Here is a 144,179-nt window from a genome sequence, read left to right as displayed (position 1 = left end):
CCTACTACAGACCCACCGCACTACTGGCCCTGTCCCCCCCCCCCCCACACTACAGTGAGCTTATCTGTAAGTGAGCTTGTGTGTGTCTGTGAGCTTTTCTGTAGTGAGCATGTGTGTGTGTGTGTGTGTGTCAGTGAGTTTGTCTGTAGTGAACATGTGTGTCAGTGAGCGTTTCTGGAGTGAGCATGTGTGTGTGTCAGTGAACGTTTCTGTAGTGAGCTTGTATGTGTGTGTTAGTGAGCTTTTCTGTAGTGAGCATGTGTGTCAGTGAGGTTGTCTATAATAAGCATGAGCATGTGTGTCAGTGACCTTGTCTATAATAAGCATGTGTATGTGTGTCAGTGAGCTTGTCTGTAGTGAGCATGTGTGACAGCGAGCTTTTCTATAGTGAGCATGTGTGTCAGTGAGCTTGTCTGTAGTGAGCGTTTGTGTGTGTGTGACAGTAGGCTTGTCTGTAGGAAGTTTGTGTTTGTATACCAATGATTTTGTCTGTAGTAACGGTGTGAGTGTCAGAGTTTGTACTAAGTGTGTGTGTGTGTGTGTGTGTACCAGCAACTTTGTCTGTGTGTGTCAGTGAGATTGCCTGTCAGTGAGCCTATAAATGTGTATCAGTGAGCTTGTGTTCTTATTTCAATGAGCTTATATGTATCAATGAGATTGTCGGTCTGTGAAGCTGTGTATCAATGAGTCTGTGTGCTTGTGTCAGTGAGATTGTCTGCATGCGAGTATGCTTACTGTATAATTATATTTTTCTACACTGACAGAACCAATGTTTTGAATTAGAAAAAGAAACATACCAATAATATATGTCTATCTATCTATCTATCTATCTATATATATATACACACAATAATGACTTATGGGGCTGGCATACATTTTTTTCCAAGGCTGCTTTGTAACCCCAGTCCAGCCCTGCAAAAAGGGTCCGAGCATTGATGTCATTACAATTATGCCCCCCCCCCCCCCCCCCGGAAAAATTCTACTGGATTGTATTACATGCCATGGACTTGACGAGACAAACTGGGTATTGCTGGCAAAGCCAATTCACCTCAATTTAATCACTGCCAGTCCTAATTATACACCTGACATTGAGGAACAGTACAGCAGATTTACTTACATTAAGCGTTTTTTTTGGAGGGTTTTTTTCATCACACACAGACATCTTTGGCAGAATTCAATTAAAGCAGGTGTGCTCAGCCCAAGCCCAGAGGGCCATTTGTGGCCCGCAAAGCTTTAATCGACAGATCAACTGGTGCATGTCCTGTTTAATCACATCAAAGCTTCTTAGTCTGAAATAGAATTCTTTAAAATGCCAGCTTCAAGGCCAGTATTTAAATATTTTCCAAAGCTTCTTGAAATTTCCGCCTGCAGGATACATTGCTCAGTATATGGCTGCAAAGTCCAAGATCCAGAGTTCTGGAATTTTCACATGCCTCTGATATGCTACCACAGAAATCGTTCCACTCAATGAATTATTAAATAAGTAGAGTAAGTGTTCTTATTAACTGAATTTTTAATTCTTATTGTGTGGCACAGTCCAAATTTTTAAACAAGCCCTCAACTTCCTGAAGTTTGAGTATCCCTGACATAGAGGTCAAACCTTGTTTTTATACACAATATAACCCATGTTAGTTCCGCTGTTCCTGAATGTTCAAGTTTCTACTCATTACATTCCTGCAGCTCAATGTCTCCATTCATGATTTTTTTTTTTTATTCTTTATTTTTGTGTCGACACGGAGTGCGGCATAGCGATATACATTGGCTCACGCAGGGGCAGATTACCAATAATTTGACATTGTATGTTACAATAGATAATTGTTTTTTCAGATTATATGACATTTGTGGTTTGCCGCTCTGTCGCTTTTTTTATTTTAACTTTGGAGGGCATGTCTTGCCCACTCATAAAATAAAAAGAACATAACACAATTAAATACATTAAACCATAGGACTACAAAATGCAGATCAAGACACCATCCATTAGATTCCCATTTGTCACATCGGTCAGGGTTCCTGCGTAAAACAGTTCGACCTTTTGTGCTGTCGGCTGCCTTCTGTGTCCGATGCTGTGGGTGGAGTTGGAGTCATGCTATAGTGGTCTTTAAAGACGTGTAGGTGTGTTCCTGGCTGTTATGTCTAATGTCTACCCGTCCTATGTGCCACCCTATTCAGGGAGTCGTTTTGGGCGCGGGATGTGGTGTCCATTCATGATTTTTGACCCACTCATATAAAGTTACTTCTTTCTAGACTTGAGAGAAGAAAATACCTGTATAAAATCCATCTCTCCAGATCCAATTCAGCGTACCTATTCCTACCAATCGTTTTACCGGTGCTCTTATCTCATCATATACATTTCTAAATTGGTTACATTACTTATATTTGTCCCATCTCTTCTCAGGATACTAGTCCAGTTCCTCCTTACGCCAATAATCCATATCAGCTTTCTTCCCCATTGGTATTGGAAACCCCTTAAGATGAGGGAGGCATTAACCCCTTAAGGACCAAACTTCTGGAATAAAAGCGAATCATGACGTCACACATGTCATGTGTCCTTAAGGGGTTAAAAGGTTTAATGTAGTATCAGCATTAGGTACTAAAGGTTAATGCATGACTAGGTCTAAAGAGGTTCTCACAATGTGAGGACATCAAGCATTTTTACCTCTATGCAATGAAATTATTTTCCTGCTTTGTAGACAATCACCTTGATCTACCAATATAACATTATCAATTAGAAGTATTGCATCCAGTGTTTGTTTTTTTTTTTTTATGAGGAACATCCTATCATATTGTGTGACTATAAAATATTGAACACAAAAATCAAAGGATCTGAATTGAATGTGGAAATGGCCCTAGTTTTTGTTAAAATGTGTAAAAATAAATAATTGCAGTTTCACATTGTCAGAAAAGGGGAATATATAAGGGACTACATCTTCTAGAACAATTAAATAATTTACAAGCAAATTTTGGGTTCCACGTCAAGGAACACTCCATACAATTAAAGGAATTTAGCTTACTGAAATGTGTTGTGGAGCACATCCATGCATATTTTCATTGAGGGTATATATACTAAATAGTGATGGTTTATTTTAGTGAATTTTAATGTATTTCAGCAGAGTTGTGTCCCTTTACCTGAATAGCACTTTCATAAATACACAACAGGTGTGATGAAATAACTTTGCAACATATTCCTAAGTGAAAGTGTTACTAAGGGTCACTTTTCTAGTAAACTGATAAGATAGGTTGGTTGCCCCTCACCTGTAACAGTTTGAGCACAGTCATAAAGGCTTGAATACATTTTAACGGTTCATTGCATGCTCAATAATCACTCAATGCTTTAAAATAAAAAAAACTTGTTTATGACATAGGACAGAAATACATCCTTACTCAAACAAGTTAAAAGGCATAGGCAGGCCGTTTTACCATACTGGGACACTTGTAAGATCCTGATTAGACTTTTCCCAATAATAGCCCGTGAATACTACTTGCCTTGTGTGTGCACACCATTAGAGCATGTGATACTTATTCTTAAAGGGACACTATAGTCACCTGAACAACTACAGCTTAATGTAGTTGTTCAGGTATTATCTATAGCTCCCTGCAGGCAATCTAATGTAAACACTGTATTTTCAGAGAAAATACAGTGTTTACATTGATTGATAGGAATACCTCCAGTGGCCGTCACTCAGACGGCCACTAGAGGGACTTCCTATCACGCAGGGCCCTGGACACGTCAGACGTATTAAAATACGTCTGACGTGTTCAGGAGAGAGAAGGCACTGTGTGCGCGCCTTCTCTCTCCAGCCTGTCAGCGGAGGAGGGGGGCGGGCAAAGACCGAGAGCTGAGCTGCCATTCAGCTCGCGGCCGCGCACACGCGGTAGTGCGCTCAGGACTCTGAAGTATGTGCGCATGTGCGGCAAATGGAAGCGTCTGATTGCGCCCTGCTCGCGCCCGCCTATTTCGTCATTTTGACGAAATAGGGGGCGCGGCTTCACGAGGCTCCCGGCGCTGGAACCAGGTAAGCAAAATTGCCTCCCTGGAGAGTCCCTTTAAATTTAGCAATGCAAACAGATGGCAAACATTGGTACCCTTTACAGTTAAACCATGGGAAACCACTATATGTGAAACAAATGACTGATTTGGAAATTTATTCAGATTTATATTATATGAAAAGCATTTAAAACACAAACCCTGTTGTGGATCTGGTTTATTGTGTGGGTTTAGACTGGAAATTGCTAGAAATGGTTGAGACCACAGTTTGACATATGGATTAAGTCTAAGCAATGGGCTGCTGAACCAATTTTAAAATGTAAAAATTAGGTACCCAAACAAATGCAATGTATGGAATTTGGATCCCTGACAAAACAAAGGTGAGCACCTAACATAAAACGCCATACCCACACATTTCTACTTACTCAGACATTGAATCAATTTCATGTTACATCCCTAGTCACCAATGCTTAAAGGACCTCTAAAGGCACCCTGAACCAGTTTATCTCAATTAAGTGGTCTGGGTGCAGTGTCCCTTTAGTAGAAACTGCAGTGTTTTCATTGCAGGGTTAAACACAACTTAAGAAGCGGTTTTGCCTGACAACCACTAGAGGAGCTCTCCCTGTGAGAACAGAGTCAGATTTGGTTTATTTATTTATTATTGCCATTTCTATAGCGCCAACAGATTCCGTAGCGCTTTACAATATTATAAGAGGGGGGATTTAACTATATATAGGACAATTACAAGGTTGATAGGTTGAAGAGGATTATGCTCAAACTAGCTTGTTCTCAATCAAATGCTGCTTCGAGAGAGCATTTGATTGACTTTGGCAACACTTGTGTAGGTTAATTATGCATACATAACCAAGTTATTATATACTGGAGAAAAAATACCACAAACAACAATGAAATTTTACTGTAATGAGTAATTTTATTTAACTTAATTTGCATCATCTGTAGAGTAGACATATGAAGGCTCAGTTTAAAAACCCTACATAATCTAGTTGAATACACCAAGTAGAACATCTTAAGTTTCTATGGGGGACATTTATAAAAGTGTCACTGTGAGCTTCTGAGTCAAGGTTTTCAAGCAGTTGCTGAATAAACAGATGGAAAGAGCAAGAACATTCCATCGGTTCCCATGGTGATTGCATCACTCTTAGAACTTTACACCACAGTAAGGTCTTATATATAACCCCCAATGTGCACAGTTACAAATGTAATATGCATTCAATTTGCCTTCAATTCTGTTCATAATTTATAATAACTTACTTTAACGATCTGCAATATATTATGTAGAACAGTGACATAATTAGACATTTAGGAGTAACAGTGGGGAAGTTGAGTTATTACCTTTACCAGAGCATCACTTTAAACTATAAAAAGAACAGTTTTTATAAAAATTAGACTTCAGAAAGACAAAATCTTGGGAGAAACATTAGCTCAAACTATTCGAATACTGTAAAACATGATTATGAAACAAAAGTTGTAATGCCAGCATTAGGTGGACTATGGAATCTCTGAAGTGATGGTGTAAAAATAAAAATAAAATGCATCTCCACAGTATATTATTACACACTCTCTAGAATGCCAAAAGACAGCAGCACCATGACAATCTTGCATCAAGGACTTCAAGGGGATCAACGATATGGCAATAAGACCTCCAGCTTGCACTAACAGCATCTGTCTTCAGTGCAAGCCTTCATAAATGCCATCTTCACCGACACCTCCGCAAAAGTCCACTTCATGACTGAAAATGAGTAGAGAACAAATTATATTTAAAGAAACGGTGCCCATTATGTGAAAACTTTTCATTTGGCGCAAGTTGCGTGATACTTACAAGATAAGTCAGGTGCTGGAAAATGTGGCTAGGAACGGTGATGGGGAATTGCATCCATGTGAACATTAAGCTTCATCTCATTATCAATAATTTGGACAAGTTGCTGCATTGATGGGAGGTGACCAGATTCTAGCTTTGACCACACAGGTACATCTACAAATGATAAAAAATAACAATTAGACTGAAAACCACTGGCAAATGAAATCGGGGCTGTATTATAATAATTATACGGATAATACATTGAGACAGGAAAAAAATTAAAGGTACAGGGTTAGAGCAGCCACAGCTGCAGTTCAATTTCTATTATATCACAATGAGAAGCAACCAGTGGTTTGCACCCTCCTTATCACATTACCACAGTATATAATTAAAGGGTTCTGACACAAAAAAATAAAACCTTTTAATTTACATAGGGAAGTGCTGGCTAGGGAGTTAGCTCAACAAGATTTTCAATAGGTTTTTCTCCCCATCTATACATTTGCAAGCAACACAATGGTTAAGACAATGCATTGAAAAACAATTTAAGCTTTTTTAAAGAGTTTTTGGCATGACAGATACCCATTAAGTTGTGAATATCTGCAGACAATATTTTGAGACCTTCTGTGCACACATCTCTTTCATGGCACCCAGAAAAGGAGACTCAAAAATATAAAAGTGAGTGATAAAAAATATCAGCAACCCTCCACTATTAAAAGAAAATCATCCAGTTGTCAAGCCAAGATAGACCAAATTGTTAATAAATACTATGCAGTTAATTCAGCACTTATATGCCGACGTGTGATGTTTAACGGTGAGAAAGATGCAAAGAGTACAATCTACACAACTGTTCCCTTGTGATTTCTCCGGTAAAAAAAATGTCTTAACTATTAGGAAATAGAAAGGAATATAAAAAGAAAAACATGTAAAACAGGAAGTGTCTGAATGCAAATCTCATGGACTGTAGCACAGGGTAAAAAGTAGGGATTGACCGATTATCTGTCTGGTCGATATTCTGTATTTTCAGCAATATCGGTATCGGCCAATAAAGATACCGATATTGCCGACTACGGCTGCCATCGGGTCCTGAGGGGGCCCAGAACACTCTTACTTACCTTCCCAGCAGCTCCCTTCTGCCACGGTTACGCAGGCCGCGAGAGTTAGACAGGGGAGCTGCTGGGAAGGCAAGTAAGAGTCTACTGGGGCCCCCTGGGAATGCCATATCCCCCCTGCCTGGCCAAGTAAGAAACAGGGAGAGGGGACAAACAAAACGTAAAAAAATAAAAATGTTAAAATAACCCCCCCCAACCCCTTTTACACACACTACATACCTACACAAACACACACACATTATAGAAAACAAAAAATGATGACTATTTTGTGCATTTACCCTAATAAAAAAAATGTAAAAAAATTATTTGCAAAAAAAATAAACAAACATGTTCAGTTAACAGTAGATGTGTGGAAAAGGTTTATTTTTTCAAAATGGTAAATGTACAGAATATCGGTATGTTATCGGCTATCGGCCTGAAAGTTCACAGATTATCGGTATTGGCTCAAAAAACAAAACAATATCGGTCGATCCTATAGTAAAAAGATATGTAAAATGTACCATTCAGAGTGACTTCAAAGGCTCCTGTGGACATACACTGGTTCTCAATCATGTTGCTCAGGAAGAAAACCATCATGCATGCATAGACCTGAAAGACAATTCAAAGACTCAATTTTATAGCTCAGAGTCACAAAAAATAGGATTTAATCTGTTGCTTAACACCCAACGAACAACTGCAAGAAATGGAAATAATAGTAAGAACTGTACCCACACAATATACAGGCCTATCTTAGCTGATTGTATGGGACTTGCCAGTATGTGGTTGGAGAAAGTTGTCCTTTGCCGCATTTCTCCATAAATCTACACCGGAGACAAAGGAATCTCTACAATCTCTTTCCCATGTGAGTTTTTTTTTTTTTTTTTTTTTTTTTTTTAAATTCTTTATTTTTGTTGTGCATAAGTTTATCACAGGCAGGTAAGAGGTGCCCCAAAAGCAGTCCTCAAACTTTTCCCTCGCTCAACAAGCGGGGCACAGATTAAACAGGCACATTTTTTAATGATAAGAACAAGAAGAAACAAGCGTTATGATTAAGCATGCAGAAAATATACAAGTTATACGAATTAACCTAGAAGTACAGAGTTTAGAGGTGTATGTGTTGCACATTCTTATATTGTAGCATGTTGCAGATAAGTAAGCCTAAACTACAGTAAGAGTCCTGAGGTCACTCGCTTATGTTATTAAAGCACCCTGATACCCCAGTGGCAGGCCGTCAGGCACCTGTGGTCCAAGGAGGGATGTCATGCTGGTTCTGTGCCCAATGAGTCCAGAGCTGTTTCGCTGCGTTGTTGCTGCCTTGGGTCGTAACTTGGGTGGTGATGGCTTGTGAGACCCCCTGTGGTGTGGAGCACTCTTCCGCCGCTCTCTTCTGGCTGTTTGGTGCCTCTTCTCTGTGGTCCGGTCGGTAAGTGTCGATGTGCCGTTGTGGAGACGGTGTAGGCCAGATCCTCGGTATGGAGTTTGGGTGTGCGCTGTGCTGAGTCTAGCCTCGCTGGTCAGCAGGCAACCACTCCCGCCTTTTTGTCGAGGGTGTGCTCCGGGCCTTACTAGCGCTTGTCTGGCGGTTGGTGAGGCTGTAGAGTAGCGGTTACTGGATGTTTCATGCAGGCGTTCAGTGCCTGTGTGGAATTCAGGAGGAGAACATCCCCCTGGAGGCCAGAAGTGCTCGTGAGAGCCAGTAGATTCCCGGTGCCGCCATCGTAGATGTGGTCTGGGTTGCGTTTTGGGGACCTGACTGGGCCTTGAAAGCTTCGGTCTTAGTCGGGGCCACAGGGCATATAGGGTGCAGGCCGGGATCACCCCCACCGGCCCAGAGGGGGGGGAACAGGGCCCGGTCCGCCCTGCCGAGGGAGTCTGGCTGGATCGCATCAGGCAGGATAGTGGGCGGCGGCCGTCCGCCTCACTCACCGCCCGAGTAGGCCTCATCCAGAGGGAGCAATGCGTGCCCTCCCGGGGGACTAAAACAGCAGCTGCAAGCCTCTCCCCGGGTCCAGTGTCTCCATAGGTGCCGGTCCACCGCGGTAGGTCGACAAGTGGTTCCAGTAGGTCCATATTTGGAGATTATTAAGCCAGGTTTGCTGGAGCTGTTGTGCCGTGCGACCGGCCAGCTCGGCGGCCAGGCCCCGCCCCGGAATCTCTACAATCTCTGATTTATATATTCTGTTTTGGAATTTCAAAGAATTTCCAAACACACAGGGTTAAATGAAGTGAGGGATTTTCAATAAAAGGTCAAACTAGCTGAGCTGTAAGAAAATCTCTAACTCCGCATTGCTTTCAGTTAGGATACTACAGCCTTCGATATGAAACTCACTTTTACAAATTACTAACAATTGAGAGTTTCATAAATATAGGATCTACATAAAATAAACTCAAAGTGACAGCGCCACATTAAACAGACAGCAAATCAGAATGCCTTAATACATCAAGAACATTAAAAAATATGTTTTGAGGAAGTGACACTAAAAGTCAGCAGCTGCTTTTTGCAGATGCTGTCCTTAATGATATGCTATAGAGGAGCTGGACTGAGAGAGCAGTGCGACTGCCCAGCACCCCTTAACACATCGGTAATGGGCTAAATGAAACATGTAGATTGCACGTACAAATATATATTTACATACATACAATCCTGTACTGCAAAGTAGGTTTTTAACTCCCCCCAAATAAAACAAAACAAACTGTTTTATGCTACAATTAAAGGGATCCTATAGTGCCAAGAAAACAAACTCATTTTCCTGGCACTATAGGCTCCTGGAGTGCCCCCTTCAATCATCTTCAGCCTCTTACCTGAATCCAGCGCCAATGTCCCTCAGCGGTGAGTCAGGCTCCGCCCACGCACCTCCCTCTGCCGTCAGGGGAGACCTAATGCGCATGCGTGGCAATGGCTGCGCGCGCACGCATTAGACCTCCCCATAGGAAAGCATTATTCAATGCTTTCCTAAGGGGAAAATCTGACACTGGTGGTCCGTGAGGATGTCCAGCGTCGGATAGCGGACCAAAAGTCCATTTGGATTCCGGAAGCCCTCTAGTGGCTGTCTGGTAGACAGCCACAGAGGGCAGACTTAGAGCTGCAGTGTAAACATTGCAGTTCTCTGCAAAAGGGTCACAGCACCCAGACCACCTTAATTAGCTGAAGTAGTCTGGGTGCCTACAGTGTCCTTTTAAGGTGCCAGATATAGTAACTATATCTGGCACCTTAATTTGTTAATTGCTGCATTTACTTGGAACACACTGCAGCCAGTTGCTACAGGTGCCTATAACATGACTTCCTTTTTTCTTGATAGAACAACTATTGAATTAACTCCTAGAAATTAATGTAAAGTTTATGTAACTATAGAAATAGAATATAATTTCTTCTTAATAGGTTATATGATATTTTAGGAATAATCTCAGTATTTGACACAACTGAGCTATATCCTTATTGCAGCTATTCTTTCACAGGAGGATTTATTATATATTTCTATAAGGTTACTTTTTCTTCCATTCTATTTAGCTTATCTCCAGCAATTACTTTGTTTCAAATTTAAGAGTTCTCTCAATCATAATACATTTCTTTCCTAAACATTTTTAATAAAAGTATACTTTAACTCCTAGTTGTAAAATCAGAATTAATTCGGATTGTATGTCCATATTACAAACCTAGAGACTACCTTAAATAGGTTTTATCTTCAGTACTCTAACCTTTTGGCCAATTGGTTCCCTTCTTTTTAACTCTCCATAAGACATACTAGACATTCTGCTGGAAACAGAAGATCGCATGCGCTGGGTCCCAGCCGCACCCTTTTCCATGTGAGTGGCACCAGGGGTGCCCCCTACGCCTGCCACTGGTATCACTGTAAACTAATTTTTAGAGTATCAAGTATGATAACTGTGTGTGTGAAACCAGGCGCTCAAGAGTAACTTAAGAGTTATATTATATTAGCAGCTGTAGCACTCTATGGGTTCTCCTATTATCTCACATAAATCCAACAGTGAACAGACACAATGTGCTTTATAGGGTTTAGAAGACATTGCCCTATTTTTCAAAACAACCGTATATAGTGCAGCGCTAAAAATTTGTTTTGTGAATGAATCAGAGCTTACCCATGAGGTTATGCAGCATAAATTATTTCATACATACAAAGGGAAAAAAACAAAAGGGTGTATAATAGTGAAATATTGTTACAATGAAATGAGAAACAATATTATACACCTTTTGGTTTTTTCCCTTTGTATGTATGGGGGGGGGGGGGCTGGGGGGAATATAAATATATATATATATATATATATATATATATATATATATATATATCCTATATTGGATAAACACACGCATACTAGTGGTGTGAGATTTTTTCCCCTGGTTTAAGAGTAATTTTTCGGTTTCAAAGTTAAAAAATATTTAAATTGTGTTATGGACAAAAAATTACAAATGGAAAAACATTAACACTTTTCATGCAGAAATTGTGGCATATTTGCAATGACTTTTTTCCCTACATTTTTCATGCACCATTTGAAATACTACTTATTGGGTATTTGTGAGTAAACCTCAGAATGCTTTAAAAGTAGACAGATGATATACCGTAATTAAATATTATTTTACTTCAGTATCAAACAAAATGAAGCAGCCCTTTTAAAGGTTAGCATAAAATAAAAAAAAATCCTTCTCACACACCCCCCACCTTCAAAAAAAAAAAAAAAAAAAATAGTGATCCACTATTAGAGTTCTAGAAACTGTTTGACTCCATACAATGTGGTGTACACAGTAGTGGATATAGTGCTTGGAATGTTCCTTTAAGCTGAACCCGCCATTACATGCCATGTTACCTACATTGCTGCTGTTCTTGCAGGGTCATCCACATGCCCCAGGAGTTGTATTGACTCTGTACACTACTTCAGTAATTTTACGAGCCATGTCCTTGCTACACTCACACTCATGCCTAAGAGCACAACACCACTGTGTGTGGAGTATCCAGCAAACCAAAAGGCCGCCATAGACAATACTGTTTTACTAGTAACGGCTGGGGGAATTAAAGCTTGAGGGCAGTAGCTTCTCTGCCTTTTGTCAAGTGGAGAGAAAATAAAGAGAGATTTTATCTTTATGAAATACTTTTTTTTGGGGGGGGGGGGGGGGAGGGGGAGGTGTGGGAGAGGGGTGTTACAGAGCCACTTCAAGAAAAAAACAAAAAAACCTTAAACTGTATTGTTTGACAAAGTGTATTTATATATTCTGTGTGTTTTCCACGTGTGAGCTCTTTACTGGCAAAACATCAGAATATCAGCTACCATGAACCATCTTAAAAGGAAAGTTAACAAAAAATATTGGCGGTTATGTATAAAGAAAAAAATGTCTGTTCTGAAAAGTGGTGCAAACATTGAAGAGGGGTGGAGTCACCAATGCTATCTGCTAGTTCCCATGGTTTCTGCTTCAGTTTTAATACATTAGATTACAACGCATTTAATCTAACCCCCATTGTATGAGGAAGATGAAAAACAGGAGTATATCCCAGTATGCAAAGAAGTGAGGTGGAAAATAAAAGTAAGGAGCCACATAAGGACATGGGGAAAAAAAAAAAACTACAAATATGATTGTCACGCATTACCAATTAAATGACGATGTACCGTTTTTACAAGAATTCATTAACTGTGCAGTTAGACTTCTGCTCCACACTCCACGCACATTACCTTAATCTGTTGCTTAGTGGTGATGTGTTTGGTTCCGTAGCTAATGAGTGTTTCTCAGATACAAGATGATGTAACATAAAGCAATGTATTGGGAAATGGATTTACTTTGTTTGTGCACGGTAACTAGTAGATTTAAGTCATTGTAAAAAAAATATACGATCATGAAGACAATTATTTCCAGTGTATAATTATATTGCACTAGCCTAATTATGAACATTAAACATGTTTTGTTGCAACTATTATTCAGGGGTTTTTTTTTTTGTTTTTTTTTTAATAATATCTTGATAAGTGCCAGAACTCTGAAACACTGATAAAATGTATTAATTAACAAAAACACATTCAAAAATATATGCATAGTTTGTGCTAATGGAATTTAAACCAAAGTAGTCATACATTTATATCAAAAGATACAATTAATTTGCCTAATGAGATTATGGAAAAGGCAGAGCTCTGTATTTTTACCTTTGTGTACCATTGTGTGTGTACGATGATATTTGGGGTTTGACTGTGTCTTCCCTAGACCTGGGTTTGAGAATAACAGGGCCCAGGATGTGCTTTAACCCCTTAAGGACACATGACGTGTGACATGTCATGATTCCCTTTTATTCCAGAAATTTGGTCCATAAGGGGTTAAAGGGGAACTGCAACTTCCCAACCAAGCTTTTTAAATAAAAATCAAATTAAAAATAAATACATTTTAGTTTAGAAGCTTTTTTAGGCAATGTATGTAAATGAGTTAACCCTGCAGTGCCTTATGCACAGGACATAAAAGAGCAGCATTTTTCTTTTTACTTACCTCCACTGCTGTATTCACCCCACTTAATAATAAAATAGCATTTACTGAGGAACGGTCACTTCTCTGGAATTGACAGTCCCTCATGTATAGCTCTTTTACCCAAGCACCCACCAGGCAAGTTGACCATTACCTGAAGATAATACTTGAAAAACACTGTCACTTTAATTAGCATTGGCATCTCACTGACTATTTCAGGATTATACAATAGGCAGAGACATTATATCATAAATAATGGGAGACAATGGGAGAACAGCAGCAATGTTTAAAGAAAATAAATGAAAAATACAGACATGAGCTCACATACCTTATTTTCTTGTCCCCACTGCCATAGACTTGGAGCTTGCATGCCAAAAAACACAAATGGATCTTTTCCAACAACTATTAAACCTATTAATACTAATTTGAAGACGGACAGGAAGGATGCAATGTGTCTAAGAAAAAGGAGGAGAGGTTTACAAATTTAGATTAAAAAAATAAATAAAAAATTTGCAGTTATAGCTTAAAGAACTACCACATTGTCCCCAATTTACACATCAGTCTATATTATATTTTACTTGACGATTACACAGCAGTACACCTTAGAAACGTAACATTAATTTAGTTGTTTTGGTGTATAGATGCAGTCCCTTTACTCGATAATGTAAAATATTGGCATTTCAGATGAAGGTTTATATGAGCCAGACTGACTACCACTAAAGGCCCTCCCCTACTTAAGACGTTTGAAAATTTAAAGTCTGCACATTTGGCGTCATGATGAAATGAAGATGCTAAGACACAACTAAAGCTTTTCATAAGGACATATTGGATTCAAGGAACTGGACTGTGTGAGATTGGAGACTGCTGTGCATGAGCCATAAGTACTCCATTCTTGTCTGTGTTTATGAGAGATTTTGGACTGGACAAACATACTTCCTGAAATGCTTCAGTAAGACCTTGGCTGTTCCCTTAAAAAGGGGAACAGAGCTCATTCCAACTGTTAAATAAACTGCTTACATAAATAAGAAGTGATGCAATCAACAGTGTAAAAAATGTACTCCAGTCCTGGAGAAGGTAAAGACTTACAGCAAAAGACAAGATTTTTTAAAAATGTGTTTTAGTGGATTGTCTCCATAATGCATTAGTTAAGGGGTAGGTGCACAACTGTAGCCTGGAGCAACATCCAGAGTGTTTATTTAAAGTGAAGGTTACTTCATCTAATAAAGATATATTAAGCATTGCTGCAGGAAACAGACTACATCAGCTTAGATAAGGCAGTAAGCTTCCCCTTAATGTTAACCAAGGAGAGAGGATGTATTTGGAGTAAAGCATCATTACAAAACACCATGTCTTTTCTCAATATTTTGTAGATTAAATAAGTCTTGTGTTAAATGTAATCATGTACATATTTATACACGCAAGTTTTTTGGTTGTTTATTTTAATAGAAGTGAAGGCTAATCAACTTAGAAAATTACACTAGATTTGGGGGAGGCTGACATTTTATTTTCTAGATACATTTCAGTTTCCTTATCCAGAAGCGGGATCCTAGGAACAATGACAGCCTAACAAAGTTACAATCAGCAAGCAGAGTGACTACCACCCACCAAAACACGCATTGTCATCTTCTGTCTTCCAGTCTCATTTCTCTACCTGCTGTGCGTTCCGTGTAAATGTAGCAATTGCGCTAGAGTTCGTGCTCACATATTAGTTGTTAAAACATGAAACTATTACTTTACAAAAGAACCAAGGTTGTCCCGCATTTACTGGAGATGTGCTAAGGCAACGGGTACGCCCCTACATATTTGGTGGGACTGTGAACTAGTACAAACATTCTGGAGGACTATCCATAAAATAGCGCCCCGATTCTCTGACAACCCACCACCACTAGAACCAGCAGCAATGCTGCTTCATCACACGACAACAACGACATCAAAATACAAAAAAAATCACTCACCATCCGGATTCTAAACATAGCTAAACAAACTATACCACAATACTGGAAGAAAAACGAGACCCCTTCCATGCTTAAATGGTTCACCCAAATGGAGGAGTTGCAAGCAATAGCAGAGCTTACCATGCTAGCAAATGGAAAGCAGCATCAGACTTACTTAGACATTTGGACACACTGGATATGGACTACGACAAAACCTGACTTTCTGACGTTAATACATAACTAACGAAAGTAAGGGACACAGACCAGACTGCCACATAGACAGATGCTCTTCCTCCTTCCTTGCACGTACCTAATCCCCCACCCTTGATCTATTCAACACAAGATACTGAACAAGTGCCACAAAAACCCAACATGCCTTGAGAGCAAACATCCTTCCACTCAATTCCCCTTGAAGAATGGGATACCTGCCCACACCAACATTATAGACAGCCGGCAACTGTGGTCCTGCACAGACAGGCTATCACAGAAACACAGAAATATTGAAGCGTACTCACCTCAACCACACACACACAGATAGCGTATGCACACTCCCTCAAACACCAGGGGGGCAACTGGGGTGAGGGAACCAGACAACATAGGGACAGATGGTCTGCGAGATCATACCTTGCCTAATCGACCGGCAGCACAGATGTGGGAGGATCCCCTAACCAAATAGCAATAAAATAAAGGGATCACTGAGTACACGATGGCAAGAAGGGCCAACGAGCCCACACGCATGAGGTTCATATAAGGGATGGTACAAGGGACCTGCGAGTCCAACTTGATGGTGGGCCTGCGTGCCCGAGTTATAACTGTTACTCAAGCTTTGTCACATTGTCACAGATAATAAAAATTATATTTACAAAAAAAAAAAGAACCAAGGTTTCCCCAGACAGGAGGGTGGACCTTATGGATCTGTACTATATTTACCCAGAGAATTTAAGAGTATACAAGGGACACACAATGCTTCAAAGTGTTCTGAGTGCCTGAAGTAGAGGCCAGGCTGTGGGTGGTCAGGGACCCTCATTCAGTGTTAAACTATTCAAAAATGGTTAAACACTGAATGGAGGGAAAGTGCCAGAAGACTCCAGGAACTACAACTTATGTCCCTTTAAAGAAACACTCCAGACCAATGCATAATTAAATGCATGTAAGCTTTCATTTGCGGTATATCCACTAAACAGTGATTTTATATTTGGGAAGTGGAGTGTCCTGTTAATGCCATTTTATCGCAGGTAAAACTATTTCAATTTCAGATTACAAATCCCATAATACCACATATAAAGGAAAAACATTAAAAACTTACCTATATAAGGGCTGGGGAAGGTAATTCTCCCCCTCGATGCGGATGTCTGGGTACCGCTGGCTTATAACCCGCATGTACTCCTCAAACACCCGCCTGTACCCTCAGGAAACACTAGAAGAAGAAAAAAGAAAACAATTTTGATTTTAGCACGCAGTTAAATCTTCTGGAAACACAGATGAATATGAAAATTACACAAACTTTAGATAACCCAAGTATTGTGCTCACTAAGGCCAGGAACAATTATATAACGGCAGAAAAAAAAAAATCAAATATTTGTTTACATCGTATATGAGTCTGCAATACACAAAAAGAAATTGGTATTTCACACGCTCACTGCCTAAACAGCGAAGCACAGAAGATAACTGATTGTTTAAGATTGAAATTCACCTTTTATGGCACCAAGCTAAACAATATTGTGAACAGCACTGACCAGCAAGAGCAGGCATAATCAAGATCTAAACTAGTGTGAACTGATATGACATTAAAACACTAAATCTAAGCTTCGCAACAGACTTAATTGACAGGTGCGGTCTACTATACAAGGCCTCTCTATGCAGTGATATTTGCCTCAAATCCATTTTCATGTCATGAGAAAAAGGTACACAATGACTGATGGAAAATTACCCAAGGGGCAAAAAAGGGAAGTTTCTGACAGCAACCATCATCTTAATATGGTCACAAATGGCAACTAAGAAGCCAAGTAAAAATTAGCTGTGGGTTGTGCCATTTCCATTCTCTTGCTTTAAGTAATTAAATATTATGTAATGTCATATCAATACATAATATATAACAAGGGAATTTGAAGCTAGCAGCATACCATAAAATAAGAGGTACTATGTTTAGGGATTATAAAAAAAATAAAATAAAAACAAAAAAAGATTTAAAAATGAACTGCAGTGACTGGAGGCCTCAGATATTGTGACCTTTGGTCAAAGCAGGAATAGCACAGTGGGTGAAAGGGAAATGAAACAATGAAACAGGCCTACAGTCCCTGATCAAAACATCCATCTCCCTGTCCCAGCACAATACATCCCCACAATGAACAAAGTGGGGGCTATCAACATCACTTAGATGCACAAAGGCTTCTTTATCAAAAATCACACAATTTACATGCATGTCGCATGACATGACTTTGCAACATAGAAAAGGAAGTCTGAGCATCTGCATGTGGTATGTATGATCACATATACTTACATTTTAATGCCAAAAAGCTGTGACTAGAGCAACATTTAGCAGGTATTACACAATGGAAAAAAATGCACTCCAGGGACTAGATGCAGTAAATACATTGTAATATTTTCAATAGAACAGTTTATACAGCAAAAATCTTCAGGGAAGAAAGTTTATTGTATAAATTGAAGCTTCGATACCTTAACCCCCTCTCTCATGTATACAGTATACGTGCATGTATATGTACACACAACATATATGTATATATATAAACACACACTTTACAATTTTTCAAAAAAGCTTAAGGCATAAGACAAGCCCCACCTCCTTTGTCAAGATAGTGGATTTTGTGTCAAGAAAGTAGGAAAAAATACATAAGACAAAGTAGTATTTGTATTATGTTTTAAAGAGAAATAGATCAGAAATGATTAACAGGTTCTGAAAGATAAGAGGAAACAATAGGAGGAAGGAAGGTAAATTTAAGGTGGTAGATCCACATTAGCGTTCTGAAAGCTTACAAGAAATCCCCATTTTGCTACTGATTAAAAGGTATCGCTTCTACACTGTTGGTTTGTTCCACACAGACTACTGTTACCTTACCCTGCTATAGTATAAATACCTAGTACCCAGCCTAGTAGGGCTCCACTGCAACCTGCCCCCTCAACCCACAGACAGGGCTCCACTGCAACCTGCCCCCACTGCCAGGGCTCCACTGCAACCTGCCCCCTGAACCCACTGCAACCTGCCCCCTTAACCAACAGCCAGGGCTCCACTGCAACCTGCCCCCTGAACCCACATCCAGGGCTCCACTGCAACCTGCCCCCTGAACCCACATCCAGGGCTCCACTGCAACCTGCCCCCTGAACCCACATCCAGGGCTCCACTGCAACCTGCCCCCTGAACCCACATCCAGGGCTCCACTGCAACCTGCCCCCTGAACCCACATCCAGGGCTCCACTGCAACCTGCCCCCTGAACCCACAGCCAGGGCTCCACTGCAACCTGCCCCCTGAACCCACAGCCAGGGCTCCACTGCAACCTGCCCCCTGAACCCACAGCCAGGGCTCCACTGCAACCTGCCCCCACATCCAGGGCTCCACTGCAACCTGCCCCCACATCCAGGGCTCCACTGCAACCTGCCCCCTGAACCCACATCCAGGGCTCCACTGCAACCTGCCCCCTGAACCCACAGCCAGGGCTCCACTGCAACCTGCCCCCTGAACCCACAGCCAGGGCTCCACTGCAACCCGCCCTCTGAACCCACTGCCAGGGCTCCACTGTATCTGTAATATAATATAATATGATTTTAATGTAATGGTGCCAGGGACCCCCAGCCCGGCCTTTTATATAGCCCACCCCTGACCCCGCAGCTAGGCCCGGGCTGCCTGTCGGTGGTGGTGATGGCGGCTCCCAGGCGGTCTCCCGGCCCGGTCTCACCCACCAGATCTGGAATTTGAGCAGCGGGCCGGCGGTGTACTGCATCCTCAGCTTCTTGCTGGGCAGGCCGCTGCCGTCCGCCGACACCCCGCTCAGCACCGCGGACAGGAAGCCGGTAACAAGGAGCAGCCACGGAACACGCCTGACCGCCATCCTGGTCTCCGCAACCACACTACGGGAACGGCCCGGGGGGCGGGGACAGGGCCGCGCGTGCGCCAGCACGTCACACCGCGGGGAGGGGCGCCGGGGAGCCGCCATCTTTGTTTCGGGCACACAGCCCTTTCTGCTCGAATAATTTATAACTCAGTTTATACTTTGCTGCCGCAAATCATTATATCTCTGCGCAAAAGGCATTTCCTGGTACAGCCTGCGTTGTTTAACTATGATTCAGCCATCATACAACGGGGGATAAGAGGGAAGAGGGAGGAGGGGGAGGGGAGCAGGAGGAATGACGTAAAATAGCCTCTCCTCCCTCACCCTTGCTTACAGGTGTTTATTATTATTATTCTGTATATTACAGTCATTATGCACAGTCCAGGTCCATGTTTCTCTGACATGAAACCTATTTTCTCCGATTAATAATTGCTCAGTAGCCAAGCTAGTCCCAAGAGCTGACAGTCACACAGCCAGGCTGGTGTGTAATGGTGGCTGTGTAGTTATAGTCCTAGCTGTAGGAGCAGTGTGTGTGTCACAGGAACAACCCAGGACTGATCACAGCCAGGTCCACCAATCACACCTCCCACTATGTGACAAAGAGGGGACTCAGTAATAATAACAGGGCTGTGAGGGTGGACAGGGCTGTTCTCAGACATCTTAGGTGAATCATTAACACTTGTTTGGAAATAAAATGCAATTTATAACAATAGCAATGTATTACATTTACACAGACTGGTTTCTAAACACATTTATTGTATTTTAAAGACACGTTACTGGGAGTAATATTTCTGTGGAGCTCTGTTATACGCTGAGACACACCAACAGCACGGAGCTTCTAGAAAAAGAGGGACATTAGGATAGAAAAAAAGGGGCAGAGGGAATTGGGCTCAAACTAGGGACACTTGGGAGGTATGCCAAATGTCAGCTGAGCTATTTATAAACTGATAGCAGCTGCACTGTCAGCCACCCATTTATAAATCACTTCCAACAGTCTTGTGTTTTGCTGCTGGGGAATAAACTATTTATCCCAAAAACTGTGCTGAAAGAGATCAGAGAATAAAGCCATGCACAACACAGTATTTTATTTGTGTTGTTTTTAGGTCACCAGTCCATCACACATAGTGTTGGGGAGTGATACTTAATAATTTTTTTACATGGACTCAAATTATGTATATGGTATCAGCAGTGCATGACATGTGCACAGTCGTCCTTGTCGGCATATGCACAAAACCCCCACCACCAAATACTTAATTATAATAATGACACTGACACCTGGGTTTTGGCAAAAATATATCACAGCTTTTATTTATTATTAACATAAATTATAAAGGTCATTGTCCACATCAGGCCCACGTTGGCCTGCACAGTTTACCACATTAGTTTACAATTTAACCCCTTGACAATGACCCACCCCAACGTAACATCATAACATAATACCCCAACATTGTAACATATTAGCTTAACCTGAAACATGACCATTGCCACCGAAGGGCATCAACCATTGCCACCAAGGGCACCATCCATTGCCACCAAAGGGCACCACCAGTGAAGGGGCATACCGAGACACCCCTACACACTCTGGTTCGGAGCTACCTACGAGCTCGAACCTACCAAACCAGTCCAAAGGCCTACCTATTAGCCCTGAACTCCAAACTGTCCCCCCTCTCACTCTTTTCTCCCCCCAACTTTACTCTCCATCCCCCGCCACAGCTCAGAGCTCGAGTTCCTGAGCGACACCCCCCCCCCCAGGGAAAAGATTGCCCGCTGGAGGCCCTCCTGGAAACCTAGCAGGAGAAAATCCAAGCCCACGTCTGAGAGGTGAACCCCATCCCGCCTGAAATAGCCTGGCAGCATATCCTCCAACTCTCTGTGCCTAATTACAACCCCCCCCACTCGCTTCACATACGCCGCCATGATTTTGTTGACCTTACCCTTAATTTTCGCCACAGCGGAGGGGTTCCGCGCGTGCCGCCAATAAAACCTCGGAACCATTTCCGACCACACCACTATAACTCCTGGCACTAATTCCTGCAACTTGTCCACATCCCTTGTCCACGTCATTGCCTCCTGCATGCAGCACCACAATGTCAGGGACCTGACCCAACAAAATTTTACGAAATACCTCCCCACAGATAGCATTCCACCCCCAACCCTGGTATCCAAACCACCGGAGCTGCACCACAGAACTTGGAAAGCCCAGCTGTAGACCCCGATGTCGAACTGCAGCTCTCCGATGTGCCCAGTATATATATGAGTGGCCAACCACCCATGCCGTCCAACCTGTAAAACATAAAAAACTCAATTCCAACCACGACACAACATTAACATAACAAACCCCTCTGAACCACCCATAGGCCTCACACCAACTTGTCTGGCCTGACGTAAGACCTGAACCTCAGGGATTCCCACCTGCCGATCCTTTTCACCCGATCATCACCCAACCCCAGCCTCGCCGCTTCCGTAGCCGCGCCAATCCTGAAGGAATGAGTCCCAAACTGTCTTGGGTCCACTCCCAACTTGTCCAAAACCTTCCGCAGAACCTTGAGGAACTGGAACTTCGACAGTGAAGAACCATCTTCGTGCCGAAAATATGAACCTCCGGCCGTCGCCCGGACTCCCTGGAAGGCCGTGGCGCACTTGACCGGGCACGTGCCCCCACCTGGGAGCTCCCCCAGCGTAACCAAGGTCCCCTTCCCCATCGTGTCCGTTTTGGACCGCCTCAGATTGATCACCACCTTGTCACTCCACACCTCCACATCCCTTGCCTGAAGCCCCCCCGCCCCTTGGTGGTTGCTGCTGACCAGCTCGCTGACCCGAAACGCCCCGAAAAAGGCGAAACTAAAAACCACAGAGAACAATTTAACTTCGTACTTCGAAAAACACACACCGGGCAAGATCCCCACTATCCGTTGCAGCAACTCAAAAGACACCGGCCTCCTGGAGTCCGCTGACACTTTCCCCCTCTTGAGCCCTTTTTTCTGCCTCACCAGAAAGTGTTTCGTGGCGTCCTCCCAACCATTAAATTTAAACAAGAAAGCTAGCACTGCCAGCTTACGCCCTATCACCGCTGCTGAAGCCCCTGTGGTAACCGACCTACACACGAGCCACAACAGCGTGTCCAACCGGGCCTCCTGCGAGGGCTGGCCCCCCGACTGTTGCACCAATTCTTCCCATTCCCCCCACACCTTACTGTAAGCCGTCCATGTAGCGGGTGCCAGGGAGTCCCTGATCAGTCCGCCAAGCAAGATGTCCCGAGCCGCCACATCTCGTCCGGGCAAGACATCCCCTCCTCCTCCCGAAAAACAATATTAAAACGCATACACAACAATACAAAACGGCGGAGAAGCCGTACCACCGGGATAGAGGACGCTGACAGCCCATTCACTGCGTCAATTACTGCCATATTGTCCGAAAAAATACGACCTTCTTGTCCCTCAACTGCGGACCCCACAGTGACAGTGCTACGACTAACGGGAATAACTCCAGGAACGCCAAGTTGCGGATCAGCGGGCTGACCCTCCACTCCGCTGGCCAAGTCCCCGCGCACCATTGCCTGGAGAAGTAGGCCCCAAACCCGACGCTACCTGAAGCGTCCATGAAAAGCTCCAGCTCCTGAGACGAAGCCACCGGCTCCCGAAAGAACACCTTCCCATTAAACTCCCGCAAGAATTCTCCCCAGACCTCTAGGTCGGCCTTCATGGCCGCCGAGACCCGAATAAGGTGGTGCGGGAACGCCACCCCCGCTGTCGCCCGGGCTAGGAACCTGTTAAAGACCCTGCCGACTGGGATCACCCGACAGGCAAAGTTGAGCCGGCCTAGCAGTGACTGAAGCGCCTGGAGCGTGACTTTCTTCGCTCCTCGTACCTCCGCCACTGCCTGCCGCAGCGCCACCAACTTATCCTGCGGCAGCCTACACTCCCCTTTGATCGAGTCGATCTCCAAGCCCAAGAATCTCAAGCACGTAGTAGGACCCACCGTTTTGTCATCCGCCAGGGGGACTCCAATAACGTGCGCCACGCATTCCAAAGTCCTCAGTCCCCTCCTGCACTCCTCCGATCCGGGAGGCCCGACGCATAGGAAGTCATCCAGGTAATGGACTACCATCCTAGTGCCCGCTTCCAACTTCACCACCCATTCCAGGAACGTGCTAAACTTCTCAAAGTATGCGCACGATATCGAGCACCCCATGGGTAAACATAAGTCCACATAGTACGCCCCTTCAAAATGACAACCCAGTAGGTGATGGCACTGCGGATGGATTGGTAAAAGGCGAAAAGCCGCCTCGATGTCCGCCTTAGCCAACAACGCCCCCGTCCCGCTCGCTGCACCAGACTCACCGCCTGGTCGAACGAAGCGTACGAAACCGAACAGAGGGCCTTGTCGATGTCGTCGTTAACCGACAACCCCTTGGGGTAGGACAGGTGATGTATCAGGCGGTACTTGCCGGGCTCCTTCTTAGGAACCACCCCCAACGGTGAAACCCTTAGGTTAGGTAAGGGGGGCTCGCTGAACGGCCCCGCCACCCTGCCCAACTGTACCTCCTTAAGCAACTTCTCCCTAACCACCCCCGGAAATTCCCCGGCCGACTTCAGATTGCGAAGCCGCTGCACCCCGTCCCGGTCCCGAAACGGTATTACAAACCCCTTGGAAAACCCCTCTTCCAGTAACTCAGCATCCTCCCGGTTAGCGTATTGCTTTAGCCAGGGCAGCATCGCGCCGACCTTCACTGGTGTTGCTCCCAGCGGCAGGGGACGCGGCCGAACCTCTGCCCGCTGCGGAGGCTGACTTCCCCTTCTTAAAGCATCTGTGGAGGCCGTGAGTGCCTCCACACCCTGAGCACTCGTGCTTAAAGCGACAGGTGGCCCCCCACTTGCACTGCCCCTCATTGTACGACCAACAGTAGCCCCGTTTCTGGTTGGCCGACATGGCGGTAGAAGCGCCCGTGCCGGCCCCCGACTGAAAGGGGGGCGCTTTTTGCGCCATCATCAATTTTATCCAGAGCAGTAGGTCCATCTGGTCCCACCGCATCCCCGGATTAGCGGCCAGTCGCTGACGAAATTGCTCGTCGTACCGCCACCATGCTAGGCCCCCGTACGTCCTATATGCTTCCCAAACCCCGTCCAGGTAACAGAAGAGCTGCGAACAGCGCTCCGCCGCCTTCTCGCCCATCACGCTGGCCAAGATGCAAAAAGCCCTGAGCCAGTTCCCAAACGTTTTGGGGATCTTCCTGTACCGCCGTTTCTTTTCCTCCTCCTCCTTTTTTGCGTCTTTTTTATCCTCCTCCTTGAGGTCAATGTATTCCTCAAGGGGGAGAAGCGAAAAGAGCTCCACGAACTCCCCTTTCCAGATCCTCTCCTTCACCTCAGACTTGAGGTGACAGCCTAAAGGTCCTGCAAACGAAACGTGAACGTTTTGCCTCGCAGCCTCCGGGACCCCCCCAAGCAAATTCTCCCCCTCGGTCGCTACCCCGGAAGTCTCCGCCGCGGGGGTCGCACCCCCGTCCCCGTCTACACCACCACCGGCCCTGGAAACCCCCACTGGACTAGACCCGGTAACCTTCCCTTGCAGAGCCCAAACCTGACTACAGTCCCCGTCCTTCCTTTTTCCCTCACCCCAGGAATCAATTAACTGTCTAATGCCCGCTAACAACTCCCCCGACTGCTGAAATGACAGCGCCTCACCTTCCGCACCCCCTGCCGCCGAAGGCCGTGGGGTTGCCGTCCGGCTGCGTACGTCCTGCCCCAAGCGTTCTGCTGCTCCGGGCCGTGGGCCTGTGGCGCTGGGTCTCACCCGGTCCGCGGGCGACCTTGACGACTCCTTTCTTGCAGCCCGGTCTGCCTCGCCTGCCGGCGACCGTCTGGAAGTCCTCGCTGCGTAGGGTCGCACCCCTTTGCGGGTGACCGTCTGCGATACCTGCAAGGAGAAGAAGACATCTTGGGTAGGCTGGCCGTGGAAACCCTGCCCTTCCTCCTCCTGGGACCAGTCACTCAACTCCCCTCTATTCGTCCGCCCTCGAGGGGTAAGAGCCTGCGCCGCAGTCCGCAATCCCTCCGAGGAACTCCCACTCATGGAACTATCGTCCCGCTGCCTCCGTCCCCTATTCCTGACAGGGGGCACCCTACGCCGCCCCCGGGTGTGGACCTCCCCGCAGGGGTCCTTGTCGTCTGCCTCCGTTCCCCTCCGGTGGCCGCTCTGAGACCTGTGTCTCCTAGCCCCTTGCGCTCCAGCCTTGCGCGCTAGCCCCTTGGCGGGCGCCGGTCTCCAGCGCTGTCCCTCGCTGGCGCTTCCCTCGCACATGTCCCTGCCTTCCCGACCAGCCTGTCTACGCCCCCGGCCTAGTCGCAGGGGAGATCCCGGCGAAGCGCTGCGCTCCCGCCCACTGACTGGGGACCCTCTATGGCGTCTTGCAGTGCTGAATCTGTCCAGTCCCCTCCGTGCCCTAGCAGTCCCCTGCCTACCACCTGCCACCCTGCTGTCACCAACCATGCCAGTACCGGGACCCACCCCTGGGGTAACCTGTGGGCTAGCAACTGAGGGGGCAGTAGCGTTGGAGGGCGACTCACCCGGGCGATGCGCAGCCGTGGCTCCTGTTCCTCCAACAGGACTTTCAGCGCTCCCAGAACCTGCTGCCAAGCCTGCCGTACCGCTCCTCTTCTGTCCACTGGCCCGTGCCTGCAACGGCCGCTTTCTCGAACTCCTGGCACCATCAGACACTTCTCCTTCCCTTCCTGTAAAAGAGGACACAAGAACCGAACGTTCGGCAGTTTTGCTGCCTCCACGTTCGGCAGCCGTACGGCCTGCAGTAGAGCTGCCTCCACGCTCAACTCCCGAACGTTCGGCAGTAGTCTTACCTCTCCGTCCGGGAAACGAACGTTCGGCAGTAGTAGCACCTCTACCTTCGTCTCCCGAACGTTCGGCAGTTTCCGCCCATTCGCCAGATCTCTTACCTCCACGTTCATCTCCCGAACGTTCGGCAGTTTCCGTCCGATCACCGATACTCCTACCTCCACGTTCGCTCCCTGAACGTTCAGCAGTCTCCGATTCGGTTCCCGAACCTGCGGCTTGCAACTCCAGCCTCGCCTGACGGCCGGTTCGTGCGGCCACACAGCGACGACGCCCGCGGCCGATTCCACTTGCGGCCTTCCCGCCAACAGCCTCACCGCCGCCCCGACGACCTCTGGAGGGGCTCCTCGGACACCGGGAAGCTGGAACCACGCTGGGGCTCAGTCTCTGCGGGGGCCTCGTCCTCCTAACCGGCCTCTGACCCTGGGAGCTTCCAGATCCGGACGGCAGAGCATCTCCAAGACGGTCCCTCAGCCACTCGAGACCCCTCTCCTGCACAGCAGCCCGGACTCCTTCCAGCCAATCTTCCATCTTCCTGACACCTGCAGAGGAGACAAAAGAAAACAAAGCCACACAAATCCTGCTACAACGAACAGGTAAGTGTAACTTTGGATTAAAAGTGCCGTTAGACCTAAAATGGCCGCTACTTATTTTCCCCTAGTAACTCCTCCCCACTCCATATCCTTAAACCAACCCCCAACTACTGACAACTAGCTGCCTGTCTCCTGGCAATGTCAAGGCCCACTCCCCTTAGCTGCGCTGCTCCATGGGCTACAATACATTCATTTGAAAAATAAATCAATCTAAACTTGATGAAATATAAAATATAAATAAATGTAAAAAAAAATACTTTAAATGCACTCTTAATATTATCACAGTGCTCTTTTGTGCACCGGGAAAGGCAATGCACCCCCCCCCCACCACCACCACCACCACCCCAGGTGACATCCAGCTTCTGAAATTTCAGTTTCAGGAAGCGCAGAGTGCTGCTAGGCAAGGGGCAATATGCAGTGTTGATAAGTGTATCACAGAGCTCCTTAGCAATAAAATTCACAATAACAATGAGTATCACAGAGCTCCTCGGCAATACAAGTCATTGTAATGTGCTGAGTGAATACTCTACAACAGAGCTCCACGATACTAAACGCTTTAAATGTATATGTGACAATGGTTCTGCTTGCATTATAACAGGAATTCTGATTTACAACCAGTGTACAGTGTTGCTTGTCACTGTGAATGCATTTGAGACTATGCTATAGAATGACTGTCTTCATTAAATATTACTACCAATGTTGATACATTCCCTTTTTTCCCTACACAATTGAAAGCAGTTATCTATAAAGATACCGTACAGTTTCACAAATGGGCCATAAATGTTTACTTTACAGACTGTTGATATGGTACTGTATTTGTTTGCTATCAGAAATTTGAATGTCGTAGAACAGGTCATTACTTGTCACATGACATTGCAATCTACATTGTTCTTCATATTAACTCTTTCTTTTCAGTTATGGTGTATAAATCTTGTCCCTGCTGTCTCATTGCTCAGTTCTCTGACATTTAGGAGTTAAATCACATTTAATGCAGCACTAGTCGCACCTCCCTGTTTGTAACTTTTACAGCCTTCCTAAACACTTCCTATAAAGTAAGATCTAATGTTTAAACTTCATTGATTGCACAGTCTGTTTAATTTAGAATATATTATCTCTTGTACTGTTAAAGGGGCACTATAGTCACCCAGGCCTTCTCATTAAAGTGGTCGGGGTACAATGTTCCTGTTCTACTTAGTCCTGCAATGTAAATCATTGCAGTTTTTGAAAGACTAAAACTGCCTCCAGTGGCTGCCAATCAGAGAGCCACTAAAGGGACTTCCTCGATGCTACAAATATATTACAAAAAAATCCTCAAGGTGACCACCACAAAAGTGGGTAAATAAATAACCAGAACAAATTACCCTTTAACAGTAGATTGCAAGAAAATTCCTCATATTAAAGACCAAAAAATATACAATCTAAAAGTATAAAAAGAATGCAAATAGTATAACACTGTATGTCACCAGAAAATCAATGGGGTAATTATTGTATTGACAAAGGTACAATTGATAGTAGGCACGTAAAAACCTTTATTGTATATGAACTTCTTTCTCTTCCCTTCCGTTCAGTACATGGAAGGAAAGGAGAGAGACAAACACATTGTGTAGCAATATAAACAGCTTTAAGCAGCTTTATTTAGGTTGCACTCACGAGATATCCTTGACCAGGTTCTTCAAGAATAGTTGTGCGGCAACAATAAAAAGTAAAAAACAACACTATGATACCGGAGAAACTGACGGAAGCCAAGCACAGAGAGATGGACACAGGTTTCTTCAGGAAGGAAGAGATTCTTTATTGGATCACCGATCGGGACTCAGAGGGACTAATGTCACCAAAATACAGCAAGTTCTGAGCCCCGGACAATAGTGCAGGCTCCTTATATAGGCACATAACTCCTCCCATATTAAGCTCCACCCGCACATTCTCTTAACCAATCAATACAAATAAGAATTAACTTCCTGCTTGACCGCATGGCTTGTCCAGCACAATGGAGGAGGGGAATACTATATCCTGTATTCTTGCACATGCTCCGTACACTACTGATCGTATCTTGCCTCGTGCAACCAACTGATCGATACGTCAGCATATGCACGTACACATGCCACGTGGTAATCTCGGCCTACTAAATTTATTTTTACCGAGATTCCACCACATTCCCCCCTTTGATGCCTCTTGATATTTCACAATTACTTGAGGCATCACTTAACCTTAGTTTGCATACACCGCAAGTTACCTTGAACCAGACCAGACTTATCTTATGATGTGAATCTTCAACACTCATCTTCCTGCATTGGTTCTCCCTGATCTAGAGCCTTATATTTATAAATTGCCATTATCTGTGCAGCAGCCTTCCTCTCTGCTATATTTTCTATCAGGCTTTGCACAGACCTAACTACTAAGGGTATAAGACACGGCAGGAGTAGACACAACATTAAAATTAGTAGGACTCCACCTACCACTGCCTTAAGCCCTCCAAACCACTCATACCAGCTACCAAACCAACTACTTGGATTATACCCTTTCCATACCTGAGTAGGCACATGCGCTAGTTTAACCATATGGCTAGTAAGCTCAGCTATTGCTTGCCCTTCGTCATCTATTTGAAGACAGCAATTGCTCAGGTTAAACTTCCCACATACACCTCCCTCTACTGCCAAAAGGTAATCCAAGGCTAATCTATTTTGGTATACTGCTGTCCTCATCCTGGTATTGTGCTTCGCTAGAAGATTGAGCGCTTGTGATGTCTCGTTAGTAATGATCTCAACCACCGCCTGTAATCTTATAATACGGTTGAGCATATAAATTGGGGTTCTATAACCAAAGGTACCGTCCTCTGACCACGTGGCTGGCCCATAGTAATCTATAATACGCTGGGGAGGCCATTCATTATCTTCCCAGGCGCCTATCTCTATGGGTCCCCTTTTCTTCCTATGATTCACATCATACACTTTAACACCTAAAGTCTCACCTGTTTCAATAGGTAACAAGAAGAAGGATGGTTTGAGCATACCCAACACACATGCCCCAACTCCGAATAGGCTTTCTTACCACAGATCCAGTACAAATTTGCTGGGGCTCTCCAGGTAGATGTGATGGATAGCTCAAACCACACATCCTTTAAATTGGCGTATCTAGCAAACGGGTTAGATGGTTCTGAGACATTTGAAGCCGACCACCAAGTTGTATTCTTTGTATCATCATCATAAGCTTTTTGCCCTAGACAAGTTAATTCTCCTACAGAAGTATTATACATTATTCCTTTCCTTGCTATGCAAACATAACCTATGATGGAGGTCTTTAATCTCCACTCAGATTTACCTCTAACACTCATATGATAATCGGCTTGTGAAGATATTAATTGGTCAACTGCCTCAGAACCGGACATTACCTCCTTTGCTTCCCAAGGCCATTGGTCTCCCATGTTAGTACCTCCACACACATAGCAGTTGGACTACCGGCAATACTTTCAGCTAAATCAATGAACAGGTTTTTAGCATTATGGGGGATCTTATTATCTATGCTCATCTCTTCATAAAAGGAATGGTATACTTGATGAGTTTGGGAGGATACCGTATCAGTCTCTATCCCTATAAACAATACTGTCCCAGGATCTAAGCCCGTCCCATATATTTGAAACCCAAATAAATTACCATATTTATCTAAGAACTTGTCGGGGTTATTTATAAGTATATGGACTGGATTGCATTCCATAGACTTACAATATGGGCTGGTAGGCAACTTAGTCACAATCATGTCCTTGTCTACTGTCTGTCCCCAAGTTGCCCACCCCACACAAGACCAATATGGGCAAAAGTTATAATCTCTATTTGGGCATCTAGGGCTCACATACTTATTTTTACTACTGGGACAAATATATTTATCATTAGACCCATACGTCCTCTCCCATCTAAGATCCCCACATACATTCCACGGCTTTCTACCACTTGATATCGCCTTACACGCATCAAATAGCAGAACACCCGAAGAATGTACGGATTCTAATACCGTCTTATTAATTAGGGTCCCCTGAGGATCTCCATTCCTGAGAGTCAACCAAATTGTACGAGGTTGATACTCCGGACTGAAGCACTTAGGTTCTCCTACTCCTAAATGGCACACACTATATTCTATATTTAAGTATCTACATCTTGATACATCTCCTTTACACTCGTATTGCGAATGCCAAATTAGGGCTTGGGAAATATGGTTACCTGTTCTTGTAGTCTTAATGCATACCTCACAGCTAGGAGTGTCGGTACCTCTACCTTCCTGAATATAAAAATACACATATAAAAACATTATTAAAAACACATCTTTCGTCGTCATCCTCAGTCTTCGTCCGTGCGAAGGCACCTCAGCTTCCAGGATGTAAGGGCTGCAGGGAATGGAGTTCTGCTCGTCTTCACAGGGGTCCCTTCGGGACTTTTCCTGGCTTATACACTATACGTCGGTGAGCGGACAGGCTTTATTATGGCCTTCTCACTCACTTACCAAATCTCTGAAACAATAAAATTTGTAATCCACAAGGTTCCTCGTCACTCCGACTGAGTCGTGCGCTTTAACCGGATCTTGCAGGGATTCTCTGGATCTGCTGTAGCTTGCCAAGAATCGACTGCTGCTGGTTTAACCCTGGAGTGATGTATCCACGGAGTCACTTCGGCTACTTTTATCGCTGTAGGGGTAGACAAAAGAACAACATAAGGACCTCTCCACTTGGGCCCTAACGGTACATTATTCCACTCTTTAATCCACACTTGGTCTCCTGGGTGGTAACTATGAACTGGGGGATAAATATTCACAGGTAATCTATCTTGTACCCATTTCTGTACCTCCTCCATAGTCTTACCCAACTCTACAACCTGCTGCCGGGTAATTCCTTCTCCCAACTGACTCAAATCCCCCCTTAAGTTACCAAGTACGGGAGGTGGTCGCCCATACATGATTTCAAAAGGAGAGAGGCCCATCCTTCTGGTAGGTGTACTGCGGATTCGCAATAGAGCTATGGGTAAGAGAACGTTCCACTTAAGTTGGGTTTCCTGACACATTTTAGCCAACTGGTTCTTAATAGTTCTATTCATTCTCTCTACCTTACCAGAACTCTGGGGTCTATATGCCGTATGAAGCCTCCACTTTATACCAAGCATATGAGTCAGTTGTAGTAGGCACTGATGAACAAAAGCTGGACCATTGTCCGATCCTATAGAGCAGGGTAGTCCATATCGGGGTATTATTTCTCGTAACAGGAATCTCACAACTTCTCCTGCTTTCTCCGTACGAGTAGGACATGCTTCTACCCAGCCTGAATAGGTACACACAACTACCAGCAGGTAGCGATGTCCACCAGATTTAGGCATCACTGTATAGTCAATTTGTAAATCGGACATGGGGAGTCCCCCCCATAAACTGGACTCCTGGTGGCTTTACTGGTCCTTGCCTTGCATTATTTTTAGCACACGTTACACATCTTCGTACAATGGCCTGAGTCAAGTTGGACAATCTTGGTATGTAGAAATGTTTTCTGAGAGATTCTTCTGTGCTGTCTCTCCCAGAATGTGTCCCGTTGTGATAGTTTTGGACAATTTCTACCGCTAGTGATGCTGGAATGACTATTCTTCCATCTTCTAACTGATACCATTTGTTCTCCAAATACTTTCCAGGTTCAGTCTTTAACCACTCCTCTTCTTGAGCTGTATAAACTGGTGTCCATTGAAACAGTGGAGTTGGTATAAGAGCAGCTATATGCTCCACATATTCCTGTCTTCCTGATTCAGCGGCACGCTTAGCTGCACTATCTGCCATCCGATTTCCTTTGGTTACATCACCATCTCCTCTCAGATGCGCTCGACAATGTATAATACCGACTTCTTTCGGCTCCCACACTGCTTCCAATAGTTGTAGGATTTCAGCTGCGTACTTGATTTCTTTGCCTTCTGAATTCAATAGTCCTCTTTCTTTATACAAAGCTCCGTGGGCATGAGTGGTTAAAAACGCATACTTGGAGTCCGTATAGATGTTCACTCTTAAACCTTCAGCCAATTGTAACGCTCGTGTCAGTGCTATCAATTCTGCCTTTTGTGCTGATGTTCCTTTTGCCAGTGGCCGAGCTTCTATCACCTTGTCTATCGTTGTCACTGCATATCCTGCATAGCGGATCCCTTCTTTCACATAACTACTGCCGTCGGTGTAATATTGAACATCGGGGTTCTGGATGGGAAAATCACGAAGATCTGGTCTACTTGAAAATACTTCATCCATTACTTCCAAACAATCATGTTGACTTTCAGTAGGTTGTGGCAAAAGGGTAGCTGGATTTAAGGTATTTACAGTCTCTAAATGCACTCTTGGGTTTTCACACAACATTGCTTGATACTTGGTCATACGGCTGTTACTAAACCAATGATTTCCTTTGTAATCCAACAACGTCTGTACTGCATGTGGGACTCGTACATAAAGTTCTTGACCCAGAGTGAGTTTATCGGCTTCAGCTACTAGCAGGGCGGCTGCAGCTACGGCTCTTAGACAAGGTGGAAGTCCGCTGGCCACTGCATCCAGTTGTTTAGACATGTAGGCAACAGGTCTTTGCCATGATCCCAAGTACTGTGTCAATACTCCCACAGCCATTCTTCTTTGCTCATGTACATACAGGTAGAATGGTTGTGTGTGATCAGGCAGGCCTAATGCTGGGGCACTCATCAAAGCCTTCTTCACATCTTCAAATGCCGTTTGCTGTTCTTGAGTCCATAAGAAGGGGTCGTGCTCTGTACCTTTGATAGCTGCATACAGAGGTTTTGCCAGTATCGCGTAGCTGGGAATCCATATCCTACAGAAGCCTGCTGCCCCCAAGAATTCTCGCACTTGTCTTCTATTCTTGGGTATCGGTATTTGGCACACGGCTTCTTTTCTCTCTGGCCCCATAATTCTTTGACCTTCAGAGATATGGAATCCCAGATATTTGACAGTTGGCAAACACAACTGAGCCTTCTTTCTAGACACCTTGTATCCTGCCTTCCAGAGAATGTGTAGTAGATCGTGCGTTGCTTGCTGACATATTTCCTTTGTAACTGCTGCTATCAACAAGTCATCTACATATTGTAACAATACACACTCGAAATCCAATAAATCTTGACTTAGAGCTGACCCAAATAGGGTAGGTGAATTTTTAAACCCTTGGGGCAGTCTTGTCCAGGTCATTTGGCGTTTTGAGCCCGTCACAGCGTTTTCCCATTGGAAAGCGAAGATACATTGGCTTTCTGCGGCAATTCAGAGGCAAAAGAAGGCATCTTTGAGGTCTAAGACTGTAAAGTAAGTAGCCCCACGCGGAATTAAAGCAAGCAGGTTATATGGATTGGGTACAACTGGGTGTATGCTAACAACCGCATCATTGACTGCTCTCAAGTCCTGCACAGGTCGATACTCATCTGTACCGGGCTTTTGAACAGGCAGCAATGGGGTGTTCCAGGGGGAAGTACAGAATTTTAGGATACCATACCGTATGAACTTATCCAGATAAGATTGGATGTTCTTCTTAGCCTTCTGCGGGATGTGATATTGTCTTAGGCTCACTGGATAAACCCCAAGTTTTAGTTCGATTTTAATAGGTGGAATATTGCGGGCCAGTCCTGGTGGGTTGTTCTCTGCCCAAACTCCTGGTATGTTGAATAAGGATTCATCACTCCTAGGGTTTTGGCTAGTCAACGCTGTATAAAGTCGCCACTCTTCTTCCTTTGGTACGGATAATGTCATAATACCTGAAGGTCCATTGAACTTTAAGGATGTTGTTCCATTTGGTAGGAACGTAATCTGCGCTTGTAACTTAGATAGCATATCACGTCCCAGCAATTGGACTGGACATTCAGGCATATAAAGGAATTGATGTTTTACTACGTGGCCTCCCAATGTACAGAGTCGACTTTTAAGAACGGGTTTTGCAGCACTTCTTCCAGTTGCTCCTATTACAGTAATAGTTCTTCCAGATGGAGGAGCAACTAGGTCAGTCACCACTGAATGTTCAGCACCAGTGTCGATCATGAACGCACTCCTTTTTCCCCCTATTGATACATCGACCATAGGCTCCGCTCGACCAAGGGGGATGGAGCCCGGTCGGTATCAATAGTCCTCCATGACCGTGTCAGCCAATCCTACAAAGTCCCTACCTTCTCTATTGCGGGACCTTTGCGCTGCTGGATAGTACCTATCTTCCCTTACACTTCCTCTGTTCCCATTACTCCCTCTATTACCATTGCTCCCTCCGGGGCCTCCTCTACCTCTCGCTCTGCCTCTAAAGTTTCCGTAACCTGCCCTGGGTAGGTCTCTCTCGTACTGCTCTTTGCGGACACTCGTTTCTCCAATGCCCTTCTTCCTTGCAATACGCGCACTGATTCCTACTCAAAGGCTCCCTATTCCATCTACTATCGCCTCTATCTGGGCCCCGTCTATCTACGCCTGCGATCGCTACCGCTAGCATATCAGCCTTTTTACGCATCTTGCGCTCTTCCTCTTTCTTCGTCTCTGTTTCCCTGTTCATATATACTTTATTTGCTACCTCCATTAGTTGGGTGATAGACATTCCTGCAAACCCTTCTAACTTTTGTAGCTTGCGCTTAATATCTCCGTAAGCTTGGCTGACAAAGGCGGAGTTTACCATTCGGGAATTATCTGCGTCTTCCGGATTAAAGGGGGTATACAAGCGGTATGCCTCCAATAATCGGTCATAAAAGACACTGGGCGCTTCATCACTTTTCTGAATCACCTCAACTGTCTTCGACATATTAATAGCTTTCTTTCCTCCGGCTTTCATGCCAGCAATTATAGCGTCTCTATAGGCTTTGAGTTGGACCATATCTGCGCCATTAACATTCCAATCGGGATCGGTATTAGGGTAATGTGTTGCGGCCCATGCTGCCGGATTGGCTTGATTTAAAGCACGGGCTCTATCCTCTAGCGCTTTAATGGCCGCTTGGTTAATCCTTGTCCTTTCCTCATTATTAAACAAAGTCATTAATAACTGCTGGCAATCAGCCCATGTCGGATTATGTGTCTGAACTATCGAGGTGAACAGATCGGTCATAGCTTGTGGTTTCTCAGTGTACGAGGAATTGTGGGTCTTCCAATTCAAGAGATCGGTAGTCGTGAACGGGACATATACGAAGACTGGGTCAGCATGTGCCATTTGACCTGCGGCATCGAGATAGGCTGACCCAGGATTCAGACGAAGAGGCATCTGATAATGTCTAAGTTGTTGGGTACCGGTCAGTTGTCGGGTTAGTATAGGGCTACGTGGAGGGGCGTCAGTTATGGGTTCCAGTATGGGGGATAATAAGGCATGAGGATGTGGGAGCTTGATTTTGGGAAAAGTTGGTAAATAGAATACTCCCAGCCGAGCTAGAAGAAGCTTGACCGGAAGTTTGAAGTGGCGCCAAATCAGGATATTTAGATCTAACGGGGGTTGGTTCTGGTTCCGGAAGGGGAGGTTTAATACGAGGGGGGATGGATTCTGTGCTGGAGGAGGAAGCGGAAGTGGATGAGGGCAATGAGGGGAGGGGTATAGAACTTCCTGCACTCGCGTCACCTCTTCCTGTAGGGAAGTAAGGGGGCGGCAAAGGGATCTCGGACTCAGGGGGCGTGTCCAAAATGGGCCTAACCACAGTCCTAGTGGACAAACATGTCCTGGCCACCATGAGGCGACATTGCTCCTCGTGGCATATCTGAATCCATTTTGGCGAGTCGTTTACGGCCTGTCTCCAACAATCAATATATGGAAACTGTCCGTAAAGTTCAGGCCTACCTGACACAGCCACGTGTACACGCTGTATCAGGGTTGGATCCAAACTACCACGTGGCGGCCATGCCGCAACCAAAATAGGCCACTCCCTAGTGCACAAAGTGACCGAACGTACAGGAGACATTTTAACCCCAAAATCACATGTTTTAAATCCCTTTTTAAAATGCTTTACCATACAACCTAAGGGATCCAAAATCGTTGACTCCGACGCGCCCATACTTATCAATGGAACGTCGTTGACAACGAATACTATGCACGCGTTCTATTCAACAGTCACACCCGTTTCCTCTGGCAACAGCACCACGTGGTACGGTTACCAAGTGAAACGTACACAATAACACAATAAACACTCAGGGAATTCCCGTACACACACAGCTGTTACACCAGTCACTAAATAATCAATATTATGCCCTTTGGCGAAACTATACAGTCACCCACGCTATAATTCTCTATATACGAATTACCCGTCTATAACACACTCCAGTAACATCGTCTTTTACAAATAGCGGTTACAGTACGGTTAGCATAGGTCAAAGCACAATTTAAGGTCACAATACAATTATTAGTGGTTATGGTGTTAAACATGCAATGGACGACAATGATTAGTACTTATATACAGTGTCAGTAAATATACAGGGTTATGGTACCGTGCACTATGATACAGCAACACACTATTAACACTCTCGCTAGATGGCTGAGCTCGCGCTATCTAACAAGATATACACTTTACTAACAATCTTTAACACATTTACAATCCCAACTAAACTATTGGCCAGTACCTTGAATGGACTACCTAAAACTATGTACACCCGTTTTGGTTAGCCACACTGCCCAAGCACCACATATAGCGAACTAGAGGGCGGAATTTACAACAGAACCCTCTTAGTCTATTTACTCTATCAAAAATCTAGTGGGTTCCAAATTTACACGCCTTCCCACTTAGCCAAGATAGGTTGAGATCTAGCGAACCGAATTTACACAGACGCCGCTTAGTCTCCCGGTCCCTCCGACCTAGCGAACAAAATATACACCCTAGAACGCTAGTCTAGACAAGACACCGGTGTCCGGCTAGGGCTATTTACACAGAACCCCGCCTGACTCCAAACCAAATCAAACGGTCTTACTAAAGAGCGTTCGATTGAGCGGTGCGCCTTCGCTCCTTCCCTCCGACAGTGGGGGCAGATTCCATACACAATTCAAACCCCTTATGGGCCTACCGCACAATCGGTATACCCCTAGTGGGTCTGCCGTCTAAAACAGCAGTTGTCTTACCTCCTCGTTCCTGAACCTGAGTTCACACTCATCGACGGGGACACCCCAGCACTTCTTACGTAGAGGCCGATGATCTCCTGGACAACAGACCAGTGGCGCCGAGACGAAGGGAGGTCCACGCAGAAGTTCAGGGGTGCAGCCGTAGAGAACGTGGGCAAAGATAGACCGTCTCACGCCTCTGCCTCTCAGCTACCGTTGAACGATGAGCTTCCCGGCCAATGCACCAAATGATACCGGAGAAACTGACGGAAGCCAAGCACAGAGAGATGGACACAGGTTTCTTCAGGAAGGAAGAGATTCTTTATTGGATCACCGATCGGGACTCAGAGGGACTAATGTCACCAAAATACAGCAAGTTCTGAGCCCCGGACAATAGTGCAGGCTTCTTATATAGGCACATAACTCCTCCCATATTAAGCTCCACCCGCACATTCTCTTAACCAATCAATACAAATAAGAATTAACTTCCTGCTTGACCGCATGGCTTGTCCAGCACAATGGAGGAGGGGAATACTATATCCTGTATTCTTGCACATGCTCCGTACACTACTGATCGTATCTTGCCTCGTGCAACCAACTGATCGATACGTCAGCATATGCACGTACACATGCCACGTGGTAATCTCGGCCTACTAAATTTATTTTTACCGAGATTCCACCACAACTATATGTGTCTCTTAGCCCTACACGTTTCATCCAATGCAGGACCTCCTCAGGGACATCTGTAGTGTGAATGAAGATCTTAGGACGCTGGCGGACAGTGAGTCTCCTAAATGATGCTGGATGTCCTCACGCTGTGCATGAATACATCCAGGGTCAGTGAAACCCCAGAGAAAACCAATGCGGCTCGCTGCACATGCACGTATGCCTTTCCCCCCCCAATCAGATTATGTCAGAGGAGGTGAAGCGCTGACCCAGTGCCGAGGGATGGAGGGAGGCGAGGGGGGAACCAGTCGGCACTATTGCGTTAGGAATACAGATTTGTATTCCAAACACTATAGTATCCCTTTGATAACCTACTAAACTCTGCAAGATACTGTCACGGCGCAGAGCAGTGGCGGCTCTAGACTTTGTGAGGCCTTAGGTGAAACCCAAACATGAGGCCACCACTAACACCCAAAGTGGAAAGAAATTGGGGTTGCATTGTGTGTATAAGGTGCTGTAGTTGTATTGAAGGAGAAGCTTGCAGAGCTGGATACAGAAAGCTAGTCTCTTTAGTCATGGTTCAGAGGCATGCACTGTTGCGGCTTCCTGTGCCACTGCGTTGTGAGCTCTCCGACTGTAGTTATGGCATAATTTGCAAACTAATCATTTTTACACGACTGTGGGGTATGACTACATACAGTCGTGTATACATTACTGCTGGTGTGTGTATTTCTGAGTGTGTCTGGCATTGTCTACCTGTGTATGTGCATGAAAGTGTGTGTCTGGCCGAGAGTATCCTTGTGTGTGAATGTATGTCTTTATGAGTATGTGTCTGGGACCGTGTGTGTGGGGTAGCTGCTTGCAGTGTGTGGTGTTTATGGTTGCTGCCTGTGACCTTTGTGCATGTTTGTATGATGAATGTCTTCAGTTTGTGATTTTGACAAGGTGAGTAAAGGGGTAACTGTGGGAGGGTGAGTGTGACAGGATGAGGGAGGTAAATGAGACAGGGTTGGGGGGAGAGTGTGACAGAATGAGGGAGGGTGAGAATGATGGGGGGCGATTGTTATATGGTTGAAGAAGGGAGTGTGCCAATGATACCGGAGAAACTGACGGAAGCCGAGCACAGAGAGATGGACACAGGTTTCTTCAGGAAGGAAGAGATTCTTTATTCGATTCACCGACCGGGACTCAGAGGGACTAATGTCACCAAAAAACAGCAAAGTCTGAGCCCTGATCATACAGTGTAGGTCCCTTATATAGGCATGTAGCTCCTCCCATAATCAGTTCAACCTACACATACTCTTATCCATCAACCGAATAGAGACTAAATTCCTGTTTGACCACATGGCTTGCCCAGCACAATGGAGGACTGGAAGTGTTTTCAGTTCCTGCATTACTGCACTTGCTCAGTACACTGTTGATTGTATCTTAGCTACGTGTAACTGACTAACTGATACACCAACATACACATATGCCACGTGGAAATCTCGGCCTACTAAATTTAATTTCTACCGAACTTCCACCACATTCCCCCCTTTGATGCTTCTGATATATATATAATAATTCCAGATGCATCACCTAATCATCGCTTACTTACACCTCAAGTTGCCATGAATCAGAACAGACCTTGCGACTCCCTAAAGATACGAATCCCTCAACATTCCTCTTCCTGTACTAATTCTCCCTGATTTAGAGCCTCATACCTATATATAGCCATTATCTGTGCAGCAGCCTTTCTCTCTGCTATATTCTCTATAATGCTCTGCACAGACCTAACTACCAAAGGAATCAGACATGGTAGGAGAAGGCACAGCATCAAAATTAGCATGACTCCACCTACCAATGCCTTACGTCCTCCAAACTGCTCATACCAATTACCAAACCAACTAATTGGATTATACCCTTTCCATACCTGGGTAGGCACATGCGCTAGTTTAACCATATGGCTAGTAAGCTCAGCTATTGCTTGCCCTTCATCATCTATTTGAAGACAACAATTGCTTAGGTTAAACTTCCCACATACACCTCCCTCTACTGCCAATAGGTAATCCAAGGCTAATCTATTTTGGTAAACGGCCGTCCTCATCCTAGTATTATGTTTCGCTAGGAGATTGAGCGCTTGCGATGTTTCATTGGTAATTATCTCAACCACTGCCTGTAACCTTATAATACAGTTGAGCATATATATTGGGGTTCTATATCCAAAAGTACCATCCTCTGCCCACGTAGCTGGCCCATAATAATCTATAATACACTGGGGAGGCCACTCATTATCTTCCCAGGTACCTATCTCTAGGGGTCCCCTTTTCTTTCTATGATTCACATCATATACCTTAACTCCCAAAGTCTCTCCTGTTTCAATAGGCAACAAGAAGAAGGAGCTAGAGGAGGGGGTAGGTGGGGACAACGGGGCAAGGGGAGTAGCGTTACCAACAGCACCTCCTCTTCCTCTTCCTGTGGAGGAGGAGTAAGGGGGCGGCATGGGGATCTCGGATTCAGGAGGCGTGTCCAAAATGGGCGTAATTATGGCCTTAGTGGACAAGCGAGTTCTGGCCACCATGAGGCGACATTGTTCCTCGTGGCATACCCGGATCCATTTTGGCAAGTCGTTTACGGCCTGCTTCCAACAACCAATATCCGGAAACTGGCCGTAAAGTTCAGGCCTACCTGATACAGCCACGTGTATACGCTGTACCAGATTAGGATCCAAACTGCCACGTGGTGGCCATGCAGCCACCAAAGTAGGCCATTCCCTACTACATAAAGTAGTCAGGCGTGTTGGAGACATTTTTACCCCAAAATCATACACAGTGTATCCCTTTTTAAAGTTTTTGAACATACATCCTAAGGGATCCATAATCGTTGAATCTGATGCACCCATAATAACAATGAAGCGTCGTCTCCGACAGAAACCAAACAAACACACTTCCAACGGTCACACCCGTTCCCTCGGCAACAGCACCACGTGGTACAGTTACTAGGTGAAACGCACACAACAAAACACTCAGGGAATTCCCGTACACACACAGCTGTTACACCAGTCACTAAATAACTATTACTGTGCCTTTTGGCGAAACTATACAGTCACCCACGCTATAAGTCCCTATATCTGAATTACCCGTCTATAACATACCCCAGTAACATTGTCTATACAAACAGTAGTTATAGTACGGTTAGCATTGGTTAGAGTACAGTTTAAAGTCACAGTTCAATTAGTAGTGGTTATGGTGTTAAACATACAACATAGACGAAAGTTATTAGTAGTTATTTACAGTATCAGTAATTATACATGGTTATGGTACCGTGCGCTATAATACAGTTACACACTATTCACACTCTCGCTAGACAGCAGAGCTCACACTATCTAGCAAGATATACACGCTACTACAACAATCTTTAACACATTTCCAATTCCCAACTAATCTATTGACCAGTACCTCGATGACTACCTAAAACTATTTACATCCGTTTTGGTTAGCCACGCTGCCCAAGCACCACATAAAGCGAACTAGAGGGCGAAATTTACAACAGCACCCTCTTAGTGTAAATACTCTATCAAAAATCTAGTGGGTTCCAAATTTACACGCCTTCCCACTTAGCCAAGATAGGTTGAGATCTAGCGGACCGAATTTACACATTCGGAATTCTCCCGGTCCCTCCGACCTAGCGAACGTAATATACACCCTAGAACGCTAGTCTAGACAAGACACCGGTGTCCGGCTTGGGCTATTTACACAGAACCCAGCCTGACTCCAAACCAAAATTAAACGGGCTGACTACAGGGCGTTTAATTACGAGCGGTGCGCCTTCGCTCCTTCCCTCCACTGGAGGGGGCAGATTCCATACACAAATAACCCCTTATGGGCCTACCGCACAATCGGTATCCAATACCCCTAGTGGGTCCACCGTCTAAAACAGTGGTCGTCTTACCTCCTCGTTCCTGAACCTGAGTTCACACTCATCGACGGGGACACCCCAGCACTTACTACGTAGAGGCCGATGATCTCCTGGACAACAGACCAGTGGCGCCGAGACGAAGGGAGGTCCACGCAGAAGTTCAGGGGTGCAGCCGTAGAGAGCGTGGGCAAAGATAGACCGTCTCACGCCTCTGCTTCTCAGGTACCATTGAACGATGAGCTTCCCGGCCAATTGCACCAAATGATACCGGAGAAACTGACGGAAGCCGAGCACAGAGAGATGGACACAGGTTTCTTCAGGAAGGAAGAGATTCTTTATTCGATTCACCGACTGGGACTCAGAGGGACTAATATCACCAAAAAACAGCAAAGTCTGAGCCCTGATCATACAGTGTAGGTCCCTTATATAGGCATGTAGCTCCTCCCATAATCAGTTCAACCTACACATACTCTTATCCATCAACCGAATAGAGACTAAATTCCTGTTTGACCACATGGCTTGCCCAGCACAATGGAGGAGGGGAAGTGTTTTCAGTTCCTGCATTCCTGCACTTGCTCAGTACACTGTTGATTGTATCTTAGCTACGTGTAACTGACTAACTGATACACCAACATACACATATGCCACGTGGAAATATCGGCCTACTAAATTTAATTTCTACCGAGCTTCCACCACAACAGGACACAGGGAAGTAAGTGTGACAGGATTCGAGGAGGATAATGTGACAGGCTGCGTGTGGCATTTGGGGGGTGTATCATAGGTTTGGGGTGAATGTGCCATGTTTGGAGGAGGCATTGTAACAAAATGAGGTGAGGTGAGGTGAGGTGAGTGTGACAAGATTAAGGGGGTTAATGTGGCAGGATTAAGTTAATGTGAAAGGGTGAGTGTGGCAGGGTTGGGGGGAGTTTGCCAGGGTTTGAGGTGAGTGTGGCACAGTTGGAAGACAGGATTGGAGGGGCTTATGTGGTAGGGTGAAGGGGGTGAGTGGGACAGACTGATAGAGGATGAGTGTGACAGGGTTGGGGACTGTGTGCGACAGTGCAAGAGAAGCTTGAGTCAGACAGGATTGGAGGGGTTATTGTGATAGGGTAATTGTGGTAAAGCAAGGGCAGGTGAGTTTGGTACAGTTGAAGGGGGTGAGAGTGACAAGATTATGAGGGTTTAATGTGAGTGTGACTGGGTGACAGTGTGTGGGGGCTGAAAATGTTTTGGAATAGTGCTAGTGTATGGGGTGACAGTGTGTGCGTGGGGATGACAAGGTGTGTGGAGGGGGGCTGTGACAGGGTGTGTGCGCATGGACCACCAGGGGAATCCACTGATAGGGTTTGGGTGGAGGGCTGTGACAGGGTATGTGTATGTGTGTGTGGAGGGGTGACAGGGTGAGAGGCTGTCATCCCACAGCCAGTAAGGGGGACTGTGACAGGGTGGGGGGGCTGTGAGAGGGTGGGGGGGGCTGTGAGAGAGTGGAGGGACTGTGACAGGGTGGGTGTGGGGGCTGTGACATGGTAGTGGGGGCTGTGAGAGGGGGTAGAGTGGGTGGAGGAGCAGTGACAGGGGGTTTAGGGGCGAGGAGCAGTGACGGGGAAAGGGGGTGGAGGGGCAGTGACAGGGGGTAGGGGGTGAAGGGGAAGTGACAGGTGGTGGGGGGTGGAGGAGCAGTGACGGGGTAGAGGGGCAGTGATAGGGCGTAGGGGGGCGGATGAGCAGTGACAGGGGGAAGGAGGAGTAGGGAGGGCAGTGACAGGGGGTAGAAAGGGGGAGGGGCAGTGACAGGGGTTGGAGGGGGTTCATAAATACCTTTTTAAATTTTTTTATTATTAAAACATTCCTTGGTGATTCGGTGGATTCCCCTGGTGGTCCGACAGGCACCCCCTCTCTCTCCGGGCTGCAGCTCCGCTGGGTGCAGAGCTGCAGACAGCGTGGTAAGTCTCACGATCTCCAATCACAGCGTTGCCATGGTAAGCCGCGGCAATGCTCTGACAGGCTGGAGATCATGAGACTGAATGCTGGCTCACCGTCAGGGCAGGCTGACTGAAGGGGCCTCGCACCCGGTGGCATTATGGGCAAGCCGCCAGGCCCCCTCCTGTGGCGGGCCCATGTTAGTCTGCCCTAAGGCGACTTAGGTGGCTGTGAGGCCCCAGACAGCGCAATGCCTTAGATGGGCGCCTAAATCTCTGGCGCAGGGTGTTCGTATCGGCGTAACCGGGCCTGGCCAGTGCGGTCACGCAGATACTTCCAACAAAAATAAATCCACACATGAGCAGGGCGGTTGTGCCGAAAAGGGAAGATTAAACTCACTTGGATCGCGGTGGAGTGCCGCCCGATCCTGCCAGAAGACAGGTCTAGGCTGGTGCGGCGTACAAATGGACTTCAGCCTCTGCTGTCCTTTTCTTGCTGATAAAGTGCAAACTGCACACATTAAAGATGACACTGGCGTGTGTTTGACAACACAATGTCGATCCACACGCACGTTTTGGGGTCAAAGGCCGTGTACTGATCAATCGCAGCACTGAGAGGCATATTTAAACCCTGTAATGCCATTTCTCAGTGCCCTGTCATGGTTTCCACTCGTTGGTTGTCAGAGAGCACGTTTTTGGTAATATTTTCAGTTTTTTGTTTAATTCTTCATGTTTCATTCTGATACCGGAGAAACTGACGGAAGCCAAGCACAGAGAGATGGACACAGGTTTCTTCAGGAAGGAAGAGATTCTTTATTGGATCACCGATCGGGACTCAGAGGGACTAGCGTCACCAAAATACAGCAAAGTCTGAGTACTGAATACATAGAGTACATTCCTTATATAGCACTGTAGCTCCTCCCACAATTAACTACACCCACACATACCCTTAACCTATTTAATGAATAGAGTCTAAACTCATCCATCCGGTCTAACCACGTGGCTCATCTGATACAAAGGAGAGGGACGCGTAATTCCAGTTCTTACATTCCTGCACCTGGTCAGTACAGTGATGACAGTATCTTAGCTACGTGTTATTAACTAACTGATACTACAAACACATATACATACATATGCCTTGTGGCAATCTTAGCCTGCTAAACTTGTATTTTACTGGAATTACATCACATTCCCCCCTTTGATGCCTCTGATATTTCACAATTACTTGAGGCATCACTTAACCTTGGTTTGCATATACCTCAGGTTACCATGAACCAGACCAGACTTATCTTATGATGTGAATCTTCAACATTCATCTTCTTGCATTGGTTCTCCCTGATCTAGAGCCTTATACTTATATATCGCCATTATCTGTGCAGCAGCCTTCCTCTCTGCTATACTTCCTATCAGGCTTTGCACAGACCTAACTACTAAGGGTATAAGACACGGTAGGAGTAGACACAACAGTAAAATCAGTAGGACTCCACCTACCACTGCCTTAAGCCCTCCAAACCACTCATACCAGCTACCAAACCAACTACTTGGATTGTACCCTTTCCATACCTGAGTAGGCACATGCGCTAGTTTAACCATATGGCTAGTAAGCTCAGCTATTGCTTGCCCTTCGTCATCTATTTGAAGACAGCAATTACTTAGGTTAAACTTCCCACATACACCTCCCTCTACTGCCAAAAGGTAATCCAAGGCTAATCTATTTTGGTAGACTGCTGTCCTCATCCTGGTGTTATGCTTCGCTAGAAGATTGAGCGCTTGTGATGTCTCATTTGTGATAATCTCAACCACCGCCTGTAATCTTATAATACGGTTGAGCATATAAATAGGGGTTCTATAACCAAAGGTACCATCCTCAGCCCACGTGGCTGGCCCATAGTAATCTATAATACGCTGGGGAGGCCATTCATCATCTTCCCAGGCGCCTATCTCTATGGGTCCCCTTTTCTTCCTATGATTCACATCATACACTTTAACACCTAAAGTCTCACCTGTTTCAATCGGTAACAAGAAGAAGGATGGTTTGAGCATACCCAACACACATGCCCCTTCCCAGTCCTGTGGCAGCTCCGAATAGGCTTTCTTACCACAGATCCAGTACAAATTTGCTGGGGCTCTCCAAGTAGATGTGATGGATAGATCAAACCACACATCCTTTAAATTGGCATATCTAGCAAACGGGTTAGATGGTTCTGAGACATTTGAAGCCGACCACCAAGTTGTATTCTTTGTATCATCATCATAAGCTTTTTGCCCTAGACAAGTTAATTCTCCTACAGAAGTATTATACATTATTCCTTTCCTTGCTATGCAAACATAACCTATGATGGAGGTCTTTAATCTCCACTCAGATTTACCTCTAACACTCATATGATAATCGGCTTGTGTAGATATTAATTGGTCAACTGCCTCAGAACCGGACATTACCTCCTTTGCTTCCCAAGGCCATTGGTCTCCCATGTTAGTACCTCCACACACATAGCAGTTGGTAACATTAAGACTACCGGCAATACTTTCAGCTAAATCGATGAACAGGTTTTTAGCATTATGGGGGATCTTATTATCTATACTCATCTCTTCGTAAAAGGAATGGTATACTTGATGAGTCTGGGAGGATACCGTATCAGTCTCTATTCCTATAAACAATAATGTCCCAGGATCTAAACCCGTCCCGTATATTTGAAACCCAAATAAATTTCCATACTTATCTAAGAACTTGTCGGGGTTATTAATGAGTATATGGACTGGGTTGCATTCCATAGACTTACAATAAGGGCTAGTCGGCAACTTAGTCACTATCATGTCTTTGTCTACTGTCTGTCCCCAAGTTGCCCACCCCACACAAGACCAATATGGGCAAAAGTTATAATCTCTATTTGGGCATCTAGGACTTACATATTTATTTTTGCTACTGGGACAAATATATTTATCGTTAGACCCATACGTCCTCTCCCATCTAAGATCCCCACATACATTCCACGGCTTTCTACCACTCGATATCGCTTTACACGCATCAAATAGCAGAACACCCGAAGAATGTACGGATTCTAACACCGTTTTATTAATTAGGGTCCCCTGAGGATCTCCATTCCTGAGAGTCAACCAGATTGTACGAGGCTGATACTCCGGACTGAAGCACTTAGGTTCTCCTACTCCTAAATGGCACACACTATAATCTATATTTAAGTATCTACATCTCGATACATCTCCTTTACATTCGTATTGTGAATGCCAAATTAGGGTTTGGGAAATATGGTTACCTGTTCTCGTAGTCTTAATGCATACCTCACAGCTAGGAGTGTCGGTACCTCTTCCTTCCTGAATATAAAAACACATATAAATAAACACTATCAAAAGCACATCTTTCGCCGTCATCCTCAGTCTTCGTCCGTGCGATGGCGCCTCAGCTTCCAGGATGTGAGGGGCTGCAGGGAATGGAGTTCTGCTCATCTTCACAGGTGTCCCTTCGAGACTTTCCTGGCTTATACACTATGTGATGGTAAGCGGACAGGCTTTATTATGGCCTTCTCACTCACACCTGTAACAATAAAATTTGTAATCCACAATAATTCCTCGTTACTCCGACTGAGTAGTGCGTTTTAACCGGATCTTGCAGGGATTCTCTGGATCTGCTGTAACTTGCCAAGAATCGACTGCTGCTGGTTTAACCCTGGAGTGATGTATCCACGGAGTCACTTCTGCTACTTTTATCGCTGTAGGGGTAGACAAAAGAACAACATAAGGACCTCTCCACTTGGGCCCTAACGGTACATTATTCCACTCTTTAATCCACACTTGATCTCCTGGATGATAACTATGAACAGGGGGATAAATATTCACAGGTAATCTATCTTGTACCCATTTCTGTACCTCCTCCATAGTCTTACCCAACTCTACAACCTGCTGCCGAGTAATTCCTTCTCCCAACTGACTCAAGTCCCCCCTTAAGTTACCAAGTACGGGAGGTGGTCGCCCATACATGATTTCAAAAGGAGAGAGGCCCATCCTTCTGGTAGGGGTACTGCGGATTCGCAATAAGGCTATAGGTAAGAGAACGTTCCACTTAAGTTGGGTTTCCTGACACATTTTAGCCAACTGGTTCTTTATAGTTCTATTCATTCTCTCTACCTTACCAGAACTCTGGGGTCTATATGCAGTATGAAGCCTCCACTTTATACCAAGCATATGAGTCAGTTGTTGTAGGCACTGGTGAACAAAAGCTGGACCATTGTCCGATCCTATAGAACAGGGTAGTCCATATCGGGGTATTATTTCTCGTAGCAGGAATCTCACAACTTCTCCTGCTTTCTCTGTACGAGTAGGACATGCTTCTACCCAGCCTGAATAGGTGCACACAATTACCAGCAGGTAACGATGTCCACCCGACTTAGGCATCACTGTAAAGTCTATTTGTAGATCGGACATGGGGAGTCCCCCCATAAACTGAACTCCTGGTGGCTTTACTGGTCCTTGTCTTGCATTATTCTTAGCACACGTTACACATCTGCGTACAATGGCCTGAGTCAAGTTGGACAATCTTGGTATGTAGAAATGTTTTCTAAGAGATTCTTCAGTACTGTCTCTCCCAGAATGTGTCCCGTTGTGATAATTTTGGACAATTTCTACCGCTAGCGATGCTGGTATAACTATTCTTCCATCTTCTAGCTGATACCACTTGTTCTCCAGATACTTTCCCGGTTCAGTCTTTAACCACTCCTCTTCTTGAGCTGTATAAACTGGAGTCCATTGGGACAGTGGAGTTGGTATAAGAGCAGCTATATGCCCTACATACTCCTGTCTTCCTGATTCAGCAGCACGCTTAGCTGCACTATCTGCCATCCGATTTCCTTTGGTTACATCACCATCTCCTCTCAGATGCGCTCGACAATGTATGATACCGACTTCTTTCGGCTCCCACACTGCTTCCAATAGTTGTAGGATTTCGGCTGCGTACTTGATTTCTTTGCCTTCTGAATTCAGTAGTCCTCTTTCTTTATACAAAGCTCCGTGGGCATGAGTGGTTAAAAACGCATACTTAGAGTCCGTATAGATATTTACTCTTAAACCTTCAGCCAATTGTAACGCTCGTGTTAGTGCTATTAATTCTGCCTTTTGTGCTGATGTTCCTTTCGCCAGTGGCCGAGCTTCTATCACCTTGTCTATTGTTGTCACTGCATATCCTGCATAGCGGATCCCTTCTTTCACATAACTACTGCCGTCGGTGTAATATTGAACATCGGGGTTCTGGATGGGAAAATCACGAAGATCTGGTCTACTTGAGAATACTTCATCCATTACTTCCAAACAATCATGTTGACTTTCAGTAGGTTGTGGCAAAAGGGTAGCTGGATTTAAGGTGTTTACAGTCTCTAAATGCACTCTTGGGTTTTCACACAACATTGCTTGATACTTGGTCATACGGCTGTTACTAAACCAATGATTTCCTTTGTAATCCAACAACGTCTGTACTGCATGTGGGACTCGTACATAAAGTTCTTGACCCAGAGTGAGTTTATCGGCTTCAGCTACTAGCAGGGCGGCTGCAGCTACGGCTCTTAGACAAGGTGGAAGTCCGCTGGCCACTGCATCCAGTTGCTTAGACATGTAGGCAACAGGTCTTTGCCATGATCCCAAGTACTGTGTCAATACTCCCACAGCCATTCTTCTTTGCTCGTGTACATATAAGTAGAATGGTCGTGTGTGATCAGGTAGACCTAATGCTGGGGCACTCATCAAAGCCTTCTTCACATCTTCAAATGCCGTTTGCTGTTCTTGGGTCCATAAGAAGGGGTCGTGCTCTGTACCTTTGATAGCTGCGTACAGAGGTTTTGCTAGTATCGCATAACTGGGAATCCATATCCTACAGAAGCCTGCTGCCCCCAAGAATTCTCGCACTTGTCTTCTATTCTTGGGTATTGGTATTTGGCAGACAGCTTCTTTTCTCTCTGGCCCCATAATTCTTTGACCTTCAGAGATATGGAATCCTAGATACTTGACAGTTGGCAAACACAACTGAGCCTTCTTTCTAGACACCTTGTATCCTGCCTTCCAGAGAATGTGTAGTAGATCGTGCGTTGCTTGCTGACAGATTTCTTTTGTAACTGCTGCTATCAACAAGTCATCTACATATTGTAACAATACACACTCTCCTGGGATGGACTCGAAATCCAATAGATCTTGACTTAGGGCTGAACCAAATAGGGTAGGTGAATTTTTAAACCCTTGGGGCAGTCTTGTCCAAGTCATTTGGCGTTTTGAGCCCGTTACAGCGTTCTCCCATTGGAAAGCGAAAATACATTGACTTTCTGCGGCAATTCGGAGGCAAAAGAAGGCATCTTTGAGATCTAAGACTGTGAAGTAAGTAGCACGCCCGGAATTAAAGCAAGCAGGTTATATGGATTGGGTACAACTGGATGTATGCTAACAACCGCATCATTGACTGCTCTTAAGTCCTGCACAGGTCGATACTCATCTGTGCCGGGCTTTTGAACAGGCAGCAATGGGGTGTTCCAGGGGGAAGTACAGAATTTTAGGATACCATACCGTATGAACTTATCCAGATAGGATTGGATGTTCTTCTTAGCCTTCTGCGGAATGTGATATTGTCTTAGGCTCACTGGATAAACCCCATGTTTCAGTTCAATTTTTATTGGTGGAATATTGCGGGCCAGTCCTGGTGGGTTGTTCTCTGCCCAAACTCCTGGTATGTTAAACAATGTCTCATCACTCCTAGGGTTTTGGCTAGTCAACACTGTATAAAGTCGCCACTCTTCTTCCTTTGGTACGGATAAAGTCATAATACCTGAAGGTCCATTAAACTTTAAAGATGTTGTTCCATCTGGTAGGAACGTAATCTGCGCTTGTAATTTGGATAGCATATCACGTCCCAGCAATTGGACTGGACATTCAGGCATATAAAGGAATTGGTGTTTTACTACGTGGCCTCCCAATGTACAGAGTCGACTTTTAAGAACCGGTCTTTCAGCACTTCTTCCAGTTGCTCCTATCACAGTAATAGTCCTTCCAGATGGAGGAGCAACTAGATTAGTCACCACTGAATGTTCAGCACCAGTGTCGATCATGAACGCACTCCTCTTTCCCCCTATTGATACATCGACCATAGGCTCCGCTCGACCAAGGGGGATGGAGCCCGGTCGGTATCAATAGTCCTCCATGACCGTGTCAGCCAATCCTACGAAGTCCCTACCTTCTCTATCGCGGGACCTTTGCGCTGCTGGAATATACCTATCTTCCCTAACACTTCCTCTGTTCCCATTACTCCCTCTATACCCATTACTCCCTCCGGGGCCTCCTCTACCTCTCGCTCTGCCTCTAAAGTTTCCGTAGCCTGCCCTGGGTTGGTCTCTCTCGTACTGCTCTCTTTGCGGACATTCGTTCCTCCAATGCCCTTCTTCCTTGCAATACGCACACTGATCCCTACTCAAAGGCTCCCTACTCCATCTATTATTGCCTCTATCTGGGCCCCGTTTATCTACGCCTGCGATCGCTACCGCTAGCATATCAGCCTTTTTACGCATCTTGCGCTCCTCCTCTTTCTTGCTTTCTGTTTCCCTATTCATATAGACCTTATTAGCTACCTCCATTAGTTGGGAGATTGACATACCTGCAAACCCTTCTAACTTTTGTAGCTTGCGCTTAATATCTCCGTAAGCTTGGCTGACAAAGGCGGAGTTAACCATTCGGGAATTGTCTGCGTCTTCCGGATTAAAGGGGGTGTACAAGCGGTACGCCTCCAATAATCGGTCATAAAAGACACTGGGCGCTTCATCGCTTTTCTGGATCACCTCAACTGTCTTCGACATGTTAATGGCTTTCTTTCCTCCGGCTTTCATGCCAGCAATTATAGCGTCTCTATAGGCTCTGAGTTGAACCATATCAGCACCATTTACGTTCCAATCGGGATCAGTGTTGGGATAATGTGTTGCGGCCCATGCTGCTGGATTAGCTTGGTTCAAAGCACAGGCTCTATCCTCTAATGCTTTAATGGCTGCTTGATTTATTCTTGTCCTTTCCTCATTGTTAAATAAAGTCATTAGTAACTGCTGGCAATCAGCCCATGTCGGATTATGCGTCTGTACTATTGAGGTGAACAGATCAGTCATGGCTTGTGGTTTCTCAGTATACGAGGAATTGTGGGTCTTCCAGTTTAAAAGATCGGTTGTAGTGAAGGGAACATATACGAAGACAGGGTCAGCTTGTGCCATTTGACCTGCGGCATTAATATAGGCTGACCCGGGATTCAGACGAAGAGGCATCTGATAGTGTCTCAATTGTTGGGCACCGGTCAACTGTCGGGTCTGTATGGGGCTACGTGGAGGGGCGTCAGTCATGGGTTCCGGTCGGGGAGAGATAGGGTATGGGGATGTGGGAGGTTGGTTTTGGGAAAAGGTGGTAAATAGAACACTTCGGGCCGAGCTAGATGAAGCTTGACCGGAAGTCTGAAGTGGCGCCAAATCAGGATATTCGTTTCTAATGGGGGTGGGTTCTGGTTCCGGAAGGGGAGATTTAGTACGAGGGGGGGTGGATCCTGTACTGGAGGAGGAAGCGGAAGTGGATGAGGGTAATGAGGGAAGGGTTACAGGACTTCCTGTATTTGCGTCACTTCCTCTTACCGGAAAGTAAGGGGGCGGCAAAGGGATCTCGGACTCAGGGGGCGTGTCCAAAATGGGCCTAACACCAGCCCTAGTGGACGAACAAGTCCTAGCTACCATGAGGCGACACTGCTCCTCGTGGCATGTCCGGAGCCATTTTGGCGAGTCATTTACGGCCTGTCTCCAACAATCAATATAAGGAAACTGGCCGTAAAGTTCAGGCCTACCTGATACAGCCACGTGTAAGCGCTGTACCAGAGTTGGATCCAAACTGCCACGTGGCGGCCATGCCGCAACCAAAGTAGGCCACTCCCTAGTGCACAAAGTGACCAAACGTACAGGAGACATCTTTACCCCAAAATCACAAACTTTGAATCCCTTTTTAAAATTCTTAACCATACATCCTAAGGGATCCGGAATCGTTGACTGCGACGCACCCATATTTAACAGTGGAACGTCGTCGACAACGATTACTATACACGCGTACTATTCAACAGTCACACCCGTTTCCTCTGGCAACAGCACCACGTGGTACGGTTACCAAGTGAAACGTACACAATAACAATAAACACTCAGGGAATTCCCGTACACACACAGCTGCTACACCAGTCACTATATAATCAATATTATGCCCTTTGGCGTAACTACACAGTCACCCACGCTATAATTCTCTATATACGAATTACCCGTCTATAACACACCCCAGTAACATCGTCTTTTACAAATAGCGGTTACAGTACGGTTAGCATAGGTCAAAGCACAAGTTAAGGTCACAATACAATTATTAGTGGTTATGGTGTTAAACATGCAATGGACGACAATGATTAGTACTTATTATATAATGTCAGTAAATATACAGGGTTATGGTACCGTGCACTATAATACAGCAACACACTATTAACACTCTCGCTAGACGGCTGAGCTCGCGCTATCTAACAAGATATACACTTTACTAAAACAATCGTTAACACATTTACAATTCCCAACTAAACTATTGGCCAGTACCTTGAATGGACTACCTAAAACTATATACACCCGTTTTGGTTAGCCACACTGCCCAATCACCACATATACATAGCGAGCTAGAGAACCGAATTTACACAGGCGCCTCTTAGTCGCACTATACAACGAGCTAGAGATCCGAATTTACACAGGCGCCTCTTAGTCGTACTATCAAAAGTCTAGTGGGTTCCAAATTTACACGCCTTCCCACTTAGCCCAGATAGGATGAGAACTAGCGAACCGAATTTACACAGGCGCCGCTTAGTCTCCCGGTCCCTCCGACCTAGCGAACGTAATATACACCCTAGAACGCTAGTCTAGACAAGACACCGGTGTCCGGCTAGGGCTATCTTACACCAGGACCCCGCCTGACTAACCAAATCAAACGGTCTGACTAAAGAGCGTTCGATCGAGCGGTGCGCCTTCGCTCCTTCCCTCCGACAGAGGGGGCAGATACAGATTCAAAAACCCCTTTGGGCCTACCGCACAATCGGTATACCCCTAGCGGGTCCTGCCGTCTAAAACAGCAGTTATCTTACCTCCTCGTTCCTGAACCTGAGTTCACACTCATCGACGGGGACACCCCAGCACTTCTCACGTAGAGGCCGATGATCTCCTGGACAACAGACCAGTGGCGCCGAGACGAAGGGAGGTCCACGCAGAAGTTCAGGGGTGCAGCCGTAGAGAACGTGGGCAAAGATAGACCGTCTCACGCCTCTGCCTCTCAGCTACCGTTGAACGATGAGCTTCCCGGCCAATGCACCAAATGATACCGGAGAAACTGACGGAAGCCAAGCACAGAGAGATGGACACAGGTTTCTTCAGGAAGGAAGAGATTCTTTATTGGATCACCGATCGGGACTCAGAGGGACTAGCGTCACCAAAATACAGCAAAGTCTGAGTACTGAATACATAGAGTACATTCCTTATATAGCACTGTAGCTCCTCCCACAATTAACTACACCCACACATACCCTTAACCTATTTAATGAATAGAGTCTAAACTCATCCATCCGGTCTAACCACGTGGCTCATCTGATACAAAGGAGAGGGACGCGTAATTCCAGTTCTTACATTCCTGCACCTGGTCAGTACAGTGATGACAGTATCTTAGCTACGTGTTATTAACTAACTGATACTACAAACACATATACATACATATGCCTTGTGGCAATCTTAGCCTGCTAAACTTGTATTTTACTGGAATTACATCACAATTCCACATGTGAGCAATACACAGACAAACTGCAAGGATAGTATACGTGTGTCACAAGGGTCATGTCCTCATCAACAGAGTAAAAGCATATGGAATGTCTTTTTTTTTTTTACTGTAATAAAAACACATGTGAGTGCCTTACTAGGTTTTCCCTCACAGAAAAGTTGGGTGGCATGTAGTGATAACTCCTAATGGAGGATTCCAAACTCCTGTAGGGATGCACCTGTCTCCCAGAATTGCAGGCGTGAGCTAAGAGTATGCTGATAAGCACCAGGGGAGAGGGGGTGTCTGTTGTATTAAGACAGTAACATTATCAGTATCGATTTTCTGTGTAATCTTATGTTTAGGTAAATGTATTGAGATATCTGAGTGGCGTGTTAAAGGTAAGCAAGTTTACAGTAAAAACAGTAAATAAAAATCTGCAGCTATGAAGAGCTCCCAGGTAGGAAACTGCGTCCGAGGGCTTGGTAGTCCCCTGTAGGACAGGTAAGTCCAGGGAAAATCTTGGTCTTTTAGGTTTTCGCTCGTGCAGGTGTTGGATGTCGTGTCAGTCGGGAACAAATTCTGCGACCGCTTAGGGGTCCAGTCGAGACAGGCTTGATGGGTGGGGTGCAGCATCAATTCCCAATTTGTGTAGGTGTGTCTCCAGCTCTGAGAAGCTGTGTGCTCGGTGTGTTGTGCCTTGCTGGTGAAAGGCCCACCGATTATCCCCACCAATATTGATATTTTCTGGTTTTTGTTTTGACTTTGGCTTATGTTTTGACTTTCCCTACCCTTTGGCTAGTATATTCGTATTGTCTCATTCGGTATCCCCGACCGCGGCTTGTTATTTTGAACATTCTCTTTTACGTTAAGTCCGACCATTCTAAGGCTCGGTATACGTTGTTTGTGTTATCATAGTTTTGCAAATAGGTCCCCCCCTAGCCTCAGGGCCCCCATCCCGCTGGACTGAAGGGGTTAAAACCCCTTCAGCCACTTACCTTTCTCCAGTGCCGGGCTCCCTCTGCTGACGTCAGATCCGAATGCGCATGCAGGGCAAGAGCCGCGCACGCATTCAAACCGCCCATAGGAAAGCAATACTCAATGCTTTCCTATGGACGTACAGAGTCACAGTGAGAAGCGTGGAAGCGCCTCTAGCAGCTGTCAGTGAGACAGCCACTAGAGGCTGAATTAACCCTCAGTGAAACATAGCAGTTTCTCTGAAACTGCTATAATTTCAGCTGCAGGGTTTAAACTAGAGGGACCTGACACCCAGACCACTTCATTGAGCTGAAGTGGTCTGGGTGCCTATAGTGGTCCTTTAAGCTACCTTTAGTAGCTGAGACTGCTCTTGCATAGTGAGAGCTTTGTGTTTTTACAGCTGTGGTTAGACAAAGCCTAGTTAGTATTTTTCTTTGCAGTCTAGTTTTTCTTACTGTTGCTCATAGTCAGTGCAATTTAGTGTCAGAAAAACACACTACCATTAAAGGCTGTTATCCCACAGTAATTGTTACTTTGCATCCAGTAAACGTATTATTAGCATGTGTCTTAAAGGCCACGATACAATGGAAAATAAACAGCCATTAAATGTAATAAAATAAAAGTTTGCTGAAGTGCTTTATGTGTTGAGTGTGTGTTTCCCCTTTTCTATTTTACATTAAGTGCAGGTTTCAATAGAAATTGGCGCTTTTATAAATTAACCTTCTTTTATAAAGTTACAACCCTCTGGCTGTCAGGCAACCTGTTACTTCCTGGTTGTTTAGCTTCGTGGACAGCAATGGAAAAAGTGAACAGCTCAATAGGCAGCAATTGCCCAAAACACCTGCCTTGCAAAGACTTCTCATTGTAAGTCTGTGATTGGACAGCCATAAAAAGTCTGGGCGGGGTTAGAAGGGGAGAACTTGCAAAGGCTTCAGACAAAAGTTTTGCAAGCTGTTTTTAAATATAGCACCAATGAAAAAATGCATAATTTTATGCATGTTTGTATTGGAGATATATGTAGTGAACAGCAACTCATTTTTGTATTGTCACTGCACCAGGAAGTATAAACACTCCTGATTTTAACCCCTTAAGGACACATGACATGTGTGACATGTCATGATTCCCTTTTATTCCAGAAGTTTGTTAAAGCTTCGTTATACTGATTTACCATGATAAGATGAGTAATTAAAGGACCGTCTATTCTACACCACTGTAGAAACTGCAATGGAAGGTTAAACACACCATGTCATGTATAAAATGGGCATTAATTCTCAGGATGAAAATGTAATTTTGCCTCTTTAAAAATCAATGAGACCACACCTTGAATATGTTGTACAGAGGAAGGCTACAAAATTAATAATAGGAACGGAACATTTTTGTTATGATGAAAGTTTAACAAATTGAAATCTGTTTAGTTTAGAAAAATGGTACCTCAAAGGGGATATGATCGCATTTTACAAATATATTCGGGGCCAATACAAACCATTGTCTGGAAATCTATTCATAAACAGGGCTATATATAGGACATGAAGTCACACATTTAGACTGGAAGAAGAGAGTTTTAGTCTACAGCAAAGGGAAAGGGTATTTACAGTAAGAATAAGAAGGATGTAGAATTCTCTACTAGTAGAGGTGGTTTTATCAAAGTCTGTACAGATGTTTAAACAGCAACTGGATGAATATTTACAAAACCATAATATTCAGGGACATAATTTTTAACCCCTTAAGTCCGGCGGACGTATATTTACGTCCTTTTAAAAGCGGCTCTAAACGCCGCAGGACGTAAATATACGCCCGCCGTTTTTTTTTAACTTACCCGGTCGCCGGTGGTCCCACGCCGGCGATCGCGGTTGGGGGGACTCCCAGGGAGCCCCCCCGAGGCAGATCTGCCTCCTCCGGTCCCTCCCGGTTATGTGAGAGTGAGGTCCTTGCGAGGACCTCACAATCACATGGCCGGTATAGCTGGCTCAGGCATTGCCAGCAGGGGGACCAACTGTAATGACAGTTGGTCCCCCTGCTGGCTGAAAATAAAATAAAATAATGTTAAATAAGTGTAAAAAAAATTTTTTATACTTAGATCATATATATATATATATACTATATATATATGATCTAAGTATATATATACACATATACATACACACACATACACCGTCTAGGTGTATTTTAATATTAATATATATATAATTATATATATATATATATTAATATCAAATTACACGTAGACTGATACTGATTAAATATATATATAATTATTGTTATATATATATTTATAAATAATATAAAATAAATAAATATGTAAATACGTAAAAAAAAAAATAATTTAAAATAAAATATTAAAAAATATATAGATGTGTTTTATTTCGTTCTAACTGTATTGTGATATTAATATATATCTATATACATAAATATACGTATATATCACTATATATATACCTATATATAAATAAAATATTTAAAAAAAATATATATATATATATACGTATATATACACATATGTATATATATACATTTATTAATTCTACACATATATTTATGTAATAATTTTACATAATTAGGTATCCTAATTAATTACAATTAGCGGGACCTGCCTGACCACCCATGCCGAAAGTATAGGGAATTTAATTTGCTAGCACTATATTTAACCCTATAACTTTCCAAGACACCATAAAACCTGTACATGGGGGGTACTGTTTTACTCGGGAGACTTCGCTGAACACAAATATTAGTGTTTCAAAACAGTAAAATGTATTACAACCATGATATCGCCAGTAAAAGTGACGTTTTTTGCATTTTTCACGCACAAACAGCACTTACAGGGACGATATTATTGCTGCAATACTTTTTACTGTTTTGAAACACAAATATTTGTGTTCAGCGAAGTCTCCTGAGTACAACAGTACCCCTCATGTACAGGTTTTATGGTGTTTTCAAAAATTACAGCGTCAAATATAAGGCTTGTGTTTAATTTTTTTCACATTAAAATTCGCCAGATTGCTTACGTTGCCTTTATGACCCTATGGTAGCCCAAGAATGAAAATTACCCCTATGATGGCATACCATTTGCAATAGTAGACAACCAAAGGTATTGCAAATGGGGTATGTCCAGTCTTTTTTAGTAACCACTTAGTCACAAACACTGGCCAAAATTGGCGTTTTTTGCATTTTTCACACACAAACAAATACGAACGCTAACTTTGGCCAGTGTTTGTGACCAAATGGCTACTAAAAAAGACTGGACATCGCTTATTTGCAATACCTTGGGTCGTCTACTATTGCAAATGGCATGCCATTATGGGTGTAAATTAATTTCCTGGGCTACTATACAGTCTCAAAGGCAACGTAACCAATCTGGCGAATTTCAATTTCAAATGTAACATGCTATATTTGACCCTGTAACTTCCCAAAACACCATAAAACCTGTACATAGGGGGTACTGTTTTACACGTGAGACTTTGCTGAATACAAATATGTGTATTTTATTGCAGTAAAAGCAAACAGTATTATGACATTGACAGTTAAAATGTCATGTAGAACGAAAAAAATCAAACAAAAATATTATTTTCTCCCATTTTTTTCATATTAAATTATGTTTCATAGCTAAATATTTGATATTAAATGAAAGCCCTGTTTCCCCTGAATAAAATGATATATAATAAGGGGGGGGTGCATTTAATATGAAAGAGGTGAATTACGGTTTGACAGACATATAGCGCAAATGCCAGGTTTTGTTTACATTTTGTTTCGTTCACAACTTGTACATTTGGCTGCGGTGTTAAGGGGTTAATTTGTGGGATAATAGCTTCTTGCTCCAATGAGAGATCTGACTGTCATTCTGGGGTCAATTTTAGTTTGTTGTAAAATTGGAAAGCACTTCTAACCGATGTGAGAAAGGCTACACTTGATGGACGCAAGTCTCTTTTCAGCCCACTATGTACATCAATCAGCCACAGCGAGACCAACATGGCGAGGGAGTAAATACTCACCTTTTAAATCCTCACGGTACCAAAACAGGAAAAGTAAACTATAGTGTTAAGAATACATGTTTGTATTCCTAACGCTATACTGTTACTTTAAATATTTTCACAATTCTGAACTGAAAGTGTTTTTCTTTGGTTTTTACTATATATTGGGGCTGATGTGTACTGTAGTCATTGCTGCCGCCCAGTGATGGGAGTGAGCGCAGGACTTATCTTTCTGCATTTGTAACAATTCTGAACTGGACAACACATATGGGTGAAATGAAAAATGAAGAACCTACGTCTATACAGAGCACAGCCCTGAGTTAACTTCAAATTGAACTAGAAAGACTATTTCCATTCTGCAAGGAATAAGAAAACTTTTTTTTCCTAATTGCTTGCATTCAATATCTACAGGGTTTTTTTGCCGTTACTTAGGCAGACACTAGTCAGACACTCCCCTGTTGCCCTTTCACAACATATCAGCAAATGTCTTCAATATTTGCTCTTCTGTCCCATATAACCTATCTGTATTGTTTATAGCAGGGATGCCCAAAAGGTAGATCCCCAGATGTTGTAGAACTATAATTTCCATGATGCTTTGCATGCCTTTAAAATTGCAAAGCATCATGGAAGCCGAGGATCTATCTTTTGGGTAACACTGGTTTTACAGGGTCCATGATGATGCTGCCAGACATTTGTTGTTGCTGTTTTTGCCTTTTTAAAATTTTTAACCACATGCAAAATCAGATATACAAAAAAAAGCTTACTTTTTGCAGTCCACGGTTTTTATAAGCACAGATATGTAAACCAGCAATGATGCTATAATGAAAAGATTGAGATAGAACAATAATATATATGATATATTTCAAGGGTTACTTTAAATAGAACATATAGATAGTTCTGTTTCACTTCACTCTTTCAGTTTTATTACACCTCCTCCTCTAAGCCGTAAGCAATGATGGCTATCATGCTAAAATGTTATTACAGGGGCGGAGCCAAGCAGCCAAGCACAACGGACGCACATTACATGGGCTCCGTGCAGAAACGAGCAATCACCACCGAAAAAACACCCACAGCGACCCGAAAACAGTGGCAGGCTTACCTATGGGGGGCAAAAGTAAGAAGCTTAAGCCGGATAAGCCCAAACCGGGCATGCACATCGGGGAACTCCTGCGACGAGCGCATGGCGCGAGCGGACCGAAGATGGCCGCCGACTATGCAGACTTCTCGGATTCCTCAGGGGAATCGCTTCTGGACAGGGAGTCACCTCCCATGCCACATCCTCACCATGCCCAGGCTCTAACACAGAGTGCTGACACCCAGCCTGTGACGACGGCCACCCTAAAAGAACTGCTAGCAGGCCTCCAGAAAACACTGCAGGCTGACATGGCCTCCCTGCGTTCTGAACTCCTGGGCCTAGTGGGACGCATTGAGACCGTGGAAACAACGGCCATGCAACAAACCACACAGATCACCTCACTGGGGGAGGAAATACAGCGCCTTCATAAGCAGCAGACAACCTTTGAACAGAGGTTTGCCCTCATGGAAGATGCACGGCGCCGAAACAATGTCAAGGTACGAGGGGTCCCGGACGAAATCCCGGCAGGGGAACTACCGCACATGATGCGGAGACTGCTCTGCGCCCTAATGACCCCCAAGCAGGCCAAGAACATCCACATAGACGGGACTTTTAGAATTCCGAAGCCACACCAAGCACCTGCAACCACCACTGGAGACATAGTGGTACGACTCACCTGTAACAGAGATAAGGCAGCAATAATGACGGCACTAAAAGGACTATCACCTTATAGGTTCGAAAACATGTCGCTGACATTCTACAACGACCTCTCAGGTGACACACTCAAATGGAGGCACTCCCTGCGACCCTTCACCACAGCACTCAGAAATGGCGACATTCCATATAGATGGCGCACCCCTCGGAAACTACAAATCACACAGGGAAACATCACTCACGAAATCCGAGATATTGATGAAGCCGCTGCCATACTGGCAACACTGGGCCTCCCGAAGGACTCACTTAAGGGGCTTAACACCAGAGGGGCCAATAAGCCCTCGCATGTCTGGGACCCAGAAAAAATCACCCCCTTTATCCCGGCAGACAGACGTGCCACTGAAGCAACCTGAGCAGATCGTTTAATTTTGTTTATTTACCTACTGTATTAGTTAAATATTGTTCATGCATGTATGTTTCTGTTTACTGTGACCATATAGCCAACACGACCTCAAAGCCACCAACGGGGGCCACCATGGCCCGCCCACGGAGAACCCATAATCAATCCCCCCTCCCCCCCCCCGCCTATGCACCCTGGGACAATCCCTAACCCACTTATGCTGCACCCAGAGGTGTTATATTTTTAAGTCTCAGCTAATCACCCAGACCCTGATGCCGCACCAACCTGACGATGCTCCGGAATTTGCGCAGTCCCCAGCTTACACACTATGTTATCCCCCGACAGTGACCTCCCAAAGGACTTTGGGAGCATAAAGAAGTCCATGCAGGGGCCGCAATCCAGCCAGCATAGGAGACACAAGACCAAACTATTCCATAGCCCTGACAGACCACACCACTCAGAGTACGCTAGGGCCTAAGCAAGGGCAATATGCAAAATCCTGTTAAAACCTTTTGACCGCTAAAGTTAATTACGCCACTTCTGTTACTAAGCACCCGTAAAATACTAGCCTCCGGCTACACAGCTATGTTTCTACTTTAATGTTATGTTCGTTTCTTCAACAAAAAACTAAAATGTGCAATTCAATCCTGTCACGATAATGTATCTGTTGATAAGCTTGTCCTGCTATCGTGGCACTTCAGGCCTGTATGTACACCCTACTGCACGAAAAAATAAAGAATTTAAAATGTTATTACAATTTGGGCATGCAGCACCTTTCCTCTTTAATACAATAATTTAGAACCATTACAGGTTCTGAAACAAGCGTTTTGAGGATACAAGTGCTTTGTCTTTTTTGTAGATTTTCTATTCCTTTTACATACATTATTATGCAGAAATGGATTATCTTTATGTATTGTTTTTATTCACTAGTAAATTGGAATGCTTTTGAGACAACTGCATGCTGTGGCAACAATATCCAACGCACCTAGCTGATGGCAACCCAGTATGCAAATCTTTTCACATTTTGCTGTGGCAACCAAAAAAACAACATCTTAAATTAACGGGAGTAGGAGTGTGCTATACAGAGCTGACCTAGAGGCAGAGGGTGTATGATTGGAGAGGAGAGGCCAGGAAAAGGATGTGTTTGAGACGTAAATGAAAAGAGAAGGACCATAGAGGCAGGAAGCACTGAGGGAACTGAAATGGCATATATATGGATCTGTTGGTGATCAGAAAAGAACATAAGGATGCAGAAACTAGCACAGAATAAGCTGAAAGTGATGAGAAGAGATTTTCAGATACACTAAGGGTGTAAGAGGAGTTTGCGTGGGGCGGAGGAGGGCTTCGATGGGAAAACTTGTATAAACATAAGAAGAAAAAGTTAACAGAATAATCATGATACTGTGGCGGTACCTTATCCGGGGGCTCGAGCTTCCACATGAGCCGCTCGCGACTCAATCTTCCCTTCTGAGCGGGCTGCATGCACTGACCGCAATGAGCGGTCACGCAGCCCGCCTGGCACTCTTAAAGGGCCAGTGGGAGCCAAAAGTAGATTCAGGCTCCGATTGGCCCACGTCATTCCTAAGCCCCCACACACGCACATTTTGGGGGCGTGGGCATGCCGTGGGCCAATCAAATGTTAGTTAAGGATATTTACACTTTCCTAACCCTTACACTTTCCTAACCCTATCCACTTTGCCCTATCGTGGTTCTGTTTCAGTACCCTATAGTGCGTTCTTCGATCTATTGTTTATTCTGATATTGACCTTGGCTTTGATTATGACTCTGAATTTTATCTTTAACCCTTTCCTGTCTTGTTTGCCCGTCTGACTGATTACCGTGTACCTGACTGGCTAGATCTTGTTTTCGCTGTCTCTTTGTTACCTTGACCTTGGCTCGTCTCTGATTACGCCTTTTCTCTGTCTAACGTTTAGTTTGGCCATTCTAAGGCCCGGTAAAAGTTATTTCCTAGTCTTGTCCCTTGCTATCCTAAATTCTGCGTGTTGGGGTATTACACCGTGACATATACAGATTAAGGAACAGCGCACACATAAAAATACAACTTAAAATTTTATAAGGCTACTTGAAATCACCTATCTCAGCAAACAAATGATGTGGATTCAGTTCCTACATATGGCCATATTGTGTTAAGCCCACCACTATGTCACAGTACCCCAGTATAAATAGTGCTAAAAGAGCTAAAGTGTATCTATTGTAAGAGCATGTGAATATATAAAGTGCACAATTAATGTGATAAGCACAATTAAAAAAAACTAAATGCTAAAACTAAACAATTAAAGTGACAGTGCTTTTATATATATATATATATATATATATATATATATACTTACAATGCATATCATATATCTGCTCTATACCAAATGAAAATGTTAAATAAAAGTGACATTATCATCCAAAGACCTCCTCAAATGTATACTTTTCTGTGGGGGGGGGGGGGGGGGTGCTCAACTCAAAAGGACTATATGGAGGACATATGGTGGAGCTGAATCCCCATATTTGTTTGCCAAGATAGGTGATTTTAAGTAGCCTTATAAAATTTTATTTTTGTGTGTGCTCTGTTCCTTGTATGTATAGAAACACCATTCCTGTAATTCCCCGAATTCCCGCTTTGCCTTAACAGAATATTTATAATATTCATGGGTAGAACATTATCATCTTACTTAAATAATACCATAAGAAGACTCGTTATAATACACAATCCTTCAAGAAACATGGATCTCAGCTGCTCATGAAAATGTATGAACAAAGAAAAATAAAAAGCAGCAGACAATATATGCTGCATAAAACCTTGAATTACATTCAGCCTTCTATCTAGCACAACAAACAGAAAGTCCTGATTTCCACAATAAAAGGTGAGCTGTTGCTACCCAAATAGAATGGCTCTTGAAAAGATGACTCATCCATTCTGTACAGGTATTGTGTCAGAACTAAATCTTTTCACAGCAAACTATGTTGTGTGTGTGTATAATATATTTTTTATGAATATGTATATATATATATCTTTTTTTTAAACAAGCTTTCAAGAAATTATAACACATTGAATAAGCAGATTATTAAACTGCATACATAGCTGTAAAAAAATAGTGGCAAACTAATTTTATATTGAAGTATACATGATTATTTTTACATTATATTTAATAATGTCATTATATTATTTGTAAGATAGTTCTTTCATCGCTAATAATCAAGAACAGGAAACCATTCTTCACACTGGAGCAAAAAAGTACTCAAATTCATTCACACAATTTAGCCATTAATGTTTAATGACAACCGGAAAAACTTTATACACCAAGTTCCAAGTCTTCAATTTCCTTCACAAGCAAATGTTCCTTCTGGATTTTCTCCATCTACGAAAAGGACATATAATTATTGTTAAGTTAAACATGGAAGTAAACTTGTCTGTAAAATTCAAAGCAATGCAAAACCGGTGCCAAGTATTTTAAAGCCAGTATCGGATGAAAGAGACTGTGTAGCCGTAACACAACACTTTTGAAATGACGTCCATTTAGGGACCATGATACTAAAGTCAGAGTTGACTGCTCACACCAACAGCAGTAAAGATGCCATTTGGAAATAAAAGTACATATTAGAAACTGTACTCATATCTCATACTCTGTATCAAATGCTCCAAGACAAGAGAGTCCTTATGAAATGAACTTTAAATAAACAGTCCAATGGAAAAAAAAAAAAAATATATATATATATATATATATATATAAAAACTATTTAGAATTTAGTAGATATGAAAACATTTAATTACGCTTTTTTTTCCATTGGGGGTATATCTAAAACAGCTTGCAAAAAAAAACGCTGACCTCTAAAGTAAAACCTTTGTAAACCCTCCCCTTCTTTGCTAGGCCAGACTTTCTGTGTCTGTCCAATCACAGACCTTCCAGTGTAAGACTTCTGCTCTGGGCAATTGCCTGTCTTTTGACTTTAGCTCCGCTGAACTTGACAACCAGGAAGTAACAGGACCAATTTTCTGGTTAATAGCCAGGGGCTATAACAAGGTTAATTTATAAATGTGCTAAATTATGTTGAAAAAAGCACTTTTTGTAAAATGAAAGAGGACATTGCTCTAGGTGTGTGAACTGTCCCTCTAATCCCAGAACAAGTGGGTAATATTTTTGTAAAATAGTCTAGTAATTCTGTAAATGTATTATCTGAAAGGTAAATTGCTCAGTGGCATGCGACTAAAAGTACTTGCTTTTCACTGCATATTTATCTTTGCACAGTGACAGCAACATAGTAAAAAGAAAGCTGCTGCAAACAAGTATATAATGCCTTTCATGGCTACATTTTATGATTAGTCCGTGTGTGAAAAGATTAGTGAAAGATCTTGTTCTTTGATGGTTTTGTTTATCCTCTGTCGCATTGGTGGTGAACATCACAATTTGCACAGTAAATCATCTCTGCTCCATTGCACTAAGCTAATGTTGTCGAACATGTTATGGCACATACCATTCAGAATTATTTAATGATGTAATACAAAATAACTTTGTTGGTGTTTGTGTCTAGTGTAGATTGTAAAAGACATTGTGGGCAACATTTTATATAGTAAAGAAGAAGGGCATATCGCCTCTAATGTAGACAGAATGTGTGTATGGTATTACCTGGTTTTTCTCCAACTGTTTACCGGATGCCTGCAATTCTTTCAATTGTTCGATTGCTTTTAGTTTCTGATAAAATAAACAAAGTATAATGGTATCATTTTTTTAAATAACTTAGACTTAATTATTGCCTTTCTAAGACAATTAGGTAATAAGCTCTGGCCAGAGGCGGTCTACCCAAATGGAGGCATAGGTGACTGCCTACACTGCTCTAATCGCCACCCAAGTACCTTGAGAGAGCACTGTGGTCTACATCTCTATTGGGTGCAGATCACTTTAAGGGCTCCCTCATAACTCCTGGTGCTTCTCAATGACCATGGCAGCCAGCGATCCAAGCCACTGACTTAGTGTTGGACCGTGAAAGAGCTGTTATAAGTGATTTGCACCTGATAAGAGTGACGGACAGTGGTTTATGGGATAAGACTGGAATGAGACGGACAGTGGTTTATGGGATAAGATCAGAATGAGATGCTCCTGATCGAAGTTTTTCCTGTGTTTACAGATGTACTCTATTGCATGCTAATAAACATGATGTATGGAGTATAAAATGATATGTGATAAAGGCTGAGCAGCTTCTTACAGAATCTAGATTTGGATGTAACAATTCAAAAAAAAGGACAATCCCAGTGCTAAGATAATTTACGAAACCCAGAAATGGATATACAAGAGCAGCTAACCTTTTTCAAATTCTTGATCTTTTTATCTGTTTCCGGGTCACCTGTAGTTATTGAGGCTGGGACATTATTCTGCGTCGTCTCCGATACTGGCTCAGCAGGCTCTTCTGCTTTGGCCTCCTACACAACAAGTCCAGTTAAATGCCTACAATGTCTTGCAATGTATACACAACACCACCTCACAGGTGCTGGCAAAACATACACAAACCTGCTTTGCTGCCTTCTTTGCCTCTCTTTTCTTTTGGTTCTTCAAAGCAGTTTTGGACAAAGCTTTATCTGTTGACTGTGGCTTCATATTCTGGGGAGGCTCATCTTCATGCTGAATTGTAGAAAAATATAAACCGATGGAATAAATAAACATAATAGGTTTATTAAAACTATCATCTTTATTACACAATTCATCAGTCACACCGAACACTATATTTTGCTCTAAAACATTAGTACACGAACAGACATGAACTTAATTGCTTGTCAGATAATTTATGTGCTTGCTTGCAAAAAAACAGGTTCTGTCAAGATGTGCAGTGCTAGATCTTGGCCACAGGACTGTGCTACTGACCTGCATTCCTCTGGAATCTATGTTATACAAGTCTACGCTGTGTAACTGTAATTGTGGTACATAGGTATCAGAAGAATAAGAAGACACCTGAATTAGTTCGCATTATTGCTCAAATGGTATTTATGTTAACCCTTTGGACGTACTGAATGGAATTCTGTAAAATGAATAGTAAGAGAGAGAGAGAGACCATAAATGAAGTGGAAAAAATATCTCGGAAATTTTATGAAGAACCTTCGCTTTCTCTGCAATGTTTTTTATATTAACACCAGAACAAAACGAATTGTATTCGCCTTGTGGTTTAATTATTAAATAATGAATTGTTAAAATGACATAAACCAATAGTGGAGCTGGCAAAATAAATCTGCAAAGCAGCCGTTTGTTTGCACGAAGCCCTCCCAATTTAACAGAATTGCTAACAGGCCAGTAATTTAAAATATAAATAGAAGTCATTGACTTGAGAGAAACCCTTCCACTCACTTGTGCTAGCAGGTTTCAGTTAATTTGTTTCATTATTATTATTGGTATTTATATAGCGCCAACTAATTCCGCAGCGCTTTACATTATAAAAACCACTAGCACATCTGAGATGCCAAAGTGTAGCTTCTATATGCTCCTCAACAGAAAATATGGGAGAGCTGTATTTTCCTATGGAATAGGTTGGCAGTTGTTTTTTGTATTATGCTCTAGCAGACACAGTCTTGAACTTTATGTGCTCTCAGTGTCCCTTTAATCTAAATTCTTCCTTTTGTTAGTCACCCTCAACAATGAACTTTGAACACAGGAGACAAGCTGCATAGTATACATTACTGCACAATGAAGTTATCCAACCTACATACTGAATGAGAGAGCATTAGAATAACTAAGCAAGTAATTCTCTAATGAATGGTGTTTTTTTTTATAAAATAAAATTAAAATTTTTCAAACATTTCCAGCATTATTACGCTGCACATAAAAGCAAAGCTAATACTTCATTCTAAGCTAGGCAGAACGTACCTTTTGCACCAAGGCCCACGAAAAAGCAAGCTTTATTTGTTAAATTGTATACAAATGCAAGAGTATTTTTTTTTTTACATGTTATATATTGCAGGTGTATAAATAAATATGTATAATATTGGCATCCTATTAGAACACTTTCAGCATCTCTAGCTTAGGTGACCTAATCTTTTTACAGCAAGCTTCAAAGAGGAACCATCACTTCTCTGAAAGTTATACCATTTAACACTGGCATTTACACATATTAATTGTTTTTACATGTGATGCTCTGTTTTCGTTTAAATTTATGTGGACGACTTAGCAAATTGCAGCAGTTTCACAAAAATCGGGTTCTCCATGGCACCCAGAGACAGCCACAATGAGGCTTTATGTAGCCTGAGTGCAAACTTGCTACAGCTGCAAGAGTTTCCTTCAGAATGCTTTCAACATGTTTTGCAATAAAACAAAGCTATGTGGAACTTGGAACAGCTGTAAAACATTCACCTTGTCCTCTTTAAAAATAAATGATTAACAAGAATGGAAATGTGGCTCTTCAAATCTGATGATAGGAGAATTATTCTTTACAGCTAAAGCTTTTTAACACGGGAATCCAAAAATAGTTGCGCATAAAGGAGTGTATGTATTCAGTGTGTCCAGCAGAGGTCACTCTAAATTCAGATATCCATTACAATTACGGAACCCTGCAAAAATAGCGAGCGCATGAAATGTAGACAGTTGCGAAGTAACAAACTGTTAACTGGCGAAGGATCTAGGAATAAATCACTACATCTGGACCAGGGGTGCCAAAATGTAGATCCCCAGATGTTGTAGAACTACAACTCCCGTGATGCTTTGTCATTCAAAGTTCATTCTGGTTCTATAATTGGCTATGTATCCTCTTGCATCATTTCCTCTGTGAACATCTTGCTTAGGGGTAAACATATGGTGGAAGCAAAATCCGCAAAAATGTGGCTGATTGATTTTATGCATTTGGCTAACCTTATTTTTGTTTGAATCAGTTGCATTGCGCTTGTTAACTGAATAGCATGATAATGGTGCCTAAATCTTTAGTAATAACTCTAGACTGGGAAAGGAAATGCTCTAATTATAAGGACATATAATATATTCCCTGACAAGACTATGTTAAAAGATGAAATGCATGTTGGGTGAGTCATTGGGATCTGGTAATTGCTACAGCAAACCAAATACAAGAAAGTCTAACCCAATTGCATCTCTGTATTTTCAGAATTACCAGAGAGAGAGAGCATTTAATTTCTAAACCTACAACTAGCACAATAGAACTAGATAGTATTTACAAACAATATTCACTTAGGGGTGAGATGTCGCCAAAAATAAAAAAAGACAGTTCCATGTACGAAAATCCTTCAAAAGGTGTGTAGTGACGGAACTTCCTCAAGGTGAACGTTGGATTAAGGTAAGTAAAACGTACATTTAAAATAGTCTTTGAGTGTTTATTTTTTTGGGGGGAGGAAGGGCAGTAGGGCATTAATCTATTTTACACTAGAAAGGGTTGTAGAAATCTTTAATTATTTATTTAGAGGGTTTTTTTTTTTCCTTTCCTGATACTAAAGCGTATCTTAGGATAGAGTGACATCTCCTGGACACATTGCATTTATTAACTCCTATAGAACTAGAGTCCTTGACAGACTAGTTTTTTACAACAGTGATTGACGTACCCCTACTCACAGCATAGCGAGTAGGGGCATTTGGGAGATTTAAATCTCCTTTATGCTAATATGGAGTGTCATATTGACCCCCATAGAGTTCGGTAGAACATTTTACAAGGAGGGAGTTGCGCGCTGATAGCTCCCTCCTTGTAATTAACTGAATGAATGAACACCGATATTCGGTGTTTGTTTGTTAGTCTGAAATTTCTAACATATTAATGAATAGACGAAATTCCCGTAGCGAATGCCCAAGTGATTAACTGGGCATGCACGGGAAGTTCACAGCGCTATCTAGTGTAGGCAGATGATGTGTTCCACAAGGACTTCATCTACCCACACAAAGATGGCAGCGACGATGATCCAGGTCTGGGCACAAAATAAAGATGAAAAAAGGTAATATGGGGGGCTTAGGGGCATTTGGGGGTGACAACTAGATGTAGTGGAGTCGGGAGGGGGTTAAAAAAACAAACCTGGATTCGGCCATGACAGTGCCGCTTTAATCCTGTGATCTTTCATTGACTCCGTTTTGTACACTTGCATATATGTGAGCGTACCAACGTAATGGCAGCTCCTGACAAGTCGAGCTGCTGGGAGCTGCTAAGCAGGGAGGACAGTAGGTGGCAGTACCAAGGAGTGAGAACTTAACATAAGTATATCTCCTAAATAAACCCTTAGCTGCTGCCATAAAAGTGGGCATATCACATTGGGAGGTCATTGCAAAGAATGAAAAGACCCCACAAGTGACTGTGCCACTTTAAATTCAGCATTATAAATTCGGCTGAAGAGGAAGTTTTCTCTGGGTGAGGAGAAAACCCATATTTGTCAAACTGGTTTAACATAAAATGGAAGACATTGCGCACCAAGGCTCTGGAAGCATTACCGGTACATTGATTTGTAGTGGTTATTGTCAGGATCGGGACAGGGATCCAACACGCAGAGTACAAACAGTAGCCAGATACGTATACCGGACCTTAGAATGGCCGGACTAACGTAAGTAGTACAGTATAGAATGGTCAAAGACAAGCCGAGGTCGAGGGTAACAGAAGACAGGTAAGCGAGAGACAAGCCGAATCAAGGGTAACAGAGATAAGCAGAGTAAGGTAAACAAGCCGGGTCAAAACCAAAAGGGATAATAGAATACACAAGCACTGAGTGACTAGAACAAGCTAGAACCACGACAGGGCAATGAGCTAATGAAAGAAGCTCTGTTAAATACCCTGTTCAGAGCAGTAACCACGCCTCCGAGGCGTCCTGATTGGTCCTGCAGCAATTGACTGACAGGTCGTTCCGGGGGAGTGTCCTGATGACTACTTCCTGCCTAGATGCTGTAAAAGGCAGTCACTCCCTCGCGGCCGGCCTAGCATGACCGGATAGACCGCGGGGAAGGGAGCCATCAGACCGTCTGGATGGAGGAACAGCTAAGTCTCTACCTCTTTCAGAAGGTAGAGACCACAGGTACCCTGACAGTACCCCCCCTCTCAGATACGCCCACCGGGCGGAATGAACCGGGACGAGATGGGAAGCGAGAGTGATACGCCCTGCGGAGACGGGGAGCATGAACATCCTCCTGAGGTACCCAACTCCTCTCCTCAGGACCATATCCCTTCCAATCAACCAGATATTGTACTCTCCCCCGGGAGATTCGAGAATCAATAATAGAGTTAACCTCATACTCCTCCTGACCCTCCACCTGAACGGAGCGAGGAGGGGCTATTGTGGAGGAAAATCTGTTACATATGAGTGGTTTCAGCAATGAAACGTGAAACGAGTTCGGGATGCGTAAGGTATTAGGAAGAGCTAAACGATACGCAACTGGATTGATACGGGTCAGCACCCTGTAGGGTCCAATATAACGAGGAGCGAACTTCATGGAGGGCACTTTTAAACGGATGTTCCTCGTGCTCAGCCATACCCTATCACCTGGAACAAAGACCGGAGCCGCCCTTCTACGTTTATCAGCGTGTTTCTTGACCAACATAGAGTTGTGCACAAGGATTTGTTGAGTTTGATCCCACAACTTCCTCAAATTGGCAACATGACCATCAACCGACGGCACCCCCTGGGAAGGAGAATCCGAAGGAAGAATAGACGGATGAAAACCATAATTCATGAAGAAGGGGCTTGAATGAGTAGAATCGCAAACGAGATTGTTGTGTGCAAACTCCGCCCAAGGAATCAAACCGACCCAATCATCCTGGTGTTCAGAAACAAAGCATCGTAAATATTGTTCAATTTTCTGGTTGGTACGTTCAGCAGCTCCGTTAGACTGAGGATGATAGGCAGAAGAAAAGTTTAATTTAATACCAAGTTGAGAGCAGAAGGACCTCCAAAAGCGGGAAACAAATTGGGAGCCTCTGTCCGATACAATTTGAGAGGGTATCCCATGTAGGCGAAAAATCTCCTTAGCGAATATCTCTGCCAATTCGGGAGAAGACGGGAGTTTAGGCAGGGGAATGAAGTGTGCCATCTTAGTAAACCTGTCAACCACGGTGAGGATAACAGTCTGTCTTTTAGAGATAGGTAGATCGACAATAAAGTCCATGGCCAAACAGGACCATGGTTTTTCTGGAACCTCCAAGGGTTGCAGGAATACACATGGAAGCGTATGGGGTTGTTTGGTTTTAGTACAAACTTCACATGCAGCGATGAACTCCTCAATATCCCTCCGTAAAGCAGGCCACCAGAAGTCCTTAGAGATCAACGCGTAAGTTTTGCGAATACCAGGATGTCCCGCCATCTTGCTATTATGTAAACACTGTAAAAGTTCCAGTTGAAGAGCAGGAGGAACGAAATGACGGCCCGCAGGAGTCTGTTTAGGTGCTAGATGTTGCAACTTAATGATCTCGGCCAGTAATGGAGAATGAATCCTGAGATTCGTATTAGCAATGATATTGCATTTCGGAACTATAGAAGAAAGAACTGGTTCAGGTACAGTAGAAGGTTCATATTGGCGAGATAATGCATCGGCTTTAGAGTTTTTAGAACCAGGTCTGTAAGTCAGTACATAATTGAAGTGAGTCAGGAATAAGGACCAACGAGCTTGTCTAGAGGATAAGCGCTTAGCCTCCCCAATATAGGACAAGTTTTTGTGGTCCGTCAAAATCGTAATAGGGTGTAGGGTCCCCTCCAACAAATGTCTCCACTCCTTTAAGGCTTTAATGACTGCTAACAGTTCCCTTTCCCCGATGTCATATCTGCTCTCAGGCCCAGAAAATTTCTTAGAGAAGAAACCACAAGGGTGTAACGGTTTATCCACCCCTAACCTTTGAGACAGAACAGCCCCAACTGCTGTCTCAGAGGCATCGACCTCGAGCAAGAAAGGCAGAGTCGTATCAGGATGGACTAGAATGGGAGCCGAGGCAAAAAGTTCCTTGAGAGTCTTGAAAGCACCCAGAGCTTCCTTAGACCAGAACTTAGTATCAGCCCCTTGTTTGGTCATATTGGTAATAGGCGCAATGATAGAGGAGTATCCTTTAATGAAGCGCCTACAGTAGTTGGAAAAACCAATAAACCTTTGGATAGCCTTGAGTCCTTTGGGCAAGGGCCAGTCTAAAATAGATTGAAGTTTTACAGGATCCATTTTAAAACCTTCCCCAGAAATCACGTATCCAAGAAAGTCTACCTGAGACTGATCAAAACTGCACTTCTCCAATTTGCAATATAGACCATGTTGCAGCAGCTTGTGTAATACCTTTCTGACCTGTCTATGGTGAGTCTCAATCTCCTTAGAGTGTATTAGTATGTCGTCCAGGTAAACAATAACACAATCATGCTGAAACTCCCTAAGTACCTCATTAATCAAATCTTGAAATACTGCAGGAGCATTGCATAGTCCAAATGGCATAACAGTGCATTCGTAATGGCCATACCGGGTATTGAATGCCGTCATCCACTCGTGACCTTGCTGGATTCTCACCAAATTGTAAGCCCCTCTGAGATCTAACTTGGTGAAGATTTTGGAGCCCTTAAGACGATCAAATAACTCGGTAATCAGTGGGATAGGATAGGCATTTCTGACAGTTATTTTATTCAAGCCTCGGTAATCGATACAAGGTCTCAGCGTGCCATCCTTCTTCTTAATGAAAAAGAACCCAGCCCCGGCCGGAGAAGAAGACCTCCTGATGAATCCCTTTTCTAAATTCTCCCGAATATACTCCTCTAGAACCGAGTTTTCCTGAACAGACAAAGGATATACATGGCCCCTCGGAGGCATAGTGCCGGGTAGAAGCTTAATCTTACAGTCAAATGACCTGTGTGGAGGCAAAGAATCGGCATTCTTCTTGTCAAACACTGCCCTTAAGTCTAGGTAAAGGTCTGGTATTTGTCTTTCTGTGGACTGAGTAGGATTCTCCGGTATGTTAATATTAGCTAATGGAGAAACCTTGCACAAACACCGATCCTGGCAGCCCTGGCCCCACGAGAGTATCTCTCCTAACTCCCAATCGATAATAGGGTTATGTTTTTTCAACCATGGGTACCCCAGAACTATGGGAACGGAAGGAGACGAAATGAGCATAAGAGATAATTTCTCCACGTGTAGGATACCAACATTTAAATTAATGGGTATGGTCTCACGAAAGATAACAGGGTCTAGTAGTGGTCTACCATCTATGGCCTCAACGGCCAAAGGTGTCTCCCTTAGCCGGGATGGGAAATTGTTCTTACTAGCAAAGGCTTGGTCGATAAAATTCTCAGCAGCACCGGAATCTATCAATGCCATAGCCCTTACTACTTCCTTCCCCCAAGTTAAGGAAACTGGTAGCAGAAGCCTGTGATCTTTATAATCAGGAGTAGAGGACAAAATAGAAACACCCAAGGCCTGTCCTCTAGAGAGACTTAGGTGCGAGCGTTTCCCGGGCGGTTAGAACAGTTCGAGAGTAAATGACCCTTGGCTCCACAATACATACACAAACCCTCTCTTCTCCTGTGCTGTCTTTCCTCCTCAGAGAGGCGGGTATACCCTATCTGCATAGGTTCAGTAAGCAAAGATATCGTGGAGTCAGGACTTGGAACAGCGGGAGCTAACCTAAAAGAAGGTCTCTGGTTCCTCTCTCGAGTGTTCTGTCTCTCTCTTAGACGTTCATCTATACGAGAGATGAACGAAATTAAATCCTCTAAATTCTCAGGGAGTTCTCTGGTAGCAACCTCATCAAGGATTACATCAGATAGGCCATTCAAAAATACATCCATATACGCCTGCTCATTCCACTTGATTTCTGCCGCCAGAGACCTGAACTCTAGTGCATAATCCACCAGTGTTTGGTTCTCCTGTCTCAGGCGCAACAGTAATCTGGCTGCATTAACCTTTCTACCTGGAGGGTCAAATGTTCTTCTAAAAGCAGCTACAAATGCGTTATAGTTATAAACTAATGGATTATCGTTCTCCCATAGTGGGTTGGCCCATCTCAGAGCTTTCTCAATGAGTAGGGTGATAATAAATCCTACTTTTGCCCTATCTGTAGGATAAGAGCGAGGTTGCAATTCAAAGTGGATACTAATTTGGTTTAAAAAACCACGACACTTCTCAGGAGCCCCACCATAGCGTACTGGGGGGGTAATGTGAGAAGAAGCACCCACTGTGGCTACCTCTAGACCTGAACCGACAGGAGAAAGAGGGGTATTACGTATCTCCTCTGGTGGGTTATTGGCACAAGCTAATAGAGCCTGTAGCGCAAGCGCCATCTGATCCATTCTGTGATCCATGGCTTCAAACCTAGGATCAGGAGCAGCCAGCTGACTGTTTGTACTTGCAGGATCCATTGGCCCTGTCGTAATGTCAGGATCGGGACAGGGATCCAACACGCAGAGTACAAACAGTAGCCAGATACGTATACCGGACCTTAGAATGGCCGGACTAACGTAAGTAGTACAGTATAGAATGGTCAAAGACAAGCCGAGGTCGAGGGTAACAGAAGACAGGTAAGCGAGAGACAAGCCGAATCAAGGGTAACAGAGATAAGCAGAGTAAGGTAAACAAGCCGGGTCAAAACCAAAAGGGATAATAGAATACACAAGCACTGAGTGACTAGAACAAGCTAGAACCACGACAGGGCAATGAGCTAATGAAAGAAGCTCTGTTAAATACCCTGTTCAGAGCAGTAACCACGCCTCCGAGGCGTCCTGATTAGTCCTGCAGCAATTGACTGACAGGTCGTTCCGGGGGAGTGTCCTGATGACTACTTCCTGCCTAGATGCTGTAAAAGGCAGTCACTCCTTTGCGGCCGGCCTAGCATGACCGGATAGACCGCGGGGAAGGGAGCCATCAGACCGTCTGGATGGAGGAACAGCTAAGTCTCTACCTCTTTCGGAGGTAGAGACCACAGGTACCCTGACAGTTATGTAATTTAGAGTGCATGTTTAGTGGTTTTACTCCGGTTCCAAGCTCCATACATCTTTTCATTTTTAAACAAATGCTAGAGGCTATTTCCCTTTGAGACAAGAGGTTTATTATATCATGACAGGTTTGGATCCAGATATATTATAATGGAGTTATTCAGTTTTTAATGGTTTTCACGTCTGGCTTAAACTATTTGCTAATATTTAAAATTGTAATTCTTCATAAATTTACTACTGCAGTACTGCTGCTTGTCTTACTATTGTGAACAACGGCTTTATTTTGTGAACAACGGCTAAGCCTTCTAAGATACTATGTTACCATATCCCTATATCATTCCTGTTGTATCATGTAAAGTTCAAGAATTATAAAAGAGAACATCTAAGTTTGATGTATTAGCTGGTGTTCAGAGAGATAGCAAAATAAATGTGGCTCTGACAATCCTTAGTAATTCATAGAGATATAATATTTATGAAATATTAATGCTGACTGGATTCCAACACAATCCAAGATTCTATAAGACAAAATAGGGACTAATTTGTCTTATGGACAAGCTTGCGGTTGACAAAGGCATGGCTCAGCCATCTACTTCTGACCAATCCCAGCAGCCATCACAAGTGAGGGCTGTGGGATTTAGGTATCATGTTGCTCATGAGAAGCCATGCCCTATGGAAGCTCTTATGGGATCCTCCATAGACCTCAAGGTTGCACTCTTGTATGAGAGTCCCGCACTAATGCAGCCCTGGCAGATTAAGTACCAGGAGCTGGATGGTTGCAACCACGAGGGACAGCTTCAGCTAAGAGAAACCCAACTTTGACTGCACCTCACAGCCACCAGACAATAATCCGATCATTCCAAGGGTCATCCCAAAATATGCAAAGACTCCTGAAAGTGGCAGACCTACTTTAAGTAAGACCAGGGTAAGATTACAGGAGAACAGTGATGAGGAACAGAAAGATGTGGTGTAGATGTCCTCTTTTCCAATGTATGATGGAACCAGTAGTATAGAACCCAAATGGTTACAAACTTAACTTTTCTAGTCACACACAAAGTTACTCACCAGCTTGTAACTAGTCTGTGGCTTATTTCTGAGGGCTGGAGGTCTGTATGCCTGTGCCGGCTTAGTCTCTTCTGATGGGATATCACTAGGCACGGCCTGGAAAATAATAGATTTTGCTGGAAAGACCCCAGGAACAAAAGGTTGCCAGGTAACTTGCCAAAGTTCTGTGTTTTCTGGCACATCATATTTATGTAGAAGAGTACCAGTATAGTGCCATATCTTGTACCCGTTTCCCACACGTAGTCTTGGGGCGCATGTGGCAGTGACCATATGTTCTCCATTAGGGCACCAAGAAAAAAAAGTGGCATCAGAGGCTGTTGGCTTAGAAATTAGCTTATAATTTTTTACATCCCATACTTCCATTTGTCCTCTCAAATTGCCAAACCCAGCCAGCACCAAAATGTGTCCCTGAGGGCTGTAGAATGCAGCATTTCTAGGACCAGTGCCAAAATCAAATATGGGGTCGCATTTAAGATTAAAAACTGTAGCTTTGGCTGGCATGAACCCATAAACAACGCAAAATTCTGTTGCATTTTGGTTCCATACAACATCGTAGATAGGACCATTTTTTGCTGAAAGAAATTGAAAATGATTGGCAATAAATCAATATTTGCATCTTAAGTGTCACTGAGAAATAAGTGAAGTTATAGTATCTCATCCATGCATATCAAGATGTACATTTATGTCAGTCTGTGTACTTACAATTTAATTGCTTTTATAAATTTAAACAGAAACAACACACTAAAGTCCTAATTTTAGAGAATGAAATCAAAATTGCAAAAATTTAAAAATAGCTGCAACAAAAATTCTTCACTGTCACAGGTTGGCTATTTTAGCCTAAATTTTACAATTTTTATTTCAATTTTGAATTTAGTGAATAACTGATGTAATTACTTGGTGAAGCCCCATAAGCTATATGACAGGATTGATGACCTTTTAATTTCAGATATAAAGTACCCTGATTTTCATCAATATGTATTCATGATGAAGAAAAAAAAATGAAAAAAAAAAACCCTCAATCCATGGTTTGAAATGCATTTCTGTATGGTTTGGTTTTTTACTAAGTTTGTATTTGCAAAAAAAGGGAATAAGGCATAATAAAAAAAGAAGCCAATGCAAGCAGACTGCTGGAACAGGTGTACAGCCGGAATTCTGTACTTAGCACTACAAACAGTTAGGTAAACTTTTATCAGGAACTATTTTCCACTGAAAAATGCATGCTGTTTACATAAAGATCACAAAAGATCTCCCAGTTCTAATCTGCTCTCTCAATACTCTCTGCGTTCCAAGTCATGGTGAATGCCAAAATTAATGCTTGTTTGAAATCGTGCCACATCTTATAAATAAAACACCCCTTTCCAAGCATAACCTTAAAAACCAAACACTGCCTGTGTTACTGTTTTCATCAATCCATTACATGGACGTGTTACCCCCAAATCTATTCCTAAAGGTACAGGGCTACTTACGAAGCTGCACGACTGCACTTTCTCCATTTACTGCTATATAATGAAGAGTCTGCTCTCCATAGTAGGAAGCTCCTGTTTTGTCCACATCAGTACTGGATGTCACAAGTACTGCAGTACCTATACAACAAAGGCAAAAGGAAGACTTGTTAACGAGAGGACACACAGTAAATAAATGTATCCAAGGCCCTTGTAGCAAAAGGTGGGAGATATCTCTAACCCCCAAATCTCCTTCCAGGCAAGTGTTTATCACCACTAGCAGAATTTTTTTTCATGGAAAAATCACAAACCACGCACAAACTGAAGTCAATATTAGCCATGGACAGCTCCTACCAAAGAAACAGTTGTCGATGCAGCTTATTGATCACTCATAACGTTTAAGTTATTTTCCACGAGTGGATCTGTAGCACATATTTGTTAGCCATGGAACAGGCCCATTCAGAGAATGTTACAAAGCAGCCTCTGAGAGGAAGTGAAGACTTGCAAGCCAGGAACCCACCCAGTGGCATGCCATACAAGTGATTGTACATGCTGGAAAAAGCATAACTTGCTACTGTAACTGAAAATAGCTGTTGTAATAAGAAAAAAATAAATCTCTGTAAATTGCATTATAATGTGTGGAGATGGAACAATAGCTTTAAACAAGCATGAGTTGTTGTAATAACTACTTTAGATTATCATTAGAGAAATTAGGAATAACTGTTTCTTATTTGCTTTTTCAGATTCCATGTTGTATAAAATTAAAATAAAAACCACAACAAAAAGCTGATGTCCCTTATATTGCAGTCTCCATTCTTCTTGTGATATTTTAACCACAGTGCACGTAACAAAAAGGATGGAAAAGGAGAAGTGCCAAGTGCTATAAATGTCAGGGGATTTGCATCAAACATAATTCTACAGCTACACTAAAAATGCAAAAGAGTGTGGGAAGAAAAATGGGCAACATGACATATGAAATGATACTATACAGATCACTACCTTTTGAATTCCACAGCATAGAGACTCTGTCTGCTTTAAAGAAACTTTTATTGGCAAGGGCAGAGTTGGGTCCAGCAAAGTTGGGGTACTGGTATAGCCTTACAAATGAAGGAGCCCCTTTGCTTCCAGGAACATACACCGCTACCTAGAAAAATAACACACAATTTTTAATATAGATAATACAATTCTAAAGTCCTTCATGTTTGCAAGTACTTAAACTAAGATAATCTCACCTTACAGGGATGTTCTCCGGGGGATAACTCAAAGTCACTCACTTTTTGTAAGTGTAGTTTGTTTGCAATAGTATCTGCTCAAAAAAAATTAAAAATAATAAAAACAATATTATGCATGTTGATATATATACAAATATGTTTTCCTGACCCTATAGTGTTAAACCCACCGTTTAGGTGGCTTGCCCCCTCCCCCTCAATAGGAATTTAAACTCTCCTTATTTCCAGCGCTGCGCGGGTCTGCCAGCACTGGCCCCACCCCTGATCCTCCTCCTTCATGACATCTCAATTGCCGATTTTTAGCCAATCCAATGCTTTCCCATAGGAAAAGCATTGGATTGGCTAAAATCGGCAAGGAGGCGGGGTCAAACTTTGTGTTGGCCAATCAGCACTTCTTCATAGAGATGCATTGACTCAATGAGGAAAATTCAGCGTCACCATGCAGAGCGTGGTACTCCAGGAAGTACCTCCAGTGGCCATTTGAGGAGTGGCCACTTGGAGGTGTCACTAGGGGCAATGTAGTGAAAAAGGCGGTGTTTGCATGAAAATGCCTGAAGGCAATGGTTATACTCACCAGAACAACTACATTAAGCTGTAGTTGTTGTGGTGACTATAGTGTCCCTTTAAACACAACAGTTGACCTACCAGGTACAATGTAGCAGCACCAAGAGGATACAAGAAAATATTCCCTAAAAAAAAACCTCACAAATCCACAATCTCTAGACAAAATTGCATGGTAAAGCTAAATATAAATCTCATATCTCTAATATGCTACTGAGTCACATGGCAATGTGATGAAAACTGCAATTTTACTGTAAAAGTGTAATTTATTTTTCATAAGCAAAACAAAAAATATAAATCATAGCATTGCATAATACTATTTAATTCATGCATTTTTAAAGCTCATGGCAAAATGACTTACTTAGCTTAAAGGGACACTACACTGCCCAAATAAAGAAAATAAATCAAATTCACTGTTTAGTAGATATACCTCCCATGAAAACATGCATGCATTTAATTGTGGATTTATTTAATTGGGTGTATATATAAAAATGTATGGCAAATGCTGCAGAACTGTTGTCTGAAACATCTGCAAGCCTTGCCCTTCTAACACCACCCAGGCTTCCTATAGCTGTCCAATGTGCAGTACAGTGCAGCTCAAGGAGAAGTCTTTGCAAGGCAGATGCTCTTAGCAATTGCATACCTCTTGAGTTCAGCTCCCCAGAGCTAACCAAAATCAGGAAATAACAAGATCTGCTGTCTGATTGACAGATGGGGAGTGTAACACAGCTGCTTTATAAAAGCTCCAATTTCTATTGAAATTTGCACTTTTTGGAAAATTAAGAAGATGCATAAAGAACATCAGAGAAAAGGCAGTGTTTACATTGCCCCTAGGGACACCTCCAGTGGCCACTCCTTAGATGGCCACTGGAGGGGCTTCCTGGTTCAGTGCAGCACAGTAGGCAGCTCTGCATGGAGACGCTGAATTTTCCTCATAGAGATGCACTGATTCAATGCATCTCTATGAGGAGGTGCTGATTGGCCAAAACGGAAAGCACTGGATTGGCTAAAAATTGGCAATTCTGATGATGCCACAAAATGGGCGGGGCCAGCGCCGGCAGACCCGTGGAGAGATGAAAATAAGGTGAGTTCTAACCCATTCTGAGAGGACTGGGGGGGGGGGGGGGGGGGGGAGGGGGCAAGCCACTTAAATGGTGGGTTTTGTTCTATAGGGTCAGGAATACATGTTTGTGTTCCTGACCCTATAGTGTTCCTTTAATTTAAAGAATCTTGCAAGTGTAATGAAATCCAAAGGCTGCACTGTGTATTGTCTGGAACAAAGGCATTGGGAAAAATTAAGTAAATACACATAAATGCAATCTCCAACATTGCAGACAGACAAACGTGTCATAATATATTCATACCAAAACTATTGTTCTCAAAAAAGTGCACTTCGTTGTTTACATTTCTGGCACATATTCTTTCGTCTTCAGACCAGCAAGGACACCTAGGGGAAGGGGGTAAAGCATGAGTTAGTTTTTACTTATTAACATGACACATTATGCATCTCTTACACCTGAATAAACAAGGGACATGAAGAGGAAAAACTGTAATAGATAGGTGTATGAGAGGTAGGTCTAAGAGGCAGTTTATGAAAAGTATGCAAATTTATCTTGCTGACATGTGTAATGTCACCACAGCCAACATGAAGCAACTTACTATACAACAAAAAAAACAACAAAAAAAAACAATTATGAGAGTATTTTTTAAGAAGTCAATGAAAACGACCAGCAACATTTTTTCTATTACAGGAGACAGTTTTTTTTTATTTATTTTTTTAAAGAATGCTGCCTTAGTTGGTACTTTATGAATAAGATAATAATACTAGTGTGACTAAATATTACTATTTTTAATTTAAGAGGTGTACTTTAACCCCTTAAGGACCAAACTTCTGGAATAAAAGGGAATCATGACATGTCACACATGTCATGTGTCCTTAAGGGGTTAAAAGGGACACTATAGTCACCAGAACAGCTTCAGCTTAATGTGGAGGCACTTGCCAAAGTTCTGAACCAAACCAAAACCTAGAATTTTCACTATGTGTTTGTTCCACTGTGATTCAAGGGTTTCTCGTTAACACTACACAAACCCAACAACTAACCCTATGATCATATACCTTCCCCAATTCTAAAGTGTTACTCCAACATTTTTTTAATAATGGTGGTTGGAGTAAACATTTAACCGCACACTATCCTTAAGGGACAACGTAGTCACCACAACAATTGCAGCTTATTGTAGTTGTTCTGATGAGTATAGTCAGCCCCTGCATGCTTTTTTTTGTAAACACAGCCTTTTCAGAAAAAAGTCAGTGTTTACATTACTGTCAGGCTCCCTCCCCGCGGCTGCCTATTCATCCCGAGCGGTGGCTTCTACTGACCGCGCGCCACTCGCGGCACCCTCATATGACTCCTCTCCACAAGTGGTGGCTTCTGGTAACCTTGCGCCGCTCGCGGCAACTTCACTTTGCCGTCCACCGCGAGCGGCGGTTTCTGATACTTGCCGCCGCACCCAGCTGTCCCCAGTTCCTCCGGCAACGTTTCTGACGTGGCACGCTTGTGTGCAGCATGCTTAAATAGGTGACTTGGCGCGCAAATATGATGTCACAGGTCAAAGTGGAAGGCCCAAATACCTTCCACTTGTCATAATTAATTCTAATCTAAAGTTAACCAATTAGCCTCCTAAGCATATTTAAACCTAGCTCTTGTTGCCCTGTTGTGGTCTTCTGATAGCCCAATAGCGCGTATAGTCTCTCCGTTTGTCTGTCTGGTTTCTGAATTTTGGCTTGTCTCACCGTTTATCCTGCTTTCTCTGACCCTTGACCTTGGCTTGTCTTATCGATTATTCTGTCTCTCTGGTTCCCTCTGACTTTGGCTTGTATTTAGACTTCTCTCGGCGTGCACAGCCCGGCCACTCTAAGGACCGGTACTGCACTTCCTGTTTCTGTGTTTGGTCAGTGTGTTTGGTTCCGGTGTTAGTGACACATTACAGCCTAGGGATACATCCACTGGCAACTCTTCAGATGGTTATTAGAGGTGCTTCCTGGAGACACTGAACTTTCCTCATACAGATGCATTGATTCAATGCATCTCTATGAGGAGATGTGATTGACCAGAGCTTTTTGACTCTGCTCCCCCCCCCACCCTTCTTTGGCGGAGATCATCAGAATTTACAATCTCAGCCAATCCGATGCTTTCCTATGGGAAACCATTGTCATTGTGTGAGATCATTACTGATGATGATAATGTCAGTTAAGGAGGCAGATCAAGGGCAGAGCCAGCACCAGCAGAATGGAATAAAGGTTAGATTTCACTATATTTAGGGGGACAAGGGAGGGACAGATAGTGTTTTAAACATTATAGGGTCAGGAATATAGGTTTGTGTTTCTGACCCCATAGTGTTCCTTTAACAATTTAACTTATTTATAGTTTCTTAATATGATGGATACGAAATGGGTTATTTCAGCAGTACTCAGATTAAAATATGCATATATTTAAAATAGTGGTCCCATTGGTCTTGAAGGACTGTAGTTGAATTGCCAAGTTATGTTTATTTATGAAGCACCTGTGTATTTTGCAGGACTAACACCCTAAGCTCTGCTAAACCTTGTTAACTCAAAAATTTGTATTGACCTATTACTTTTCTTAATAAGATAATTACCAGTTCTGCATTTTTTTCTGAATAAAGGTTTTCACACATTGCCCGGTTTTCAGGTCATACAGTTGCAAGTTAGGCACTCCTGCTGTGCCATCTTTGCCGGCTGCAAAAAAGAGAGAGTAAAATAATTGAAAAGCATTATGCATGTGTAAAAAGCAAAGAGATGAGCTTTCAAATGTGTACAACGTAATATTATTATCTTTGTCTAGACAAAGTACTGCTTCATGTGCTGGGCTTGACATAACTTACACCACTAATATATTCTGCATAGAATAAATGACTGTCTAGTTGGAATGCCTCCAGTGGCTGTCACTGAGTCACTACAGGCACTTGCTCATGAATACTTTCAATAATTGAAATTCTTCATGTTCAGATTCTATGCTTCTCAGAGAGAAGCATCTGATTGAGTGTGCTGAGTGCCAAGCATGCACAGTATGGCCCAATACTTATCTATGAGAAGCACTGGATTGGTCTCATAAGAGTATGAGCAGAGCAGAGACGAGCAGAGCACAGACGCACCTGGATAAAAGGTGACTTTAATGGCTTTATTTTTTATGCGGACCAATAATCTAAAGAAGCAGAGAAACACTACAATATGCACAATAATAACTTTACAGTAAGAATCATTAAGATGTGTAATTCTATACTTGAAGGGGTTGTTTTTGCAAAAACAAAATATCCAAGGATATACCGGTAACTGAAATGTATGTTAACAGGTTGTTGATCCAAGGAGAAATTTGGTTGCCATTATAGCACGAAGAAGGATTTTTTTGTTTTCCCTTTCTGTGGCATAATTGGAAATGGCTACAATTGTGTGTTGTTTTTCTTATATGCCTTCTTTTGGATCATCAGCATAAAAGAATGGGTTTAAAGGTTGAACTTGATAGACTTTAGTATATTTTCAACCTATTACTATGTAACTATAACATTATAGATTTATTCATAACGTTGAGTATTTTTTGAGGAATCACATTGATCCTTCTATCAGAATTTTACGAGGGCTACCCTTCAATAGCGCAAATCCCTTACTCCTATAACACATCAACTACAAGCTGCTGACGTGGCCTACATATAGGGGGCACCAGGATCCCTCCTAATGTCCCGAAACAGGACTACTCACACACTAACATCATTGGCTGAAGCATCAAATGTCCTTACAACATTGGGACTTGTGTAGACAAATACTGGCTCAACAGCACAGGTTGTGGGGCCAGGGGGCCCATCCAATATCATCCTTTGTCCCCGAGAGCCGGAGCAGCGAATCACCCAGACACCTAACTACAGCTGGCTAAGGAGATGGTCTTTCTTGGCCTACAATATGATCAACGCCAACCTACTATTGTTAATACTACTGTTGCTCATATTTCTTGCATTTTAAAAATTTATATTTTTTATTAAGTGAATGACATCATTAACACACTTTTTCATTAATTATGATAAATAAACAACGTATAGTAAGCAACATATTAGGTGACTAACAAGATAACTGCTGGTGTTATAACAGGAATAGGCTGTCTCTTGGGGTCAACAGGTATGGCAACCTTAGACAACTTGGTGTTTGGAACCCAGTGGCTGAGTTATCGGTGCTAGGTAAGTCCCAGCATCTGAGCAGGAGGTGGTTAGGTCTCCGGACGATGGCATCCACGGAACCGACTTGCGTCAAGTGAGGCGTCTGATGTGGTATGGGCTAGGCCGGCGTCCCGTCTTTTTGCTGGTGGGTACACTTTCTTGGGTATGGTCTGTTGCGGTTGTGTAGTCGCGTTGTTGTTCCTAATTTCACAGTCCTGATACTGCTACTGATTTCCTAACTCTGAACACGGAGGTTATCATAGGCCTTGCAGGGGTGTCTTCAATTCCCATGTGTGTAAGCATGTCTTTGATAAACATAGGCAATGTCTCTGTGCTTACTTGCTCTGGGATGCCCCTGAGTCATATATTTTTCTTTCTGTGGCAAATCTCTAGGGTGGTCATCACTCTGTTGAGGTGCTGAACTTGGGCGGTAAGTCCATCTAGTTTGTCAGCTGTGTCTTGTATGTGTTTGGACCTGTCAGCCTCTCCCCTCCAGCTCCCTCACCTTTTTGTGGACTGCACCAATCTCTGCTTGAGTCACCTGGAGGTCTTCTTTCCAGACCCTTCGGAGGTCAACCAGGAGCCTCCTAATGTCTCCTTTCGTTGAGGGTGCTTCATCCTCGCCCGAATCTGATGTGGGGGTCGTAATCCCTGAGCGGGGAGAGGTGAGAGGATCTTCTTCCTCCAGCGAGGCCTCTGATGGCTCCGGCACATCTCGTGGTTCCGGCGCCAGTTTAGAAAGCTGTGGTCGCGGTCTCTCAAAGGAGAGCCGAGTATTAGGCTGACAGGGAGCCTCTGACTTGTGTTTTTTCTTGTCTTTCCGCCCCATTGTCTCTGCTTGTGGGGGGTGCTGTTTAGGTGCAAAAGTTCCACTCTTTGTGGCTCTAAGTCTCGAGTTTCCCCTAGTTTCGGTTGGAACTCAGGGAAAATACGTCTTCGTCGGAGCTCTGTCGTCCACGCCCCATTGTCTTGCTTTGTTTTTAATTATGTTCTTGCCTACTTTGCGAGGTCCTAATTACATTTTTAATATGTATTGGGCTACCTAATATAGGGGCAACTTGGGCTACTACATGAGACGAGTATTTTGTTTCATACTTTCCAACATGTAATAATACTTGGTGGGAAACCATTACCTCCCCTGAGGCCCCCTTGGCCAGGGGTACTAAGTGTTGCAAAGTATTTCGCAGTTCACTTGTAACAGTGCTAAACCCACTACTTCCCCCTCTTTTCTTTTATTTCTCCGGCATGTTTATTATGCTGCTCTTCTATATTTTGCATCTCAGTTCTAGAGTTGAATAAGCCCGTGACAATATAATCTGCTGTTAACCATTGTCGATGCAAAAGTCAAGCTTGCTTCTCATCCATGAGTTTTTGTTTTAGTACAGTATTTTCATTCCTTATTAATTATACTATTTTATTTTGACTAACAAAATGTCAGTTTTCATGACCAGATTTAATTACTACTCATACTTACTCATCTACTGACTTATTATGCATGAGCATGTTTACTATAGTAAAAAGAATATGAAGTTTTATCCCATGTCATCATATTGCCTGCTTTGAATTGCCTGTATTTGCTATTGTGGCATTGAAAGCATGTATGTAATTCTTTTTCACAGCAAAAATAAAGAATTTTAAAAAGAGAGCATTCCTGTAAGTAGGGTTTAACATTGCTAAACAGTATACCGTATTTATCGGCGTATAACACGCACTTTTTCCCCCTGAAAATAGGGGGGAAATCGTGGGTGCGTGTTATACGCCGATATCCCATAATTACTTACCTGTCCTGAAGCGTGGGCCGGCTTCACAGCGCGCATCGCAGTACAGGAACTTAAATTTCAGGTTCCGGTTTCCGGCGGGACTGAAAGGAAGTGTGCACAATAGTGTGCACACTTCCTTTCAGTCCCGCCGGAAACCGTAACCTGAAATTAAAGTTCCTGTACCGCGGTGCACGCTGTGAAGCCGGCCCACGCTTCAGGACAGGTAAGTAATTATGGGACAAGGGAAAGTACACTATGGTAGGGGAGGGGGGAAAGTACACTATGGGAGGGGAGGGGGGGAAAGTACACTATGGGAGGGGAGGAAAGTACACTATGGCAGGGGAGGGGGGGGGGAAGTACACTATGGGAGGGGGGGGGGAAGTACACTATGGGAGGGGAGGGGGGGAAGTACACTATGGGAGGGGAGGGGAAAGTACACTATGGGAGGGGGGGGAAGTACACTATGGGAGGGGAGGGGGGGAAAGTACACTATGGGAGGGGAGGGGGGGAAAGTACACTATGGGAGGGGAGAATACTATGGGAGGGGGGGGAGAATACTATGGGAGGGGAGGGGGGGAGAATACTATGGGAGGGGAGGGGGGAGAATACTATGGGAGGGGAGGGGGGGAGAATACTATGGGAGGGGAGGGGGGGAGAATACTATGGGAGGGGAGGGGGGGAGAATACTATGGAAAGGGGGGGACACTATGGGATGAGGGGGGGACACTATGGGATGAGGGGGGGGACACTATGGGATATGGGGGGGACACTATGGGATGAGGGGGGAATACTATGGGATTGGGGGGGGGGGGAATACTATGGGAGGGGGGGAAATTTCCTGCAATTTCTTTCTAAAAATGAGGTGCGTGTTATACGCCGGTGCGTGTTATACGCCGATAAATACGGTAATTCATGTGCTGTTGTAAATTCAATCAATAAATTATTCCCAGAATTCCAATGAAACCCTTGTAATAATTTAACTAATTTCATGCTGAGAAAATGTGAATTCCACATATTATTTTTGGACATTTTCTTACATACTGTTTTACAAGACACTAACATGCTCCACAGATAATTTTGGAGGGTAGTAGCAAACTGCCCTTTAATGTGATAACAATAGATTATGCCCAAATGTTTAATTCTCAGACAAATTTGGAGCATAGTAGACAGCCCTCAATTATGTGACTCACTCTGAGAATGTATTAGTAGCAAACAAGGCTACCCCCACCAACCTGCAAAACTTGTTCTACAATGTTTAAATATATATGCTATCAAGATTTTAAGCATCTTGGAATGAAACCAGGTAACAGTCTTTTCTAACATAAATGTTGCACTGCAAGCTGGGAACTGGGCTAGGTTAAACATATTTGGTTTTCTACGTTGGAGCCAATCAGGTTTGAACACATTAACAAAATACTTCTTTCAAATACTAATTGGCTGGTACAGATAAAGATTCAAGAGGAGTTTTGTTTACCTATACTATGCCAAAATGTCAACCTGAATTTCTTTTTTTTTTTTTTTTTTTACTGTGCCATTAACAGAGGTAAGCAGTCAATCACTCAGTTCATAGCCATGGTGACTGATGCAACACTCTGTTAATGTGTCACCAGCAAACATGCCATGAAGGGAACAGGATTTTGTTTTGTTTTGTTTTTTTTACTAAAAATTCTCATCTTACATGTGTTGGAAGCCCAGGTATTACTTGAATATTTGGTATAAAAAATATATATATATATACACCGGTATGTACTATCAAGACTGGGACAATGGCTCTAGCTGTAAATTCCTTCAAATAACTGTGTATCCCCATTCCTAATGCCCAATTCCACAAACCAACTGAAACAGTCACTGCATTTCTACCTCTCACTGCAACTTAAAGGTATGGACTGAAATTTGGAAAACCACACCAAGCAAAAAAACGCCCACATCCATTTTGTTATGCAGTGTGTGTAGTGAATGCAGTGTCTGTGTAGTGGATGCAAATCGTGTATTTGTGCAGTGGCTGTGGATTGCATGCAGTGTGTGTAGTGAATGCATTGTGTGTCTGTATAGTGGATGCAGCGTGTGTGTATTTTGTAATGGATGCAGTGTGTGGATAGCGGATGCAGAGTGTGTGTGTGTGTATAGTAGATGCAGGAGGGTGGGGGTGACAGTGAGTGAGGGGGTGACAGGTGGCAGGGGTGACAGTTAGGGAGGGGGTGACAAGTGGCAGAAAGACTGAGTAAGGGGTTGAGAAGGCAACTTTCCAAAACCTCCCTGCCTGCCTACATGAGTAGTCCATGGATTTTATTATTGGTCAAGTACTGCCAGACCTCCTGGCCCTTTCAATGTTTCCTCCTCCCTCCTTTTTTTTTTCATTTGTCCATAACCCTAGTACATGGCGCCCTCACTCCTCAACTCTGAGCAGTGTAATTTTCAATGCTTCTGACAGAAAAGCACGGGATTCAAAGATTCCCTACAAGAAGAATCAGACTGGTGCATTTGCCATGCACGAGCACAAGGTCCAGCAATGCTTCTCTGAGAGAAAATTCGATTGGACCAAGGACCGGTTTTATGCAGCAAAAAAAAAGGACGACGGAGTGAAAATGGCATGTTAGGACTTTAGGAGCCATAATAATTACAGGCTCCAAGAACATTAAAGTAACCTTAAATCTGTCACTTTATCTTTTAATTGCTTAGCTAGGTACATCTCTCTCCCCCCCCCCCTATGTATAACCTGCAGATTGACAAAAGGTGGAGCTTTAGTATAGCTCCACGTCCATTGTCATCTTTTGCCACTGGATATCAAGTTCTTTACTCCCCTCTTTTCCTCAACAGGTTTCTTCCGGCAGGGTCGCATCATCGACTGATTGTTCTGAAACTCAATATACTGGAAGAGCAGAAGTGGCCACCATCTTGGAAATAGGCCAATATGATAGAGGGAACAAAACATCTTTATGAGGAGCACTGGAATTGGCCATGCATCCTCCATGATGCTGTGAGATGTGCTGAAATGAGCAGCGCAAAGGAAGCTTCAGTACTGGAAAAAGGTCGGTAAAAAGCTTTCGTGTTCCTTTAACCCCTTAAGGACAGAGCTTCAGAAGCTTGTTTTTCACTTAATGACAACAGCATTTTTTGCTATTTGCGTTCAACTGCAATTTGCATTTTACTAATTTATTGCACCGACACATATTATATACCGTTTTTTAAAGGACAGAAAGGGCTTTAATTTGATGTAACACACACACATATATATATATATATATATATATATATATATATATATAAAAGCTTATTTATTATAAAAAAATACAGAAATATGCAAAAAAATGAATTTTTGTGTGTTTTGTTTTTTGTTTTTTTTACAGATTTTGCAATAATAATGTGTACATAATTAGTGCAGGTTAAGGAAAGTAAAAATAAATTCATTTAGTTGTTCTGAATTACAGAATATATAATGTGTCTGGGATTTTAAGTTTTTTTTGGTAGTTACAGGTCACAAAGCACAAGGAGTAAAATAAACTTTTAATGTGGAACAATTTTACAATTTGGTATGTTTGTCTTGTAAGCTTAATAGCCATAAAAGAAAACAAAATTGCCACACAAAAGTATATATTTATATAAAGTAGACATCACAGGCTATTTACCTAAGGTTGTTTTGACACTTTCTACGTAGCCATTTCACCGCCAACCTCTGCTAAATATTGGAGTAAAATTGTGTTTTTTGGGGGTTTTGGCACGCAAACTTATAACAAAGAACTTCTCATGTGTATTTTGTAAAGTTGGTGTGTGCTATTCCTGTACAAAGTTTTATTTTGTGTTCAGTTACATCTGCTGAGTAAAATGACACCCCCATTGTATGTCTTTGGCACTATTTCGTGAAGCTACAGTGCCATATAGGAGACCTGTCCTTTTCAGTATTCACAGTAGAATTTTGAGAGACGGATTTAATGAGCCTATGCTTCCATTTGGGGCATTTTAACAGTTTGACTGTTAAAAAAAAAAAACCCACAAAGGCCTACCATTTGTAAAAGTAGACACTCCAGGGTATCTCATAAGGTGCATATTGTGCCTTAACATGCCCCCATTTTTTCACCAATAGATGCTAAAGTATGTGGTATAAAATAAATTTGTGCATTTTTTACATATAGATTGCATTTTTAATGGGCCTTTTGTATATTTCACATGTGCCACTAAGTTCAAACCCCCCAAATTATGCTCAGCTAAGTCTTCTGAGTAAAATGACAGCCCCATTGTATGTCTTTGGCACTATTTCGTGAAGCTACAGTGCCACATAGGAGACCAAGCCATATCAGTTTTTACCGAACTTTGAATTTTGACGCTGGGCCTATGTGCAATTTCCAAGCATCTTAGCAGGTTTTAAATTCAAACTACCCCACAAAGGCCTACCATTTCTTAAAGTAGACACCCCGGGGTATTTCAAAAGGTATATTCTAAACCTTAGTGTAGGATAATTTTTTTGTTAGTTCGTACCAAGTCTAGTTGCAATTAGCATTTTTTCTGCCTTTTTGACACACACTTGGAGATGTTACTGTATATTTTGCTTTCCTTATGCGTGCTACGGCAGTAGAACACCTAATATGTTGCTCAGCTATGTCATCTTAGTGCAATGATACCCCCATGTGTACCTTTTTCAGGGTTATGTGGATGTTGAAGGGGCACATTGGAGACACACCACTTCCATATTTTTCAAAAGTGGATGCTGGGCCCAAGTCTCATTTTAGCAGCTCAGGACTGCAAATTACCTCTCAAAGGCCACATATATTTTAAAGTATAAGCAGCTCATCAATTCAAATTATGAACAAGTGCATACTATTTGCTGTGAAAAGGGGGAATAGTTGGGGTAAACTTATCCGGGGGTAGTACCCAGTCATCTGCGTCCCGGGCAAAGCTGTCATGGATTCCGAAACCAAAACACAGACAGACCACAAAGAGAAAGAACACAGAGAGAGAAACTTAGAATGGCCGGGCTATACAAGCAGAGAATTGTCAAGGTACAAGCCGAGGTCAAAGGAGTAAAGAGAAACGGAACAACGATAGGACAAGCCGAGGTCAATGATCAGAGAAGACAGGATAAATGGTAGGCAAAGCCAAGATTCGGTAACCAATCAGACAGATGACTAAAAATCACACCCCAAAACTGGTCTACTTATTTGGCCTGGGTGTGAACATTTTTAAAACAATGGCTGAGAGGGGCAATCAGGGCAGCAATAGCTGGTCTCAACTCTTACGCCCCTCTTGTAACACACCCTGCACCTTTTCTGGGTTTTTAGTTTTTTAGGGGTTGGTGGAATCTTAAAGCAGAAGTGACCTGCCTCCATTCTTCTGCTAGGCTCCACTGATGGTCTCCTTGTGTGGCATTCTAGCAGCTTAGAAATTAGCTCAAACTGGAAAGAAAGAAAGGTGCTTTTCAGCCCAGCATTTGCCTTTTTAAAAATGACAAAAGCATTGTGGATTGGCATCTGCATCAGGTATATGCCCACTCTCATGATCAAATACGGCTGCATCAGTTGATCGGCCACTGAGCCCCCCGTGTCAGTTGGGAATGCCCTCAGCAGCGCGTCTACCAGCGTGCGCTTGTAGTCGTGCATCTTCCGATCACGCTCCAGTGAGGGAATTAAGGACAGCACGTTATCCTTGTAACGGGGATCCAGCAGGCTGGCCACCCAGTAATCAGCACAAGTTAGAATGTGGGCAACTCGGCAGTCGTTGCGCAGGCACTTTGGCCCCCCATATGCCGATTATATTGCCGTATGCAGACTGGCACCCGTTTACATTCGTCTCTGCCACGAACTGCGACCCTCCGAGTGTTTTCACCATGGATGGTGGTTAAGATGAAAACATCCTTTTTATCCCTGTACTTGAGTACCAGCAGTTCATTCTGGCAGAGAGCTGCTGTTTCCCCCCTTTTCATTTTTTTGTTCGCTAGAGCCTTTGGGAAACCTGTGCGACTCTTCCGAATAGTGCCACAGGCCACGGTCTCGAAGCAGTACAACATTTTTAACAGTGGGATGCTATTATAAAAGTTATCGATGTATAGATGATAACCTTTATTAAGTAGTGGCATTATTAAGTCCCAGACAATTTTCCCACTTGTCCCTACTATATCTGGGCAACCTGGGGGATCAAGGTGGCTATCCCTTCCTTCGTAAACACGGAAGGTGTATACGTAGCCACTGCCACTTTCACATAGTTTATAAAATTTGATCCTATATCGGGATCTTTTGGATGGGATATATTGTCTAAACCCCAGTCTTCCCTTAAACTTCATTAGGGACTCGTCAATGGAAATGTTTTTATTGGGGGTATATATAGTGGCAAATTTACTGTTAAAGTGGGGCAATTAAAGGGCGTATTTTGTAAAGAAGATCATACTGCGGATCACCTTTTGGGGGGCACTTGTTATTATCACTAAAGTGCGTAAATCTTAGTATGTCTTCATATCTTTCCCTCGTCATTGTCTCGGCAAAAATGGGGGTATTGCGAATAGGATGTTTAGACCAATACATCCTAATTGTGGGCTTTTTAATTAGCCCCATTAACATGGTCAGTGCCCAGAATTGTTTCAATTCTGGCACACTGGTTGGGTTCCATCTCTCATTCCTGGAGATAAGAGAGTCTGGATTGCGTGCCAGATATTGCTCCACATAGAGATTAGTCTGGGTAACTACCTCCCCAAAAATCTCATTCCCCAAGAACAGCTGCATAACATCCAGCGCACTATAGGCAGACAGGTCAGCCTGTATGCCAGGATTGGCTGTAAACACTGGGATGTCTGGGGAAAAATTATTAGGGGGTACCCAGTCATCTGCGCCATGTTCAGCATTAGGGGAATCGTCAATTTCCCCTGATGGTCCTGCAGTATCTGGCACATAGTCCCTGTCCCCTGCGTCACTCCCTGCTTCACTCTCTGAGGCAGTGTCAGTCGCCTCTGAGTCGGCCGCTAACAGGGCATAAGCCTCCTCTGCACTATACTTTCTAAACATTGTTAATACAGCTAACACAGCTAACAAAACTAACTAAAATAATATTTATTTATTTTTTATTCCCTAATTCCCACTAAATTCCACCCACCAAAATAACTAAATCACAAATTAATAAAATCAAATAATAAAATTTAACCCCTTAGGGTTACAAAAAACCTAAAAATTAACCCTTGAAAGTTAAAAAAAAAAAAAATAGATCACAGTAAAGTACTGTGACCTGTATATTGATCACTGCTAGGAGTGATCAAGCAGCAGGGAAAGGGTTATTTTTTTTTTAATTTTTTTTTTTAATAAAGGGGAAAGGGATTAGGGACTTTTTATCAACTTAGCTATTCTTCTGGGACACAATGTAGCACCGATCCGTCTCTCTCCACTTCACAAACCCACACGAGGTGGAGGGAGGCGCATCAGATATCCCAGCAGCATTGTGACCGCTGTGACTGGCTGTCACAGCGATCACATGGGCTAGGATATCGGGATTTGCTGCTGCTGGCCTGCCCCTGACTCGGAGGCACCCAGCAACAGCGTTAACCCCGCGATCGCCGGTACTGTGGCGATCGGGGGTTAATTTTAACGCGTGACGGACGAGGTCCGTCACTCGTCATTAACGCTTTCCCCCCTCGTCCGTCACTCGTCGTTAAGGGGTTAATGTATTAACGTGTTTGCTATTAAAAATTCCCAGTCATACTGCAACAATGCCTTTTATATATACACTTATGTCCAAACATTTTGTCACTCTACTTTATGCCATATTGTCTTTGTCTTTTTTTATCCATCTAAACTTAAAAACAGGACTTGACAAATTTGCTTGGAATCTAGAAAAGTTAGGAGCCAAGTTTTTTAAAGTCAAAAATACAATTCTCAAAGGGACACTATAGTCACCAGAACCACTACAGCTTAATGTAAACATTGTGTTTTCAGACAAAAGGCAGTGTTTACATTGCTGCCTAGTAACACCTCTAGTGACAGTCTAGTGACAGCTGCCTAGTAACACCTCTAGTGACACGAGGTCAGTGCTGCACACTGTGCAGCACCTACGTGCGGCTGCCAGAACGCCTGAGCTCCCCATGAGCCGGCCGCCCGCCTCTGCTCTCAGGCAGCCGGTCAGCTCAGGGGCTATATGGGCTCACAAATCCCAGGCCATGGCGAAGAAACAAATCATTCATCTTTATAATCTGGCCTAGTTATTACCATAGGAACAAATGCTAAAAACATTGCAAATATCAGTCAGATAGTTACACACAAACAAAATATATAGAAATAAATAAAAAGTAATTTCTATTTATTTATTGAACAAAAACAGAATTGTTTTTTTTGTGTGGCTTTGCATATCTTAGTATTTTCTTAAAAACACGATTGCAATTCAAATAATGTATCAGACTCCTTAAATTGAGTCGACGTTATTTACAAGTGGTAAGTTTGACACTTACTTGTATAGGTCTGCCATGTTGCTAGTATTGTGTTCTTTGGAGAGAATTCAAGGCCAATTACTTTAGGTAGATCAAAGGTGTGCAGTAACTTGCTGTCAGCTGTGCTCGCTATATTTGTTCTGGAAACACAGAAGGTCATATAAAAAGTCATTTAGATTTCATGGGTCAATAATTAAACCACTTTTTTGTCGCACTTTTCTTAAACCACTTTTTTAAAATGTAAAGAGCAAAACAAAAACCCATTAAGCGTCTACATGTGCATCACTACCAAGATACCACAAAGAGCACAGGAAATAAAAGAAAATGAAGACTGTTTTTGTGAAAGCTTAAAGGGGCAGTCTAAGCAAGTGCAGAAGTTGTGCTACCTAGAATTAACAGGGTGCTGTACAGCCAAAATCCCCTCCCCAAAACGGTCCTTTTCCCAGCACCAAGTCAAATGTTCCTCTTATTCAGCTCAGAATTTACACAGTGCGTTCAGCCTTCCACTGACGTTCACGTGGTCTTCTCGGTCTGCCTGGATTCTATTCTATAAAACTCATGGCACATGTGTATATCAGTGTCAATCATTATGACAATTTGGCACCAGCGCCTTCCATCGTATACATTACCCCACAGGGTCCCATTCGTTCCATAGTCTGTTTTTGGTTTCTTTAAACAAAGCTATCCATATAATCTTGACCACATACCATTATACGATTTTGAATTAATGTAATGTCATAAGTTATTGTAACACAAACCCTTTTGTTATATGCTGTGATTTATTGTAATTTGTGAATTAAACTGCACAGTAATAAAGCATTTTTCTTTTACATATACAGTTAGCGTGCTATATACTCTTATTATATAAACAAATCTGACAACAGATTTTTTTTTTATTCTTTATTTTTAGCGTGCATGAAAATATAACAAGTGGGCTCGTCATGCCCCAACAGCTTTGACAAGCATACAAACAAACATTTGACAGTTGGTTGGCATGAAGAATATTTTGCACAATTTTTTTTTTTTAGATTAGTAGTTGATTGAACTATACTGCATAAGTATGCATAGTATGGCAGGTTAAGTTTAACTGTTGCTGTAGATTAGTTACTGAGTGCTAGAAAATATGATTCTATACATGCTAATGTAATCAGTAGACATATTTAAGCATAGCATTTGACTGAGTGTACTGGTGGTTAGTATAGACTGGGAATATATCAGTACACAGGCTAGTAATGTTTGTCCACAGAGAGGTCATATGAATTAAAATAGATTTGTAAATAGGAGAGAGGAAGCAGCGTAACATTGCAATAAGGCACATTTAACTATACAAAATTAGACTGGCATCCTGTAGCTGCTGAAAAGTGACAGGAGCTGCTCCCACTGAATGCAGCTCAGACCTTGAGAGAGAGTCCCTTTGGCAGTTCATGCTGTGGCAGTTCATGCTTGTCCAACCCTCGATCTGCAGAGTGTGTGGCATGGTAGGAATGAGTCCATCATGGTCACCGGTAAGAGGGGTGAGTGCTCTCCCCTTGTGAGATTCCATCGTGCGATTCTCAGCTGGGTGCAGTCGTGTAGGTCGGCAGGAGTAGCAGCCTTGCCTATTGATGGACCGGGTGGCAGGTCCAGACTGCTCGTTGCCGCGGGAGCTGGGGATCCCCATCTGTGGGTGGGTAAGTAGGTAGCTACGCTGTAGCGAGGGTCCCCGTTGCTTTTCTGGACAGCCTCTAGGTAGTAGTGTAGTGTTGATCTGGTTGTGCCGCCATTTTAAGGTTGCCTCCCGTTTCCGCCATTTTGGTCGTGGGGAGCTCCCTCAGGCCCAAGCACTACAGGTCGCAGAGGCAGTCTCCTGGGACCGGGATGACCCCCCCCGGTCCAAACGGGGGGGGATACGGGGCCCTTACCGCGTGGCATCGGAGTTCCGAAGGGAATCCTCAGGGCAGGATAGCGAGGTGGCGGACGTCCACCCCACTCACCGCTCGGGTAGGCCTCAGACGGAGCTGTGCTTATGTGCCTTCTCAGGGGTCAAAACGCTTGAAGTCCGAGTAGCCTCAGCTCCAGCACCTCCTTGCCCGTAGGACCGTTGCTGCTTTACCGCAGGTGAGTAGCTTAATTGCTTTTTATGAGCATATTTATCGTGAGTCTGCAGGAGCTCGACTTGAATGTGACCTCTCGGCATGGCGGTCGGCCCCGCCCCCCTGACAACAGATTTTTAAAAAACATTTATGGTGGGATTACTTTAATAATAATGTTATACCAACAACGGTTCGTATGTAAAATAGTTTACAGACCAAAGTTCAAAACACAAAAATAAAGGTTTTGAATCAAGTCAATTCAGCCATGTTTTGCCGCTGGAAGCCGAGAATTTCAGACAAAGTGGGTATTGAGAATGGCATAGAAAAATAAGAAATCCTAGCTGTATTCTGTCATCTCAGGGTATACACAACGCTTTTTTTTTTTCCTTTCTTAAATTCTTGAATAAAAATTCAGCACCATAACAGGCAAAATTTGGGGGGTTATTTACAAATGAAACTACTGCCTAGAAAAAGCGAAAACTTATTTTGGCTACTATTTTTTTTTTTTTTTTTTAATTCTTTATTTTTGGAGCGCTTGAAAGTTACAAGTATTCTTGCTTTGCCACATCAGCTAAGTAAGACAGGAGTTGACAACATATAATATAGTAGTGGTACATGGGAAAAACTGCGCTCATTTTTGTATATATTTAAGAGAAGTACATGCATAAAACTCAACAGTATTGGTGCATTTTAAGACATTGATACAAATAGGAAACATGAAGCTCTGACCTTTGTCGGTTAGTTTAGCAAGAGTGAGCCATGTATTGCTACCGGTGCACAAGAAGCTGTCACTGTTTACACAGCCCAAATATCGTAGCATAATGTAGAGTACTGTGCTAACAGAAGACCTCCCTGTTAGCTATGGGTTTATATGGGAAGGTTCTGCAACGTGATCACTAACAGCAGGGTTGTTTGGAATAAGGGGAACAACAAAATTTTTACAGCATTTGCGAGGTTCAGCGTTCCTGTTTACATTCTCGTTGCTATATATAGCTCTATTAGTGAATTGGGGTGAGTTTGTTTGTGTGGTGAGAGCCTGCCCGATTGTTGTGTGAGTGGTGATGCCGCATACTTGTAGTGTTGGAATGCTGTGTGGGTGATTTGTAAATTCGCGGCTAGAGTGTGTGCCCTTCCCTCTGGAGAGAGTAACGCGATCAGTGCGGCAGATGGAAGTGCGGAAGGGGTGGGGGGAGAGAGAGAGTCTGATATGTTTGCAATGAGTACCTGGATGGTGTTATTATGTGGTCTGTGTCGCATATGTGTGTGTTGGAGGCACAGCAGGTGCGGGTTAAAACTAGTATAACAATTAGATCATTCAGAGTCCTGAACTATGGAAAAAGTAAAGTAAAAAAAATAAAAAAAAAAATAAAATAAAAAATTAAGTCCAACATTTGACCATGCGGTCGGTAATATCGGGAACTTGAGAACGATTTGTACAGTTCGTACAGTCCCTGGCAGTGTGGAGGCATTTGGGTAGGCGCTCAGCCTCCGCTGGGACCCTTCCACCTCTTAGTCAAGTCCCGAATCCTACGGATGCGGTGGGTCCTGTCGCTCGAGGCACGAACTCTCGGATCGTGGTTAGGTCCACCTGTGTCAGGCTGCTGCTTTCAGGGGTTGCAGTAAGGGGGAGTCCCAGCGACCGTAGGTGGTCTTCTAGCTCCTGATAGGTTTCCGCGCGGAGGGTAGTGTCCCGGGCTGTTATCAGCACCGTGCGGGAGGGACCCCAGCGATATGGCACCTCTTTGGCTCTCAGCTGCTGAAGTAGCGGTCTCATGGATTGGCGCCACAGGAGTGTGTTCCTGGACAGGTCCGGGAAAAGGAGCAGCGAAGCGCCTTCGAAGGGAATGGGCGTTTTACCCCTCACCGCAGCCTGCAGCAGGGCCTTGTCCTGTAGAGAGCTGAAGCGGATGATGAGGTCCGGAGAAGTGGAGGCTGGTGCGTTTGGCGGTTTGGGGAGCCTAAACATACCATCAATTCTGATTGATTTGGCCTGTTTTGGAGGTAGTTGGGCCGCCATGAATCTCCTGACGAAGTGAGGTAGGTCTGATAGCCCCACATGTTCCGGTACTCCCCTGAGTTTCAAATTGTGCCTGCGCCTCTGGTCCTCCATGTTGTCGAGTCTGCGGTCGGTCTTTAGCCGGTGTTGGTTTAAGGCTGCCAGCCCTGTCTCCACCGCAGTGAGCCGGTTAGCGTGTTTGCTCTGGGTAATGTCGAGCTGGGCCAATTTGGCAGTAGTGTGTTCTACTGCCTTTTTGAGGGGGGCTAGGTCGTCCGCCAAATTCGCGCGGAGTTCCGCCAGCATCGCCTTGATTTGCGCGGCGGTGACCGGGTCTCGGTCTGTGGTGGTCCCCAGTGGGGCTTGGCACTGCTTCATAGCCGGAGTGGTCTGTACCCTTGGGGCAATTGCCATGTCGTCCGACGAGTAAGAGGAGCAGTCGTCCGCCAGCGCCATTTTGTCCCATGCTGTCCTCTGTGAGCTTCGGAAAAGTTCTCCAATGTCTCGGCCCGGTGGACTCTTATCAGGTCTAGATTTCTTGGTTTTGCGACCCATTCTGGTTCCTGCAGTCAGGGTGTCGTTTTTGTAAGGTAAGCAGGTCTTTTTTATCAGAATTCAGCCGTTTTTGGTCAATTTTGAGCGGAGCTCTGAGGGATTGCTGCCATCCAGGTTCGCTGCTCGGCTCCGCCCCCTTGGCTACTATTTTTAAATGGAAATTTCCAAAGCAAAAATAGAAAATAAAAAAGATTTGAAACATTTCATTTTAAAGCCCTTTCTGATGGTATTGATCATTATTATATGTTGTAGAATGTTTTCTGTCTTCAGCCCTGCCACATTTAAGCAGCAACAATGCTATAGGGTATGTAGGGAGGTTAAGTGCTGGGACATTGAGCATGAGTTCTGCATCACCGGTGGGTGTAGATCACAGTAAAGACCACACTCACTAATGCACCAGAGCGGATCTGGCGAAACTCCCAGACTGCACTCTGACTCAGCAGTGGAACTGCAAGGGAGTGGTTAATGTGGGCTGCATCTGCCGGAGGTGCAGACCATATGCTAAACAACAAGGAATCAGATCCCCTCTATGCAGTTGGGGAACGAGGATTGGTGGAGGCAAAACAAAGCGCATGCCTAAACACAAACACATATTATGTAGCAAGCAAACATCACACATACATAATAGACTTTACACAGTCACCACACGCGTACAGCAGAGACAATCTGGGTTATTTTCTAAAGGGTTATCTATTAAACTCCGTATTTTAAATCTGAATGGAATAATTGAAGCAAGAGGTAGTGATTCACTGATTCATCTCAGTTTTTCCAACAGGATCCAGTTTGCGCATAATCAAAGTTAAAGGGAAACCATAGTGCCAGGAAAACAAACTTGTTTTCCTGGCACTATTGCTTCTGTCAAGGTCCCCTCCCGCGGCGCTGAAGGGGTTAATAACCCCATTAGTAACTTACCTGGGTCCATCACCGATGTCCCTCGGTCCTGGCTCAGCTCTGCCCACGCTCCGCACACACCAACGGGGAAGACCAAATACGCATTAGGATTTCCCCCATAGGAAAGCATTATTGAATGCTTTCCTATGGGGATTCCGGTGACGCTGGAAGTCCTTATGCGTGAGGACATCCGGAAGTCCCTTTAGTGGCTGTCTGGTAGACATCCACTAGAGGAGGAGTTAACCCTAACAGGTAATTATTGCAGTTATAAAAACTGCAATAATTCCCCCCTTGGGTTAAGGGTGATGGGAGTTTGCACCCAGACCACTTCAATGAGCTGAAGTGGTCTGGGTGCCTACAGTGTCCCTTTAAAGAATAACCCTCTTAAATGGACACTCCAGGCACCCAGACCACTTCTGCCCATTGGAGTGGCCTGGGTGCCAACTCCCACTACTCTTAACCCTGCAAGTGTAATTATTGCAGTTTTTTATAACTGCAATAATTACCTGTTAGGGTTAACTCCTCCTCTACTAGATAGCCACTAGAGGGCACTTCCTGACTCATAGCAAAGTTTTTCTTTGCTAGAGCGTCGCTGGACGTCCTCACGCTGTGTGAGGACCTCCAGCGTTGCTCAATTCCCCATAGGAAAGCATTTAAAATCTTTTTCAATGCTTTCCTATGGGGAGCCTTAATGCGCATGTGCGGCAGTTCCACGCATGCGCATTAGGTCTCCTCGGCCGGTGGGCGGGATCAGTCTCGCCCACCGGCCGACGGAGTCAGAAGGAGGAGCGGGGCGTGGAGGAGGAAGCAGCGACGAGGGACATCGTCGCTGCCTCAGGTAAGTAACTGAAGGGGTTTTCACCCCTTCAGCAACTGGGGATTGGGGGGTGGGAGGGAGAGGGAACCTGCAGTGCCAGGAAAACGGATTGTTTTCCTGGCACTGGAGTTTTCCTTTAATGTCCAGGGCTCCAGGCATGTACCCCAGTCTGAAATTACCTGTGCCAGGACAAGTAGATTGTCATGATGAAAAAGTAGATTGGGCTCGTAAGTCCCTTGGATAGTCTCTTGGAATAATATTTTAAAAAATTTCCACACCCTTGATTATGGGTCCTTTAGAGGTTACATTTTAAACATTTAGAATATAAAATATAGAACGACACAATGGCTGGAAATAGAGACACTGTCAATTGTAGTCCCACGAGTGAATAATAGAATCACCAGCAAAAGCGAAACAGATGAAATTGAGAAGTAGAAAGAAACATGAAGTAAAAGAGTGGGTAGGGTAACAGAAAGAGAATGGTGGGCATAAAACTTTGAACTGTGCTGAAATAAGTCAAGATAGCATGTCAATAGAAAGCAGGGAAATCGCTGTCTGAACCTATAAAAAAAATTAATAACACATAGTGAAGACTGTTACATATATAAATAACAGACACGTTCTTGAGTGCACTCACAAGATGTATGAAGGCAAATCGCTCTGAAACAACCACCACCTACTCCTGTAGGGGGGTCACACAGAAAGTATACTGGATCTTGTAGATATTAAAATCCGGAACCAAAAGTAGAGCAGGAACAAAGTATGGTAGAAAAAATTATTATGACAATTATTGCCAGATAATCCACAAATGATTTATAGGAAGAACAAAAATTTGAAGAATATGCTAGCACCAAGCTATATCAAACCTATTAATAAACCAATCCCTAGTAATATGATAAAGGGTTTTAGAGGCTGTAGAGGATGTGTGGCATGTGGTACGGCCTCTTTAGTAGATTCTGACTCTTTTCAAAGTACCACCACAGGGATTTCATTTCCCATTAGGTCCCTTATTGGCTGCCGCACGGATTTTGTAGTATACTTACTGCAGTGTCCGTGCGGCAGGCAATATGTGGGACGTACCAAGAGATTGCTTAAAGTCAGATTCATGGAGCATTTGAATAATATTAAAAAATGTCTCACAACCCACTCGGTCCCATTGCACTGTCAGTCATGCCCTGTATTTAATTTCAAAAACTTTGTATGCAAGGGCATTGAACATATCCCCCCCCATTGGAGAGGAGGAGATAGGTTGAAACGTCTTCGACAAAAAGAAACCTATTGGATACATTGTTTACAGACACTGGAGCCGAAGGGGTTAAATGTGGACATTGACTTAGTTTGTTTTCTTGATGACTAGATATTATCATCTGAATTATATGGAGTATTTTTGTTTTAATTATATGGGAATTATTACTAGTTTGATTTATATTTTTCTTTCACGTATTACTCATGATTTAGAGTGCACTTTATGATTAATATATGTATTCTTTAATATGTTTTATTATTTATGTACTGGACTAAAAGATCGAAAATAGACACTATATGAATTATTCTTGAAACAATGATTATACTTGAAAAAGTTTTATTGATTTGTTATTGATACACCTTTTTTTCTCTTTTCTAAATGGGCTACGTTAGTAGCAAGTTACTGATCACTTTTTGTTTAAGTTTGAAATTCTGCCGACCACGCATGTGCATGTATAACTACAGAGACTCACGAGGACCATTTTCCATGCGGATGCGCAATCACTGGTGACACGCACGGAAGTGCTATTTTGGAACGCAGACGTCACTTCCGGCTACGCTTTGGAAACCCGAGAAGCGGGAAAAGAATTTTACGATCAGCTGTGAGTCGGCAAGTGATTGAGGAATCCGGAACCAAGCTCGAACACACCTACCACACCACCAATGGGATTAGTAGCTGCCTTATATATTGGGACTGTGGGATAAGGGTGGGTACAGCGGGAATTTTTATGTATGGTATTTGTATTATTTATTTTAATTTGAAAGGTCCCTGAAGAAGTTCTATTTGAACGAAACGCGTTGGACCAGTGCCTTTTATTGTATTTATGAATAAATACTTTTTTCTACCATACTTTGTTCCTGCTCTACTTTTGGTTCCGGATTTTAATATCTACAAGATCCAGTATACTTTCTGTGTGACCCCCCTACAGGAGTAGGTGGTGGTTGTTTCAGAGCGATTTGCCTTCATACATCTTGTGAGTGCACTCAAGAACGTGTCTGTTATTTATATATGTAACAGTCTTCACTATGTGTTATTAATTTTTTTTATAGGTTCAGACAGCGATTTCCCTGATTTATATATCCATTTGTTCTATTTTTGGCACCTATGTGGAAAGTTGCCGTTGGGAAGCTGTTGCTAAGTTAAGTTTATTTGTTTATTTATTTTGTGTTTGCACAGTCTATTTGAGTGTGTATTTTGTGCAATAGAAAGCAGGGCATTTTCAGAAGTGGTTGAAAATGGCCAAGTTATCTTTGTGTGATTAGATTAGATGATGGCACGATGAGAAACATCTAAATCCTGGAGACCCAGATTTTAGGTAATGTGTCTGTTGTCTCATGCAACTGAGCTGTCAGATACTGCATACAGTAAATGGACGGTTTGGGTTACATTTACTGCAAATATACTCACTGCTGTATTTTTCCCAGTGTATTTTCCAAGTTTTAATATATGAGAGAGCAACTGAAACCATCTTTAGGAACAATTTAATAAAGCCAACCAAAGGTCCATGCTAAAGTTAAAGGAACAACCCAAGCACCATAACCCCTGGCAATCCCCCTGCCTCCCCTCCCACAGGAGTCAAATCTGTTTTAGAATGGTTTGGCATCTTACCTGGTGTCTGTCGGATGCTGCTGCCAGCCTCCTCTACAGTCTAGTAAGAGCTGTAGGCTCCTAATCAGATGTATCCATTAGCTCTCCTGAGCTACGCCCTGCAGTGTAGGGTTAACGTACTAGATGTGCACACATTAGTCCAGTTATAAAAGCCAGAGTAAGAGTAATAACTGGAGCTTATATAGATCTAGGCACCATTTCACCAGCGGTGTGTACCCAATTCCAATTAATCCGTACACCGGAAGTGAGCTTACGCAAGTCTACTATCCATCTAGAACAGGGGCAGGAAACCTTCTAAATTCCAGATATTGTGGACTACATCTCCCCTGATGCATTGCCAGCACTATGGTTGTAAGAGCATTGTGGGAGATATAGTCCACAACATCAGGAGTGCCAAAGGTTGTTTATCCCTGATCTAGAATATAGCATGCAATGTGATGATAAGCTCTCAGCACTAGGGGATAACAGGTTACAGGTGTAGCGAATAGCAATCAACCATCTTGGTGCCCCCCGTGTTAATCTGATGGAATGAAAGGGTAAACAGGAATTCAGCTGATTCAGAAGTTTGCTGTACTGCAGCGTTCATTGCATCAAGTAAGTTCACTGCACACAAAATGCTCACATTGTACATATACTTTGGAAAAATAATTGAACTACTTTATTATGGCATCTCAAGAATAGTGTGGGCTTTAAAACATTTTGCCAAAAACTGGAGAACTACAGCCATAGTCTCTAAACAATAAAGTTATGCAGTGAACCCTTTGAGGTTATATTTTTTTCTGCACAAATTAAAATCTGCATGTAAACCTGACTAGAGATAAAGTCCTGGCAAGGAAACATTGGGGATTGTGCACAAAGAGCATTTCTGGGGCAAAGTTCTAAACTGGAAAAATCTCCTGGGAAACCAATGGAATGTTCCTAAAGATACCTTCATATTTCTAACTTTAACCCCATTGCTCTTAATACATGACACAGTTAGCCCTATGTGAAGTGGTCAGATGGCCATGACCTCTTTCTGCAGCCTAAACATGATCTCACGGACAAACATCAAAGAGATATTGGGGAATAAGTCTTTTTGTTTTTATTAATTATGTTTTACTCCTTACTATTGCAGGTCATGTACTTCAAAAGTTAATTTCATTATCCAATAAAATGAAAACACTGATTTTACTGTGTCGTGACAATGCAATGAACTCTGACATGCAAAGAAGTGAAATGAGGTTGCAGGATTATTTCCTACATTATTATTGAAAATGTAAAGTGAATTTCAAATGTAAGGCCAATGTAGTTGAACAATTCTCCTGGTCAGCTATATTTCCAGCTTGCTTTGGATCTAAATATGAAATTCACTTTGAATTCCGGACAATTTTCACATTAGTAAATAACCATGTTCATTGTTCAGTTTCAGTTTGAGAATACTATTAACTATACTTACTAACAATGATTTTGTTTAAATATATTTTTTTCTTAAAGCGACACTGTCATGCTGAACTAACCTTTTAGTGGAGTCGGGAGGTGGGGTTAAAATAAATTTAAAATATAGATGTGGCCATGACAGTGCCGCTTTAACCTTATACTGCACACTAGGGATCGACCGATTATCGGTTTTACCGATATTATCGGCCGATATTCTGTATTTTTGGCAATATCGGTATCAGCCAATATAGCTACCGATATTGCCGATAATACCTCCTAGGACCGCCAGGCTCATTACAAGCCTGGCGGTCCTGGAGGGGCCGGCAGCAAGCGCTGACTTACCTTGCCAGCAGCTCCTGCAGCTCCCCAGTGTAAATCTCGCGAGACCCGTGGCCGCAGAGCATTGCCATGGGTTACCATGGCAATGCTCCGCGCGGCACGAAGGGCAGCGAGATTTAGACTGGGGAGCTGCAGGAGCTGCTGGCAAGGTAAGTCAGCGCTTGCTGCCGGCCCCTCCAGTACTTAAACCACCGGACCACCAGGGAATACTATATCCCCCCTCCCTGGTAAGAAGCAGGGAGGGAGGACCAAAAGAAAAAAAAAAAATGTAAATATAAAAAAAATTTAAAATAATTAACATAAAAAAATCCCCCCCCATTTTACACAAATTACATCACTACACAAACACACACACACACACTGCATTACACACACACACACACACACACACACTGCATTACATACAAACACTGCATTACATACACACACACACACACACACACACACACACACTGCATTACATACACACACACACACACTGCATTACATACACACACACACACTGCATTACATACACACACACACACTGCATTACATACACACACACACACACTGCATTACATACACACACACACACACTGCATTACATACACACACACACACACACTGCATTACATACACACACACACACACACACACACTGCATTACATACACACACACACACACACACACTGCATTACATACACACACACACACACACACACTGCATTACATACACACACACACACACACACTGCATTACATACAAACACTGCATTACATACACACACACACACACACACACACACACACACTGCATTACATACACACACACACTGCATTACATACACACACACACACACTGCATTACACACACACACACACACACACTGCATTACATACACACACACACACTGCATTACATACACACACACACACTGCATTACATACACACACACACACACTGCATTACATACACACACACACACACTGCATTACATACACACACACACACACACTGCATTACATACACACACACTGCATTACATACACACACACACACACACTGCATTACATACACACAAACACACACACTGCATTATATACACACTACACAAACACACACTACACAAACACACACACTGCATTATATACACACACTACACAAACACACACTCTGCATTTACTATACACACACTACACAAACACACTCTGCATTTACTATACACACACTACACAAACACACACTCTGCATTTACTATACACACACTACACACACACACACACTGCATTCACTATATATACACACTACACAAACACTCACTGCATTCACTATACACTCTGCATACACTATATATACACACTACACAAATACACACTGCATACAATACACACACAGCTCCGCTGTCTAAATACACTTCATCCACTACATGTGGCATGTATATTTTGTGCATTTACCGTTAGAAATAGTTTATTTTTTCAAAATGGTAAATGTACAGAATATCGGCAAGTTATCGGCTATTGGCCTGAAAGTTCAAAGATTATCGGTATCGGCTCTAAAAAATCAATATCGGTCGATCCCTACTGCACACACTTCCAATTTACTGTGTTTTGTCTCTGCATTTTTAAGTGGGATACGTAAATATATATATATATAAATACAAGATGTCCCAATCATTTACAGAGAACCAAGATTGAATGGAACTGTCAAAACCAAATAAGCAACACATTCCATGCGAACACAATGTCTTAAGGGACCAGATTGTAATTACTGCATCAGTTCTTAAGTGGTTAAGCTATACCTGCTGTAGTTTGCTCTAAAATGCTCTTTAATTTGTGGTCAGCATATAGACATATAAATATTGTAACAGATAATTCCCCTCCCACCAAACTCTGTGCCATTAAAATAGAACTTACGCTTCTCCATTGCACCATCCAAATAGTTTTCCATCCTTACTGAAAGCGAATACTTTGCAGTTTTTACTTGGATCCCTATGGTAAGAAAATCATTAACAAAGTCAAATTACAACACAACCAAACTGAGTTAATAGAAATATATTGGGTTGTAGTTACAATGCAATATCTCTGGAATATATTTTGACTACACAATATATGATTTAAACCACATATACTTCAGAAATAAGAACTTTCCTAAAGATAGTTTTTTTTCGTAATGATAGAATTATCAAAATTCTTTGACAATTCAATGCAATTATCAGATTTTATTATTAACATAATGTAAAGTCATGATTTTATTAAATATTTTGAAGCAAACGTTTGCTTATCTCTTTCTTTATTTCCCCAGCAGGAAAGAAAGAAATTAGTATACAACTATAGAAAAAATAAATTAAACAAACCCTTAAACTCATGAGAGATGGACCATATAACACATCAGACAATCATAGCATAAATCATCCCATATCCCATCACGTTGACCCTAAGCTACTCTGCTTTCTAGATGATGCTTCCAAACGTAAACATCCAAAAAGAACAGGAACAATACAAAAATATCAAAACTCATAGACAGAATTGTGGAGGTGGTCAGCCAGCCAAACCGTGGCTGCTGGTGGGCAACCACCACAAGACTAGGTCATCAAACTTATCCTCCAAAAATGGGGGTAACCAAAATAGGAATATCAACATAGGGAATAAAACCTTGGACCTAACTACTGCGAGGCGTCAGAGGACTATAGGGAGAAAAGTGTAAGTCAGCGCTCAACTAATTCAGCAGAGGCGACGAGGAAGAATGCAGGCAGAAGGTTGATGGAGAGCGGAGAAGGCGGCTGGCTGTGCGGAATGGAGGCAGAGAGGGAGCAGTAATTTTCCTGCTTTGCTCCCTCGCGCACCCTGCAGTGATGACAACACTCCAGCCGTGGCATCACTAAACAGCCTGAGAGGGAGCAAAGCAGGAAGACGTGCCATACGCCTCAGCACTTGGTGACCCCGCTCTGTGACTTTATGTGGACTTCAGCTTCGTGGCGGAGTTGCTGCTGATCCTAAATGCTTCCACTTTCCAATAATACCATTAACAGTTAACGGTGGAATATCTAGCAGGGATAAAATTTCACAAACTGACTTATTGCAAAGGTTGCATCCTATTACAGTATCACACTTGAATTCAATGAGCTCTTCAGAACAACCCTTTTTTTTTTTTTATAGACATTCTCTATCATCCAATACATTGCTTAATTTGCCAATGCAACAAACCTGCCCATCACGGTAATATGTTAAAGGGAAATGCCAGGCTGCAGAAATCCCAATTTTGAATGCATTATATTGATCATGTATTAAAGCTATTTGCAAAATAACTTAATAACTGCATCAGAGGATATGAAGTGGGGAAACCGCTTATGGGAGAAATTTAGGAAATTTTGGATGGCTAGTAATGATGAGAGTGAAAATACCCAGTTAGTCGGTAGGAGTGAATACTGCAGCAGCAGATCTCACAGGCAGCCTAATAGTAGAGGAGGCCTAGAGCATCTTAACTTGTGCAAATATAAAACTAGTAAGGAAGTGGAATTGGCTAACAGAACACAGCATCAGAAAAGGTTCAAAGTTGGCTTGTGGAGATCAGCAAAAAGGAGAATATATACATGTGGCGAAACCGAACTCGCCACGTGTCCTTGGAGGGGGCTGCTTGCCCGCCTCTTGCCTTTGGACTATGGACCAGACCTTATGTGAATGTGTTAACCCAGATAGTTATGCCATGGAGCCCATTCGTGTAGTTAAAGACTTCGGCTCCGTGGCGAGTGAACTGTGTGAGTAGGATCTGCGCGCTATTTTACTGTCTTTGTGTCCCCATGTGCTTAATGGAGTCTGTCTCTGTGCTGGGAGATAATTGGATTACTTCTCCAGCATAGAGAAGGCCCTGGAAAGCTAGGGGTTTTAAAAGATACTTTTAGTAACTTTTGAACCCCTGGTCTGATCCATGCCATTTTTTAATATGTTGTTCCCCTGAATGGATTGATTGTGAATGTGATGTATGGTTTTGAAGTTATAAATATTGTGTAAAAAGTATATTTTAAACTGTATGAATAATGGGATTATGTGTCACACTAAGGGGAGGGGATGTGTGGGAGGTAACATCTATGTCATTGGTTCTTTTATGCCTCCCCCTGGGTGTGGCCTGTATGTGTGAGTTGGAAATAAAAGCCAGGCTGGATGAGCCAGTCCAGAGTTCCTGTTTTACCCTCAAAGTGATGTGTCGTCTCATTATTGGGGGAAGGATTTATTGCATGCTGTTCCAGTTGACTGCTAGGAGTACAAGCCTATTCGTATGGTTCCTATTCAATGGTCTACAGCATTCATATGCTTGGGAGAATTTAAAAGGTTTCTCGGATTCGGTGATTGTGGTGTCTGCCAGAGTGCTTGGAGTCCTCAGGAAGCACTAGGAGCATCCATTAACGGAGGTACCAAGTCGGGGTGCCAGGTGATCCGTTACATTGGTGGCAGCGGTGGGATGGCGTCCTAGTGCGAGGTAAAGCAGCTCAGAGACACTGTTTGGATCTACAAATTGAGGGCAACGCTAGCACTCGTGCAGCGCCCCTGGGAGCAGACTAATATGGAAGGTTCTAGCTCTGGAGATGATTGGCTGGCCGAGGTGAGGCAGCGAGTGGCCGAGTATGGGGATGATATACCCATGGAGACACGCCGGGTGATCTGGAACCAGGTCATGGCCAAGCGAAACACAAGGCTGGACCGAGAATTCCGGTTGGCGAAAGAGAGGAAGTATGCTCAGCAGCAGGAGCGTTACAGCAGCCGAGTAGAGGCTGCATCCGAGGAGGTTAGCCGTCTTTCCCTGAGGCGGCGGGAGGAACCCGAAGTGGGGGTCCTCATAGACTGGTCCTGTGAGGAACCACAACAGGCAGGTAGAGATGGGACCAAGGTCTCTCCACCGGGATGCTGGGCAGCCGGCCCAGATCCCCAGCAGCAGCCAGAGTTGCCAGGTGGGGAAGCAGGTGGCCCTTACTCACAAATGTTGAGGGGCCTCACGGATTGGTCCTGGGAAGACCCACAGATGGCAGGTGGAGATGGGACTGCGGTCTCTCTACCGGCCCTACAGGGATGCTGGGCAGTCGGCCCAGATCCCCAGCGGCAGTGTGCGTTACAGGGAGCTGAAGGTGCCGTTCTTGCTCCCCAGCGGCAGTCTACGGTGCAGGGAGAGGAGCCTGTTATCCCCTCTCCCCAGCGGTTGAAGGTGTGTAAGGGAGAGGAGTTTGTTATTCCCTCTCCCCAGCGGCAGCACAGCTCACCAAGGGGAGACAGTAAGCCCCTCACCAGCGCAGATGGGACCGTGGTCTCTGCGCCCTGCCTACAGGGAGTACAGAGGGTCAGCCCTGCTCCCCAGCGGCTGAAAGTGTGTAAGGGAGAGGAGTTTGTTACCCCCTCTCCCCAGCGGCAGCTTAGCACACCAAGGGGAGACAGTAAGCCCCACACCAGCGCAGATGGGACCGTGGTCTCTGCGCCCAAGTTACAGGGAGCTGAAGGGGCCGTCCTCCCTCCCCAGCGGCAGTGTGATTTGTTGGGAATTGGGAGCCCAGTCTCCATTCCCCAGCGGCAGAGTATCCAGCAGGGAATGGAGAGCCCAGCCCCCTTTCCCCCTCAGCAGGACTCTGTGCTGGGAGGAGAGACAGTCGGTCTCCCTCCGCAGAGACGGGAAGTATGTATGGGAGAGGAGATTGTTACCACCTCTCCCCAGCGGCGGATCATTAATGTACAGGGAATAGAGAGCCCAGTCTCCATTCCCCAGCGGCAGTGTTCTAATGGGAGAGGAGCTGGTTACCACCTCTCCCCAGCGGCAGCTTAATGTACCAGGGCGAGACTGTAAGCCCCACACCTGTGCAGATGGGACAGTGGTCTCTGCACTTCCAGCACAGGGGGTAGGGACGGTCGGTCCTGCCCCCCCACGACAGGGCTGTTTAGCCAAAGGGGAGACAGTCTGTCGCCAGCAGCAGAGCTGTGTACCCAGAGGGGAGACGGTCGGTCTCCCCCTCCCACAACCAGGCTCCAATCAGGCTACTTCAGTGGTAGCGCTGGCACCAGGGCAGAGTACCGCTGGTCTCTGCCCACTCAGCAACCCACCAAGGCAGACTACCAGTCCCCCACACAGCCATGGTGAGGCACCTGGACCTGGACAAAGTTCTCCTCTACCCAGGTGTAGTAACCAGTTATTGTGGGTGGGAGGTACTGCTGTTTGTGCTTCATGGGTGGGTTGCTGGACTAACCAGGGCACTGACCGGCAGGAGGTCAGATACCCTGTTAGTCTGGGGGGTAAAGGGGAGAAGTGTGGCGAAACCGAACTCGCCACGTGTCCTTGGAGGGGGCTGCTTGCCCGCCTCTTGCCTTTGGACTATGGACCAGACCTTATGTGAATGTGTTAACCCAGATAGTTATGCCATGGAGCCCATTCGTGTAGTTAAAGACTTCGGCTCCGTGGCGAGTGAACTGTGTGAGTAGGATCTGCGCGCTATTTTACTGTCTTTGTGTCCCCATGTGCTTAATGGAGTCTGTCTCTGTGCTGGGAGATAATTGGATTACTTCTCCAGCATAGAGAAGGCCCTGGAAAGCTAGGGGTTTTAAAAGATACTTTTAGTAACTTTTGAACCCCTGGTCTGATCCATGACATTTTTTAATATGTTGTTCCCCTGAATGGATTGATTGTGAATGTGATGTATGGTTTTGAAGTTATAAATATTGTGTAAAAAGTATATTTTAAACTGTATGAATAATGGGATTATGTGTCACACTAAGGGGAGGGGATGTGTGGGAGGTAACATCTATGTCATTGGTTCTTTTATGCCTCCCCCTGGGTGTGGCCTGTATGTGTGAGTTGGAAATAAAAGCCAGGCTGGATGAGCCAGTCCAGAGTTCCTGTTTTACCCTCAAAGTGATGTGTCGTCTCATTATTGGGGGAAGGATTTATTGCATGCTGTTCCAGTTGACTGCTAGGAGTACAAGCCTATTCGTATGGTTCCTATTCAATGGTCTACAGCATTCATATGCTTGGGAGAATTTAAAAGGTTTCTCGGATTCGGTGATTGTGGTGTCTGCCAGAGTGCTTGGAGTCCTCAGGAAGCACTAGGAGCATCCATTAACGGAGGTACCAAGTCGGGGTGCCAGGTGATCCGTTACAATACACATATAAAAAAAAAAAAAAAAAAATACTTGTAACACAACTTGTCCATAGTTCTGCTTACATGATTTCTACACAACTAAGGAAACAAAATTAAAAAAGATACTTAAAAAATATTCACTTATTAATCATGACTGTCAAAATGTCTCATATAGGGGGCGGAGCTTCGCGGCGAAACGAGCCGGACGCCATTACAGGCAGCTCCGTGCAAACAGCACACAATCCGCGGCATATCTGCCAAACCACACGCCATCCAGGCGAAAAACTACCGGCACACAATAGGGGAGACCATCCTGCACAACCCGATGCCATTTCGGTACACACCGAGGCAGGCAAAGCCCAAATCCAAAAACCGGGCCTACCTCACACCAAACTACCGCGGCCTGGAGTACCTGTGGGGCGGAGAAAGCCTGGGAGACTACAGCGACGATCCACTGCAGGACCTCGATCACATCCACAAGGAGATGGGGCGCAGATCGCAAAAACCACAGCAAGGTACAGCACAGCCAGACATAGGGGTAATGCTGCAAAAACACACCCCAGCCAAAATGGCGGCCGAACAGGGCCCTGACCTTCCACAGGCAGATCCCCCTCCAGCCCAAAACACCCAAGGGGAAACAGGGGAAACAGAGAAAACCCAGCAACCCACCCAGGCTATGACCCTCAAACCCACACCCCTGCTAGGAGCTGCAAACCCAGCCACCAAACAGGATCTGCAGCAGATGCAGACCATGCTGCAAGATATCCAAAGCCTGCTGGCAGCAGACTTACCAGCGCTCAAAATGAGCATGCAGCAGATCACAGAAAAAGTGACCAACACAGAGGGACAAGTCAAAACAATCCAGGGAGAAATCTCCACACTGCAAAACTCACTCCACCAACTACAACAAGACCACCAGCACATGGCAATCCAACTAGCAGTACAGGAGGACAAAAGCCGGCGTAACCATATCAAAATAAGAGGAATCCCGGCCTCGGTTAGCAATGACGACCTACCGCACTACGTGAGGCGACTCACACAATCTCTACTCCCTTTGGCAGTAACGAAGAAGCTCACCTTCGCAGGGATCTACCGACTGCCTACCCCACCCAGAGCAGCAGCAACACTAGCTGGAGACGTCATCATTCGCTGCGTCCTACCCCAAGATAAAGGGCACATCATGAGCGCGCTCAAGGGCAAAACCCCGCTTGATTTTGAAGAAGCCCAACTGACCTTTTACCAGGACTTATCCAAGGCCACTCTCCAATGGAGGAAATCGCTAACTGAACTCACCAGCCTATTACGCACGGCGGGAATACCATACAGGTGGGGAAACCCACGCTCCTTACTTGTCACCCATCAGGGGGCAACACATAAACTCACCTCTGGGACTGAGGCTTCTGAACTTCTCACACAGTTGGGCCTACAGAACCTGCCTGCCCGGGGCACAACCCACGACTGGAACCCAGCGACCTCAGAAACATTTGTACCAAGAAGACAGAGAACCAATGCACAAGCCACCTGACGGACAGGGGGGGAGAAGTCTCCTGCTCCTGTCCGCTCAACGGCGACACTACTTTGCCATGTTTAAGGCTTCATGTATTATGTTTTCTCCCTACCCTCCACGCCCTATAACCACAAAGTTTAATGCACCTGGTTAGCACATACTAGCGGTAACGGCCGACGCAGACACACAACCGCAATACCAGCATATGGTATCCGCAGCTCCGGACGACACACACCCCCCCCGACAGCCCCACGGTTAGGGCCGCCACCCCTCACGAGTAGTCTACACCGACACTGACCCACTAAACCCCCAAGGGGCATAGAAACACTCACTAGGACTACTCATGTGACTCACCAACCGACGACACAACTCTCACTGAACCAAGCCAGGCCCCCGAAACGCGCTACAACCTCACTCAATAAGTTAACAGCTTAGTTGGGCCCAGATATCCACTACAACCCAACACCTAGGTAACAAACCCGCGAAATACTAACTCATCTGCACTCCTACAAAACCACACACTATACCTAGGAGTACACACCAGTAACAAAAAATTGTGCTGAATCCGACTGAATGCATCAAACAACTACAATTGTAACCTGTTATATTCTCATGTGATGCATTTGTTGTACCATATTTATATCTCTCATGCACGCAAAAATAAAGAATTTAAAAAAAAAAAAAAAAAAAATGTCTCATATATCCAGAATTTAATTTGTATTTATTTTTACTTATTTTTTTACACAGTACACAAATATTGCAAGGAGTCAATTATGTATTTAACACTTATTATTTGAGACCTCTTTTTAGTATAAATCACTTTGATAAATCCCCCCTATAAATTTAATAACTACTAAAATAATCCAAAACCATACATAGAGTAGGGCTTGTGTGAATTGCAACTTTAAACATTCTAGATTTGTACTCTGCTGCATTTTACCAGTAAAGCAATAACCTGAATGCATACCGTAGTCAGATTTTTGTGAATAGAGACATACCCTATGTGACAGACCACCTATGGATTGTCCTGGGCTGTAACTCTCCACATCACCTCCAAAAGAGCCATGATCACAATTACTTCCCTTCCCAGTCGTGCCAGCCCTTCAGCACCCTTCCTAGCGGCTATCAGAAGCATCGCACAGCAGCAAGAAGGCTCCAGAGACATGGTGCGTCTGACTGGAAGCAACCTCCCATCATTCTGGAATTCTATGTCGGATTAGCCGCGGCCCGCTAAAACTATAACCAGATCGCTATCATCCCCAACAACACCTAACAGGGTGCTCTTTGGAAGAGGGATAGAAGCATCCAACGGTACTCTGAACTTGAAGGAGCTTCAAGAGCTCACAAAAAGCACTGATGTTTTGGGTGACCTAAACATTCCACCCAGCACCATGAAACTCTGCGCTGGATTGAAGGTACAGACACCAGGGCGCTGGGGATATCACAATTCTATTGTTCTCCCTGGGGGCCTCCTGTTGAGACCCCAGGTATAAAAGGTGACATAGTTACATAGTTACATAGCTGAAAAGAGACGTGCGTCCATCAAGTTCAGTTTTCCTCACATATGCTTTTGCTGTTGATCCAAAAGAAGGCAAAAAACCCAGTCTGAAGCGCTTCCAATTTTGTTTTGCCAAAAAACAATTATACTGCCAGCATTAAGACTCATTTAATCCTTAAAAGACTTGTGTATGTGAGATTGACAGACTTCCTCAAGCCCAACTTCAATCTGGTTTCCGCGCTCAGCACTCTGTGGAAACCATTCTGACCAAAGTATCAAACGATCTACTCGCTGCAAAATCTCATGGTCACTATTCTATCCTAATTCTTCTCGACTGTTCCGCTGCTTTTGATACTGTTGATCATCAACAGCTTCTTCTCATCATCCGTAATCTCGGTCTACGAGATATTTCTCTCTCCTGGTGCTCCTCCTACCTTTCCCAGCACTCTTTTAGTGTTTCTTTTTCAGTCTCTGCCTCTTCCCCCCAACCCCTCTCGGTTGGTGTCTCCTAAGGTTCAGTCCTTGGTCCCCTACTGTTCTCGATCTATACTGCCTCCCTTGGTAAACTCATCAGCTCCTTTGGCTTCCAATATCACTTCTATGCGGATGACACGCAAATCTATCTGTCCTCCCCTGATCTCTCCACGCCCCTCTTGACTAGTGTCTCTGACTGCCTCTCTGCTATTTCTAACTGGATGGCTGCCCACTTCCTTAAGCTGAACTTCTCCAAAATAGAACTTCTGGTCTTTCCTCCCTCAAGTGTTGCTACTCCTGTTTCTGTCTCCCTCCTTGTTTATGGTGCTACAATCAGCTCCACTACGCAGGCCCGCTGCCTAGGAGTACTATTTGACTCCGACCTCTCCTTCACCCCTCATGTCCAGTTGATCGCCAAAACCTGCTGCTTCCATCTTAAACATTGCACGCATCCGCCCCTACTTAACGTCAGATGCAGCTACGGTGCTGGTCCATGCCACTGTCTCTCGCCTTGACTACTGCAATCCACTTCTCACTGGTCTTACGTGATCCTAACTTGTCCCATTGCAGCCTATAATGAATGCAGCGGCGAGGTTCATCTTCCTGTCCGCCTGCACCTCCCACACCTCACCCCGTCAGTAACTGCATTGGCTTCCCGTAAAATATAGGGCTCAATATAAAATTCTGGTTGTTGCTTTCAAATCTCTACACAATGCTACTCCCACCTATCACCCTCCCTAATACACAAGTATATCCCGTCTAGCCCCGTAACCCTCTGCCAAAGACCTACGTCTATCCTCTGTTTGTATTCCCACCTCTGATACTAGCATTCAAGACTTCTCTAGGGCTGCACCGTTCCTGTGGAGTTCGCTTCCCTTTTCCGTTAGATGCTCACCTAGTCTCCACTCCTTCAAAAAATCTTTAAAAACTCACTTTTTCACAAAAGAATATCAATTAAACTGTGAATGGCTCACAACTGATTAATCTCCTGCAACTGTCATTTAAAAAACAAACAAAAACAAAAACCCACACTAAGTCTTCATTGAATACTATTCTACCAATCTACATGCCTAATACTTACGTTATCTTTTGTGTCCCTTTACCCCACTCCCTCTAGCATGTAAGCTCATTAAGCAGGGCCCTCAACCCCTCTGTAAACAGGCAGGTTTGATGCACAGAAACAATTACATGTTTGTTAGTCCACCCATTGTAAAGCGCTACGGAATTTGTTGGCGCTATATAAATATAATATATGTGGGGGAAAGGCTATACCTGGAAGGCTATAATCACTGAAGCTACTCTGGAGAGAGATAAACACTGAGGGAAATGGAATCCTAGTCAGTGATATGCTGGAGGACCTCCACGCCCCAATTATTACACGCCTCTTTGCTTGATTCCCAGAGATGCTGTTGGTTAAGGGACACTATATTACTGTACTTGCAAGCATCAAACATTAATGATATTTCTAACCATAAACTTACCAACCACTAACCTGATATAAACGTAAACCTAGGTAACCAGGTGCGCTAGCCAGCCTCATTACTAAAGTTCTGGCATTACACAGTTACTGGCCCTAAATTCAGTGCCAAAGCACACACAGCACAGTTAAGCAGGTTCAACTGAAAGCTTGACCAGGTTACATGAGCTAGGAGGGAAGGAAGAGTCTATAGCGTGAGAGTGTGTGTATCTATATACACACATCCATGTGTATATATATATATATATATATATATATATATATACATACATACATACACACACATCCATATACATACATATATATACACACATACATATATATAAGAAGTGTGTAACTGTGTGCGGGTAATGGAGTCACTAGCTGTATGTGTAGAAGCATGCATCTTCGTGTATGGATCTGCGACATTATGGGATGGAAAAAAAATAATTCTACACACAAAATTGCAGCAGATCAAACAGAGAAAGTACCTTGGAAATGCTTCACAGTCTGCAAAGATTGGGGGTCCATTGACCATACGGATCCCATCTGATCCTCTGACTTGAAAGGGAAAAAAAAGAGAATGGTTATGCTGTATTACCACAATTACAGACCCTGCAAAGTTTAAAGACTAAAAAGGAGTGGGAAGAATTATAAGAAAACGGGCTAACAAATGTAGCAAACTATTAAAGGGACCTATTAAAGGGATAGTCTAAACACCATCATGACTAAAAGCCTTTGGTTGTAGCCGTTATGGTGCTAGCAGGTTATGGCCACCATCACCCATTTCTGTGTCAAACAATAAGAGCGGTTTAATAAAAAAATAGGGCCTACAGGCACCAGTTGCCTGTCCCTTATTTGCCACATGATTTAAGTGTCCCTCTCTGTGCATTTGCAATATTGTTTCCAGGTGAGAACCTAAAAACATCTCATTCAACAAGTATTCATAACAACATTTCCTACAAGATATTTTAAAGGGACACTGTAGTCACATAGACGACTTCATCTCATTGAAGCGGTCTGGGTGCTGTGTCCCAGTCCCATTTAGTCGCGCAAGGTAAATTATTGCAGGACTAAGCCACTAGAGGAACTTCCTGGTGGCTAAGCGACTTTTGGTCACCGAAGCTGGACGTCCTCACACTCTGCATGAGGACATCCAGCATCAGTAAAATCCCCATAGGAAAGCACTGAATTGTTGGATGATGCCAGAGGAGGCGGAGCGGCAATGAAAAGTGTAAGTGTTCACCGTTTAGCTGCTGTGGAGATGGGGGAGATCAGAGTGCTCTATAGCAGCGGTAGGGGAGGGACAGAGGACCCAGGGGAGCTCTAATCTGCAGCTCCGCCGGGTTCTCCTCTCGCAAGCTCGGAGCGTTGCCACAGTTAACATGGCAATGCTCCGAATCTCGCAAGAGTGAACTTAAACAACTCCAGAGGCTGCTAGAGTTAACTCTCACCACCTGGACCACCAGGGATTGCAGGAAATGTTGTCCTTCCCTCCCAGGTAAGGAGGGTGGGGGGATATTTTAATTACAAAAAATATATATATATATTTTAATGAATTTGCCCTCCCACACCCACAATTATCCCACACACACACACACTACTGCCCCTATCCCCTTCTACAGCCCCTATCCCGGCAGATCCCAGGTAAGTTGTCAAACTGTTCTTAAACAGTTTGACTACTTACTCTGGGAGGGCACTACTGGCACCAAAACCACTACAAAGTGCTTTAGTGGTTATTGTGCTCGGATTGTTTCTTTAAATAATCTACCAGTGCCCCTCCCAAGATTAGGTTCTCAATCTGTACTTGAAGGGCAAGCATTTCTGCTGAACAGGGGCCCAGTATATGCCGCTGCGCTGTACAAATATACAACCTAGAATTTTTTTTTACTTGGGGCACCTTGAAAAAAATATTAATATGCTCTATAGAGTTAGGAATACAGATTTTGTATTCTTAACACTATACGTTGAAGTTGAGAAAAAGAGCTTCACGTGACACGACACAAAATATTTGAAGAGGCTCTGTCACTTTATAGTATTTTAAATAGTTGAAATCTTTACAATGTAAAGATTGTGTTTGAATGTCTTTGAAATTGTAATGCAATCAAACTATATGATAAGACAAAGTAGGTACCTATCTTTTCAAAGAGAACGTCACTTTTAAGGTTTTTAAATATTAGGTTAACTTATTTCAGTTAGAACACATGTATATGTGAAGTGCCAAATTTCTGATTATCCTGCAACTATCTGCACAGAGCACAGCAGGAGGGAGCATATAGGGAAGAGAAGAAGCAAAGAAACAATGTTTCTATTTCTCCTTTTCACGTGCAATGTTTGACCTGGCTTTTCCATGTCAGAATTGAATTTAATGTTATTTGCTAAATCTTTAATATAAATTTAATATAAATAAAAAAATAACCTGGAGCATTTTGTGTGTGTCAATAATTGTCAATGTTTTTATTAAAAACAAAAGTCCAGAAAAGTTTTAGTTCCCCTAATAAGCTTATATAATACAAATTAAATGCCATATTTTAGCAAATAAACCGGTTACACAGTATGTCAGTCAGTGAGTCCGGCATGTTTGGACTGGCTGTGTGTGATGGGAGTTGAATTCTGCCAATATTTTCCCCCATCCCATTCACTTTACAGAAATCATGCACCCCTAGCATTGCCGCTTGGTCATAGAGAAACCACGCAGCTTTCATTAGAAGACACACTGGAGAATGGGGAGTTTAATTGTGTAATGGCCCAATGATCCTCACTAACACCATCACCACTTGTCCCAACTCACTAACCCACACTGACACTCCCTCCCTGCGCCCTGGAAGGGACATGCACCCCCAGGATGAGCCAGCCTCAGACCCCTGGTCCTATCATCGAACTCTGCAGCCGCGCACACACGGCACAGGATAGCATGAGATACACGTGAGAACAGACCTGCCAAAAGCGGCATGGGGGGCGCCATCTTGACGGAAAGAGATCAGTGACGTCGGAGAGCAGGGGGTGGGACTACAGGAATGATACACGTAGCCATTAGGGGCCGCGTCACCCAGTGCGGGTTCAGGAATATCCGTCCGCATAGCAGAAGAATGCCATGGTTTGCATTATCCTTCCGCTCTAGGGAGGAAATGATATGGGATAGTGCATTCCTAAATGCCAGTAGAGAGTAGTGTCATTGAGCAAGAGAGCAGCTCACTGAGTGGAAATTGCAAGTGGTGGTCATAAAAAAAATAAAATAAAATATGGATAAGTGTTAAAAAAAATCTCTAAAAGCTTGGTTTGATAAATCAACCTTTCCTTATCAGCAGAAAAAAATTTCATGTTTTCAACTTGTAAAGTATTTTAAAGTGGATTAAAAATGGTTTATTCCCTCGAGTTCCCAATTAATTTTTACAGTGGAACCTACTATGTGTGCCAATATCGTGGATCAACCCCCTCCCCCGCTTCCAAAAAAAAAAAAGGTTTTGTGCAAAGGAAAAAAATAATGTAATGAGCAGTGTATTTTTTTTAATGCAAATTCTTCTTATATTTGGTTTAATTAGAGAATATTTTATACAGAATATTTTTTTAATTCTTTTTTTTTTCTTCAAGTTTTACACACATTAAAAAAAAAAAAACAACCCAAGTAAATTAGGACAAAAGTGTGATATACAAATGTTTTCAAAAACACACTTTAACCTGCACAGTCTGACTATAAAAATAAAAAATCTATATATCCTCAGATGTCACTTTGGGCACTAATCTAAAGGGCAGCACAATAAAACAAATAAGTTCCTTCCTATGTGAAGCCAGATTGGGCACAAGGTTTGCTACATGCGACCGTCCTGTTTCAATGTTAGCAACCCTGTGAGTCCAAAATGGCTGATGGCGGGTGGGAATGAGATCTCTGCTGTGTCCAATTTATGGGATCAGCGGAGAGCGGCATCCATGTTCCATGGAGTGTAATTGCGGCGCCCCAATTTTGTTCTAGCAGAACCCCAGGGTTCAGTGTAACACTAATTTGGAGACGCTACCCTGGGGGACACTTTTTTTTGTATATTTTGTTTTTTTCTAAATAAACTAGATTTATGTCAGTTCTATATGCATGATGTAATTTAATAATATAATCACAATAACTTGTAAATACCTTTTTAATGGGGCATTATTATTATTATTGACATTTATATAGCGCCAACAGATTCTGTAGCGCTTTACAATATTATGAGAGGGGGGATGTAAATATAAATAGGACAATTACAAGAAAACTTACTGGAACAATAGGTTGAAGAGGGCCATGCTTAAACAAGCTTACAGTCTATAGGATAGCATGCTTTGAGGAGATTCTTGGTTTATCAAGTATAAATCCGTTTTAAAGAAAAAATGACACATGCAGTCCAAACTCATACTTTAATAATGTTTAAACTGAAACTGTTGTTTCCTGAAAAACATGTTTTCTCGAGATAACAAGTTACAAAAAAATATAAAAATACATGGCCTCTGAGCTTTTTGGAAGAATGTCAAATTAATCTAATTAACGGTTACAGAATGAGTAAAACATTTTAGCTTGACTTTTTTTCCACTTTTTTTCTATTGCTGAATGGATAGTAACCAGATGGATAGTAACCAGATTGCTGAATGGATAGTACAAGTCAGATGTATATATTATTATATTATGTGTACATAGAACGTAACTCCCATCTGTCCTTATTTACGAGGGAAAGTCCCTATTTTGGGCCCAAATCCATATTTCCCTTTTTTATAATATCCCTCTTTTTTGGAGCTCCTTATTGTCGGAATGTTTGATTGTATAACTATCCTCTGCAGCAAAAATACTCACAGTAATGTGTCTTTTCTTCACTACAGTGAATGTGTTTAAATAAGATTGTCCTGGTTCTAAATTACATTTTAGTTACATACATTATTAGTAAGTCACCTAAAATTTCTCAGAACAGCTTCATTGTTGGCCACACAACCGCTCATACTCTAAATGTAAAGTGTCAGGTCTTTTGACATTGAAAATGTTGGGAGGAATTACATCTTTTTTTGACAAATATTCCTTATACTACGTTTCCATATTTATTGTGCAAGGTAATAGAGTATTGCAGCATCCTTTACTTTTTTTTTTTGGAAAGACACGCTTTCCTCCCTGTATCAAGACAGTACAAAGCATTTCTGCACAAAATGACACAAGCGATTCAAATATGAGCTGTGAGATATTGGTTGAAGCAACTACAGCACAGATAATACACCAATAATTGCTGTAAAGAAAAAAAACAAAAAACAGCAAGTCAGAAATACTGTAATCAACAATGAAAATGAGGGGAAAAGTAAGCATGCCTAAATTCTATAATTTGATATTATTTTGATATTGTACATGGAATGAGGGATCGGTTTTCTGTGTTATATTTACATCTTTTTTTTTTTTTTTGAGAAATATACCTAATAAAATCTATCCAACAGACTACACTCTGCAACAGAGCCCCTCCATGACTGGATTGAGTGAAATAGATACAAGAGCTAAATAGGAAAAGAATAAAGGAAATGGGCAGGGAGTGTCTGTATCAGTATGTAAAGGCCCCACCACTGTGACAATACAGAGTCCTGGAATAATGTTCTGTAACAGTAAGGCAGGGCTTTGCACTCTCTTTCTGGCATGCCTGTGAATTACAAAAAACTTAAAAAAAAATAAAAAAAAAGTTAAATAAAAATAATTTGCATATACCTTAATGTAAAGAGTTGGAAGGGTGCTAATTTGGTCTGGGGCATGACTGCTGACCCATGTAAACCTCCTGTTGCCCAATAAATACACAACACCTGTATAGTGGATAAGGGCAATGCCACAGCTTTATTTAACTTTTGAATCAGCATTAACTTCCACCTGTCAGCTTATGGGGGTGATTATTCCACCAGACAGATATCACTTTCAGTTCCCAGAGTCCAAAGCAGCCTGCCTTCCGCCTTCAGCCCACGCAGGCTGCGACTCCCCAATCCGAATTGGAACTTGCCTTCACATGCGCTGGCCAGGTATCCCGTCACACGATGCCGGCCTCCTTCCCGCTCCCCTGGCATTGAGCTGCTGTCAATCACTCTCCTTCCGTCTAAGTGGCAAGTGCCCCCCCCCCCCCCCAGGCTCCCTTATATCTGTACCCATTTTGCAACATTGTTTCCCCTTGATCCAGCCCCCTTCCCTGGGCAGCAGTCATGCTTCCCTTCCTTGGCAGTCCAGGGAATCTCTATTTAATGATTGGTAAACAATTCGCAGAAAAATGTACACATCTCATACAAAGGAATTAGAATATTTTTGAAACACCAGATTGTGCCATAAATGTTGCAGTCTGAGCAAGATGTGGAGATTTTAGTAAAAAAAAAAAAATGTCAAGTTTAAATGGAAAAAACATTGGAAAAATAAAATAGGAACCTAGCTAAATCTTTCAGTTGCCCTTTAAAAAAGAAAAAAAATACATTGATTCCATAAAACTAAATACAGGGTTTTCGTTGCACATACAGGTTTAAAGCTGTCAGAGTAGATGTAGTTCTACAAGTGTCGGGTCTGTTTTTGGTCACCACAGATTTACATAACAGCAGTGTGGCTGACAATATGATTAAATACAGAACACAATTGGCTCAGATAATACATTGTCCTCTATACAAAGGGTGGGCATACCTTAAGGAACAGGTTGGTCAAGATGGACAACCCTCCTTTACTCAGTATGAGGAGGGATGGAAAATCTTGGTTGGATGTCGCAAGTATTACAATATTAGTGTTTTCCTTTTTGCTGATCTTGGTTTCTTTCTCCCAGGTATTGTCTAAAAAATCCTTACAAAGTATTCAAATAGCAACACATCATTATTTTTGTATATATGCAGGTTCTCCTGTGACAAAATCTGCTCCTATGACGTCCTTTTGTATAACCAACTAGTTACTCCGTCAATCTTGCTGAATTTTTTTTTATTAAATATCAATATAGGTAACAGAGAACAAGGCAGCTTTTTTGGCCTTATGTTTACAGTTTCCATGTCAATTTATGGCAACTTGTGGTTTATTGTGTAACCCTACAAGTCAGTGGAAGCTATATGTTAAATTGATGCAGACCCTGTTCAGAAGAGATTGATGCAGTGGCAGAATTACCAAAGTCACAACAGTCGCTATCTCGATCAGGTCTTGGAGTTTTGCCTGTCAAGGAGGGAGGACCAAGCTAGACAGGGGCCTCTTTGCAATACTGCCATTTAGTATATTGTCAATTTGGCAGAATACTAAATAGTAATTAAATCACATCATGGAACATTTTAAGAGTTCTCTTGCAGGCCTGGTACTCTGAGAATGAATAACTGCTGAGGGGTTACTGTGGCAACATTCATACTCATTCAACGAGCGTCAGACCAGAGGAACGCTTAGGGAAACCTGAAAACTTAGAAAAACTAATGTGCAGACCACATAATCCCTCAAGAAGCAGCACCCCAGGGCCACCAGTTAATATACTTTCTCTTGCAGAAAGCAGGAGATCAGGTAAAAATGTATTATTAATTATTGTTATATATTATTATTATTTCACATACATAATCTCTAAATACGATCCTACTGAGACAATTCTACATACAACCTCATACAACCTCAGACTGCCATAGACAGTGTAGAAGATAATGCACAAGCATAACACATATATATAGCAAGCTGAGCAGCCTAGTTGTACTTGTGCCCATCTGGGAGGCACTTCTTAGTTCTTGTAGCAGTCCAGCAACTAACGTAATCTCAAGAGTGAATGAGCAGTTATAGCAGAACTACGAAAGACAATCAGGAGAGACATAACAGAAGGTTTCTGTAACTTGTGACTGCTGTGAGGTGGTGCAACTCATCCTATACTTTCCAAGGGAAATGTACTTTCTCGCTTGAGCCAAGGGCACAGATCCACACCCCGTCTGAGTTGTATCTGGGGCGATGCCTGTTGTGAGGAGAGGGTTAGGACCCATGGTGCCCAGAGGTATCCTTCCAACTGATCCCTCAGCATGGGAGATTCAGAGAGTTGTCTGCTAGGACCCAGGCTTGCGGAGTTGCATGATGCGGTTTCAGCTGAAGGGGAGAGTGAGTGTGCCTGTTGTCTCAGTTGAGCTCCCCTAGAGGTTGCATCTACCTGCATCGTGGTGGTCTTTTACTATTGGGTAATCTGCTTGGCAGCTGGGTATGTTGTTTAGGGTACATACGTTGGTGTAGTTTGGCCCAGAAGTCAGCAAATATGCAATCGATTTTGTCGAGGACTGTGACTGCTTTGTTGCTGAAGTCCAGGTAGCACGCGGCGCCTGCCATCTTAGCGCAGTGTATGCTGTAGTGAGATCGAGAGTGGCACCAACGTGTCTCGGCTGAGGAGGAATGGGGCTTCCACAGATGTGTACCAGATCACCCCCACCGGTCTAGGGTGACGGGACCTGGCAGCAGGGTAATGCAGCGAGGGTCCAGTTGCTGGCTATCTGGGAGAGTGGCCGTCTCCCCCATCCGGCACCCGCACTAGGCCTCACAATGCCCCCTGCAGATTGTAAGGTAAGCTTGAATTACAGGGCACTATAAGTGACCCCCATATGACAGGAAAGCAGCAGGCTTCAACCGTAGCTGAACAAGAGCCCTGAGAGGCGATATTTTCAGGAGATTTGGCGGTAAAGCGAGGAGCTCTGGCAGAGTGCGTCCTGCTGCCATGAAGGTCAGGCCCCGCCCCCTTTTTTTCTTACTTTTAACGATACACCAATTGATTCACATTACTTAAAATTCACAGAGTTCACCAATGTTTTTCTACTTATTTCATTGGTGAATATGTATATAGACTTCCAAGTATATGACAGTGTTTGATATCTGTTCATTTAAAAAAAAGAACCAATTTCATTTTGCACTTGTGACCCTATCAATTACCTCTCGCTTTCCCTTAGCAACACAATGTGTGAAATACTTTGGAATCACTGTATATAACAGTATCCCCAACAGCAGGTGGGCCTAAAAGATAGATGTCCAGATGTTGTAGAACGAAAAACACCTGAAGTTCTACCTATTGGGCACCTTTGCTCTACAGACTGTTCACCTTTCACATGAAATAGTCTAAGTACAATAAACTTTTACTTCTAATTTTTTTTGTTTTTCTGCAGCATTCACCAAACACCAGGGTTTGTTTAACCCTTTAAGGACCAAACTTCTGGAATAAAAGGGAATCATGACATGTCACACATGTCATGTGTCCTTAAGGGGTTAAAGGGGTTAAATAAATCTCGCCAACCATGCCATATAGTAGGATTTAATCTTTCACATAAACCCTGACATGGCAGACCTTGCGGGGTACTATATTGATACAATCTGTAGTCTACCAAAACCCTCTGAATACCCCGATACTCTCCTATTTCCTGACACAATACTTCACTTCCAATTTTTATCATATGAACCCATTATAATCACTATCACTATCAACAGGAATAGCTTTGATTGTGATGGGAAGGACTGGTTAGCAACCAAAAAAATGATCAAATGCTTTTCTTAGTGTTGGCAACCCTGCTTGTAAACTCTAGATCCCATTTTTCAAGTAAGGATAAAAAGAATCCCTGGAACTCCTCTCGTTGTATGCGTAGGATAGTGTGACGATCATGAGTCATTATGCACTGTTGCCCCTTATCTTTCTTGCTCAGGGTTATAGCACTTTCTTTACGTGTGCATACACTTCATTTTACAAGGTGTTAAGGATAAGATCTTTTGGTTTTGCTCTTTGTTCCTTTATTTCTTGGTTGTGTTTGGAATCGCTCTTATTTTAAAGAGGAACTGATTCATGTGAAGTTCTGGCACAAAATAATCGCTAACTAGAAGCTGGCATGAGAGAACCCAAAGCTTCATGGGGCAATGATGTAATCCTGGACACAGAAGTATGTTTTTTTACTTACCTCCTCTCCACCACTTACTCCAATATTATTTCAATAGCATTTACAGGGGCGAGGGAATGGGAAACTGCTGTAGTTCAGCTTTTATATGGTTTCTATACTTCATCTTGTATTAATAAAAAGAATAAAACCATTGTAGGAGAGAACATCTAAACAAAAGATTCAAACGCCCTATATAAAGTATAATGGAATGTTTTCTTAAATGAAAATATATATTTCTGTCTCATTAACTTCAAACAGTGGGCATTATTGTGACAACTGAGCATTAGCAAAATCTGGGCATTTGCTAAATTTGGCCATTTAACAAAAACTGAGAAACCTATGCAGGTGGCACAATAATCTACTCAGGGCTTGTAGTTGAATACATATTAAAATGGTCAGCCCAATCTCCAGACCTGAACCCTATTGAAAACCCCTGGTATGTGGTCAAGAGGAAGATGATGGTCAAAAGGCATCAAACAAAGCCGAGCGGCTTGAATGTTTGTGACAGGAGTTCCATAAAGTCACCCAACAGCAATGTGAAAGACTGGTGAAGAGCATGTCAAGTCTCATGAAAGCTGTGATTGAAAATCAGGGTTATACTACCACATATTGATTTCTAAACTCTCTTCCTCAGTTAAAACATTCGTATTGTGTTGTTTAAAAATCAATGTGCACTTGTTTTCTTTGCATTATAAGACATCTGAAAACACTGCATCTTCTTTCTTGACCAGTTGCCGTTTTCTGCAAAAATGCTTCAAAAAACCCAAACAATTTATTTAGAATTTCTGAAAATTTTTGTCAGTCGTTTATAGTATACAGCAAAAATGCTCTTAATATTTATTATATAAATACTAAAACTCAAGAAATGTATAATTTTGTAGTGGTCTCTTCTTTTCCAGAGCTGATGTATTCAATACATTTTGTAAAATTTAAAAAACTTTAGAATATAATTTGTAAAAAAAAAAAAAAAAAGACATTGAGTATATATGTTGTCTCTTTTATTCTGACAACGTAAACCATTGCCTATACTCCCAACATGGTGATACTTAATGTCTCCAGTGCATCTCATAGAGAAATACTGGGCTACGTGCATCTTGTGTCCTATGTCCCAAATATTTCCGCACAAGAACAAGGAAACTGGTGTCTCGGTACAGGAAAGTTTTATAGTATTTGTGTTTTAAACAAGGAAGGCTCAGTACCCTTAACACATTAAAAGAACTGTATGGGTACCATAACAACTTCATTGAATTGAAGTTGTTATGGTGCCTGTAGGTCCCTAGCACGTTACTACCTAAAGGGCTTAAACCGTTCTCAAACAGTTTAACCTGTGAGGTTGTTCTCCAATGCTAGATCTCCCTGTCCCCAGAGGCACCCAGTTTCTTCAATTCAGTTTCAGGAAGTGCAGAGTGCATCCGGGCAGGTGCACCGCTGATTGGCTTAGAGCAGCGTCTCTGCCCATCATCACTCCGGGTTTCCTGAAGCTGCATTGAAAAAGCTGGATGCCTCTAGGGACTGGTAGATCTGGCACTAGAGTGCAACCTAGTAAAGTAATTTAATTTTGATGGCATTGTTATGGTGCCCATAATGTTCTTTTATAGCACATTCTAACTTTAAAAATAAATATTCAGTGGTACCTCGGTTTACAAATTTAATGAGTAAACCGAAACGTGGTTTCCCATAGCAATGCATTGAAAACCAATTAATCCGTTCTGGAGGTCAGAAAAAAAGTCAAAATGAGTTGGCATGGAAACCAACCCACAATGCAGAACACACAGTAAAAACCATCGATGCAAAAACCGCCCCAACACCTCAACACTCGACGCCACATGCTACCCACAGACTCCAGCATGCACGGGGGCGGTGCTATAAACCTCCCAGGTGCAATGCATCCTGGCAAAGAACTGTAAACCGAGGCATTATTTTCAATGGTTTTTCATTTGTAAACCGAAAATGATGTTAAAAGAGGCGTTTGTAAACCGAGGTACCACTGTATTTTTAACCATTAACTGTTTATGTTGAATTGGTTGAAACATTGGTCTATCAAGACCAAAATTTCCGTTTGCATTGAGCTTATCCATATTGACCGTATATATATATATAAAAAAAAAAAAGTCAAACCAATGCTCATCGCAACTAATGTACGTATACATAATTTTTCCACAGTAGTACACAGACAAGGTTATTTACTAAAGCGTAAATTGTGAAAAACGTAATGAACCATTTAGGCCAAATTAACAAACTAGAGACGAATCTCTGTTGTTTTTAGTTTGGCGATATTGGTTTAAAATGTTAAATTCACCTTGAATTTCTGACAATTCAGTTCAGCGGACAACCTGTTCGATATTTTGTAAATGTATTTTTGGAATGTCTCTCACTCATTTACCTTCCTGGTAAAATATTTTATAAATAAATAATAAATACATTTCACCACACACCGCTGTTTTGTAAATAAAACAGACTACACAAAAAGGAATATTTTATTTTGTCCTGTGGTGACATTAGCCTGGCTTGTCAGTGTTAACTTGTAATGTATTTATTTTAGCAGCAAGGTGCCCTGAGCCACTGAGAATTGAACCCCAGCCCTGCGTGTGTCTCCATTACAGGGCAGTCCAGGGCGAGGGAGGGACTACTTCACAATCTATGGTTACGTGTGCATTTCACTTGGAAAAACGTAGTTCCGGTGGGGGGCGTGGCCTGTTGAATTGCCTACGCTGGCAGCTCGGCGAGTCGGTATTTACCTCTTACACACCCTTAGAGCGTGAGGTGGCCGGGTCTCTTCACCGCTTCATCCCATTGCCTACGTGTAACCCCTCCGCCTGCACAGTGTTCACCATGGTGGCCAAACAGAGGATCCGCATGGCCAATGAAAAGCACAGCAAGAACATCACGCAGAGAGGCAACGTGGCCAAGACGGCGGTATGTGGGGCTGGGAGAGATAACTGCTATTGGGAACTGGTTATAGCGGGTATTGGGGATGGGGGCACTGGGCTAGCTTAGGACACATTGGGGATGGGGCACTGGGCTAGCTTAGGATATATGGGGGCATTGGGCTAGCTTAGGATATATGGGGGCACTGGGCTAGCTTAGGACACATTGGGGATGGGGGCACTGGGCTAGCTTAGGACATTTGGGGGCACTGGGCTAGCTTAGGACACATTGGGGATGGGGGCACTGGGCTAGCTTAGGACATATGGGGCACTGGGCTAGCTTAGGACATATGGGGCACTGGGCTAGCTTAGGACATATGGGGCACTGGGCTAGCTTAGGACACATTGGGGATGGGGGCACTAGGAGAGATAACTAGGGATATTGGTGATGGTGGCATTGTGTGTCCTGGGGGTACTTGGCTTACTGGGTATCTTGGGGGCACTGGACATGCTTGGTATTTAGGGAAACTGTGGGTACTGGGGATGTGACCCTGTGCTTGCTGGATATCCTAGGGTATTGGGGATGGTGGCACTAGGTATCCTGGGGGTAATGGGTATCATTGGGACATTAGGCTTGCTGCGTATCATGGGGGTACTGGGCTTGCTGGGTATCCTTGGGGATGGGGTATTGGGCATGGCAGCCCTAGGTTCTGATCTGGGTCCTTTTCTTCCCACAGAGGAGTGCAACAGATGAAAAATCATCGGTGGGACCCTGGTTATTGGCGCTCTTTATCTTCGTGGTGTGTGGCTCTGGTGAGTTTATGATCTGTATGAGTTATCCAGATTAGTACCCATCAGCCCAAATATTGATCTCTAAGGAATACATAAAAAATGTTTCATCCACATATTTCCATAAATCAATAGCATGCTTTCACTTGTCTGTGTGTATTTGTAAATTGGTATACTGATGTGTACCCCAGTATGAACTTTTGTACCAGTGTGTGTTGCCACAATAAAATCTGTGTACCTCCGTATGCTAATACTGGCACGTATGTATTCACAGAATTAAATCTGTGTTCCCCAGTTTGTACTTTTTATACCAGCACAGATTCCAAGAATGAAATCTTTTGTCATGTATTCCCCGGAACAATTATTTTCTCATCTTAAACCTGTCATTTCATACATGTGATCAGGGCCTCTGGTAGATTTTCTCTAACATACACCTCCCCAAATTCCTTCCATCAGCTAATTCTGGTTTCAGTTCTGATACTGTCTATTAACAGCTGTTGGAGACACCCCGGAAGCCTCATCAATGTAACTAGCGTGGCTGCTGTGTTGTGGATCCTCTTCCAACAGTGTCACTGCTTGCTGCCCACATATGCAACATATATATATTCGTTCATGCATGCCTAGTCATACGACCTACTAAACAATTTGCTTCCTCTCCACTACTGAATACTTTAGGTGACGTAAAACATTTGCATGTCTGCTTAGCAATAACTGTGTATTGTAAGTCTACTATTAAATCTGTGTAGGCAGTTTTAAGTGGATGAGAGCACAAACTCTGCATTTGTTCTATTTCTATGTAGTGTGTGTGCAGTTCTTAACCCCATGTTTAACCCCTTAAGGACCAAACTTCTGGAATAAAAGGGAATCATGACATGTCACACATGTCGTGTGTCCTTAAGGGGTTAAATATTGATAATGAATTGACTGCTGGTAATTTACACCATTTTATTTCAGAAATATGAGCCCATTTAGTTGTCTATGATCTATCAGAAACACATAGATTAAAATCTGTTGGTGCCATTTGTATTCATGGGTGTTGGATGATCTTTCATTTAAAGTGTAGAAGAAGATAAAATTCTTTACTCAGAACCAGAATGCCATGTGTATTTTGTATACGGTTTATCTGGGCTCTGTTTTGTTGCCATATGTTCAGAAAATTTCTGTTGGCACCTTACCAGCTGTGCAATGCGCATAACAGCCATTCCTAAAAACATGGACATATTTTTGTTATGCAGATGTTTTCATCCCACTTCACACACTTTTTTTTTTTTCTTTAATTTTCATCAATTTTTTATTAATTTCTAAATTAAAAGTAATACAAATTTGGTACCCCCCACCATTTGATTAAAACAGGATTTGCTCATTTCCTGCCAGTTGTCATGGAAATGCAGCTATGTCCACCAACATGTTCACTTAGGATCTTATTTATCTTTATTTTTTGCATTGGAAGTGGTAAAAATAAACTTACGTTTATCACAGCTCTGAGGCAGACTCGCAGATGAACTGCCACTTGTGAAGTCGTCATTACTGATGGCTTATGTCCGATTAGGTGCTGTCTCATAGAGCTGCTGCAATCCACCAACAATGCTTCTCATGGAGTAGAATTGAACCAGTGGTTCTCTGAGAAGCACTCACGTCCTGCTTGTGTGAGTGTTGATTTCGAGAGAAATATGCACTTTTATAATTCTTAGTCAACACTTTTCTGCATCAATCTCTTTAAAATAATCCAGATGGCACATGCAGTTACTCCTACAGCATTTCAACCAGTTGAAGTATGTCCCCTTAAGCTGGAAAAAGTTAAACTCTTTGGAGTGTTTTATTCCTTTGTATTGCCATATTGACATGGTTTACTTGATTCTTCAAGGGACACTCTAAGCACATAAACCAATTAATCTTAATGAAGTGGTTTTGTTGCATTAGAAAAATGACAATGTTTGAAGGGGTGCTTGTATATAGTTATTGTGTTTGTATGTAATATTTGCGTTTGATTGCAGGGGTGTGTCTGAATGTAATGTTCACTTTTAAATGCGGATGTACGTGTGTGTGTGTGTGTGTGTGTGATGTATTTGTCTTTGAATGCAGGGGTGTGTGTATGTAATATTTGAGTTAGATTGCAGGAGTGTGCTTGTATGTTGTGATGGTGTTGGACTGTTTGGATGTATGCACATACACTACATACTTACAGATATTCATGCACATGAACACACAGATGCATATAAATACACTGACCCATACACACATTCATATAGATACAGACACATACACACATAGATATGCACCCTGATACACACAAACATTGATACATGCCCACACACTGACATAAAAACACACACAGACGCACATAAACAGATGTGTGCGCAGAAGATATCTCTATCTCTCATACACATATACACTCATACACATACAAGTGATTTAAAAAAAATATATCTATAATATATTTTAAAAAATTATATATATCTATATATCTCTCTATCTATCTATCTCCAGCCACCCTCCTTTCAGCTTACTTTATGTGCCAGGATGGTGGCTTGGAGTCCTGCTGCTGTGGGAGTGAGAGGTCTGGAGCTCTTCATGCTCCTCTCCCCTCATGTTGTGGCTCCCTCCTCCCGTGCTGTCTCCCTGCATGATGCTGGGAGGAAGTGACAGGCTGTCATTTTCTCCCAGCCGGCCAACAGTACAAGGGTCTGGTTGCAGTCTTAAAGGACCGCTGCACCCAACTGGGCCCCTGTTCAGCAGTAATGTTTCCCCGGTGCTATAATCATAGCACCGGGGAAACATTCTGAGGCACCCCTGTGTGCACACAGTTTGAGAACAGCTGGTTTAACCCCTAAGTTGCTTTTAGTGGCGGCGTCCAGTTTACCCCCCCCCCCCCATCATCATCCTATCCAAATTGAATCCAATGTGCCACTGTGATGCAGAACATGAAGGCTTTCAATTATGGAAAGTCTTTACAGAGAAGTGGCTGCCTGACTGACACACTAGAGGCCTCCTGACAGACGTAAATAAACCTTGCTATTTCATGTAAAGTGTAGTGGTCTTGGTGCTCAAATTGTCGCTTTAACTGCACACTCCCCCATAATCGGTTAACATTTATTGTAGAGCTAAATTCTGTATGTAATTGCTTATTCTAAAAAAACAAAAAAGCTTACCTTCCATCCAGGGCAGCCCATCATGCTGATTCTGAGAATTGTACACTAACTTTTAACACCCTCCCCATGATCCTGAACTAATTGGCACCTCACTCTTGAGCAGTAATTACAGGAAATGTACAGTTTGTTACGGAGGTCAGCAAACGTGCTCTCCTGTTCTCCCCTGCCACACACATGTTGGCATAAATTTGACTGATATATGGGGATGGTACTATATTGTTATATCAAAATTGCTAGCAAAATGTATTGATTTGTACACTCTTGTTGTAGAAAATAAGCCCGTGTACCATGTCCAGTACTTTAACCCCTTAAGGACACATGACAGAAGTTTGGTCCTTAAGGGGTTAAATATCCTATATCACTTGTGTTTGTCGCAAGTAGAAAATGAGACCTGGCGCATCCTGACCCATTTCTGCTAAATCAAAAAAGTATTTATCCCCCCCTACATTTTGCAGAAAGAGACTGTAGAGATGTATGTATAATAAAGTTGTTTATTTTTTTCTTTTCTTTTTTTAATCGAATTGTTCTGTATTTACTCTTGTCTTGTTTTCTTTGTTCAGCTATTTTCCAGATTATCCAGAGTATTAGGATGGGCATGTAAATACCACCACCAGTTCTGATGCTACTTTCCTCCTGTGAAGTAATATATGAACTGTTTGTGATACGTTGACTGAGGCAAAGAAGAAAAAAAAGATTTCACATAACTGCCTGTTCCAGAATGACTGCTCACTACAACTTTCATCTGAGTCATTCCAAATTATTCCACCAAAGTCATTCCAAGTTTTCTAATCCATGCCACAGTGCCTTTAAAGAGCACCATATGCATAAGAGCAATAAAAAGAAGCAGATTCTCTGCTGTTGTGGAGCTACTTTATTCAGTGAAAAGTCAATTGATGTGGAACTAATTTGTATGCAATGTAGATAAATGTAGTCTAGTAAGTCTTGTGTTGACAGCTGTTTGTGTTAAATATTCTACCTTTTTATTGTATAAATTTGGTTATTTTTTTTTAATTTAAAAAGGAAAAAAATCAAAAGCTGGAAAACTGATCCTTAAATAATTGGAATTTTTTTTTCTATTTTTATGCTGCAAAATGTTGTGGTTGTGTTTGTAGTGTTGCTCCAAATTTCACATGTTGTCCTTGTAGGCTTTGTACATTAAGATAGCCTCATGTATTGGGGTATGGAGCTTTACTTAAGGGAGGGGGGTTGTTTGCAGGGAGCCATCTAGTGGGCAGCTCTATGTGCCCTTTGCCTGCATTCTACCAGAGGGCCTGCTCCAGAAGTGGTTAAGAGACCTCTTTGAGAAAGACTGCCTTGTATTACCTTACATCATCTAGCAGATGCTCACCTCAGCTATGACCTTCACCATTGATGGTGGGTGCTGCTCAGACAATTTTGTTGAACTGGGAAAAGGCCACTGCTGCTTGAAAAAATACTGTGGATGTATGCTCTTGTTGTTTGACTTGTTATATTACAGCTGATTTCTTTGCATGCAAAACAATCCATTGTTGATTTAACTGCTTAACATTGGGCTAGACAGTGATTAGAATCTTATTATTCTATTGTACATTTTAAAGTTTAGCGGCATGGCTTGCTCGAGGAAGTAAAACAACCATAACGGTATTGTAAGAAAATGTGATCGACGGTAAAAGCAGTGTATATTCAGCACACTACTTTTTTTTTTTTTACACAAATAAAATTTTACAAAAAGTGCATTTCAGTTTTGTTCCTGAAGAAGATATCCATTCACCCACGGAATCAAATAATGGTCTTCAAGCGGACCCTGCTGTATATATTGGAAAGTAGGTATTATGATGTACACATGCAGTTTGGGCTGAGCTGTAGACACATGACTTTGCGAAGAGCTTAACATAGCCTGGACTATGTGTAAACTGATAACTGTGATTTGACTGATCTCTCTATTTACTGAGCAGTTCCAATCTTAGTCTTTTACTTGTTACTAGACTACACAACTCCATTATTTGTCAGCTGTTACAGGCGAACAGTAAGAGACTAGCAAATAATTATTTGATAAGTAAAAAGAGAGCATATAATTAAAAATCCTGGAAAGTAAAACTTTCCTTTTAACACTATCATTGTCAACTTTACAGAATTTGGATGACATTGGTTTTCTGCAAGTGCTGGGGGCGTTTATCTAGGTAGGGCACCCTTGCTAACCAGCTACTACAGTAAGGTAATACACTGCTTAGAGTATCTGTTTAAGCAATATTGAGGGCCAGGGATGTCTCTAGATAGTGTGAGGCCTTAGGTGAACCTCAAACATGAGGCCCCCTGACTAACATCCATACTGGGGTTGCATTGTGCGAGTATAAGGAGCTTTAGTTATGTTGAAAGATGAGCTTGCAATGCTGGATACAAAGAGCTAGTCTCTGTATTCATCGTTCAGAGACTTGTAGTATCGTAGCTCCCTTTGCCACTAAGTATAGTTATGGCATAATTTGCAAATGAAATTAATTAGCAATAAACAAATTTAATTGCACAAATGCTACTAGTGTATACACAATTGCGGGGTATGGTTTCATAGCCTGGCAGTCATGTATACATGGGTGAAAATGTTTGTTTTACGAAAAAACGTCTAAAAAGTAATTTAGTGAATAATAAAGTTACAGATAGGAAAAAAGTGTCAAAGAAATTTTCCCCACATCTTCTTTAATACTTTCACGTATATTATCCTATATGTTCTTTATATATGTTTCCCCATGTATTGTATATGTATATATTGGTTGCCACTTTATCATTGCATTGCCCATACCACCCTCACATTGCAGCCATAGACCCTCTAAAACACATTCTGAAACACATTGACAAGTACAGAAATACGGTGACAATTTGTATCTGGCTGTGTGTCTTTATAAGTGTGTAGCATTGTCTACGTGTTTGCCTGACAGTGAGAGTCCTTGTATGTGAATGCTTGTCTGTTGGCATGTGTATGTTTCTGTTTTGGACTGTATGATGGGGAGCTGCTTGTGGTCTTTGTGCATTGTGTTTATGGCAAAGCTGTGTTTCATTATTGTATGTATGATGACTGTCTTTAGGGGGAAACTGACAGGCAATGTGGGTGAATGATACATGGTTGAGGCGGTGAGTGACTGGATTACTGGGTTTATGTAATAAGTGTAGCTGAGTGAATGTGACAGTTGGGGAAGAGTTTGACAGAATTAGGGGTGTTAATGTGATCGGGTGAGTTTGGCAAGGTTGCGGGTGTGACAGGATTAGGGATGTTAATGTGTCCAGTGAGTGTGGCAAAGATGGTGGGGATGAGTGACGTAATTGGAGCAGTTAAGATAGAATGAGTCTCACAGAGTTGGGGTAAATGTGGAAGAGGGAGTGTGACAGGATGAGTGGTATGAATGTGATAGGATGAGTGTGGCATGGTTGGGGAGAGTGACAGAATTTGAGTGTTCATGTTATGGTGAGTGTGGCATGATTGGGAGGGTAAGTGCAGGATTAGACGATTTAAATGTGATATGCTGAGTGGCAGAACAAGTGAGCGTGAGACTGGCAGGATGGAGGGGGTGACTAGGTGGGGAGGCTTCCCACACTCTTTTTTTTTCTATGCAGTAATTGATTAACTCAGTGATGGCTAATCTTGACATCATAAATTGTTTCTGGACTACATTTCCCATGATGCTCAGCTAGCTTTTAGACTCATAAAGTTAGCTGAGCATCATGGGAAATGTTATCCAGAAACAATTTATGGTGTCAAGGTAAGCCATCACTGGATTAACTGGTTCTCCAGTGGTCCCTCTCCCTGGTGGTCTAGATATCCTGTCTGCCGCTCTGACGTGCAGAGTTGCAAACCATGATGTAGTTGTCGTGCAAGGTTTTTGTGTCAGAGCGTTGCCGTGGTAGTACACAGCAACACTCTGGTTTTCCGGAGCTCGTGAGATATTTAATGGTTTGTAAAGCTGCACCCGGCGGAGCTGCAGACTGGAGACTGCTGGTCTCTCAGGGCAGACTGAGTTGAGGGTCCCCGCACCCAGCTCCACACAGGTCAAGCTGCTTGGCTACCTCCTAGTGTAGGACCAAATGTCATAGCTCGCCGGATCAGTAGACGTGCCTAATTAGAGAGCTCCCTCTGTTGAGGGACATCTAATACTATGCATTTGCCCCACAACTAATAAAAGAGAGTACAGCAGAAGTTACCAATTTAAACTTGTTTTGGAAGAGCTATTAGGGGCACTGTAAGTATTGTAACAGCTTTCTCTCATTGAAGTGATTATAGTGTCCCTGGCGAAGTTCTACCATTTAGCATACAACTATTTTTTTTTTAATAATTCTTTATTTAATAGTGCATGAAAAATACAGGAAGGCTGGCAAAGCCACAACAGCTATTGCCAGTATATCAATCAACATATACCAGTAAATGCACATTCCATGTTATAGGATAATGCTGCAGCGAGAGTTAAACCATCATAATAGTAACAAATTACAACCAGTGTGGCATCGAGTCAGAGTTACATAGTAATGCAGGGGCTTGCGCATAAAAGAGTCCCCGTATGGGTGATGCCTCCCTGCTTCCGTCGGTCAGGTTTTTCTCCCGTGTTTGGACATGTGATAATTGTAACCTTTTCATGTTATAAGCGAACAAAGAACGAACAAAAAAAAAATAATAATAACATTTTGGGGTTAATTGTACATTTGAACCAAATAGCATCTATATGGTAGTAGTAAGGGATTGTGTTTTTGTGGTAGGTATAGCGGGTGTTTCTATGGGTCTGTGGGGGAGGGGAGGGAGGATGGACGAGGATCAGAGGTTCATAACCTGATCTGCGGTCCCTATGTGTCCCGGAGTCTGCTAGGTTTTGTGTTTGGGAGTCATCCTCCTCCGCGGTAGCATACAACTATTTTTAATGCTAATGGAGAGTTCATTGTAGCCAGGGCCGGATTCAGAGCACACTGGGCCTGGTGCTGACAATTATGATAGGCCTAATTACGGAATCTTATTGACCAAAAAACACTAAAACAGTCATACCTCCCAAGCGTCATGTATCTGATGCAGATGGTGCTGAAGGGAAACTCATAGGATGCGGCTATAAGAAAACACATCCTCTATGCTAATCTCTCTCTAATTTATGCTTTCATCTTTCAAGTAAATCCATAACCCCTAACAGCAGTGTCCAGTGAAGCAGGAAGTCAATGGGCAGGGTAAAAGGCACTGGTGCGAATCACGTGACCAGACCTGCTAAAAGGGGAGAACATGCCCAAAAAGCGGGCATGTCTGTCCAAAGAATTTGAAGGATAGCCTGGCATGAATGCATGTCAGGCTGCCCGCCAATCCTGCAGGCTGTCCAACTAAGGGCATACTATGCAGGCAGCACCCTGAGCTTGACATAAATGTGTCTAATGATGCGTTCACTCCATGCTTTCTAAGGACTGTCCCCTAACACTCACATGTCCACTTGTCTCCTTACCTTCTTACTAGCAGGCAGAAGTTCTTGGTTTATAGTCTGGGACAGAGAAAAGGTGTATGTAGTGAGTGTAGAAGAAAGGGGACATGCCACAGTGTTAAAAGAGACAAGCGTCTGCATTACCTAAACTAATTGTATTGTCAGCCAGTGCACACAAGTTTTGTTCCCATACATCCCTCTTAAGCTTCCAAACTTAAAGGGACACTATAGTCACCATAACAACTACAGCTTATTGTATTTGTTCTGGTAAGTATAATCATTCCATTCAGGCCTTTTGCAGTAAACACTGTCTTTTCAGAGAAAATAACTCCACTGGCCACTCCTTAGATAGCTGCTAGAGGTGCTTCCTGGGACAGTACTGCCTAGTGTGCAGCACTGTCATTCAGTGTCTCCACCCTCTGCATGCAGACACTGAACTTTCCTCATACAGATGCATTGATTCAATTTATCTTTATGAGGAGATGCTGATTGGCCAGAGCTTGTGCTGGATCTGCCCCTGATCTGCCTAGTTGACAGTCTCAGCCAATCCTACGGGGAAGTATTGTAATTTGCTCAGACCACCACTTCTGATGATGCCAGCAGACAGTCAGTTCAGCGGCAGAGCCAGCAGCTGCAGACATGAATACAAGTTATATTTTACTATACTTAGGGAGGCAAGAAGGGGCCAGGGTGGTGGTTTTAACATAATAGGGCCAGAAATACATGATTGTGTTCCTGATCCTATAGTGCTCCTTTAAGCAAGAGTATGTGAAGAGTAGTTAGGGTTGCCACCTTTCTTGGAAAAAAAATACCAGCCTTAATCATTTGTATAATCACAAGGAGTGACATCAGAGAAAATTCTGTAAAATCACCAACAAACTACTCACAGTTTGATTCTGCTGTATAGATGGATTGCTCCCAGTGTCTCAGTCTCACAAGTCACCCAGTGTCTCAGTGTCCCTATGTATCACAGTGTCAGTGTCCCCATGTCGCCCAGTCCCCTAGTCTCCCAGTGTCTCAGTGTCCCCATTTCTCCCAGTGTCCCAATGTCTCAGTGTGTCCCCATGTCACTAGGATACTGGGGACACTGAGAGACATGAGGACACTGAGAGACCCGAGGACACAGAGACATGGGGACACTGGGAGACATGGGGACACTGAAATATTTAGGGAAACTGGGAAAAATGGGGACACTGAGACACTAGGGACACAGACACTGGGAGATGTGGGGACACTAAGACACTAGGGACACAGAGATATGGGAACACAGACACTGGTAGACTAGGGGACACTGGGAGACTAAGGGACACTGGGGACACTGGCTGGGAGACAGACACTTGGGGACACTGGGAGACATGGGGACAGTTGTGGACATAGACATGGGGACACTGGGACATATAGGGACACTGGGAGACATGGGGACACTAGGCACACTGAGACACTAGGAACACAGACACTGGGAGACATGGGGACACCAAAACATTTGGGGACACTAAGACACTAGGGACACAGAGACATGGGGACACTGGGAGACTAGGGGACACTGGCTGGGAGACAGACACTTGGGGACACTGGGAGACATGGGGACAGTTGTGGACATAGACATGGGGACACTGGGACATATAAGGACACTGGGACACATGGGGACACTAGGCACACTGAGAGACATGGGACACAGACACTGGGAGACTTGGGGACACTAAGACACTAGCAACACTGGATGGGGGACATGGGGACACTGGGAGAAATGGGGACATAGTGTCTCCGTGTCCCAATGTCTCATTGTCTCCCAATGTCCCTATGTCTCACAGCATCCCCATGTCTCACAGCATCCCCATGTGTCTCAGCATCCCCATGTGTCTCAGCATCCCCATGTGTCCCAGTGTCCCCAAGTGTCTCGGTGTTTCCAGGTCTCCTAGTGTCTGTGTCCCCATGTACCCTAGTGTCTCAGTGTCCCCTAGTGTCTGTGTCCCCATTTGTCCCCTAGTGTCTGTGTCCCCTAGTGTCTCAGTGTCCCCATATGTCCCCTAGTGTGTCAGTGTCCCCTAGTGTCTCAGTGTCCACATGTGTCCCCTAGTGTCTCAGTATCCCCATGTGTCCCTGCTGCCTTTCCCCCCATCCCTCTCTTACCTGAGCTGTAGAGCTGCTGTCTGGACTCTGTGCTGTGTTGCTGCTCCCCCACGGATCAGTAAGTAGTAGAGAGAGGCAGGGATATGCTGTAACTTCCTATCCCTGCCTCTCTCCACACACAATGACCCCTACTGGCCAGTGCTGGTATTGCAGAGTAATCTCCATTTATTCTAAGAAAAATACCTGCATTTGTATTGCCGGTATTACTGCAATACTGCACAGCCAGGCAGCCTCAAATACCAGTCAGGTGGCAAACCAGTAAAATACCAGTCAGGTGGCAAA

At 43.3% G+C, this 144,179-nt stretch overlaps 3 protein-coding genes across 3 annotated transcripts; 1 reads left to right on the top strand and 2 right to left on the bottom strand.

Annotated features, from left to right (window-relative positions):
* Nucleotides 1–4,893: 4,893 nt before the first annotated feature.
* On the bottom strand, nt 4,894–19,389 carry SELENOT (selenoprotein T). Its single transcript, XM_063441012.1, has 6 exons — nt 19,194–19,389; nt 16,584–16,694; nt 13,672–13,798; nt 7,414–7,501; nt 5,826–5,978; nt 4,894–5,735 (listed from the first exon to the last, which is right to left on the bottom strand). Exons 1-5 carry the CDS (start codon nt 19,340–19,342, stop codon nt 5,854–5,856), a joined length of 600 nt encoding a protein of 199 aa, XP_063297082.1. The 5' UTR covers nt 19,343–19,389; the 3' UTR covers nt 4,894–5,735; nt 5,826–5,853.
* Nucleotides 19,390–65,457: 46,068 nt separating this feature from the next.
* Nucleotides 65,458–122,710, bottom strand: EIF2A (eukaryotic translation initiation factor 2A). The gene is made up of 14 exons (XM_063441011.1): nt 122,625–122,710; nt 120,179–120,248; nt 109,558–109,632; nt 96,742–96,860; nt 85,000–85,099; nt 82,707–82,789; nt 80,785–80,858; nt 80,552–80,696; nt 79,577–79,693; nt 78,111–78,682; nt 67,705–67,815; nt 67,500–67,616; nt 66,826–66,891; nt 65,458–65,559 (listed from the first exon to the last, which is right to left on the bottom strand). Exons 1-14 carry the CDS (start codon nt 122,650–122,652, stop codon nt 65,494–65,496), a joined length of 1,743 nt encoding a protein of 580 aa, XP_063297081.1. The 5' UTR covers nt 122,653–122,710; the 3' UTR covers nt 65,458–65,493.
* Nucleotides 122,711–132,227: 9,517 nt separating this feature from the next.
* Nucleotides 132,228–137,209, top strand: SERP1 (stress associated endoplasmic reticulum protein 1). Its single transcript, XM_063441010.1, has 3 exons — nt 132,228–132,467; nt 133,156–133,231; nt 136,917–137,209. Exons 1-3 carry the CDS (start codon nt 132,384–132,386, stop codon nt 136,955–136,957), a joined length of 201 nt encoding a protein of 66 aa, XP_063297080.1. The 5' UTR covers nt 132,228–132,383; the 3' UTR covers nt 136,958–137,209.
* Nucleotides 137,210–144,179: the final 6,970 nt, after the last annotated feature.

This window comes from Pelobates fuscus, chromosome 2 (assembly GCF_036172605.1).
Source record: "Pelobates fuscus isolate aPelFus1 chromosome 2, aPelFus1.pri, whole genome shotgun sequence".
Lineage (NCBI taxonomy): Eukaryota > Metazoa > Chordata > Amphibia > Anura > Pelobatidae > Pelobates > Pelobates fuscus.
The sequence above is the reverse complement of the archived record's forward strand: the minus strand, read 5'-3'. Positions and strand labels throughout refer to the sequence as shown.

Excerpts from the sequence above, each read along its gene's own strand:
- EIF2A (XM_063441011.1), bottom strand. The coding sequence starts at position 122,652 with ATGGCGCCCCCCATGCCGCTTTTGGCAG. Across the intron at positions 109,633-120,178 it reads GACTGTGAAGCATTTCCAAG|GGATCCAAGTAAAAACTGCA; the intron begins GTACTTTCTCTG and ends TTCTTACCATAG. Across the intron at positions 82,790-84,999 it reads CAGAAAAAAATGCAGAACTG|GTGTCCTTGCTGGTCTGAAG; the intron begins GTAATTATCTTA and ends CCCTTCCCCTAG.
- SERP1 (XM_063441010.1), top strand. The coding sequence starts at position 132,384 with ATGGTGGCCAAACAGAGGATCCGCATGGCCAATGAAAAGCACAGCAAG. Across the intron at positions 132,468-133,155 it reads GCAACGTGGCCAAGACGGCG|AGGAGTGCAACAGATGAAAA; the intron begins GTATGTGGGGCT and ends TTCTTCCCACAG. Across the intron at positions 133,232-136,916 it reads CTTCGTGGTGTGTGGCTCTG|CTATTTTCCAGATTATCCAG; the intron begins GTGAGTTTATGA and ends TTCTTTGTTCAG.